General features: G+C 44.5%; 12 protein-coding genes and 1 non-coding gene across 21 annotated transcripts; 8 read left to right on the top strand and 5 right to left on the bottom strand.

Annotated features, from left to right (window-relative positions):
- Window positions 1-31807: 31807 nt before the first annotated feature.
- xpnpep2 (X-prolyl aminopeptidase (aminopeptidase P) 2, membrane-bound) lies at window positions 31808-39399 on the top strand. The gene is made up of 21 exons (XM_067247167.1): window positions 31808-31902; window positions 32438-32502; window positions 32699-32806; window positions 32998-33061; window positions 33764-33868; window positions 33955-34041; window positions 34222-34365; window positions 34911-35012; window positions 35405-35486; window positions 35664-35865; window positions 35958-36047; window positions 36411-36520; window positions 36675-36752; window positions 36911-36982; window positions 37069-37129; window positions 37215-37284; window positions 37484-37588; window positions 37734-37793; window positions 37881-37957; window positions 38084-38173; window positions 38981-39399. The coding sequence occupies exons 1-21, from the start codon at window positions 31851-31853 to the stop codon at window positions 39179-39181; spliced, it is 2025 nt and encodes a 674-aa protein (XP_067103268.1). The 5' UTR covers window positions 31808-31850; the 3' UTR covers window positions 39182-39399.
- Window positions 39400-41462: 2063 nt separating this feature from the next.
- Window positions 41463-48902, top strand: sash3 (SAM and SH3 domain containing 3). Of its 2 annotated transcripts, none has more exons than XM_067247165.1 (8): window positions 41463-41626; window positions 43655-43750; window positions 45205-45339; window positions 45640-45778; window positions 46121-46278; window positions 46609-46821; window positions 47020-47164; window positions 47918-48902. In XM_067247165.1, exons 1-8 carry the CDS (start codon window positions 41546-41548, stop codon window positions 48151-48153), a joined length of 1203 nt encoding a protein of 400 aa, XP_067103266.1. In that variant the 5' UTR covers window positions 41463-41545; the 3' UTR covers window positions 48154-48902. The 2 variants fall into 2 exon arrangements, with proteins under 2 accessions (XP_067103266.1, XP_067103265.1); XM_067247164.1 differs by having other exon boundaries at window positions 46118-46278; window positions 47918-48900.
- A 45-nt stretch (window positions 48903-48947) lies between these two features.
- Window positions 48948-66993, bottom strand: zdhhc9 (zinc finger DHHC-type palmitoyltransferase 9). The gene is made up of 9 exons (XM_067247166.1): window positions 66036-66993; window positions 60079-60239; window positions 57414-57572; window positions 55676-55813; window positions 55078-55124; window positions 54638-54742; window positions 52878-52981; window positions 52493-52595; window positions 48948-52003 (listed from the first exon to the last, which is right to left on the bottom strand). Exons 1-9 carry the CDS (start codon window positions 66197-66199, stop codon window positions 51818-51820), a joined length of 1167 nt encoding a protein of 388 aa, XP_067103267.1. The 5' UTR covers window positions 66200-66993; the 3' UTR covers window positions 48948-51817.
- A 1921-nt stretch (window positions 66994-68914) lies between these two features.
- trmt12 (tRNA methyltransferase 12 homolog) lies at window positions 68915-71723 on the top strand. The gene is made up of 7 exons (XM_067247349.1): window positions 68915-69042; window positions 69138-69306; window positions 69427-69517; window positions 69735-69885; window positions 69982-70091; window positions 70837-70994; window positions 71073-71723. Exons 1-7 carry the CDS (start codon window positions 68990-68992, stop codon window positions 71487-71489), a joined length of 1149 nt encoding a protein of 382 aa, XP_067103450.1. The 5' UTR covers window positions 68915-68989; the 3' UTR covers window positions 71490-71723.
- Window positions 71724-72060: 337 nt separating this feature from the next.
- sytl4 (synaptotagmin-like 4) lies at window positions 72061-79466 on the top strand. Of its 4 annotated transcripts, none has more exons than XM_067247345.1 (17): window positions 72061-73485; window positions 73601-73780; window positions 73976-74191; window positions 74501-74610; window positions 74761-74878; window positions 75060-75191; window positions 75288-75393; window positions 75526-75625; window positions 75747-75841; window positions 75997-76086; window positions 76717-76895; window positions 77301-77403; window positions 78153-78314; window positions 78407-78512; window positions 78619-78727; window positions 78844-79052; window positions 79304-79466. In XM_067247345.1, the coding sequence occupies exons 2-17, from the start codon at window positions 73662-73664 to the stop codon at window positions 79450-79452; spliced, it is 2103 nt and encodes a 700-aa protein (XP_067103446.1). In that variant the 5' UTR covers window positions 72061-73485; window positions 73601-73661; the 3' UTR covers window positions 79453-79466. The 4 variants fall into 4 exon arrangements, with proteins under 4 accessions (XP_067103446.1, XP_067103445.1, XP_067103447.1 ...); XM_067247344.1 differs by having other exon boundaries at window positions 72062-73458; window positions 75747-75847; XM_067247346.1 differs by having other exon boundaries at window positions 72062-73485; window positions 73976-74035; window positions 75747-75847.
- A 587-nt stretch (window positions 79467-80053) lies between these two features.
- Window positions 80054-86082, bottom strand: srpx2 (sushi-repeat containing protein X-linked 2). 2 transcript variants are annotated; one of them, XM_067247347.1, is made up of 10 exons: window positions 85791-86082; window positions 82871-82948; window positions 82511-82702; window positions 82164-82340; window positions 81701-81824; window positions 81503-81624; window positions 81079-81258; window positions 80838-80971; window positions 80610-80731; window positions 80054-80522 (listed from the first exon to the last, which is right to left on the bottom strand). In XM_067247347.1, exons 1-10 carry the CDS (start codon window positions 85864-85866, stop codon window positions 80342-80344), a joined length of 1386 nt encoding a protein of 461 aa, XP_067103448.1. In that variant the 5' UTR covers window positions 85867-86082; the 3' UTR covers window positions 80054-80341. The 2 variants fall into 2 exon arrangements, with proteins under 2 accessions (XP_067103448.1, XP_067103449.1); XM_067247348.1 differs by lacking the exon at window positions 85791-86082 and adding an exon at window positions 83465-83599.
- Window positions 86083-86690: 608 nt separating this feature from the next.
- tspan6 (tetraspanin 6) lies at window positions 86691-89942 on the top strand. Of its 3 annotated transcripts, none has more exons than XM_067247508.1 (8): window positions 86691-86846; window positions 87954-88142; window positions 88249-88323; window positions 88408-88503; window positions 88799-88954; window positions 89090-89173; window positions 89291-89375; window positions 89703-89942. In XM_067247508.1, the coding sequence occupies exons 1-7, from the start codon at window positions 86760-86762 to the stop codon at window positions 89357-89359; spliced, it is 756 nt and encodes a 251-aa protein (XP_067103609.1). In that variant the 5' UTR covers window positions 86691-86759; the 3' UTR covers window positions 89360-89375; window positions 89703-89942. The 3 variants fall into 3 exon arrangements, with proteins under 3 accessions (XP_067103609.1, XP_067103610.1, XP_067103611.1); XM_067247509.1 differs by having other exon boundaries at window positions 86692-86846; window positions 89798-89942; XM_067247510.1 differs by having other exon boundaries at window positions 86705-86846; window positions 89819-89942.
- A 1164-nt stretch (window positions 89943-91106) lies between these two features.
- mid1ip1l (MID1 interacting protein 1, like) lies at window positions 91107-92942 on the top strand. The gene is made up of 2 exons (XM_067248247.1): window positions 91107-91230; window positions 91753-92942. Exon 2 carries the CDS (start codon window positions 91840-91842, stop codon window positions 92332-92334), a length of 495 nt encoding a protein of 164 aa, XP_067104348.1. The 5' UTR covers window positions 91107-91230; window positions 91753-91839; the 3' UTR covers window positions 92335-92942.
- A 7542-nt stretch (window positions 92943-100484) lies between these two features.
- bcorl1 (BCL6 corepressor-like 1) lies at window positions 100485-110129 on the bottom strand. The gene is made up of 10 exons (XM_067247640.1): window positions 107496-110129; window positions 107017-107137; window positions 106125-106586; window positions 105512-105720; window positions 105025-105291; window positions 104698-104864; window positions 103953-104098; window positions 103698-103775; window positions 103143-103302; window positions 100485-103050 (listed from the first exon to the last, which is right to left on the bottom strand). Exons 1-10 carry the CDS (start codon window positions 110127-110129, stop codon window positions 102699-102701), a joined length of 4596 nt encoding a protein of 1531 aa, XP_067103741.1. The 3' UTR covers window positions 100485-102698.
- Window positions 110130-117157: 7028 nt separating this feature from the next.
- On the top strand, window positions 117158-117230 carry trnav-uac (transfer RNA valine (anticodon UAC)). The gene has a single exon. It is a non-coding gene; the product is annotated as a tRNA-Val (tRNA).
- A 2060-nt stretch (window positions 117231-119290) lies between these two features.
- On the top strand, window positions 119291-125016 carry cstf2 (cleavage stimulation factor, 3' pre-RNA, subunit 2). 2 transcript variants are annotated; one of them, XM_067248241.1, is made up of 14 exons: window positions 119291-119369; window positions 119704-119782; window positions 119874-120043; window positions 120159-120295; window positions 120452-120571; window positions 120740-120865; window positions 120956-121055; window positions 121137-121199; window positions 122945-123044; window positions 123257-123453; window positions 123579-123706; window positions 123790-123873; window positions 124388-124556; window positions 124711-125016. In XM_067248241.1, the coding sequence occupies exons 1-13, from the start codon at window positions 119291-119293 to the stop codon at window positions 124508-124510; spliced, it is 1506 nt and encodes a 501-aa protein (XP_067104342.1). In that variant the 3' UTR covers window positions 124511-124556; window positions 124711-125016. The 2 variants fall into 2 exon arrangements, with proteins under 2 accessions (XP_067104342.1, XP_067104343.1); XM_067248242.1 differs by lacking the exon at window positions 121137-121199.
- Window positions 125017-126377: 1361 nt separating this feature from the next.
- On the bottom strand, window positions 126378-130502 carry nox1 (NADPH oxidase 1). Its single transcript, XM_067247620.1, has 13 exons — window positions 130432-130502; window positions 130121-130216; window positions 129856-129966; window positions 129600-129684; window positions 129063-129208; window positions 128693-128874; window positions 128420-128543; window positions 128198-128290; window positions 127771-128012; window positions 127434-127596; window positions 127075-127221; window positions 126868-126992; window positions 126378-126742 (listed from the first exon to the last, which is right to left on the bottom strand). The coding sequence occupies exons 1-13, from the start codon at window positions 130474-130476 to the stop codon at window positions 126616-126618; spliced, it is 1686 nt and encodes a 561-aa protein (XP_067103721.1). The 5' UTR covers window positions 130477-130502; the 3' UTR covers window positions 126378-126615.
- Window positions 130503-130709: 207 nt separating this feature from the next.
- On the bottom strand, window positions 130710-137195 carry xkrx (XK related X-linked). The gene is made up of 3 exons (XM_067248370.1): window positions 136345-137195; window positions 132593-132855; window positions 130710-132481 (listed from the first exon to the last, which is right to left on the bottom strand). The coding sequence occupies exons 1-3, from the start codon at window positions 136713-136715 to the stop codon at window positions 131607-131609; spliced, it is 1509 nt and encodes a 502-aa protein (XP_067104471.1). The 5' UTR covers window positions 136716-137195; the 3' UTR covers window positions 130710-131606.
- Between the last annotated feature and the right edge of the window lie 2702 nt (window positions 137196-139897).

Genomic DNA, 139897 nt, shown 5'->3' with positions numbered 1-139897 from the left:
ATACAGAGCGGCGCTCCTGGGAAGGCTTTCCTGGAACCCATAAAGAATATAAATTCAAGAAGGAAGTGTCTTGAAGTCATGTGACGGTCGATTACATACTGTAGCTCATGCAACTCTTTACACGTCTCTTCTGAACAGGCTCCATCTACGGGAAGTATTACACTGAGTGGGAGCTCTTGGTTTAATATATGATGGCTGTGGGGTGAAAAATGGGGGATGTGCTTTGTTTTTTGTCACTATCTGGCAACCCGTCAGGGTTTTATCTCCTAGGTCTGGGGAGTCAGGAAAACAGGCTCACTTTGTGGTGAAGAGTAATCACTGACTCTTCATTTAGACCACTGCTCTGTCTGGCCTTGTCTTGAAACGACTCCACAATCACCCCATCAATACAAATCAACTCCCCAGCTTCCCTCCCATAATAAAAAATCCACAGAACACCATCTCTGTTGACCTTCAGTCCTGACTGGATTGATGAGTGAAAAAATGAGAAGCTTTTTTTAAATGATGCATTACTGTAATAACTTCGAAGATCAACATCTCCTCTCTTTCCTTCCCTGTGAGAATACTTGCCATTCATCCCAATATGCATGCAAAATGTACATAACTTCAACTTGTTCCCTGTATCACCTTCACTACCCAGTTTTCCCGCACACTCTGAGCTGCCTTGGGCAATCATCCCATACAGCCATTTGCTGTGGCGTTGCATGATACAGCTGTGTCTGTAATTCTCCCCATCCCTGATATGACATGTGACAGTTTAGGGTTGATGTCTACACAGAGGAAAGAGGAATGATCACAGGGAATCTGGTCCTCCACCATCCAGCCTCCAAGACCCGTTTTATAAATCATCATATTCCTGTCAGGTAACTTCCTTCTGGGATGATTTGTGGGTATGGAGAGCATTCTTCTCTGTGATGTTGCACCTGCAGGATTGGACTAGTTTTATCAAACATGACAGAGGCTTTTTAGCCAAGTTTTCATGTTGGCTATAGCTAGTGCATGTACAGTATATTTGTTGCTGTCCTCTGAAGCGAGGGCGTGATAAAACCCAGAGAGTGTGTATAAAACATTCTCCACACCCTCATAAGCCTGTCAGATCCTGATTCTCTCCAGATATCGTAAAACAACAAACAAAGGGTAGCTTTTGAATTCCTTCGCTCCCTTGCTCTCTAATCACAGGTAAGATCTTCTGAGGGGTATCTCCAGGTGGCAGGTGATACCAGCCCTGTCCCTGACGTCACCCACATTGAGTTGTGACTCAGGAGAAGTGTTAAATGTCTGTTCAAGTGATATCAGGGTGCCAACAAAAGTCTAACTACTAACCCCTGGTTTGATACACCCTGTACCCAGGGTGTATGACTTGATGGGCATTTCTGTTTGTGTGTGTGCATGCATGTGTGTAGTTGTGTGTGTTTGTGTGGAAAAGGAAGAGGGAGGAAGCCTGCCAGATTCTCACACACGTCCATGCTCTTCACCGTGTCAGACGTCCAGTCTCTGCTCTGTGTCTCTGGAAGCATGTCAGAGGGACGAGATGTTGATCCTCCGTGGTTCCTTCATTGTAACAGAACATCAAAAAGAGTCATAACAAATTGAACACTAAATACAGTAGCCAAAGCGGATAGCTGCCTCTTCCCTTCCGATATTGTTGAGCTTATCGGAATTTCAATCAGTCCACACACTGTGGCACGCAGTTTGGAAACGGCCGGCTTGTTTCCTATGGATCCTGGTTTTTAAGTGCTGGGGGCTCAAGAGAGAAGGGGACTATGCGTGCCGCGGCTTGGTCTCTCTGACACATGGTGAGATGGAGAGACGGAGAGAGGTGACCTGACAGACGAGAGATAAGAGTTTGTTTTCTGAGGGAGAGGACGGGCGCTGCAGACAGGCATAAGGTGTCACAGAATGGGTCTTTGAAAGTGCACAAAGCCCCAGCCGCCATCAGCTAATAAGAGCTGGAGATCAATGTCTCTCTGTACCGTTTCGCTGAACCTTACACTGAATTCTCTCCTGTTTACACATTTTTCTTCCTCTCGGATATAAGAGCTGGGAAGTTCAAGGACAAAAGGTTGTTTCAGAGAGTGAAATGTGGCAAACATGTCCCAAGACGTACTGCAAGGTTGGTAATCCAACAACCTGTTCAGCATGTTGTTGTGAGCGGATTTTGGCTCTCTCACAAACAAGTGTTTTCCTGTGCTCGTTTAAAGTCATGTTGTAAATTTCATCATTAGCTAATGGTCAATGTCTGCAACACTCTTTTTCATTCTTGGCAATGGGTCGCTGCCAGCAAGAGATTTTCACTCAAAAATTGAAGTAATTTTCTCTGAGAGGTTATTTCGGTGCTGATGCAATCAGGCCAAGGCCAACAAAGCTGAGAGAGAGAAGTGTCATTAAAGAGAAGGGTGTAGCAAGTGCTGCTACGGGGTCTGCCAATGCAAAACTAGTTTTCTTTTTCATTTCCCTGTCGTGTGACCGCACCTCTCCCAGACTCACGTTGACAAACTGTCATTTCGCTTCTCGGAGTGGCCTCTGGGTCATGGACAGGGAGTCTTGTCAGAGTCTGGGATGGGGAAGATGGAGGAGCACACAGATCAAATGAAAGTTTTTTAAGGCGTTGACTGCCGCTCTTCCCATTGGACTTGAGAGAGTGAAATATAAACAGCCTCTGCAGACGCCAGGGCAGACTGGCAGTGTTCTGAAACCAGGCTTCTTTTGTCTCTTATCTCTGTGAAATTCTTCTTTGATGTGCTGTCACCTTTTCTATTGTGGATTCTCTTTGCTCTTTCTGTGAAGAATAACAGTCACGATTCACACTTCATCATTTAGCATTTTCTCCGGTATGGCATGTTATAAAAGTAATTTATTTATTTGTCTCACATAAAGTCAAAGTCAATAGGTCCTCCAACACTTCTCCCCCAGCTGTGTATTGTTATCAACTGAAAGAGAAACAGGAGGGAAAAAGGCAACTCCGTTAATGAGCCAGAATAGTTCATGGCTGGCTTAGAACTTCAAATATCCCCCACATAAATCCTCTCTTTTTGTTATGTGCCACTCTGGACCCCACCTGCTTCAGCCAGTGGAGTTGCAGGGCTTTTCTCTCCATGGGCTCAGGGACCTATTAAACAGGGTGAATTCTTACTTAATGGAACAAAGATGGAAAGCACCTGAAAATCTCCTGGATGGCTATCGAATTCACTGGATCACACCGAGAAACGGAACTCTTTTTTTTTTATTGAGGTAGGTGAATGATATCCAGAGAAAACGAAAACTGTTTTCAGTCACGAATGATATCTGTGATAATATCACTTTAAGGAAGCATTATCTTTTTTCTACCAGGATGAAATACTGTATGTCAATGTATTTGTGTTGTGACTAGAATCTGAAAGAGAGTTCAAAAGAAGAACAGAAAGGAGAAAGAGACACAAAAAAGGGAAATGGAGCCAGTGAAGGATGTGTTGTCCTTTGTATGTTTGGCACGTTGGCGGCACTTGATAAATGGACTTCCCTGGAGAAACCCGTTCTCTTCACACAGTGAGTCTGACCCCTCTCAGTTACGTAGCAACTAGACTTTCGATGGAAAGAATTGTATTTCACATCATTTTTATCTATGCGTGCACACAGTCATAAATCTGAGGGAGCATGTGTTTCATTAAAAAGAGAGGCAAACATTTTTTTTACCTGTGCTTGGGATCTAGTGAACAGTTTCTGTGATGTGGTTTCAGGCCTGCTGGACATTGTAACACTGACATTATGTCTGACACCACCAGACAAATGTCTCACGCCCCAGTTCACCCCTCAAACACAGACACACACACACACACACATGCACACACACTCACCAAGGTAGGATCAACTGTTCAGCTGGTGTTGTATTTCCCATGATATTTTCAACCTTGACCACTTGTTCACCACTCAACAACAGAATCATTAAACATGATCTGCTTTGAAATGTGATTAATAATATGTCTTGATGTTTGACAAGGAAAATATGATATTATGAGTGAAATGCATAACTGCTACCAGATGAATCAGGCAATTTTTCACAACACTGACTGGGAATCAAAGGCTCCAGGCCACCATCCAAAGCAATTATGAGAAAACGTTTATCGTTATTGTACTGGGCATTTCAGCCTCCCAATAGATCCTGCAATCTCTCCCTGCCAGCTTGAGATACAATGCGTGAAGTTGTTTAGCTGTAAGGTGCTTCACAATAATTGTCCCCAATCAAACAATTGCAAATGTCAGTTTTTAGACGAAAAGCCAACAGTCCTTGCAAAATTAATTACCAGGGAGCACAAAAGTTCTCAAGATGTTTCTCAAGACCTCAAAATGGTTTAATGGTAAAACAAGATTGACAGAAACCATTTTAGGCCCTTTATGTGCGTAAAATTGAACAGAATACTGTGAAAAGCTATCAGATTTTCAGAGCCACTCATACACATATGACACATACATTCATCTCTGTCACTACTGATGTACAAGACACCTCAGTTGTGACAGAGAGTGATGCCCAGTCTGTCACTTGGAGCTCCAGTCTGAGGGGTTTGGGGGCTGGGGGCACGCCGTCCCCAGATCTGCCTGCCTCAGGTTTCAGCCACAGGGGTCATACTGCATGCCATCCGCGCCAACCCAGCTCTGCTCCCCATCTGGCATGCAGACCACCCCAGAGAAAACATGCCCATGAACCGCACTTTGGCCACGTGGCATGGGGATGACTTGTTGGGCACAACCCAGGGATGTGGCAACGTGGCTGGTTCTCTGGCTGGACCCTTCCACCCCAAACCTGATCTGAGCCCAAAGAATGTGTCCAACTGCCCCCTATGTGTGTTACTGCATGTAACAACCCATATTCTAATACAGCAAAGAGTGACGTGATATAGCACATGTATTTCTCCATGTGTCTATTTATTTGTCATTCTTAAATCTGTGAGGATCCTTAACAAATCTGTTTTACATAGTTTGGTTAAAGCAGAGCAGTCACAGTTGTGTGAGTTTCAAGGACCATAATTGTGTACAGGCTGAGAAAACGCTCCCTGATTGCCTCATCACTGGCCCTGGTCCCTGATCATGTGCTTCCACTATACCATGCTGCCTTGGCCTCAGACCTCTCACTGTGACTGAGCATATCAGTGTTGTCTGGATCCCTGCCCTCCCACCAACACCCAGCCCCTCTGACAACCCAGCCCGACCCAGAAGAGCCTGCCAGGGGGAGCATGACGTGATACCCCTCACTTGGGAAACAAGGAGCAAGCTATCCAGGGAAACAGCTGTATTGTAGGTGCTGGGAAAGCAGAGCAGCGGACTGGAGGGTTCTGCATGGACACGTTCTCTTCTCTGATCATCACTCTGACCGCTGCCAAGACAGTTGAGTGAGCAGGCTGGTGAAGTGTCCACGGCGGCTGGTTTGGATGTGTCTGGGATAAACTAAACAGGCCCGGCACTGTTGTTAATTATCAGGACACCAAATGTACTTTATTCTGTGGGAGGCTCACACATTCAGATAAGACTGGAATGCTTTCCATACAGTATGCTTTACCATGAAATATATTGTGTGGGGAACATATGTTTTCTTCTCCTCAGAGTTAGATTGTATTATTATGAAGACATACCCAGACTAAACAAAAGATGGGTCTCCACTAATATCTTTTTTCTGCAGTACTTTCGAAAACATTCCTTGCAGAAACTTTCCCCGGAGGGTATGAAATACACTGTCTTCTCTTGTTTTTGTTGTTTCTCTCCATTTTCACACTTTGTCTCCCTTGACTGCAGTTGCAATATGCCTTGGTGGTTTGTTGGAATGGGTTGTTTGTCACACATGAAAGAAAGAAGCTCGAGCTCTTTCAGCAGTTGCTGGTTCACCACGGCACAGTCGCCCAGCAGCCTAGAAAGCTGGAAGAGAAAACTCTCCTTGTGGTTCATAGCTGGTAACTGCCTTGATTCATTTCATTGAGCAGGGTTGCACACATCACATATTTGGATAAACTTGCTGCAATTATGTGGGTTCAAATTCCATGTTTATGCCCTGCTATGACAAGCTCAGAGTTTGGATGGTTTCACCACAATAGTAAATAGCTACTCGTCTGACAGCTTGAAAACAAAAAAGACAATACAGATATTTAAACTACACAAACAATAATAGGCAAGGAAGATTGCTACTAAAGACGATATTTGCAATCCCTGATAGTGATATCATCCTTTTAGTCTTTTACCAAAAACACAAGACTTTCCTTTGAGACATCTGGCAGCAGATCCACACAGTGCTGTAGGATATGTGCATGTTCAGCATGCTGCACATTTTAAACATTTGATCTCCTTGCAGTTAACCCAAGGCATGCACAGGCATGTTGAGGACAGAACTGATGAGTCAATAGTGTCTTAATCACTATGGTAGTTTGTCACTAAGCTAACTGATTATCAGAACAGAAGGTGGGCTGTCAGAATTCTTGAACATGATGTGTTCGTGTCAAAATCTCAAGGTAATCTGAACAATCCTAGTTTATCCTTATTAGCTCTTTGAAGCCCGTGAATTTGTTCATGGCAAATTAACAATGCTTCATTTGCTTCTGATAATGCTGGCATGCAACGGACAGTGGCTCAGTGCTAATGACAACAGAGAATGTATTTCTTGTCAGGGAATAAGATATCATCTAAAAAAGGATCTTGATGGACTTTCCGTATGATAAGGGATTACTTTATTCAAACTTTGAATTAATTTAATTTGGCGTGATATTCAGAGAGCACATACTCATAGTCTATATGTGTAATGACTAATTCATTGTACTCCTTAAGCTACCGTGTTTTAAGTGGCAGCATGAAAAGAACTATAGAATCCTTTGTATGTTTTAATGACAGACATCATATAGAATTAAATTGCTGAAATGTAATCTCTTGTCCTCCAAAAATATGTTGTATCCTTAATGAATGGCATAAATCATCCTTGGGGAGAATGATTAACATGTACTGGGCCTGCTATGTTTTGTTGCCAGGCTATCTCTAGTTGCTGTATATGTATTTTAAACAAAAGGACATCGGCAGGAGTTTCCTCCTCTGTTATGCACAAACGTGTATTTATTACAGCTGTTAGAAGAAATTTATAATTTGGCAACAATGTGTTCATGCTTGGAGGTAGATTCTGCTCTTTTAGTGTAATTTACAGTGCAGTATGTGGTGCAAATGGAAGGTTGGAAACATATTTTTCATCCTTGTCAGTGATAAAGATTACATGTGCTGTATATTCATGTTATATATTTTTCTGTTCCATGAATCCCAGTGTACCAGTGCTTCCCTTTATACCAGTCTGTTTTCTCTCCTTGTTCTAAAAGACCCAAGTTACACAACGCAGGAAGTAAAACTTTAACCCCAGGGCAAATCTAATGCAACCAACCATAATTCCAGGAAGTAGGGTAACAGGTAAAATAGTTTCAGCAATGATGTTGAAGTTAGGTTAAATATTTTTCGGGAGTTTTTGTCCAGCTGTTTCAGTCCAGTCACAAATAAAAGTACCACATTATAAATGTGATAAAGGAGTTTAATCATCTCCTTATTCTTTCAATGAAACATAAGGCTCCAAAGACAGTTTCAGGTAGCTTTAATCCAAATAAATCATTTGTTTTCTAGCGTGGTTGTGGTGAATGGGTTGTCAGCTGATTAATGTCCTCTTTGCTTGCTCTTGTCATGTTGGAGTGGAGGTCATACATCACATCAGATCAGGGGGACTACTCTTCACAAGGAGCCTTTGCTACAACACTGTTTATACATAATAGTCATTTTTGCATCCACTTCAGATGAATAGATTTTGACAAAATGCAGTAGTTTCCTCGTATGCTGTGGTCTAAATCAAGGTAAGTTCCCTGCTGTCCTGTATAAATTTGCTAGAATAGATAGTGCATACAACAGCTCGAGGGCAAAAGTGGCAAGAAAAAAAAGACAAAAAACCAAACCTTGGTGAGGGCCATCTGTGTGCTATTTAGCCTGTTCCCAGCAGCCATGGCTGCTTAATTCCAAAACTGTCAAGGAGTGTCATTAGGTGCGGCCATTTAAAAGCTTCAGATTTCATTAGCCACAGGAAAGACCACATTACCCACAGGATTAATGTCAGGTTTTGTGGTTCAGTGCTACAGCAGTGGACTGCACTGAAGTGACTGCGCTGACCCTCTTGTTTAAATACACCCTGACTCATTAAAGATTATGTAGGCCAAGGGGAACCCTTAAATAGCCAGTGAATTATGGCCATTTGGACTCTTAAGGCACGTTCCCAAAGCACCTCCAAAATCCCTGTCACCCATTTCCTCTGCATGCTAACATTCAATCTTCGGACAGTAAATCTAAAGCAGAGGCGATGTTTTCGCTCCACCGCCAACCCCTTTGTTTGCGCTTGTCATAGCAGCTTTTGTTTTGAGCCTTGGTTGTCTCACAACAAGCCGGTATCTACAGCCGCTCCTCCGGGAGGGGGGGGGGGGGGGGGGGGGTTGTGTGGCGCAGGGCTGAAGACATGCAGCCTATCCCTGGTCTCGTCACAAAGCCTGTGTCGTGGTTCAGTTATCAGGAGGAAAACGTAGTGAGCTGAGTCACTGTCGGGGCCACAGGCCCGGAGAGTGATAACTCACCAAGGATGAGCCAAGTCATCACTCTTCCTGTTTTAATTAGGAAGTGCAGTCGTTCAGCAGCCAATCATGTCATCAGCTTCCTTCCCCTGCAATGATTACTGACAGAGAGCTGCGTCAGTTCGGCCTCAATGGTGGACAAGATGTCTTGGACTCAGGGAGTAGGTTTTAGGTTTGGCTTGCTCGGGATATGGTATCATATTAAGCTCCCTTGATAACAAGAGTAAATATGTCAGTTGTTCAAGACCTGATGATGCTTGAATGAGCTACGCACATCTCACACTCACAATTTTGCTTCATCAGTTTGACATTCGTTCAAGGCCAGAGGCTCTGAATATAATATGTTGAGTTCTCATGGGGACCAAGTGATGCCGTTGGATGAGAGGTCACAGAGCCTCTGCGTTTCATCACCCGACTATACATCACAGTGTCACCGTGCGCCTGCTTGTCAGGGGACCCAGCATGCTTTGCCAGGTGTGAGAGGGGTCTTGCATTTTTCGACTCACAATAAGGAAATGAGCTCAACTCGGCCTGATTCACGGCAGAGTCTGGCTGTCATGATGTATACGCTGAGCTCCAGAAGCTCCCAGGTTTAAGGTCAGAACGTGTACTTACACTCCAGAGAGCTGGACCCGCGGCGGCAAGATCGCTTTCACTTTTCCGGCATTAAACTTTCCAGAGTTTGGGACAAACCTCAAGAGGCAGAACGATGTATTTGTTCGAAAAGAGGTTCAGGAGACATTCCGTTTGATCTCTTGACTTGATGTAAAACCTGGGTTGTGTTCACCTCTTTGCTAGCCGGAGGGGTTCAGACCTTGGTGGAGGGAGAAGGGGGACCGCTCCACTGCTGAGTTGGCAGAGAATCCATTTTTGCAATTAACACCTTTTTCATGCTCTCACTGTAGTGCCCAGTGGGCTCTGAAATGAGCGCATAATCCTCAGAGGGGAGGGTGGTTCACCATTTAATTCCCTTTATTACTCAAGTGCAGCTCAGTCGACATTTCAGTCACAGCAGAAGACAAGTACATTGATGGGTACAAATTGGTCCACAGACACATTCCAGACTTAAGTCGGATAAAAATGATGATATTTGAGGATAGAAGAGGGTGCACCACAGACATCTACTACAGTTAGAACGTTTCAACCTCACTGGATGTTTTTTTTTGTGTAGTTTTTTTGTTTGGGTGGGGGGGGGGGGGGGGGAAATTAATGATATGCCATAGACACTGATCATTAATTCTCCACTCCCTGTGGAGAGGAGGTGTTTTTCAGTGCTTATTTCAGGAAGCTGTCAACAAGTGTTGTTCTGTGCACTATGGTGGAAAAAGCCTAATGATGACTATACTTAACTGTGAACAGCTTATTGAGTTTTCCCTGTCAAGCCTTTGTGGTGAAAGGCTGCGTGCTGTGCTGTGGGCAGGAGCTGCAGAGACTTCAATTACTGACATCTCCCAGCCGGCTGACTTCTAACTGTGACCAGCAAATTAGAAAAAGAGAGTTGAAGCAGGAAAATAATTCACAAGGTGAGACGAAAGTTGGATTGCAGTGCTCAGTACAGGAAACTAAGGACGACAAACCTCAAGCAGGGTTTAACAAGTGCAACTCTTTGGCAGAGTGGAGAGAGGCACCCCTTTGTTCATGAGCTGGATGCAATCCAACAGCCCGCTCCATAGGATTTGGTTTGATAATCCACCAAGTGGCTGATTTATGGATGGCAAGTGTTGACTAAACTTCCTGAACAGAATCTTTCCCTGAAACCAAGTACAAGGATAGAAGTACATGATAAATAACAAATGACTCAAATGGATGGCTCTTTTTGTGGACTTCGGCCCACATGAGTGAACATGTATGTAGAGTAACACACCTGTGGGAATCTGTCTGCTACCTGCAGCCTGGGTTTAAAATAATAATGACAGGAGTTCTAACAGCTGAAAGACAGTGTGGCTGTGTGTAAGGTACAGTATGCTGCCAATAAACAGGGCTTGTTGAGATAAGACTTTCCACTTTATAAACACAACATAAGTCTGTGTTGACAAGTAGGAGGCCAGTGGGGCATTAAACTGCAGTTAGGCTAAAACATGAGAATCAAATCGCAATTTTTCGTTTCCTGCAGACAAATAACAATTATCTCAGGGTTCACGGGCCAGAAGATCAGCAGCTGCGTGTTTTAAGAGATGAGAGAGAGACGGAAGGCCGTCATATTTTCAAAGAGTCCCAGGCACTTTCAACCCGTAAGTTATTTCTGTTACCCTACTGTTTTGACTTGATATCATGTTTCCCAAGACAGGAGCCTGTTCTCCTGGGGGAGTAGAGAAAGTGGATGTGCCACATTGACATTGAGGCAAGATTACAGTGTTTTCCTAGAACAGACAGACCTTAAACAAGGCAGGGAGCAGGGGAAGAGGAAGGCAGATGAGAAGCCGTCGTGCGTGTGTGCACTTATACACGCGGCTTTAGAAAGACAGCTGTTTGAGTCATCACTGCTTCTCTGGAACCTGGGTCCATTCTCCCTCGGGAGAGTCTGCACTCGATGTAGAATATAGGACAACGGAGGGCACTGTAGAAATCTAATAATTTACATAAAAAAATGCATTGCAGGAAAATGGGCAATCAAGTACAACAACATTCATGTGTGTAGCTGTGTTTGCTGTAGTACAGTAATTAGTATTGTAAGAAACTAATGTGTCAACTTTATATTCATTTGTGGTTCATGTGTTGAGTATGCCATTAGTGCAAAGCCCCAAATCTTATATAAAAATGTCCTCATACATTTTCTCAGTTGTATATGCAAATGATTAGCTAAAGTAGAGCACTTAGCCTAATGCTATCTCGACTAAAACTCTGGACCCAAGATGTTTGCGGGGCTATTTTGACACAGTTGCTCTTGTTCAGACTATGTTCTTGCTAGCTTATCTTTCCTTGCTCTACATCCTCAGTTGGTTCAATGAGAAAGCTGTAGCTCTCCCACTCCCACCTGATTGTATGACAGTTTGATGAATCTTTTGTCATCATATGGTCCACTCTGTTTAAAATGTTTCGTTTTTCTGTCAGGGGAATAAGTCTTTTTTTTCTCAGGTCTCCTTTGGGAAACTACGATAACTTGCTAAAAGCCGAAATTTTTCACCTCTTTATTTATGAGGTGTGAGGGAATAGTAAATTGTCATGTATTTTACTGTATTTCCTCAACTTACAAATTAAAACATTTTCCAGTCTGCCTAGAAGAGATAGGTATGTGCTTGTTCTACAACACCAGGTTCTATACTCAACATACACAAACTAGAAACTTCAGTCAGTCACTGCAGGAAGTTGAGTTTGATTGACTTGTTGAGGTTACCACTCACTGTCTGTATTTTCACTGCGCCTCTCCCAGTTGTGAAAACATCCAGCAGGACTCTCACGCATGGCTACCTCTGTACCACTACAACATCCCTCAGTCTCCACAGGCCAGCAGGGAGGAAGAGGAGGGGGGCCGGGGTGTGATGGACCAGAAGTGACATACGGCCCTGGAAGTGGCCTGGGATTTGTGCCTTCCAATATGGGAGCTTCTCTGAGATAGATGCAGAAGATAAGGAGGAAGTTCACCTGGCTAGCAGGCCATCTGTCAGGTCCTCCCAGCCAGGAGACTCCAGCTCCAGCCTCCAGATGTGCAGCTTGGGCCTGTTGAAAAGGGGACCCTGGCTTCCTGCCAGAGAAGCAAAGAGAGCATGCTTCCTGGTGTCTGGCGCCCCCGACCCCCATGCACCCCGTCCCGCTCGACTTTGGCAGCTACAGGGAACTGGATACAGGATGCCAAGGGCACACCCTTGTGCCTGGGGTAGGAGCGAGGTTGCACCTGTGGGGCCACACTTCATATGAAATCAGTGTGGCTGAGGTACTTCAGTGACCACCATCAGGGCCTTGCAGGGTAGAGGCATGAGGAATGGGAGTGGGGTGTGCATTAGCAAAAGCAGAACTGGTATTGCATAACATCCTGTGAATAGTGAATCAGAAAGATGTGTAGATTAGTCACCTGTAGTCCAATGACACACTGGAAACGTTACTTTCCCCATGTACTCCAATGATTAAAAAAACATGTACAGTTTGACATTGCGGGTTGCCGATTTCAACTCCCACTGGATTTCGTTCTCAGCAGAAATGTCTAATAAGGCCTGCACTGTCATTGGTCCATTGATCATAGGGGTCTCCAACCCCTCCAATCCTGCGGAACCAGAATAATAAAATGGCAGTTGAAATATCGGTTGAAACCCTCATTTTCTGCTGTGAGTATTCGACCAAACAGAAATGTTCAGCTCCGTAAGCCCTACCCCAAAAGTTCCTGTATTTTGGAAAGTACTTCCTCCGGAGTAGGGACCTAATGTTCCTGTGGAGGAGACCTGGCTTTAGGCACCTACAATGACTGTCGTTGAAGACAAAGTCAGACATCATGTGAAAATACTACGCTCACTATTAAATCTAATCTGAGTTTCCTCCTTGTTCCCTCCATGCAAAGAGAGATGGTCTGTGAGCCTGCGGGCTTTACTGCCACTGATAGGCATCAGACAGAGGGAGATGAGAGGAGCTGAGCATGACCAGGAGACTGGTGGCCTGCTGTGATCATCTCCCCTCCTGAGACTGGCCCTCTCAACATCAGCATGATCACTCAAGGTCAAACAGAGAGGCCCTCCCTTCATGTTCCAATGTATTAGATTTTCGGATGCCCCGCTTCTTTCCGAGATCAAATCACTTCCTGCCAACCAGATTAGAGGTGCCAGTGGGGGGCACGGAGCAGTCTAGCAGGCTTATATTAAAATGGCCACATGCTGCTGACAAGCGTCTTTGAACAGGGGGAGCTGAGACACTCAGGAGGGGTGCACTTGTTCTAGAAAACCTTTTAGAGAGAAGCCAAGTACAAAACATAGAAAATGCAGCACCACTGTAATAAAACCGTGTGTTCCTTCAGTATGTCAACGGATTGGAGTGCACAGTCAGGGGGGCATCTAAGATGCTTTCATCCTCCTTCTCCCTGTCACTGTGCGTAAGGAGCTTTGCGTGCTTGTGAGAGGGGCTGGTTACGTTTCCAATCTCTTTGAGTACATTATGCATCCTTTGTAATCTATTCCTAATCTTTCTTTCTTTTTTTGCAGTGGCAACTGGGTTTAATCCCAGCTCCACTGATCCCTTCTAAATGGTTAATTGTCTGAAATCTGGTCTGTGCATAATGAGGTCTCTGGTTTCCTGTTTGGCATTGGAGCTTCGAGGAGGACCTGCATCTACCTCGGTAGGTCTACCTGCCCTTTCAGTCCTCCACAGCTCAGCCCCAACAGGGCCGCCCCGAGTAAACAACCAAGGGCACCTAAGCCCACTGTAAAAAGCCAGTGTGCTAAGCTAATGAGACTCAGCTGTCCAGTCAGTTTCACTCGTACAGTTTATGTCTCCTAATCTCTCTGATGGCTGTGGGAGGATCAGGGTGATTTAGTCTGAGATACAGATAGGAAGGCAGAGCCCAGGCGCAGGCCCAGGTCCAGGATGTTAGCGTTCGGGGTGGCTGACAGTGTTATTCCCTACCATCTGTTTCCCAGGCGGCGGTCCAGCAGGGCTATATTGAACCCGCAGGCGCAAGGCCTAAGGTAGCAGTCTTCGCCAGGCGACATCCACTGCGGCATAGTCCTGTGCACACTCCGTGTGCTCTGCACTTTCACCAGGGTGAAATGTAGCAGACCCAGCCTGTATCCCTGCCAGGGATCGAGGCTTAGGCTTACCCAGCATCTTCATTCCTTCCTTCCTTCTGTCTGTCTGTCTGTCTGTCTGCCCATGGCTCTGTCTGTCTGTCAGCCTGTCTGCCTGTGTATGGGTCTGTCTGGCTCCAAGTGGGTGGCACCCTCTCAGCCCAGAGGGGAAGATGCTTGGTCTATTTCTACTCACATTGTTAAGCTATTAAGTTACAGAATGCCGAATTAGACTGAGTGCAATAGTTTCCCATGAAAAAGTCATTCTGGGTTCCCCCCTCTCTCTGTCTCTGTCTCTCTGTCTCCCTCTCTCTCTCATGGAGATGCACAGTGGTGCCAGTGTTTGGTGACATGGCACATGCCGTAAAAAGCGGTATCGTATTCTGTTTGAGTGTGTTACCCAAACAGCACAGGAATGTTATGAGAGCAATGGGGTTTCATCACTCGGTCTTTTATGAGAGGACCTCACAAAAGAGAAGCTCTCACACGTTCTCTCTCTGCCTCTCCTGTCACCCTCAGGAAAAGTGACCGTGCCGTAAATCACCTTGGCAGGTCTGTGTTCTGAAGCTGCAGACTACCCATAGCTAGTGTCATTTTGTAGGCTGTTATTTCACCCCATGTAGTCGTGTCCTGAAATCACAGTATTTCAGTCTAAGATGTTATCCTGAAAAGGTCATCATGGTTGGGGGGAATATGAAGACATTTATAACAACTTGTCAAAGTCCCAAGTTGAACTTTTGTCCATAATCTGAACCCTACGGAATTCAGTAAATTCCTGTCGAATCGAAAATTTAGGTTTTATTGCTTGTAAGCGTTAGTTTTAACTCATATTAAAATGTGTACTAAAAATGAATTATTTTGCACATGGCTCCTAAATAAGGTTAAGGGAGAACGCGATGAAGGGTTTGGACCAGTCACATAGGCACTAGCATACTATGTAGATGCCAGAATTTAACAATTTAATTACTTGAATGTAAGTAGGTATATTTTCCACAGATCGTTTTATTAGTGGTTTTAAACTGCTTTGTGTGACTATAAAACACTGTATTGGATTCTGAGCCTCAATATCTCAACGCCTTCTCCATAAACGTGTTAGTCTGTGTGCGTGGGTGTGTGCAAATGCGTTCAACCGCAAATCCCAGTGCATCCTAGTTTAAAGCACCACAGTGGGTGAACTGGATTATTTCTCCTGATGCCCTTTGTTTGAAGCAATTGGTGTTGATTGACAGCTCGTCTCCTGGACCCAGCTCTGGCAGGGTTCAGTGCGGATGCCTGGTTAATGAGGTCAGCATGAGGGATTATAATCAGAGAGGGAATATTAGTGTTCTCGTGTGTCAGGCCAGAGCAGGAAACCTCCAAGGGCTGCAGGGGCAAAGCTCGCTTTTTAGCTTCCGATCGGTTCATATTTACCATACAACAACACAGGTCTATGTTGCAGACTCCCTAGGGGGGGTTAAAGATGTCTTGGGTCCGTGACAGGTAATGGGGGAAGGAGTTATGGTGGGAAAACTCACCTCTATTTCCAAACCTCTGACAACATTCAGCCCCCGCCCCAAAGTACAAATTATCTCATGTCAGCTTTTTGGCTGCAAAACGTGCTGCTGCAGTCTGGGAGGGGTGAGGGTGAGTTAGGAGAAAGGAGAACATGATAAGATTCTCAATTATGGGGCTGAAAATGTAGCACACCAGCATCTCAGTTCCCTGACCTCCTCCATCTAAGGGTGGTCTCACCTCTCCCTCCCTGGTCAGCACACTTAAGGAGAAAACCAGAGGGAGGGAAAGAAAGAGAAGAACTGTAGAAAGCGCCGACTCACAGGATCGATGTGACATATGGAAGCCATAACAAGGCTGTTCTCCCATCTGTGTCGGTAGGCAGCCACGGACTGGTCGTTGCGCAAGATGGCGGTAATCCTGGGAACAGGTTCCATGGAATTGTGATGAGGAGTCTGAATCCCTCTGGGAGCCTTATGGGGTTGAGGGGGGGGGGGGGGGGGGGGGGGAGGGGGGGGAAGGGGGGGGGAGGAGGTACCGGAGGAGTTGGCTTGGGGGTGTTGGCGGAAAGCACAGATGCTTGATGGTGTTTACAGCAAACAGGTGCCTGAGAGCTAGGACAAGGGTTCAGTGGGATTCAGTAGGGCTCGCTTTCTCACGTTTCTGTCCACAGCGTGTTCCTCCCCTCCTGGATCTACACCCAAGGGCTTCCGTTTACGTGTTTCTCGTCAGCTTTCAACAATCATTTACAATTCTGATGTGTGGCCACACATTCCATTGCCCTCAGTGTTGAAACTGTGTAGAGACCAGGCTAAGAACTGTGGAGCCTAGTGTTTAGTACTTTAGGTACAAAGGATTTGACTTATTTCTGTTTGGTTTGTTCTCGAACCTGCCAGACCAGAGTATTGGCAGGATCAAACTGAAACTGAATGGAATGAAAGTCATCACCTGGAAAGGAAATTGGCTCCTGATCGTAATTCGCATGTTTATATTTCTGCCTCAGCCTGAAGGTATGAATTAAAAGTACATTATTAAAAGCCACATAATTGAGTGAATAGGTAATTTGGAATTATCTTGACCACATGCAATGAGATTCCAAACCTTGGTTTACTGCAGATCTAATCAGGATTTGAAATGATATTTGCACCCTCCAGTCATTCCCTGTTAGACTCCTACATGGAAATTAACTGCACATGGGAACTATACAGTATATTGTGCTTGCATGCTTTATATCAATCAAGTTTAGACCTAATGAAAGTTTCACGTGCTTAGAATAATTTGGGATGGATATAATATCCAATTAAGCTTGAATAAAGCAGTGGATGACTTGTTTTGTGGTATGAAGTGAAGTGAATGCTACAGTATGTTTTGGAGGTTTAATAAATCTTGTCTACCAGACCTCTTATCCTTTGCTAGACCTCACTAACTGGAACATTGCAAGTTTTTTGTCTGTGAAAAATTTATTGCAGAGTGGTAAATTTTTTATCACCCCATTTCAGTGGACCCCTGATGGTGTGCTGTAGGGCTGTATCAATCCCAAAGTGACTACCTCATGACATCCTCAGATACACACACACACAGTAACCCAGCCCTGTATGCTGCGTCTACTGTTTGCCTATGTATGTCATAAGATTAAACAGAACTGAGAGTTGGGTGTCTCGGGTACAAACGATCCTAACAGACATACTTTCCCCACCACCTCATTAAACCTAAACCTGAGGCTTCACCTCTTAACAGAACTAATTTGCATCAGACTTTGATCCCTATGTAGCAGAAAAGGCGTAGCATGTGATCCCGTGTGACAGTGGGAGGGAGCCCCTGGGGTCATGACCCCTGGCCAGGTTAGTGCTGCCCTGAGGGCTCGGGGAGCAGGCCCCTCCAGGTTTAACACCTCGCAGACCTGCGAACACCTGGGATTTATTATCTCAGACAGCTACATGAAAAACACAGATTCAGTCTATGGCTCCGAGAGTGAGTTTGTTTGGGGTGGTACAGTACACTTGGTTCACCATGGTTTGGGGTTATGTCTTCTGAAAGTTTTAGTTAATTGTATGTTCTTTTAGGCTGATAACCTGCTATACTCAACCAAATGTATCAGTGTCAGATATTAGAGTCTAGATAGAGCCTACGTTGTCCTTTCACCCATACTTCAGAACAAATTTTTCAGTGGTTTTTACTATCCTTACCTCCCTAGTTCCTCTATAGTGGTATAACAGTGAGGGGGAGGCTTGTCAAGCCTGACTAATGTGGGTGAGATAGCGTGCAGGGGCATGCTTGATATGGACACACTCTGTTTGTTGTGGCGGTTCTACCTCCGATTCTCCCTCCCCACCAACCCTGTCTGCCCTTCCAGTCCGACCAGTGCTCTGCTTCAGCAGATGGGCCAAACGAAAGAACAGCTGTCCTTTTTTTCCTTCTTCTTCTTCTGGCCCATGGAGAAGTTTGAAGTTTGTCAGTGGTCGCCAGACTGGGGTCTGTATCCTTAGGATAGATCCTGACACAGGGATGTAATATCCTACAGGAAATATGTCTCAGGGTGACAGCCAACAACACAATCCCCCACCCCACCCCCCATTCTAATCAAACTCGTCTTATCACCAGGAAGTTTTCTTGTGTGGAAGATATTTGTGTTTGTTTGTTTTGCAAATGTATTTGCTTCCTCCGAGGTAAACACGTTCGCGATATCCTGGCTGGGGAGCGGGTGCGGGCCGGGTGCTGGGGGGCAGCTGGAGGTGACACAGCATGGTCCGGTACAGTAATGGAGTCATCCATCAACAGGCCCCATTAAAGCACCTTGACAAGCCAGCTGAGGCTGCTGCTGTCCAGTGGCCATGGTGACTCTCAAGGTTGACAATCTGCTCACAGACAGGAGCCTCACGGAAATCTGCCCAGCCTTGACTGTACTCAGTGCCCCGTTAATGCATCTCCTGTAAGGTTTACAGAGCTTACACCTGACTGGTTTGTTGATTAGCCTCATGGTACTGTATACACAGTCCAAAGTTCAAACCTGAGGTAATAATCTGGCTTGTCTTGCTGAACTACAGCCAACTCACTGTTTTGGTTACTGTTCTGGTTGTCTGGGCCCAGACCAGGTCAGACAGCATTACGCCAAGACTGGGAGTGATGCAGATTTGGTTTGATGATTGTACGTTCCCTTTATCCAATATAACTATCGTGAACAGTAAATAAATCCTGTATATGTAACATGACAACAACAAAATGATCTAGGGGTATAGATGGCTCTAGTAGAATGTGTCCTACATGGGCCTTTCTGCTGTGGTCTGTATTTGAATTTGGCCTTGACCACCTGCTACAAGTCTTTCTCTCCCGTCACGCTTAATTATTGATGTCTAATAAAGAATGAATATTCCTAAATATATTTTGTTTAAAAAAACTGGTGTACAAAGGTATTTTAATATCTACTGATAATTGATAAAGGGCAGAGTAAACCATTGCAAGCGAAATATGATTACTGAGAAAGCAAAAATTTTGCCTAGCGCATTTATTGAGAACAGAATGTGTTGTTAGCATAAATTGCTTTTTTGCTTTTGTCATGGCTGTTTTAGGCTGTTATTGTTTGTTCAGCCCTGTACTTTAAGCCCTCAGAGAACTCACTCAATCTGAGACTGAGCAATTATGTGCAATTTTAGCTCTCAAGCCCATCTCCAACAATCACCATGGTGATTTTTAAAATGTGATTAAAGTCAGAGAACAGCCACGGGAAGTGGAAATGCTCTCTTTTCTTTCGGTTGACCACTCTGTATTTGCAGCTTTTGGATGCAATGCTTCGCATTCAAACAAGAACATACTGATTATTCATTCAGGAGTTTTATATGCTCATTGCCTAAATTATTCTCATTCTCATAAAAAAAAGTGGTGAAAGGAAAAACATCATTGTCCACACCAGTTTTGTTGTTGCTTTGAAGTTACTTTGAAGGATCTTTTTTAGTTGCCATTTAGTAGACAATGTATCCCTGAATCCTCAAAGACTAAGACAGTGGTGTTTTTTCCATTGTCCATTTCCAGTTTCACCACAAAAATGGCTGAGAAACAAAAACATACTGAACTATCTTTCTTGCTTAGTTTGCTTGGAAATCAACATCTGTAAGACAATGGGCCTCTGAACGCTCAAAGACGACAGTGGTGCTTTTTCTATTTGCCCGAAGTGACTGACACAGTCCTCTCATGTATACACAACATCTCGCCCCAAGGTTTGGGGTCCTATTCAGAGGGTCCTATCTCCCCATCTGCGGCATGTCGACAGGCATCCTCCTGAATTCCAGACCCTTTGTTTGCAGAGCTACGGGGGGAAGACTATAATGATTCTTCCGTCGACTTGACATCCTTGGAAAGTCCGCTTGGGCTTCACACCTGCTGCTGTCCACAGGGAGCTGGAATCCCTGCATGACGGCCGTGGAGGATGTATCGCCTGAAAAGTATGCGGGGCACACACACACTAGCCCCTGAAGGCAACACAGCGTGCGCCGAGGAAACAGCCAAGAATGTCAGGCTGGCCACTGTCCACAGGGGCCACCAGGAATTCAGCCATTGTTTTACGTTAGGCGGTGGTGCCTCATCACTGCTATTGAGCACCTGTAGACTTAATATACTCTTCTGCTCCATTGTTCCAGGTTTTCCCCTTTTGTTTTGACTGGCATCCAAGGGCAGGGGTCGGCAGGTGACTAATGTGATGTGACGGGAGTAGGACACACTACAGTTGCTGATTAACAGTTTAGTGAAACAGCAAGCAAACTGTAGTTAACGTTCACTTAACAAAGCCTTTGATCAAAGCGCAGTGCCTTCGCTGGGACTGGAAAAGTCACCCAGTGCAATGGCAGATAGACTGGCTCTTCCTTGATGGGGACAGAGTTGGACAGGCTGCCAGATGGATGTGCATGCCAGGGCTGGAGCATGGATCCCTCAGGCTGCCAGCTTGATTGGCTGCTGATGAAGACTCAAACACCATGACCAATTGAGTTATTAGGGCCCCGGCTCATTCCACAAAACAGAGCAGTAAACCCTGGCGTCTTGGCGCTGTCATATGTGGGCAGGCATCTGTGATGGCGAGTGCCAGAGGCTGCCCACCTGTATGAAACTTTGATGTTCAATGGCACAGCTCAGACGCCCCACATCACAGCTCCACGAGCCATTTAATCTCCTCCTTTAAATCTGCTTTATCTGATCTTCATTGTTTCAGATCTGTTCGGTCCCACTGGACTTGGTAAATACACAAAAAGATCAGACATGGAATGAGGATCTGAATGTAGAGCAAGGTACAAAGCAGGGGTTTGCTGTGATAGTGGAGTGATAGCAGTAAGAGACCATTACCATAAATCTGTCAGACAGGTTGTCCTAAGTGACAAACACATCAGACTCATGGCCTATTTAAGTGCAGTCATCAGTATCCATGCGTTGAAAAACACCAACCTACTGCAGCTTTGAGGACACCATAATGGATCTTGAAACATCTACTATATACCTGTTGGCCTTCGCGAGTTTATATACCTTTTTATATATTATTTTATAGTACTGCTCATGCCTCTAGAACAGTCCTTGAAAACGCTTCTCCTAATCCACCAAGTGTCTCTTTATCAATAGGTTTCACGGGTCAGTCAGAGTACCAACCTTATTCTTATCTTCCCCATCTGCATGACCTAAGTCTTTCCTCAGCTTAATAATTCAACTTTCGTAAACATGCCATATCCTCTCTCTGTACCCGAGTCATGGCTCTGTGTCGGTGTGTGGTACTTCGTCCTCTCTGGACAGCAAAGAGTTAAACCACCACAGGCCATCAGAAGAGGTGCTGAAAGGTTAGATGTACAATCAGGAAATTCTCCCCGATGGTGGCGGAGTCCCAGTGGGGGGGCTGGATTCCCCTCTGCTGCATCGTGTCCTGCCTTTCCCTTTCCTCTGCGGCCCTGAACCAACAAGGCACCCAACGGTGAAACGCTGGCCTGAGGGCTCTCAGAGGTTCTGCTGGGAGATTTATGAAGGCCATGCTTTTGTTTGGTCAAGGCGTCTTGCTTATTTTGCTTTACTTTAAGAGACTGCAGGTTGAGATAATGAATCAACAGACCGGGGAGAGGTCAGGCCTCCACCAACGGTGAACTCCAGACCAGTCATCTGGTTTGAGCATTTGTTCAATGCCCCAAGACAGAGGATGTGTTGTCCGATGATGCCTTAGCCTCTCCAGATGATTGAAGCAGCCAAACATGGATTGCTGTAACCGTCTACAGCCTGTGGCCTCGCTTTAGGGTGATGGCTGGAGATCAGACGCATGGACATAAGCAAGCGTTTCGGTTTCACACTGCATCTTGTAGGCTGACATTTAACAATCTCTTGACCGAATATCAGCATGAACACATCAGAGGATGTTGGAATAAAAGCCAAGTAAGTGTTCCAGATTGGAATTTTGATGTAAATGTTAAGTGAAGGGACAGTGAAAGGTGATAGCCTGAGAAGAACGGGTGTCAGGGCTATAATGAGCTATAAATAGCCTGTGTCACCTGAGCAGTGAGAGGAGGTTGTGTAGAGGGGTCACATCTAACAGGCAAAATGCTGTCTGATATGCTGAGGGCACTGTGTGCGTGCACACTGCCATGTCTCCATGTTTCTATTGGTCACCGCAGACAGCCATGAACTCAGAAGAGTATCAGGTGGCACTAACAGTCCAGACATCCATGCTTTTGTCCCTTTAAGTTACTGCTCACTGCCCTGACGGTGTCTTTTTATGGTCCATCTCTGAACAGTTTAAATGAAGTGTATCTTATATGAATCATACACATTTAAATCACCAGCCTATTGTGTGTTTAATGATGTCTCCCTCACTCTCAGTTCTCAGTCTAGTATCGTCACTTGAGGTGTTGATGATATCTCTCCCTCTCTCTCTGTGCTCCTAACAAGCTACTGTATGTGGCCGTTTCCATAGAGAGGAATGGTTAGGATTTTCAGTCTGTATGTTTGCTTTCTTCCTCCACAAGTCTGCCTGTGCTTGCCATATACCAAACATGCAGTTTCTGCATTCAAAAAGGCAGCTTGTGCACACAAAGTTGTGAGACCCCCTTCTCTGCACCAATGTCTACCTGCAGCCAAACTTAAGCCCCTACCAGAGCTAACAATGGGCCAACTTGACTGGTTGTCTCCATGCCCAGTCCTCCCATTGTGTCAGGGTCAGAGCTGGCCTTGGAGGAGCAAGTGTCAGAAGGAGAGAAGAAGGAAATAAAGGTTCTCTCAGTGCGGTGTCATGAACTCCTATTCTACAGCTGCCGCCTGTTTTCTGTGGCTCAAGGGTCTTATTCTTGGGGGGTCGGGGGTCAGGTTGAGTAGCATGTAAATCCCTTCTCAAGCCTATTATGGGATCTTGAATGTGTAGACATGAACACAGCAATGACGCTGGTCTAAAGTCTAAACAGTTCCTTGGTAGGGCATCGTCAACTCTTCAGCATTAAGCTTGATGGATACCCAAAGTACTGTCATCTCCACAGCATGAAACTTGATGGATACTGTTGTAACATGTGATAATGTGTTAAGCATGTTCTTCAACCATTTCCAACTATACAGTATTCATTATTTTCATTTACGTTTTTCCTTCTTTGTTTCCAACTCCGCCTGGTTGGAAAATCAACCACTTATCCAAGATTAGGATTTGTGAAAAGAAGGGGGAATTTAAAAATATCTTTTAATCAAGCTGCAGAGTTCAGTTGGCCATCTGAGCCATGCTACATAATGTCCGGATCAGAGAACACGTGTGTCTGTGTTTGAACAGTTGGCTGCTGATGGACGCCAGGGAGAGCAACGGAATTCCTCAATGCCGAGTAACATCCTAAACAATTAAAGTGGAAAGAATTCCGACCGGCAATTAAGAGCATCAATAATAGGCATCTTTAGATAAACAAGAAGTTACACACCGACACACAGGGCCCCGCCAATGGTCCCATGCGTGAACACACAAACACACACCACATACATGCAGGATTTCCGAAACTAAGGAAACCGAGGGGATCGATAGGAAACAACACAACAGGAGCCGGAGTGTGTCCCCTGTCCCTGAAAGCAGCGTGCATTTGAACCTGCCGCCTTCTCCCGGGGGTTTTCCTGTTTACCGATTTGCTCGGCCCGCTTGTTTGGTTGTTTTTCTTTGCTCCCTAAAGTCAATATCCTCCTGTGCAGCGTGAGCTCTCGCCTGGCTGCACCGTTCTTCTCTGGGCTGCCGGACGTCATTAAAGGGCTTAGAATATCGACCCGGGAAGTCTGAGGGAGGCCAGTGTGCTGTGCATTGTTTTTGAAACCACACTTCTGTTCTGTTTTGGGCTATTTCAGGAGCATAAATCGCCTCCCTCACTTTGAATGTATTCAACTGTAAGAGGCAGTTATTTTCCACCCACGACTGCGTTGTGAAATAAAACAATAAGACTTCCTTCAAGGATAAATTCAATTTCCTCTGTAAACGGACTAACTCTCTCTGACTAAAACGTTGGAATGTTATTCAAACTTCTGAACAGTTACACTTCAAGCTGAATTTGGGTGTCAAAACTACATTTCTCTTTAATGAATGACAGGGTATTGGAATTACAGATGGTAATGAATGAATAATAAACAATGTAGTGGCCTATGCCAAAATGGCAGAGTTTCAGCTGGAAGCAAAGCTCAAGATTGACTTTTGAATGTTTTTCTGGCAGGTCCCCTCTTTGACTGCACTGCTGCATTGTGGAGGAAGACTGGGGGAGGACACTCTCTCCACCAGCCAATTCCTGACATCTTTTGGCAGGCGCCCAGCTGACCCCGTGACCTCTAGCTGTGAGGCTGCTCATGTGGTGCACTCAGGCCTGATACCTGGATCTCAGATCCAGGCGTGGCGATTGACCTTTGTGTGGCGTGTGCACGTCCCGCACAGAATGAAGCCACCGAGTGGAGATCTTGAGAGCCTATTCCAGCCTACTGAGACAGGTTTGTTACTCAGTGGCTCAGAGTTTCCCTTCACTAAACTGACAAACACATGCGGACGCACACAGTCACACACACACTTGTGCTTCTCTTTCCCTGTGTGCTGACACCCTCTACAGCTGTCCTTTCACCCATACCCAAGATCAACTCTCACAACGTTAGAAGAAGGGGTCCAGTCAGATGTGTTAAAACACCCATAGAACTCTCCAGAAAAACTCAGCGTGTCATTCAGACCGTCAAGCAGCACATTAATTAAAGTATATTGGCTCAAGATAGATTCTTACGTATTCTGAAACAAGTGCAGTACAAGAATCAGTGGTTAGGAATGTGCCACTGGGAACAAAGAGGGGGGTTTGGCAGAGCTCTCTGTGGAGTGTCTACAGCTCTGGAGCTGTGGAATAAAAACCTGTCAACCCACACGAAGCATATTGGGTGTTATCTGCCTGGCACTCTGCCAAACATGCCAGCACCTCACGAAGGTCCACTCGTCAATCCAACCTTTTAATGACAGAGAGGGGCCGTACCTTGGCTTTGACTAGGCCACGGAGGGAGCTAGACAGGCTAACAGGGACACTACGAATGTTCTTCCTTAGAAGCTCTGGTCATTTTTAACAACTGTTGCCTCAGTTGAGTCAGGAGCTGTAATGAAGCTCATTTCCCAAAGTCATTTAGTAACTGTGGAATTTTTTGTGCGTTGAATAAATCACAGGTTCTCATCTGGTTTGGATTATGCCTTTTCCACAGAACTTCAACTGAGGTGAATCATTTTATTCAGTTTCGATCATCGTCCTTGCTTTGACATGTTCGCTCCTGATCACCCACTAGTGCTATCCTGAAGGGTTATCGTGTCTCTTTGGTGCGGCTATCTCAGACTTTCCCAGGCTCCTCCTGGTTCCTAGAGGTTATCTGAGGTTGCTCTGGATAAAGGGTGTAGGCTGGCTTGTGTCACCAAATGCAACACTTTCAGCCATGAATTCTTTATAGCACAAAGGACTCCAAGAATTCATTATCACCTCCCACCGCCCAAACACAGACAGACACAGACACACTCACACATACTGTACACAAACACACACAGAGACACACACATGCATACACACAAACACCTGCACCAAATGCCCGACTGATGGATTTAATATCCAAAACCATACCTTTCCTGTATATGGAACAGAGTACATATTCATGAGGCTGTATAGTCTTTTCGCTGTGTAACTGATGACAGATGAAGGGATTGTCAAGGGTGATAATTCAGCTTGGCCACAACATTCTGCAAATTGACTTAACCATGCTATCTCATATCCCAACATCCATTACATTATTGGAGACAGACTGGAGAAAAGGCTGCCTCCGCCCCATTGCTCCCTAGAGCTCAGAAAGCTCCTCTACTTATCACCTGATACCTCTTTATTAGTTCTGCTGATTGGGAGAGCAGCCAGTAGGATCTCCAGATTAAGGCCTGGCTTCACTAGATGTGGGGCTGCATTGTTGCACAAACTGTATGTTAGTGGATTTACACATTACATGATCAAATTGTGTGTGGGTGTGTGCATGCGTGTGTGTGCGTTGTGTTCTATCTCAGTGGGTGTGTATGCACAGTGAGGCGTTAGTACTCAGGAGACAGTCTGCTGATTATGTAAAGCCCCATCGCGTGTGTGTTTGAGGCGAGCGCCGAGGGGGAAGTGTAGCATCCATCTCGCCTGACCCCTCCCGACCTTCTCATAATCCCGCTCATTCTCACTATCTCACTCCCCATTACCTCACACACACTCACACACATGCCTGCCCAAACCCCCCCCCCCACACACACACACACACCACACCCAAATGTACACAAAAGCAGAAACACACAAGCTCCAACACATTCCCCGGCATGAACACAGACTGCCTCTGCATCGAAGGTGGCAGGCTCATCCTTCAGCAAGGAGAGTGACAGCAGACAGCATACATCATCCACGACTGGTCTCGTCCTCCCTGCTTTCCAGCGGTGACTGACCCTTCTCTCCACCATCAAGGCCCTCTAGGGGATGAGGTCTCCAAAAAACGCAGTCGGTATCTCAAGATGGATCATCAAAGATGGGATACGGTCTACTCACAAACGAGTTTTTAACACCAAACCTGTTTTCTATCAAACCTTCTACCAGGCTCAACCCCCTTTAAAAATCCAATTTGCAGACAGTTATCTTAAAGGTTGTATATTAGGGCACAGAAGGTGTACTGAGCGTGATGCTGAATAATGAACAGCAGTTGTAAATCTACCATCAGCAGCTACTATGTCAAGACATTGCTGCAGCTCTCTCTGCAAACATCGGCTTCGCTGCTTTTGTCTTCTTACCTGATTTACAACCTGCTCTCCTCGGCCTTCACTATCTCTCAGCACAATCTGGTTTCACTTGGCCTCCCATCTCCATTCAAGAGCACTTTGTCAACACCATGAAAGGGGTAGATATTCCTCCTTGGCTGAAGAGCCCCAAATTATGTATTGTGTAGCAGAGAAAAGGAAGACTTATTTCATACAGTTGGTGCTGAAATCAGTAATGCCTTCAAGATGTTGGAAACCACCGGTTTCCAACATGGTTTTTAAGACTTGAAATTAGGTTGTATTTTTCCAACATGCCACAATATCCAGTAATCACAACCCAATTGTGTTGCAAGACCTTCTATAACTGTGTTGACTTTTATCTTGAATACGTAACTTTCTGGGTGTTCAACATCTTGGAAAGGAGACAGTTTTCAAGTGTCGTGCAGCAGGGCCGTAATCATAATATATATTGGGGGGGACACATCCCCCCCACAATATTCAAATCTGGTTAAAATGTCCCCCCCAATATATTGATATAAAAATCTAAATAAAATCTAAATGTGCTACGCAACAACAGGCAGCCACGCACTCTGTCCGAAATTATCATAACAAATGTAATCCTATTCATAACTAAACGTAAAAATTGCCTTTTTATAACTACTAGTATTACTGATACCTTTGTTCTGTACGGGATGTGTAAGCTCGCACTGGTTGGTAAGGATGAGATGAGAGAGCGTGGAGAGGGGAGAAAGCATGAAGAGCGAGGCGGTAGAGAGCGAGTGTCGAGCTAAATATTCCTATAAAAGAGTGAGAAAGTTCAGCAATAGTGTGGACCAGAAGATTTCGTTCCCCCCAATGTTGACTCCATGGCTACGGCCTTGTCGTGCAGAGTATAGAGTGCTGTAGAGATTGTATCAAGCTAAAGGGAAATGGTTGAATTTATAATCTGTTTCCCTGGGAGCTTGAAGTGGCACTAGAAAACAAAGGCGTCTGGGTTATGGAAGTGATTGACCCCAGAGTGACCAGTAGCTGTTTACTCTGCAGCAGGACTGACGTCAGGGGACCTAACTGCTCTCTGCATACGTGACTGAGGTCACTAGCGCACTGTGCAGCAACCTACCTACACAGCTCATAACCCCTGGTTGTGTCTGTCGCACTGTGTCTGTATCTATCTGACTCTGACTCTACACCCCTTCCGTCCTTCCTCTCCTTCTTTTGCTTTTCTGCAAACCACATTCATCAGTTATTTTGACGTTCAGTTTAGATCCGTGGTGTCCACATTCTGTAGTCTTGACAGAGATTTATACTCTGTTGAAAGCCCCCAACAGCCAGCGTTACAGCAGAACACGGTTTCATTCTGAAAATGTTCACAACAATAAACAGGAATGGAGACCACAAACTGAAATACAACTTCCTCAGTGAGTACTGGGGATAAGAACACCCAGGGTGAAAGATAGGGAAGACCACAATCTTACTCTGAAAACATAATAGTTTTCATTGTGAACCCAATCTCTTCTGCACATGCACATACATCCTCATCTATCTGGAAGCTTTCATCCCTCATCCTTCATCCGACAATACTAGTTATATTCAAACTAAATTCACATAACAATAGAACATGATTAAATACAATGGACTAGAATTGTTTTTCATTCATTTGCTGATTTGTGGTGCCTCCATGAACAAATGTGAATCTTTGGCCCTGGTGGTTCTGGTGAGAGGGCAGCCATGTTGGACCCCTCTTACTATCTGTGTGTGTCTGTGGCCATAGTCACCTGCCCTCCCCTGTGCCTCTGAGATAGCTGCTTCGTCTCACCCACTGAACACAGGGAGCCGTTGCCAGGGCTACCATTTATTAATATCAGTCCATAACTTTGAGCGGTGAGCCTCATCTGAGCCGATAACAGGGACCCGCTCTGAATCCTCTGGCACATTTATATACACACCTACATGCTCTGTGCTAGTGCTGCAATTGAAGTGAACTAGAAATTAACACACCAATCAGTCCGGGCTTTTATATAATTGTAATTAGAAGCCGGGTGCTCATTGTAACTGGTGGAAGCTTTGTCCGCTTGTGTTGATCACTAGCGCCCCCTACTTTTGTAAGGCCGATACGTTTATATAAGTAAGAAATCTAAATTAGAGCTGCTCATGTCATATTTTAGGATATTAGGATCTAATGTGAAATGATCATGATACTGCAATTAACAAATTATGTGGAGGCAATTGCAATCATTCCAAAAAGTTTACTTTACCACAAGATGTACAGGAATGTTTCATTTTCTGTTGTTTGTCAATAAATTCAATCAAAATTAGTCAAGGGACAGAGTAATGTTTTACATTCGCTTTTTACATAACACACTGAAAATGGTTAAATGATCTCCAGTTCGGACAAGAAACAAACATGGAGCCGATCTGCCCCCAACTGGTCACTTACTAAAACTGCATTTAGCAACAAGAAGTAGCTCCCCTCTTCTGTAAGGGCAACATGATTTATTTAAATGTGTCTCTATGTAGTGTAAATATACAAGTTTTGCGGTTGCAGTAGAATGTTACTTGAGGGACCGCTGTCGTTTATGTACTTTCTGCATTTATGATTTTCCACTCCTGTTACCACGTCATGTCATGGACTCAAATATGTCTTAGTGGAATAAGTGAGTGACTAAGTTCAGTTGAGTTCTGGATTTTAATACGTATTTATCAATCTGCAGATTGGGAGAGAAAACCAGTCTTCTGACCATAAATGACAACACAACACCAAGCTTAGGTCTCAACCAGGTCTCTCTCCGCTCCGAAAGCCGGAGGACCATCTTTTATAGGGCACAAGAATGTAAACATAGATTGTGACAGTCAGGCAGGAATGATGTTACAACAGTCTCAGAGAAAAAGATTCACTGCTCCCAACACATAACAACTCTCACACTAGAGAGTTCATAGTTGGAGCTCTCCTTGTAGTCATGACAAGGACCGTTTAGCCACTACTTTCTCCTGACCCCGAACATCTATTAACCTGACACATAGACACAATATACTGTTATTAATAGCAAGCTTACATGATAAACGTACTAACTAGTATCCAATGACTAGTTCTATTGATTAGTGATTAATGTAAGCTCACAGGAAATCCCAATTTCTTCCACACAGACCTCATTTCATGTAACTCATTACCTTATAGATTTCCATTCTATAACATAATGTATTCCTACGGTTGCCTGATATGTATGAAGGCGTAAACATTGAGCTGTGTTGTGAGAGATTGCATTCTTTTTTGCTGAACCTCCAATCCCTTAGATGGGCTCTGTGTGTTTGAAGTCTGTGTGTCTTCTTTGTTTTATTGTGTGGTGATGAGAGGTGATCCAGGACAGGGTGTGTCCCTTTTTACTGACAAAAACCTTCCTCCTCCTACACAACAGATGTTGGCCAAACATTAACCGCTGCATGTCATAACTCCCTCTCCCCAACCTCGTACAAGCTATTCTGATCTGTGGCCAAAGTCCAGCAGAGATCCTTCTAGTTCATCTTTAACCTCACACACTGTTAACAAGCTCACACAGTGTGTAGTCATTCACTTTGGTTCGTGTTCGGGCCAGCTGGAATCAAACCTGAGTCTCCTGTGAAGCAGAAGGGCTGTATTGACACGCTGTCCTGGGAAAGTCTGGTAAATAAAACAGCTTCAGAAGCTAACTCCAAGTATTCAGTTAGAGACAAGATCACTCAGAATTCATCCCTCTAGCAAGCTCGCTAACCGTCTCTGACACACTTGGGTGTTTGCTACATCGGATTTCCATAAATCAACACCAGACAGATATCCTAGTAGGCTTCCCAGGATGTGTTGCTATGCAGTAATTGGCCGGGGAGCTTAAGACTCTCCAGGTACTGCACTGTTCAGACTGTGGAACACAGGCTGGTGGCTGATAGCATCTCTGCCCTGCTAAGCCTCTTACTGCTCCCTTCCCTGTGCTGCTCTCAGGCTCGCCGGCATGGACACACGGAGGCTGCATTGTGTTTTCTGTTGAGAGCCCAGAGTGATTTCCAGACATTGTACCTGTGAATCCGCACAAGTTCCCATCCACATGCACACACACACAAACATGTTTCTGTGTGTAAACTCAAGCACACCGACAAACAGCGTGTGTAAGAACACACACAATTCCATAGACACACACACACACGCATATATGTAAATTCAAGCACATCTACAGTACGGGTACAAACACACACAATCACGCACACGGGCTCACACACACTTATCTTGTGTGTGCATCCAGACCCTGTTTTCGGAGCATGAATTGGCTGTGTGCCTGGAGTGTGGGTGCCTCTCATTTTACTGTCAGGACTGAAAAACAAGGTGTCAGAGATACAGAGAGGGAGGATGACCACACAGTGGGACAGTACTATTGCTGGATCGTCGCGTGGCGTCCGGAGGTGTGTGCGATCCGGACCGTTCCTTGCAGGCGTTTCTAGGGACCACTAGTGGACCACGTACAGGGCAGCTGGCCGGACAAGCAGCTGCCAGAGGGTTTTATGGCAGGGAGCAGAGTGATCCTTCAAAGCCAGAGTTCCACCTCTGACTGCACATGATTCTAATCACTGGGCTGAGTGGTGATAGTGTGTGACAGAGACAGAGAGAGAAGAGGGAGAAGAGAGAGAGAGAGAGAGAGAGAGAGAGAGAGAGAGAGAGAGAGAGAGAGAGAGAGAGAGAGAGAGAGAGAGAGAGAGAGAGAGGCACATACCCCATATACACACAGCGTGGGAGCACCTGCTTTGCTGTCATTCTGCCTGTGGACTTCCTTGTGGCAGGCTGGTAGCACCACAATGGCCGGCTCTGGTTGGCTCCTGCTCGTGACTCTGGTGGCGTCTCTCCAAGGTAAAACTTACTTCCATACCAAGTTCATCTGAGAGAATTCATCTGTCTGTGCTAACAAGCACACATCGCATGCTTTTTGGTGTCCGGGCTCATTAACTGCAAAGGAGACATTAGATGGATGCCCTCTGTTGTATTAGTCATGCTGGTTGCTTTATTCATGTCATGTAATGTATTTGCATAAAATGTGTTGGTGAAGAGTCCTGTGAATGTCTGAGCGATCGCATGTATTCATACAGGAGACTGGTCTTGAACAAGGAGCAACTCGTGTATTTTGGGAGTACTATCGTGTTGTGCTTCTGTAATAGCTGGGCTGTGACAGAGTTACATTGTTGGCATCTATCCATGCTGCCTCTTTTGATTCCTTCAGTGTTATGATAGTCACATCTCCTCGTCAGGTGAAGCCAGATGAGTTATCAAACGGAAGCAGGATTCAACTTTGATCTTCAAACGTGCTGACACGGTTCACTGTACAGTAGTGGCAGGGTCATGTAGTTCCACTTTCAAAGTTATTTTCCCCTTGCCTGTGTCCTATCAGGAAACAGCCATGCTCAGGGTTTCTCACAGGAGAGGACTGAGAGGAACTGCTCCGCAACCCCACCGGTATGATTACCCACAATTCCTTTTCTCCAGCTCAGCCAATGTTCCGCCACTAAAAAGACAGTAATGCCACTAAACAATTTTTTTTCATATGAAAGGAAGCTAAATAGTCCTGTGCATATGCTGCTTGCTGGCTGTTCTGGATCATGTGTGAGTAAACAGGTTCAAATGCCTCATATCCCTTTCCTGTGCTGTGCAGTACCTGCCTCCTACAGCGGTGAACACCAGCCAGACACTGCAGGCCTTGAGGGCAGCCATGTCCCTGAACATCTCCGCCTACATCATCCCTGGAACTGATGCTCACCTGGTACCATGACATTCACCTGGTTTCCTGCATGGACTTTAGACAATGTCTTACTGTAGGAGTAAATATGTGTGTGTCTGTGTGCGTTGCACATGTGAATGTGTGAAAGGATTTCATGTCTGTGTTTGTAAGAGGGTGGAAGGGGGCTGTGGATGTGTCTGTATGCCTGACCCCGGGTGTGTTTGTCCTGACAGAGTGAATACATCGCTCCCCGGGACGCCAGGATGGCCTACATTTCTGGCTTCAATGGTTCCTCAGGTGGGTCTCTCATCCTCCCTCGCTCCCTGACCTCCCCCACTCCCCTTTCTTGCTCCCTCTCCTCCTAAAGCTCCCCCTCTTCCTCAGTCCCACTCTTCCTCCTTGCCTTCCTCCCTCCCTTCTCCTTTCCTCTTAGCTTTTCAGTTATTCCGCTCCCATCCTCTCCCCTTCAATCCTCCATTATGCAGTCATTGTAATCTCATTCCACTCCTCCTATCCTCCCATCTGAGTGATTTGACTCTACCTTCTCAGTCCTCTCATTCGTCAGACGTCCCTGTGCTGATTGGTGAGTCAGGGAGACGACTGTCCCAGACTGATGAGCTGCTCAGGGGCTGGTCCATGAATGGGCCATTTGAACTGTTCTGTGGTTTGAGCTCATTAGATGAAACAGATATACACTGTTTGATTTTAATAGCTTAAGAGCTAGTCAGACTGTTTCAGGTTTTACACTGGCAGCTGTAGTCTTTGCAGCTCTTTGGCTTTGTTTAGGACGTTCACACAGAGGTCAAAAACCTTTGTTCTACTAGTGCTGCCTTTGTCATGCGAGTGAAAACTTCTCAAGTGTAAATATGTTATCAATGAGCTATGCTACAGTGTGACATCTGTGGTTCAATAGACTGAACTAGTCATTGAACCAGCAGTCATCCATCCAGCAGTATATAAAAAAAATTTAAATATGACCCAGCGAATGTGATTCCTTAGGCACAGTGGTGGTGACCCAGAAAAGAGCAGTTCTATGGACCGACAGTCGCTACTGGACTCAGGCTGAACGCCAGTTGGACTGCAACTGGGAGCTGGAGAAAGATGGTGAGCAGACACACACACACACACTCTACACCAAAGTTTAACCAGAAACTGCTGCCTCATCTATTTGCTCTGCCTCTCTCCCACAGTTTCCATCAGCAGTTTAACAGACTGGCTCATCTCGGAGGTGGCACTGGGAGAGGCTGTAGGATTTGACCCCTTTCTCTTCTCCATCAGTGAGCACACCCACTGGCTGGCATTGACAGTCTCACATCAATGAAGAGTTACAATAAAACTAAGTAGATTGGAAAGTATTGATCTGACATTTTAGACAAGGAAGCCACAGAGACCATTCACTTGACATTGATTATTGGGTTGCTATATGCACTCTTGATGGCTCCTTTATTTCTCCATAGAAACATATGAGGACTACAGTAAGAACCTGGATCCAGCCAATCGGATCCTCAAATCCATGCGTAATAACCTAGTGGACCATGTGTGGAGCGACAGGCCTCAGATTCCTCCAGATAACCTCACCCGTCTGCCTGACAGGGTCATAGGTGTGTGTGCACGTTTTTGGTGTGTGCTTGCTCTTTGTACATGTGTGGCCTTGCAAAAGGGCAACACCATTACCTTGTCTGTGTGTGTGTGTGTATCAGTGTTTTATATGTGTGTGTGTGTGTGTGCGTGTGCACTTCGGGCTCCTTATCTCTAATCTGATAAATACCTGCAAACAGGACCACAGAATCATGTGGACATCAATCCCAAACTGGACAATATAAAGTTTAATTACTTGTTTATGGTTCCTTATCAGCACATGTCAGTACGGATGAGGACAGTAAGGGAAGCAAACACACAGACGGTACTGTTTGTGTGGGATAAGCCTTCCAGGCTTGCATTAGAGAGTAAATAAACTTTAAATGTAAAGACCATAAAAACAATGGCCATGATATGATGATTATGACCCTGTGTGCCTGTGGGTCTGTGTGTGTGTGTGTGTGTGTGTGTGTGTGTGTGTGTGTGTGTGTGTGTGTGTGTGTGTGTGTGTGTGTGTGTGTGTGTGTGTGTGTGTGTGTGTGTGTGTGTGTGTGTGTGTGTGTGACAGAAAGGACCTGGCAGATGAAGGTGGATCAGATACGGAGTCAAATGAGGAACAATCCTTACAAGCCCACAGCTGTTCTTCTGTCTGCCCTGGATGAGTCTGCCTGTAAGACATCCGTCCACCTTTAAACACTCTTCCTTCATCTCTCTCTTTCTCTCAAATTGCAAAGACATTGTACAAAACAGTAGGTGCCCGTCTGGACACATTGTAACCGGGTGAATTATTCAAAGACGAGAAAGACAAAATAGAGTTAGTCAGAAACCAAAGCTGCAGAACCATCACTGTGTCCATGCAGTCAGATACAACCAGATAACAGATATAAAATCACTGTTAGCTATGCTCCCCTTTCCAACCTGCCTCTAATAAAGACAACACATGGAGAGTCACGAAAGCCAGGCACACACTCCTGGCATTGGTCAATCAGACCTAGCTTGAGTGTCTGCGGAAGACAGAGTAGTAGATTCTGACAACCGCCTCTTGTATTTTTTGTGTTTAAGGGCTCTTCAATCTGCGGGGGAACGACATCCCCTTCAACCCTTTCTTCTACTCCTACACACTCCTGACCTTGGACGATATCCGGTGAGATGGAAGACATTCTATATTCTTTACAGAGCAATTTCCATGTTGTGTGTATTTTGCCAGGAAATGATCTGATTAGGACCAGAGGATATTACAGCAATCCTTCTCTTCCTTCTCATCTTTTCCTCGCTCTCTCTGCCCCTTCCTGTCTTTCCCCCTCCCCCTTATGTCTCCCAGGCTCTTTGTACACACGGAAAGAGTGAGCGAGGACTTGCAGCTCTACCTGAACTCCTCCTGTAACTCTGCCCTCTGCGTTCAGTTGATGGACTACGACAACGTTCGGGAGAACCTCAGGGAATATGTGAGCAATCCTGACGTGAAGGTGTGGATTGGAACTGAGTACACCAACTACGCCCTCTACGAGATAATCACTCCACAGGTGAGGCAAACGGCTCCAAACAAGCTGAGGAAGGTGAGCTGAAGCGCCTGCGGTGTGGAATCCCCCATGTTCTCTCTTTCATCCTGTCTCAGGAGAAGCTGCTGACCAGTGCCTACTCCCCAGTGTTGACCACGAAAGCCGTGAAGGACGGAACCGAGGAACAGAACCTGAGAGATGCTCATGTAGGACGATTCGCTCTGCTGCGTCACACACACACACACGCACACACGCACGCACACACACCCACACACATTGTTTTATCTGGGAACAATGCTCTGTTTCTCTTTATAGACTCATCTGTGGTTTCCCTCTCTTATTGAGCCATAAAACTCCCCACAGAGGCACCAGAGGCTCCACAGCCCTGTCTGAGAGCTCTCTGTTCCACTGTCTTATCAGTCCTCATCAGCTGCCCTTCCATTCCGTACTGGCATATTTATGAGACATCGTCCATGTGTCTCTTTGGTTGATGTTGTTCGTTTTACAACAATATTGACGCTGTGTGATAGCACTGTGGGCTCAGTGTGTCTCTGTGTGGCTCTCCGTAGGTGAGAGATGCTGTGGCGGTCATCCAGCTCCTGATGTGGCTGGAGGAGAGCGTTCCACTGGGCAAGGAGACCGAGCTGACCGCTGCACACTACGTGAACGAGCGTCGAAGGTGAAGGGCTTTCACCACACACACACACGTACCCTGGGCCACACACAGCACATAGCAGACTCCTAACACATAACATTCAGCACCCACACACATTCAAACAACATGTGAAGCCTCATGCCTTGCTGTGTGGCTGTGCCTGGCTGGTGCTTCACAGTAAGCAGATGGACAGCAGAGGGCCCAGCTTTGAGACCATCTCTGCCAGCGGACCCAACGCTGCTCTGGCTCATTATAGGTGGGTCTGCACCTGCCAGTACTCCATCTGTCAGTATCCCTCCCCAATGTCAACACAAACTTTAGAGCCTTCATCATGATGACAATATCTAGTTTGGTGTTCCAAATGTTTCTTATGTTACATTATAAATGTTATGATGGGGTTATTTTTAATTGCAGCCCATCTCACGAAACCAGCAGAAAGCTGATTGTGGATGAGATGTATCTGGTGGACTCAGGTGGCCAGTATCTGTGAGTAAATATTCCAGCCTGTAGGGCGTCTACCGCTCAAACTCACTGTCTGACATACTGTCGATGAATCTTGCTTGTATTTGTAGGGACGGGACCACTGACATCACAAGGACGGTGCACTGGGGGACGCCCACAGACATGCAAAGGGTACATGTGCAAGGACATTTTTCTCATTTCAATTTCAAATAACTTTTCACTAATCTAACATTCTCAATGTCTTGCACTGTTAAAGGAGGCCTTTACCCGAGTGCTTATGGGGAATATTGAGATATCGCGCACCATCTTCCCATCAGGAACAAGAGGTCTGTGTACAGCATCGAGCATTCGCTCAAATCACGTGTTATAGTGATGCTCAATCGAGCCACTAGAGAGCACTATGTTTCCACTGATTTACCAGGCAGCACATCCTCAGCCTGCTTCTCATTCGATTTTAGAGTTAGATTTAAACAGGAAAGGGTGTACAATATGCGGTTCCTAATGTGTCTTTCTGCTTATCAACAGGGGTAAACATAGAGATGCTGGGCCGCCGGGCATTGTGGGAAGTGGGGTTGAACTACGGCCATGGGACAGGTCACGGTGTGGGGAACTACTTCGGCGTCCATGAGTGTACGACCACTTCACGTGTACTCATACTATCAGTATAAATACAATTATATGACTTATAAGTCATGTTTTATCTTAAAATCTGAAGTTGTCTGCCCACACTGTTTACTCAAAATGTGCATTGATCCTCTGTCCCTTTGTCTCCCAGGGCCTGTTGGTTTTCAGTCCAATAACATTCCATTCCGGGAAGGCATGTTCACCTCCATAGGTAAGGCTTTCATCCGAGCCAAACCTTGACTGCCTGGCTTGACATTTTAAGATTTAGTTGTCAATGAGCCTTTGCTTTCTGTCTCAGAGCCAGGGTATTACAAAGAGAATGACTTTGGGATCCGTATAGAAGACGTTGCTGTTGTTGTTCCTGCCACCACCAAGGTGGAGTACTGCCTATAGACTCAAATACAGTGAATGAGAAATAACTCATCCTGTTCACCTGTGATTGTACGTGCAGTTTTTGTAATGTAATGGTGTGTGGTTCTCTGCCTGCGTTTGTCTCTCTAGTATGGGAACAACTACCTGACCTTTGACACCGTGTCTCTGGTCCCCTACGACAGGAAACTGATTGACACCTCACTTCTGAGTCCACAGCAGGTAACACAACACAAACTCACTCAATGACGTTCTTCATGACAGCGCCATAGTAAAACAGCAATTACCATGTCAGCAAGAAAAACATAATGACAATGAGTCAAAGACTTAATAAAGACAAGTTGAAATAGGAATCACTTGGCGCCATATGGTAGCAAAAGAGTTGTTTGATTTCTTTGTAGAAGTTGAAATTTCCCATTTTACTGCACTAGTAAAAGTCCCATAGAATAGGTGTTCCTGGTATGTATGCTAGTGATGACGTCAAAGAGAAACGTGGCTGATGTTTCTCTCAGATAAGTGTTGGTTGTTTCCTCCTAAAAAAAACTTTTCTCAGCCACGCACTTCAGCATTTCTGTGCATCTAAACTCTGTTCGAACCATATGTGAAATCCAGCTGTGATATTAAAAAAAATGTATTTGTGGTTTCACAACCAGAGCAGCTACTTTCACAATGTCCACTGTATTTGAAATGGAAAAAATGTTTTATGGTGAAATATGGTATACTGCAAGTGTACAACATTATGAGGTCATTTATAAACGTCAACAGTGTCATACTGCTGCTAGAAGTAGATCTAGGTCAACATGCAATAATGCATTCATTCAAGCAGACACATTTATCCAAAGCGATATACAGCACAGGGGGGATTTTAAACTACAATCAACAACAACAAGCTGCAGAATGACTTTAGCCCAAAATTCTATCTCCCGGTAGACACACTGTGTAAAACAGAACACTGCATTTGGATAGCCTCTGACTGTACTGATGAATGTGCCCCCCCCCCCCCCCCCCCCCACACACACACACACACAGCTCCAGTGGCTGGACACGTACTACCAGACTATCCGCAGGCTGATGGTCCCAGAGCTGGAGGGGCAGGGTCTGGTGCAGGAGAAGAAGTGGCTGTTGAAACACACAGAGCCCTTCCACACAGCTGGCTCCTCTGCTGCTGTGTCCTCCCTCTCTCTGACCCTGGCCGCCCTCACCACGGCACTCTTCCAGCACGTCCTCTGAAGACCACACTCCTGGTCCTCTCCCTCTCTGTCACCAGCAAGCAGAGCTGGGACTGCGCTTGCTGACACAGTTTGGAAGTACACACTAGAATGCTTCAGGGTGAAATATGGATTTGTAACTGTCGATCGTTTGCTTTTGATTCGTGTTTTTCTTTCACCCTGACTTTTTGGGTTTTGATGTACTGTTAATATGTGAAAATTGACCTTTTTTGACCTTCACTCTGTCTCCAATCTGTTCTGAATTAGATTGTTCAGCACTACATATAAGATTTCCTGTCTTTGGTCAATGCCACTGTACAGTACAGTATGATTAATAATTTATTAAAAGAGGACTATTTCTCTATTCCTGGTTGGCATTGACAGTTTGTCTATAAATTAAGATGCAGTATTGCCACACTACTTTGACACAAACAGGTAAACTAACTAATTTTAACTGTACAGATTCAGCATCATAGTGTACCTGAACATGATGCATGTTATGTTGCAATGTTTGTCATTTAATTTTTTTCTGATACTGTGGGTAATTTATATCTTGAGCGCTGTTCAATAGACAGTCCTTCTTACAGCTTAGTTATTGGTCGTATTATGGTCTCACTTAGAGCTTCACCCTCTCACCAGGCCTGAGAAGAGCTTCACCCTTTCACCACTGTGTGAGGCGTTTTCACCAGGCTTGTGAATAACTCTCGAGACTTGCATGTCCCACATGTGAAGAGCTCATTCCAGCTCATGTACCGTTGCCTGGCAACAGATATCGCAGAGCTTAGTTGCCAGTAAGGTGTGAATGTGTTTTTTTTCTTCTAGGATGTCTGCCCTGCATTCAAGCAGAGCCACCTCTCCCCCCTTCAGTTGTTTGGTTTTTATTGCAGAAGTTTCCATGGCGTAGTACGGATAGTGTCGTACAAAAAGGCTCTGAGAATTTACCAGAACACTCAGAGGGATTTAGATTTCAGGATCTGTGATGAAAGGACCATAGAGAAAGAGGAACACCAAGATGACAATATGATTGTCCTCATATGACATCATTGTTTTTGTCGAAGCAGAGCTGCTTCCAGATAGTTCCAGACAAATAACCATATACAAAACTTTTACACACTTGTTGTCTCTAAAGTATGTTCATTCTGTACTGGGTACATTTCTGACCCACAACATTTTGCACACAAACAAACAAAAAAAGAAACCCAAAGTAGGGCATGTTTCAATCATGTGGTCTGCCAACAATCCAAAATACACACACACCATCCCGCACACACTGCACATACTGTTCCCTACACATGTGCACAAGTGCATGACATGTTGTCAGTCTAATGTTAAGTGTTCCATTGCAACTCATACAGGGTGCCATGTCAAGGCATCCTCCTATATTTTATAACCGTCCGTCAAGTTTGGGTTCTTGATTATGTTTCTTCATGAATTTCAAAATGCAAACAAATCTGCCAGTGTATGTGTCTTGTTGCACCAAGTGTCTGCACCTGCCCAGAGATAGTTGTCAGTTGTGTCATCTCATCTATTTCACTTCCAGGGCGTTCTGGGAAAGCACCTGTGAGTGACTGCATAAAATACAATTAAAAAAAACTTGAATTTTAAACATTCCACCCATTAAGGCCTTCTGGGCAATTTATGGCCAGAATCATAATCAGCCTACCTGACACAACGTTAGTCCTCTCTACCCTCATAGCAGACAGTGGCATAGTCATGCTTCAGAGGAAGAGTGGTAGACTGGAAAATGTGCCTGTGTAAGAGTGGATAGTAAGAGAGAATAGCCCAGCCGTTTTAAATGGCCACCACCAAGATGTGTGCCCAGTCCAAACCTCCATATAGTGGGTCAAATGAAGAGGAAGAATTGGTTTACAAAGACGTGTTATATGCACAAGAGCAATGACTCACAAACACACTTGCTACAGCTGTCTTTGCGGTTGTTATGCAAGAAGTAAACATAGCATGTCATGTTCTGCCTTTTGTTCTGCAGCAAAAATATAAAACATGTTATACCCTCACATACTACTTTACACTACTTTTATATTTGATACCCCCACATACTATTTCTGCCCTCTAGTAGAGTTTTTGAACGCATATTTTGAGACTATACATTGTCAGGTTTAACTTGTTAAATGTGCAATTCCAGTAAAGGATATCCAGCACAGTCAACCAAAACACACAAAAAAAAGTGAACTTCTGTAGTTCCTGTGTGATCATGTGACTTCCTCCCAGTCTTTGCGTTGCACTCTACTGCGCAGGAAGTGAGTTTCTTCTCTTTGTGTTTTGTCTGAGAGCTCTAACTGTGACAGCAGAGTGGCAGGAGGCTGCGTTGTCTACTTCTGTGCCTGGCCGGTTCAGATTTTTGAAGATCCCAGGTCCACTAAGCAACATGCTGCGGCGAAAACCTTCCAACGCCTCAGAGAAGGAGAAGGAAAAGGAGAAGGAGCAGGGGCAGGTTCAGAAGAAGAAGGTGAGGTTTGTGTAGATAGACCATCATTTGGTGAGGTGACAGTAGGACTTTAGTGAGGGCATGCCATTTTTCCAATTTTATGAAATACAATTTATGAGTGACTTAGAAGAGCCATATGACTATTACAATAAGTTAGTCAACCTCTGATGCAAGTAGAAAAAGTCAAAGAGCACCCTGTCAAAGCACATCTTTGTGTGACAGGATGTACAAAGCCTTTGTGGTGATCTAAAACCACAGTGAACCTGAAACCAAGCAAATGTGCACTCCTATTTATGGGTACCAAGAGACAGAAGACAGAGCAACACCAGAAAATCAGAAGAGAGCCTTTAGAACTCTTTAAACAAGTTCTCTAAGTTCTCCTTCAGTAGGTCAACACTGTGATGGTGGCAGTTTGGATTCAGTTTGAGTCAGACCAGGGTCTGTGGCTTCTCTGGTTGTGCTAGCTGGCTGCTTCACTCCTACGCCTCACAATAGTTCCCTGCTTTTCCATCCTTGACTCATCTTCTGTGGTCTAGTCCTGGCTGCAACACACATCTCATTACCCCCGCTCTCTCACCCACCCATCACCAGCACCGCCATAATGCTTATGAGCGCACACAGAAGAACAATTTAATTCTTTATTTTTCGGCAATGATTATTTCACCTCCTGTACAGCACTTTGTTCAACCGTGTTTATTTTAAAGTGCTCTATAAATGAATGTTGATTGAATATTAATGAACTAACTTTGGATTGATCTGTTAGGTACCATTCAGGAGCACAGAGAGAACAGTTTATAGAGAACAGTAAGAATAATGACTTGAAAAATCAGTCAGAAGCTTTGCAACTAGGTTTGATTGAGATGTAAGATCCTTACTCATGCATGTAGATTCATGCATGTGTTTAAATTCTGCTCCCATGCCAAATCACTCAGCTCTGACAGCTGCTGTAGATGGTTTAATAAGCATAAAGCAAACATCTTCAGCAAAGATAGCCGGAGTCTACCTAACATCACCAGACATCAAGGCTATCTGTCTGTCTGCAATGATTGGCTGGCAACCGTTGCCCAACATGTCTACTTCCTGTGGTTTTAACAAGAAGCAAGAAGGCTGGGTTGTGATAAGAACTGACTGTAGAGTAGGTCTAAAGGCTGACGGAAAATAATGGATGCACTGTGTATATGAGAGAACTGGAATTAATAATTACAAGTGGCTTTTGTAATGCATACATTTGATTCTGTCATTTTCTTAGTGGCCAGGATCAGCTCAAAATAAAACTAATTGCACAGGACAAATGACTAATTTAATTGAGCATAATCAAGTTCTACATGCTACATATATTTGACAGCAGTAATCATGAATAGTTGAGACTTGTTAGATGCGTCACATTTCATTCTCTAGCTACGAACCCCTCATCCTCTGTCCTTGTTATTGATTTCTGCTCCAGGAAAGGGACTGTGGGGACTTTCACTAACAGCTGCCATCTGTGCTGCCACATTAGGAGCTGTCTCATTTAACTCTGTAAATATTGATCATGTTTTATAACTCATCACTCAACACAGCACAATAACTAAGTCTTGATAAAGGGTTATCTTATGAGCCTTCATTGATAGACGGACTGAAATTGCAGGTTATTGGTTTTCTCAAAGTAAGAACGTCAAACAACAGCATTGTAATGGTAAAAGCATTACCATTACAAGTTGAAACCAGGGGGGGGGGGGTTGGGGGGTTCGGTGCAACGATGATTTTCAAAAGGCACAGGTCAGGTGTTTAAGTATTTATTAGAAAACACATTTGCATCACTGTCATGTTCTACTAACCTTGACAAACACTAGCTTTAGCCTCCCCTCAGCTGTGAACAATCATTTCCTCTTCCTCAAATGTAAATATATTTCCAAGCTGTGTTTTATACAACACCTCTTTATTATACTGTATGATCAATATATAACACGATTATATCTGCTGGTTTTTCACAACGCTATGACTTTGGAGACTGGGGTTAGCAGTTCCAAATGGCAGGCGCTGCATCCATGTTCTTGTCTGTGTCCCCAGCTCACACTGCAGAGGTCCAGCAGCTTCAAGGACTTCATGAAGCCCAAGCCCTCCTCTCCTACAGTGACTGACAGCGACTTCACCTTGAATGAGACAGTATGTTTGTTACCAGGCTCGCACACGTGCACCTTATGCACGCATGCACACATGCACGCACGTGCACTCACTCATAGTTCTGTGTTCTAGTTTACATTTACATTTAGTTATTTAGCAAACGCTCTTATCCAGAGCGACTTACAGTAGGTACAGGGACATTCCCCCGAGGCAAGTAGGGTGAAGTGCCTTGCCCAAGGACACAACGTCATTTGGCACAGCCGGGAATCGAACCAGCGACCTTCGGATTACTAGCCCGATTCCCTAACCCCCACCTGACTCCCTTATAATTCGTTTCATCTTCATCCACAATCCCCACATCGTGCCAAACCACAGCTTTAGATATACAAGAAGTATTCAGGTTCTGCTTCCCAAAATGACCAAAATAAGAACTGAGACCAACAGTGGTTCATTCCAGCACTTCCTCGGGTTGTCACGGCATGTCATCTATTGTAATTAAAATTGGAAATGCAATGGTTTCTTTACAGTAGTTTACATGCAGACTGCGTGAAAGCCAAGAGACAAGGAGTTACATAGAAAGTTGTCAGAGGATGAAGTTGAGAGTTGCATGTTAACCACATTGACACAGTGTACCCAGGAAGGATGTCCTCCATGGTGAAAGTTAGTCAGGCAGAGAACCTCTGCTCCGGCAGACAGGATGCTTCCCCTCATACACACTTCAGTCCTCTGCAGCTAATGAGCTCTCTCAAACAGCATGACTCCATTCCCATTCTGTGCCCTCTGGTCGTGATTAAAAATTGAGTTAACTGCCCACGCGGTGCTCCAGTGGAGTCTCACTTTTTAAAAGTGTTTCTTTCACGTGTGTGCATGATACTGTATGTGTGTCTTTCATGTATGTGTGTTTCTTATTCCTCTGTGTTAGCTAGTGTTAGAGACACATGGGGTCAACAAGTTTAGTAGTACGATCCATTGTGCACATGATGCAATGTGCTGGTGAAGGTTGCTTATTACACAACAAGAGTTTCTGTTCAGGGAGGAGCCTGTATGAGTCACTGTGGTAAGGGTGGTGGAGGTGTCTAACCCGAGCACTGCTGTATTCCTCTCTACTGAGGCCTGCTGGTGACTGACTCTAACACGCACCATGCTTAGCTGGAAGTGTTCTTCAGGAACTACATTTACATACACACTAAGTTCCGACTGCTGATTCATGATACACATAGGCTGTGTGTGTGTGTGTGTGTGTGTGTGTGTGTGTGTGTGTGTGTGTGTGTGCGTGTGTGTGTGCATGTGTGTGACAGAGAGAACATATCCGAGTATGCAGTACATCATGTAATTAACTGTACTGTGTTTTTCAGTAATTCTAAACACAATTACAGCATGTGATCACTTCCTGGCAACAACGACAACTGCTTTCATCCATCTCTTCATTGTTAGGCTGATGAACATGGGCCCACTGAGAGCTTTGTAATGATTGGTTACCAATCCCATCCCTGCAGGTGGAAGAGAATGCACAAGGGGAGGATAATGCGAAACATGGCATGAAGCTTGGGAAGAAATGGCGTAACATGGTATCACGCACCATGACCCGCAAAACATCCAAGATGGTTCAGAAGGCTCTTGCTGAGGAGGGGGTGAGTTCCCACATTTCTGGTTATACAAAATACGAATTTGTTTTACTATAACTAGTGCTAAAATAGACACAGATATGTACTGTATAGGTTAAATAGGGATTCATTCTTAATATAATCTTGAACGCTAGTGCATGAACACCGCCGTCTCTGTTCTGCCTCTTTAAACACGAAAACAAGGTGACAAAGGATTGAAAATATCTCCCCCTGGTGGACATATATATAGAGCATGTTGGAACAAAGGCTTGTGTGAGTGTCACCAGCACATTGATGAACTACACTGTTGTCCTCTTGTTGTTCCAGGGGGAGAGTGGAGATGAGGGCCCTGGGTCCCCCGTCACTGACTGGCTCCCAGGCCTGATCACAGGTCAACGGACCTCAGTGTGTTCCACCGGCTCAGAAGACACAACACCCAGCCCAGTCTCTCAACAGCTGTCTGGCTGTAAGCTAAACCTCCACATATGTCACAGAAACCCCATGATACAGCGCACTGGGAAATCAGGATTTTTGTTCAAGGATATCTATTCTTATAGGGGTCAAAGGGTGTCTTTTCTTACAGAGGTTGAATAGTTCCTGTTTTTATAGGGTTTACAGAAAATGGCATCTAGTCTCATCGGGGTTATGGGGTGTCTATTGCTGTAGGACTTAAAGGGTGTCTAGTTGTATAGGGGTAGGGGATTTATAACATGAAAGTCTATATACAGCTAAACACATCAGGCACAATATGACCTTCTCCTATAGGTTGTGAGTGTCTGAATGTGTGTCCTTCCCTGCTGTGCAGCAGGTGGGGATCGCCAGAGCCTCGACAGTGGCTACAGCCAGAGAGACAGCATGAGACTGGAGGAGGCTGGCAGTGTCTACACAGGACCCTTCTGTGGCCGTGCCCTGGTCCACACAGACTTCACCCCCAGCCCCTACGACATCGAGTCCCTCAAGCTCCAAGTGAGTATTCCAAATGGCTGTGGCCCTGTTCTAGGTTCCTCATTAGAGTAGGTTGGACTGGCCATGCTCTTCGCCCTCTCTGGGGATCTGGTTAGAAGATGGGAGATGATGGAACAGTTCCGCAGTCACTCATCACTGAATCCACAAGGCCAATTCTTCACAGACCCCCGAATGAGACCATTGAAGGAGATCTAACCCAATTACGTTGCCAATACTCCATTTGTCATCGCGCTATAGAATTACTGTATACAGAGCTGCTGTGCAGGACACAGACCCATGTCATGGAACAAACCAGGAATTGGGTCATGTTTTCTGCTTTCTTCCCTGCAGAAAGGAGACATCATCCAGATTATTGAGAAGCCCCCAGTGGGCACCTGGACAGGGAAGCTCAACAACAAAATGGGTTCATTCAAGTTCATCTACGTCAACATCCTCCCCACTGAGGCCAGCCCGCCCATTAGGAAACGTTGCCACAGCAAGACCCAGCGGACCAAGACCAAGCCCAAGACCCTGGAGGAAGTTCTGGAGAGGATCGGCCTGACGGTAAGACTGTCAGCGTCTGACGATCATCTAAAACACACCAACACACGTGTTAATTGACTAAAACACGTACCCGAGCTATCGCTTCAGCTCAGCCGATCTGCACCGTACTACCAGGGGGCGTAACAAGTATCTTAAAGGGTTTTCCCCCATGGATGATGGCTGAGATGATATGGTGGTGACGTCCCTCTGTGTTTCCAGGAGCTGAGCTCTCTGCTGTCCATGCACGGCTTCCAGAGCCTGGAGGACTTTGGGGGTCTGAAGGAGTCTCACCTGAACGAGCTCAACATCACCGACCCCGAGCAGCGCACCAAGATCCTGACGGCCACAGAGCTGCTGAGAGACTGTACGTCCCCCCCTCCCCCTCCCACACACGCTGCGGTGTCACGTTGTGTTGTACACACCTGTCGTCACGGACTGTGATGTGAAGTCGTACACACGCTCACCAACATTCTTGTTTCACTAGTAATGCCAATACGGTTCTCCTTCCTAAAAAGCAAGACATGAGTATTATTTATGACGTACTTAGTTTTACTGATGCATCACCAGTTTGCCTTCCTCCGCAGTAAGCTGCCTCATTAGATTCATGTTATGTGGCATAATTGCACAAGGTTCCTCACATCTTCATTAAGCCCACTGGCCCTGTTTAAAATCAAACTTCCTCTCAGAGGTGCTTTGATATGAGCGCCCACTCTCCCTTCCTGCAGCTACATGATTAGGCCTAATTTAAACACCTGTCCTGTAGATGTTTCCTTAGCCTGACCAAACTTGAGAGGACGTCTTTTAACCTGGTGGTTAGCTGAGGCTATGAGCTTCCCCATGTTACTCATGCTACTACTGACCACTCCGCCAACGAAGGCACTGATATAATAGTGTGATATGCTGTCTGCATACAATCTTAATGCCCTATAAGAACCCAATATGCTTCAAATCCCATTACATTTGGGGTTATACACTGTGTATTGATCTGTTACATTTGGACTGTGAAGAATAGTCAATGAGAGGAGATGCTCAAGTCTATATAAAGCAGAATGTGGCGTTAAAACATGACATGTTCTGAGCTGTTCTGGTTACATCTCTGGGCTTTTGTCTTGTCCAGCGGATGATGAGTCAGATGCAGAGGAGGAGGACAGGCCTGTGGAGAAGAGCGACATGCCTCGGGACTCTGGCTGCTTCGAAAGCTCCGAGAACCTGGAGAACGTACGTGAGGAACTGGAGATGGAACCCGAAGACCAGAACCAGGATCCAGAGGTGCAAGAACGGGCCGACGAGGACAACCAGCGGGGTTCTGTTGAGGAGCAGCTGCAGGAACTGACGGTGGAGGAGAACTCATGAGAACCTGGAAGAGAACCGTCTGTAACCTTCACCTCTGAATGGTCTCCAGGAAACCAGCTGACTCTACAGACTGGCATTCATCAAGTGCCTCTCAGAGTCGGTATGCAACGTGACAAAGTATCATCAATGTATACCTTTTGTGATAACTCATATGTCTTCCAGTTTATGCGTCCTAGTTTTACATGCTCTGTAAACCTTCCCACAAATGCTGTGTATGATTGCAGGGATTGCAAGTATTACATCCCAATATAAAGTTGATTGAGACTGGGGTTTACGCTTTAACAATACACAGGATGGATGGAGAGAGCATTTCCTCTGAGATGCTGTGTCATATTTTATCAGGCTATTGAACTGTCATTAAGTATATTGTATGCTTGTCAGTGTTTAGTGAAATGTTACTTCATGAATATCATGAACTGTTCTATACAATTAACTTGCATCGTACATTTGCTTACTTTGTTCTGTCCAATTTCTACTGTAAGATAAGTTGTTTTGTTACCTTACCTATGTGATGTCTTCAGTCAACTATTTCTACCCCTTCGGTGTGTGTGTTTTAGGATGATTGAAATATATCATATAAAAAATATGAATTTGTGACATACTGTATAGTAGTAAGCAGGGACAGGGACTTAGACAACCTAGCATCCAGTCAGGATGTCCATCTGATTTACTGTTAAATGTTGTCCATTTTTCCATGTCGGTGCATGATGTTTTGGAATGTTTTTCTGTAAATAAAGTTTAAATAAAAAATTTAATTGCCTAAAATGTATTAAGAGAGAAAGGATCCCAAATAATAAGACAATAGTTTATTTACCACATCAATCAATAATGTAAAAAGAAGTGGGGGAAATTGGATGAAATATACATAATCACAGTGTCATTACTAAACAAAGTGAACATAAATATTATTCCATCAGTGGTATGATAACTATCTGGTTTACATTATGTACTGGAATATTAGGTCAGCAGATTCCAATCTGACCTCAGGTACTTTTCACATAAAAAAAACATACAAATATTTACCTCACACTGAGTCATTTTATCTTGTTTAATTATTTGTCATTATAATTTGGTGCCAGATTTCAAATTCCTAAATCTTTAAAACCGCACTTGTTCAACCAGTTAAATTACTGGTTAAATGTCTCAAGTACAATCCCTATTTAATAAGCTGGTCACACACCAATAACATTCATACGTTCTATTGATGACAATGCAACACTAGGAAACATACAAGAACATATTTAAAACTGCACAGCCAAGTACTCTTCTGGAGGACCCCATCAACTTCCACTAAAAAGGAGGGTTGAATTCTACCATAATCGCATCTTCAAAATAAACTGGAAGCCTTTGGCCAAAACGGACATTACAGTTCTTCAAAAAGCATTCACTCACAACAAACATTCAAATATGCCTTCTCAGAAGCTCACAGGGCTAACAGTATGACTCCCTGATCAAACATTGTGGTCCTGTCTCGCTAACAGACTCTCTGTTCTGAGGCGCTCATATCACACATGTAAACTGCTGGGTTGGCAAGTAAATATGGATTTAAGTTTCATCTTTCACTTTCTACTACAAACCAATGCACTTCCATGTTCTTTCACTAATCATTTTTTCAATAGTAGTATCTCAAGGTTTTATTAGGGAATAGAATTATCGACATTGTGAAGGTAGAGGAAAAAGGCTTAAAATATACTAAATCAATTCAATATCCCTTCTATTAATCTATTATCTCTGCCTTTAATCTCTTATAAATTGTGTTTGACTAGATCAATTGAAGCATTTATTTACCGGAATAAATTATCTGGGTCAAAACAGGAGGGCCTAATGTGATTATACTAGAGTATCTGTACAAGTAAATGGCACAAACAATTCCTCTGCCTTGCATACAACACAATGAGTAATACACATTCTCCCCGTCAAATAGAATCGGATTAACACAACGTCATTCTTTCTAAAAACCTCCTTTGGAATCCCGTCCCTTTGAGATATTGGCGTTGCAGAGACGCACATGAGCCTCACAGCCTCTCAGAAGCTGAAATCATTTGGTGCCCCAGTTGGTGTGAAATGAACAGATGTGTGAAAGGCAGAGAAACTAAAGCAGCTCCATCTTCAGTCTCGATAATGAGACTGAGCCACACGTGGCTCCAGCAGCCATGTAGCCCTGGGCACCCAATCCCTTTTCCCAGTGAAAGACAAAAAGAGAAGACGAGTAAAGGGGGAGGGCGGGGAGCAGTTTAAAGACTGAATGAAATGCTCATTAATGGTTGGCAACAGGACAAACGGCAGTATAGATAGGAAGGAGATGGGGTCTGACAAGAGAAACTGGAGGCAGGATTCCACTTTACAGGTAGATATTCATCAGTGGCCACACAAACCACCTTCAAAGAAAAAGGGAAAATAGCCACAACATGGATGCCATCCTCCATTTCCACCTGACATCGGAACATATCTACCACCATATCTACACCTATACAGTATGTACACTTCAGCAATGGCTTGACTTCTTTTTTTGCTTCTCAAAGTCTCAATGATACAGTAGAAAAAGTGACATTTCCCACTGAACACTCCTGTGCATACAGTTCTGAGTTGCTTTCATGAAATGAAGTCTAAGGGCTTCTTTGTGGTCGACCTTTGTGAAGTTGCATGTGATAGTGCAGCTTTTTGATAAGGCACTGTTACTAGTGTCTACTATCAACAGCAATCAGGCTCTCTCTCTCATACACACCAGGACCCTGGCTAAGTCTGCTTCCATATACTACTGGACACAGGAAGTAGAATGTCTGCAAACAAAATGTTTCCGCTCAACCATCACAGAGCACATTCCCTTTGAGAATATAAAACAATGGAAGTAGGATAAACGAGAGGACATCTTGATATAGATGGGTCAATGAAACAACGCCAGTTTGCAGCAGTATCGGTAGGGTTTCACTTGTGGAAGGAGCTTCTGAGAAATCGGTCTGCTATTTCTGCTTTACCATGTCACTGCCCAATAGTGAACGACATAGACATACTGTTGAACGTCTTACATACAAGTCAAAACATCCTCAGTGTCCATGCCCTCCCTTTGTTATCCCAACCATCCATGAATTGCATAGGGCCTGTACCAGGTACTGGAGAAGCGGAGATCTGACGCATTAGTGTTAATGCTAGAAGACTGACAGGCCCGGAAGGAATAGACATCTGTAAGACTACGTTGGAACAAGCTTTTTTTTCACAATAAAAGTCACTTAGCTATATATAGAAAACCAAGACAAAGAAACAGTCGTGCTGACGATCCAAGCGAGCCCATAGGTTGCCATAAGTCACAGGCACCTGGAGATGTCTCGTCTATGGAGTGGTTTGAAGCGTTCTCTCCATTAGTAGTTTTTCATGCAATTCTCAGGGCAGGAGAGATCTGCTGAGGGCCCCACCTCTCCCAATACCACTACTGTCAATTAGGAAGTCTTGCAGTCAGTGAGAAGGGATGGGAGTGGCTTGCTGAACCGTCTCTGTGCATCTGGTGGCATGTAAAATCAGATCATAATAGTCTCTCGTCCACCATTGGTTGGTTGCTCGTCCGTCATCCAGCTCAGATTCTGATTCATGTTCCCTTTAAGACCCACAGACCAGAAAGTGAGAAGACTGCTGGGGCGGGGCTTGGGGAATTCTCTGGCCCCTCCCCCAGTTAGTGGGTCTTGTCCTTGACGGCGATGGATGTCTCTACGTCAGTCTCGGGGGAGGCCAGGGGTGGGAATTTGGGAGTAGGTGGCTTCTCCTCCTTGGGTGAGGAGATCTTCTCAGGGGTTTCTGCAATGCTGGGCTTGGTGTCATCAGGAGTGTGCTCGTTGGGGATGAGTGGAGCTGTGGTTTTCTACAGATGAGAAATTGAGCCAATCAGCATCAAGTTAAATGGTTACACATTATATCTAGCCTATTGAGTGTTTCCTTCTGCATTGTGGAAGACTGTATGTGTGTTTCCAGAGTGTATGGCCGGGAATAAAATGGCAGCCGTGGAAGGAAAGGGGCAGAACGGTTATGACAGTGAGTCGCAAAGTGCATTAACAGTATCTCTCTCTCTCTCAAAAAAAAAACCCTCTTTCAGTTCAGCAGCACATTATTCTTCTTGCACACCTCATATGCTCTCCCCCACTCTATCCTGGCTCTCTCTGTAATTGATTTAGGCTGTCTTTTATGCATGCTCACTGTACTATACTCAGTGTCTGGCAGGCTGGAACCAGTTTAGTGCCAGACACACAAACAGTGATGAAAAAGAGTATGTGCGTGTGTATATTTTTATAGTGCATGTGTGTGCTTGTGTGTGTATATTCTTATGGATGTGTGTGTGTTTGTGTGGGCTTACTGTGGTTTGTGGGACTGGGTTGCTGCCTTTGGTGGCAGCCTCAGCTGCAGGGACTGTTGGAGCTGATGATTCTTCCTGCATCAGCCCTCTTCTGTCCAAGACACTGGCAATGGAGACAGCACATCAGTCAACACAACACTCTGTTCACCATGACACAGAGGGAGGAGAGAGATTGAGGGAAAGAGCGGGAAGGTCTATAATTGAGATTGGAATAATATTAAACAAAGAGGGAGGAAGACAAAGAGAGAGGGCAGAGAGAGAGAGGGCAAGAGAGCGAGAGAGATTGAAATGGAGACCGTAGGGAATATTACTTGGGAAAGCATGCTAGCTTGCTACTCCATAAATATTACTGTAAACCTGTCCAGATCTCCTCCAGTATTCCTACCTGGGGTATGCAGGGCCACACAGAACCTCACAGCAGTTCTTCATCATGTTCTTGTGGCTGTAGGGGTTCTGCACTCGGTTCTTCCCCGACCATGAGCCTTTGATCTGGACACAGAGAACAGGGACACACTTTGTTAGACAAGGCCTCTAATGTCTTACCCACTCAGGCAGATGCTACCCATGTCCCAGATCTCACACACTGCCTACCAGAAAACCCAACCAACAGGGTGAATTGAATTTCCCTTCTAAAATAGTTTTCTTGTGCTTATACCTTATTCAAATGCTCAGTTCCAATTTTAGACCGCATTCCGACAGGGTTGAACCTGACTATTAATAACATTTGTCAGGTGAATGATTTCTGGTCGAAGTGTAAGCTAGGTGTGTGGTAAGCCTGAAGCATACTAACAAAATATTATTCAAATATTCTTTCGAATGTTAAACATTTCAGAGAAACAATATAAAGCCATTTTCCTATGAAGAATTTCTTAGCACAGTGTGAGTTTTATTACCCGTTAAACACCCAGCCTGGATATTCAGCACACACAGACACACCTGGACGTGACAGAAATAGGCCAGACAATCTAATGGCCTCCGGTTCGACCCTTAGATATAGGTCAACACCAACCCGGGTGGTCTAGACAACCTCTCCTCATCCCTCAAGCCTGCTGCAGCACTAACCCAGCTCCCTCTCTCCACCACCAGCGTTGTTCAATCCTCGAATGTTAGCTATGTAAGGAACATGGAGCCTTGTGAGTTCCCCTGGGACACTGGACCAGTCGTGAGCCTGAAGGTGCCCTCTCCGTCTCCCCTCTCTCCCTCTCTCCTTCTCCCCTCTCCCTCTCTCTCTCCCATTCTCCTACTCCTCCCCTCTCTCTCCATCACACTAGTGTGTTTGGCAGCAGGCCAAGCCCTGCAGGTATTGATGTGTCTATTATTAGACCGATCACAGATCTAGATAGCCAGGCTGACAGCCACTGTGCTCCAGAGCAACATTAGCACTGCGTTTTGCTCACCCAGCTTGTTACCACTTAAAACAAGGCTGCAAGCCAGGCGGGGAGAAAGGGGACAATACATTAATCATTACAGTAGAACGTAAGAGAAGAAGAAGAGCTCTGTAGATTTCAGCAGCAACCGCCCACCTACTGCCATCACCATCTTTCTCTACAGACTCTCTGCAGATGAATCAGGGCTAACAAAAGGCACAGATGTATATATATATTTACACATTCACCCACGTACAGACAAACTTACAGTACACACTGTACTACCCTGGTGTGGCATGCCATGTCAACACATCGTTCTGAGTCTCCCACCACTAACAACAGAAGTGTATGGGCAGTGGAATTTATAATGAACAGGGACATAGAGGGAAATACATAGGGAAAAGTGTTAATTCCAATTCTAAGCTGTGTCTCTGAAAAACCTGTAAGATGTTTTAACCATTCATTACATTACAATTGCTTAACTGCACCAAGGGTTGTGCTGTTGCCAAGGCAATCCCTCACTGGCCTTAGAACTGGAGTGTTTACACCAACCCTAAGCAGGAACCTGTTTATCTTTCCAGCCACGTGGACACCACGCTGGTGCACCTTGACACGCACTCCGACTGAACAGCACTAAGAGCACCTGAGGTACAGTAGGTACAAGTTCCCTCTGTTACAGCATTCTCATCCTAGTAAGGTTAAGCGCTGGGATTGGTCTACTGCAGTCCATAGGTCATGATGGTATCATAGTTTGGCAGAGTGAGGGAGCGATACTCACGTCCTCATTGGTGGTCTGGTTGAGGGAGATCAGGTAGGTGTGGAAGCCGGTCAGTCCCACCACTGACCACAGGGTGAAGAAACACACCAGCACCTCCAGCACAGTGGGCTCCAGTTAAGGAAACATCGACACAGAGGTGGAGCCTCAATAGAGTCATCTCCTTCCCTTCATGATCTCTGATCAGTAAATGACACTGCAATGGTGAAACTGTTCTGATCTACTTTACAACAGTAAGGTTGAGGAAAGGAGATGAGGAAAGGAACCTATTTAGAAGTATTGGTATTGGCAGGCTGTAGGTTCTCAAGTCCACCTAAAATGGCAGACTACAAACGTCAACAATTGTTTTACACCCAATATGACCGTTCAGGATTGTATTATTCACACTGCACAAATAAAATGCGCCTTCAGAGTTACTTGGTGTTTCAAGGCAAAGGATATGTCCCAGGTGTGTCCTTCAGAGTATTCACAAATCCAGAGTCCACTGAGCCTGTGGAGAAAAGAAAAATATTATGAACCTTTCAAAAGAAACACACACACTTCTGAAAAGACTGTCTTGTTCTTATTCATCTCCCTCTCTCCACACCATTAGTAAGAACCATTAAACTACATTTAAAATGACATTAGAGACATGCCGCAGCCTAAATTAACACCAAAGGTCTGAAGCAAATTATCTTGACTATAAATGGTATTTTTCCCTGGCTCCAGGCCTCCCTCATCTGCTCACTGCTCAGCCTCCCACTGCCTGTCTGGGGGTCTGGAGCACGGAACTGGGAGATGAGAGCACGAGCCTGTCATCCAAGAAGTTATTTGTGCATGACACCACGCTCCACAGAAACCTGCACTCAACCAGGTCTCCATAACATTTCATCAGGATATCTGTGAAGGTGTGTGTGTGTATGAGATTCCGTACAGAGGTGTGGCATCACTCACTGTCATTCTTGTTCTGTCACCTTCCTCTAACTGTCAGTATGTCACAATCTCTCCCAGTCACCTGTCATGTCTTATCCAGAATGTCACCCCCTATCCCAGGATACTCACGTAGCACCACATGGACAATGTCGAAGGTAAAGATGTAGATGGTGAGCAGGGACAGGGATAGGGTGAACAGGTAGAAGTAGCGGTAGTTTCTTTTGCCCACACAGTTGCCCACCCACGGACAGTGATGGTCAAACCGGTCTGGGGAGAGACAGAGAGAAAGAGGTTAAATATGCAATCTGGGACACAGACTGTGTCCCCAAACACAGTCATGTGTTTAGTGTAGGGGACATTTACATTTACATTTAGTCATTTAGCAGACGCTCTTATCCAGAGCGACTTACAGTAAGTACAGGAACATTCCCCCCGAGGCAAGTAGGGTGAAGTGCCTTGCCCAAGGACACAACGTCATTTGGCACGGCCGGGAATCGAACTGGCAACCTTCTGATTACTAGCCCGCTTCCCTAACCGCTCAGCCACCTGACTCCCATAGTAGTAAAGTCCAATTACTTTAGTACTCTGAGAATATTACAGTATAAAACTACAGTTTTATATGACTTTCATAATCCACCTTTAAAAAGAGTCATTCTCTGAGGTCATTCTCTAAAAGAAAAGAAAAAAGAGCAGAATGTTTGTGGGTAACAGGAGCCTGTTTCCTGTTGTCTGGTCTAAACATAGTGACCACCGCACCCTCTCCTGACTATCTGAACAAGAGCCAGACTCCTTGGACGAGCTGGGCTTACTGAGGAAGACATCTTGCTTTACACTTGCCTCCAGCACCAGACAACACCCCACACCCAGGATGAGGTTTCACAACACTATTTACCCTGTGAGGCACTGGCACCTAGGTGGGCGCGTCTCTGAATGTTAAGTATGAGGAACAAAACTAAGGGAATTAGTCATTTGTGTAGTCGTACATTGAATGTTGTAGATGCATATAATTGATATAATCATATAATTGACTTAATCTAAGATAGATATCAAGTTTTGGTGAGTATAGATGTGAGTGGGAAACTAATGGTACAATGCCGCTATTGCCACAACAGCCCATTTTGTCCAGGGATTATTTATATTACTGCACATTTTGATATGGGGGGAACCAAGTACTCAAGGGGGAAGGAACAATCTTGTAGCACTACAGGCTGAGGCAGGCTGCTGTGTCATGCCGGGTGTGTGGGAAGCAGACTCACTGCAGCAGGTGCATGTACGGCCCACACAGACTGCCCAGTGTTCACTATGACTGAGCAAATATACTCACACTGCCTCCACTGTCTCCTCTCATATCACTGCATTCCTCTTGTGTATGTGTGTGTGTGTGTGTGTACTGTATGTGTATTTCTCAGATGGTCAAACACCATATTAGCAGCCATCTTATACTTCAAATGCACCCTTCAGTCAGTGCCTGTGGAACCAGTCAGCTAAATGACTGTGGCTCTGCACAGTAGAAATGGTACAGTCATGTCCACGCATCTATCCCCAAAAGACATTCCAAATATGACATGGCTGAAAAGAGACGGTTTTTTTACCAAAAAAGTCACTTCACAACAAATTTCTAAAGCTTCTCAACAGATTATAAAGCCAGTTTTCCAAAGCTGTCGAGGAGGGTGAATGTGAGGAGGAAGGGTCACACTCTTACTTTATGAACTACAGCTGCTATTCACTTATGTCTTCGTTCATAAGGGAACTAAATTGTACAGTTATATTAACTGTACAATTTTCAACAAATATATCTGGGTCATCAAATCCAACTAACTAGTGGTGATGCGTGTGTGGGGGGGGCAAGACTCTTCCTCTCTCTTACCCACACAGTTGTCACAGATGCTGCAGTGAGAGGCTCGGGGGGGCCTGAAGATCTTGCAGGTGTAACAATACTTGAGCTTGACAATCTGGTTGTTGATCTGGACGTTACGGATCCGAGGTGGGGGGCGTTGGCCCGCAGGGACGTTTCCATTGGCTGCCTCTGTGGAAGACAAAGGAAACCACAGACATCAACAACAGACGGCCATTTTGGAACGATTTGACAACGTGTCCGTATCTATACATTTGCATACAGTACAGCTTACGTTTTTCAACAGGAACAGCTCTTCGTTTCTCAAACCCAACATTTCTTTGGCTATAAGACATGGACATTATCTCCTGTCTTAAATCATCTCCACACAGTGGCAAATCCTCATTTATCAAGTGTTGTCATGTAATCAAGGGTTACGCAGGGGAAAGAATTCAGCCTCCATCTATGAGAGCAGCACACACCCAGGGTCTTAACCCAGGCTTGAGGCCCTGGGGAAGGGCAGCAGAGTGGGCTGATCTACAGCAGCACGCTGGGAGACGGAGGCCACAAAGGCAAGGAGAAGATGAAGGGTTTGGGAAGCGCACACATTAATCAGAGCTGCTGAACCTTGAGAATGTCAGAGATTGGCACAGACGCCTCAGCCAAAGGTCCTCAGCAGGCGGCGCTAGGTTTTGTTTTACGATGATCTGTTATTATAGCAAGGCTGTAAATATTATTCATTAGCCAGGATTAGTAAGCGGGAGATATGTCTTGCTGTGTCAGTGTGACATGCCTGCTTATCTGCAGGTTTAACATGAGTGGGGTGCTGGACATAATAATGGAATATATATGTATGGTCTCAGGGCAATAAGTACCAGTATAGGTAAGGAGGGAGCTCACAGCCTTTAAAAAAATCATATATTTACTGTTTGAAATAAAAGCCCTATCCAACTACAGCAGCTGCAAAGTAAGCCCCTGGACCTTAGCACCAGTAGGCCAGGACCTCTTCATGAAGCCATGAGGTACACAAGTGATGTTCATGCCACATTCCCTGATAGGAAACGTAAAGATCAATACAGCTCACGACAAAACAGTGGACAGAAGAGATTAACTCGGTGACGAATGCAGTATCAAAAGATACAATTACCAAGTATTAATAGTAATAGTAGTAAGTATTCTTTTGCAGCAGTAGCAGCATTCTGAGCGAAACAATGAACAATAAATAAATGAACAATCTGTCTCTTGTGGGGAATGAGTCTACTCTCTAGGGGAGCTGGTCTTCCTCATGTAATCCAGGAGTAGGTCTCTCCTCCTATTAGCATTCCTCTGGGGGCCAGCCGCTAAAAAGCTAAAGTGACGAAGCATCGGACTTGGAGTGTGTGTGTGTGTGGGTGTGTGTGTGTGTGTGGGGGGGGGTGTCTTAATAAACTAACCATTTTCTAAAACACAGCCCCAATACCAGCCTCCTCAGCACAAACCCTTTTAGATGGTGTCTAGGGCTCAACTACACTCCCCCTTAATACCCTCTACCCAAATATCCACATCTGACTAAAGACTATAGTGTCTGTGTTCTCTCTAGATCAAGCCCAGCCTGTACTAGGTTAACCATTAGCATGAATCTCAACCAGGCTTTCCTGGAGTGAGTGAGTCAGAGCAGTGACGAGCAGAAAGCCGTTTCCTCAGAGGACCACCTGCACTAGACCTCATTTCCAGACCCTCTCAGTCATCTGGAGAGGCGATGTGACCGCTCTTCCCACCCACGCCCCTCGTCCCTAATGAGAGAGGGGACAGGGGACAAGTGAAGGGCATCGTGAATCTTCCCCACGACAACAGAGCACAAGCTGCACACTGAGCAGCCTGGCAGAGGGGGGTGGGGAGGTTGGGGGGTGACGGGAGTGGGAGATGAGGAAATGGATGTGGGGGGAGGGAGGGGGGCGAGGAAGGGGAGGGAGATTGGGCTGTGGCAAAGCAGCAGACTGCAGATAGGGTGTTTTCGTCCAGCGAAGAGAACAGGGACTGAAAGGCCCCACTAGGGGCAGTCATCTCAACCACACCCTAGTTCATACATCCAAAAGCAGGCAGGCAGGGTATGTTGAGTCTGGACAAACATCAAGGTAGGTCACTAAGGACTAAACTAGGAGAGAATATAAGTGGGTTTTGGCTGTGGCTTCATTATTAATACATAGGCTCTGTCGTCTGGGTAATGAGAAATGCAGGATGCATCGCCGGAAGGCAATCCTAACAACTTTAGGTATGGCGTGGACACTTTGGATTGGAGGAGAAAATTCAGAACAATGGCGGTGGGGGGGGGGGGGGGGGGGGGGGGCAGGGGGTCAAGGGGATCAGCACAGAATACACAAATGAGGGGACACAACCGAAAGCAAAGGAAAGGAAAGCATTATATGAATAAACCAGCAGGCCGGGGCTGTCTATACACTGCTCAACACCGCCGGGCTCTGCAGTATTCATGTCCACCAAACGATTTTCACTTCACTTTCCCCTTTCCTACACAGAAGAGCGAGGTGGGGGTCAGCTTCTGGGATGACGCTGGCTAGGATGAGTCACACAGTAGGACTGGATGATGCGGTGACACAGGAGGGAGTGGTGGTGGTGGGGGGGGGTTCTTGTAAAAGTCGATAGCCCGGGAGTGTCATTTTGTACGGATAGCAATCTAAAAAAGACGGATGGGTGAACTGACCTATCTCCATCTCGATGAAGGTGGCCTCCTCCGGCAGGGCTCGCGACAGGACGCCAGGGTCGCTGAAGCTGGTCCTCAGCAGCATGGCCATGACAAAGAGGAAGAGCAGGGCAGCAAACACAGGGATGGCAGGAGACAGGTGGATGGCCAGGTACGGACACCTGCAGGAGGAGAGGGGAGAGGCAAGGTTAAGAAATAGTATGTCTGTCCACAAAGCCAGAGACTACCTAAAAGAAACAGAGCTTGGTACAGCATAGGTTAACATACTTTCATGTAGCTATAAACTAGTGGCAGCAATTCTGTTTCAAGGCCAAACCTCATCCAATTTTGAATTAGAGAGAAAATTACAGCGTTGTGCCCACAATTTCACACCCGCACTAAACAACCTCAATCTGATATAAAATGAACATATTTCATTAAAAAAAAGCCAATCTAAATTCTCTTCACGACAGCGGAAAATAAGCCTGCAGAGATAACCACCACAACATGAGAGCAAAACACCCTCAACGAATTCACACGAGAGACCTTCCTCGAACCGTGAACACAAGTGCAGCCCAACATAGTGGTGAAGCTGAGCACCGTCAGAGTGCTGCTTGGTAGAAGGTCAGTGTAAAACACTGTTGGAGTGCTCGCTCTGCCCTTCCCTGAAGGCCCCTCTACAGCCATGCCGCTGAGGCCACGGTGCCCATGAGTAAACACACACAGGGGGCGGCCATGTTTACTTGTGCCACACATTGCCCCTCCAGAGGGCAGGGACACTAGCACGAGTCCAGCTGGCACACAGGCAGTCCTGCAAAGCCCTCTCACTGGTCAGGGAGGTGGGCAGTGGAGTGCTGCAGCAAAATTGGCACCACAGGTCTTTGCATGAGGATATTAATAGACAAGGCTTCACTGCTCTGCATCCCTTATGGAGATATCCCACATCCATAATGCATGGATTATGTCATGTATGACTACAGTTTTTGATCTCACCATGCAACATCCTGCACATGTCCATGTGAGGATGACACGGTAGACCAAGGCCTGCCTGCTCAGCTGACTTCATGCAGTATGCAGGATTCGGGGACAGTCTAACTAACAGGGTACTTTAAAATTAGTTATGTACAAACAAGACAAAATGGTACCAAGCGTGGTACTTAAACTTGGGTCATATATATCTTCAGGTTCCAACTTACTTACTAATACATGACACAGTGAGTGGAAATATCCAGAACGGTTGGAAACAATACAGTACGCCTCAACTGTGAGCCCACACAGTGGGAAACAAAGTGGACTTGTTTTTGTCTCTCTCTACAGATTAGACTGGTGTGTCTGCATATTTGTGCTCGGGCTAAACAATGGCCCTCTACCTGCTGGACAGGTCTGATCACTTACCCTCAGCAGAGCTCCCGCTATCTAATGGAAAAAGTGAGCAGAGTTCAAATCAATAAACATTTCCACTAGTCCCAGTCCTGAGATGAATGCCCAGAGCTCACTCAGTTTGTTACTGCAGAGACAGCAGAGGACAGACAGTCAATTCAGAGAGAGACAGAGAGAGAGGCTAGGCAGACAGGCAGGTAGTCAGGCAGCTCAGCCCAAGCCAGCAGTCTGTTGATGATGCGTAGTCGCAGCCCTCATGACTGGTAAGCATTCTAGGCACACTTCGTCATCACTTCCCGTCAAGGCTCCATCCTGGACACCACTCCAGGGTGGTACTCCCACCTTGTGAGTCCATCAATCAACGAAAGATGAGCTAAACATCTTGAAGATTTAAGCAGGGACTTTTTTTTCTTCTTCCATTTAGTGAACTCAGTTTTCATCAACAGTGCTATCAATCACATTCCGACCTGGCACTCCTTATCAGGATCCAAGTTCAGTTTAGTGTTGACTGCCGGGAGAGAAATTATTGATATGATAGTTTCAGCTCATTTTCCACAGTGATTATTACTCTGTTGAGTAGGCTATACCTTCTCCAGCCCTAATGCTGGTGTCATAATGGCCCATTCTTCTGTGTACACAGAGCAGAGATATAGCTTGGCTAACATTTCCTATGCAAAGGCCATTCTCCCACAGCATCTACCAGGAAGGGATAATAGGTAAACTGCAGTGTGTGAGGTTCACTGTAAACTCCCTTCCCAACAAAGAGTGGGGTGAATTTGCAGTCTGGACTTTGACCCATGACACTTTAGTCTGAACGCAACAGCAACTGTAGTTTAGAGGCCTCAGAAATGATCAATTTAGCAACAAAACAGCTAAACCTCAGAGCAGGATCACCAGGGGAGAGACATGAAATGCCTTCATGATTCCTGACATTTTGCTTTTGCTCAGCATTTCATTTCATCTCTATTAATACTTAACATCCGGCTTCAGCCGCTGGAGACATGCGTTTCACTACAAATGAATTATGCACTTGCTGTGCCGGCAGATCTACAGCGCACAGAGCCTGTGAAAACATCTCTCTTTCATGAGGACATCAGCCTAGCTCCTCTTTCTAGGGCACTGCAGACAAGCCAACACAATATACTACATTTGCCCTCCCTCTCTCCTCCGCACGGCCACAGGAAATGATTCCATAAATCGACTCCGCTCTGAACGTTGTGATCAGAGTCTTGCTGATCCTTTCGGCGCAGACATCTCCAACGCCAGCTGTTGTCCTCTGACCTGCAGGCCATTGACTGACTCATGCCAGGACCAGTAGCTGTTGCCTGCAGACGACACAGCGCAGAGCAGACACACACTTTTAAACCATTATATTAATCCACACACCATGGGTGCAGATCAGAGTGGATACATTAAAAGCCACAGAGAGCTCAAACATTATAATCTGTGAGCATCAAATCTGCTATGCCGTCTGAATTATGTAAAGGGTAATATTCCACTGCAGGGGGCAGAAAGTTCATTTAAAAGAGCTGAAAGATTGGAGCTTTGTAGCAAAAAAAAAAAAAAAAGAAAAAGAACTGTCCAACAGAATCCTTTAACTGGAATTCCTGAAACTGACCGGAAGATCCATTGACGTTAGGATAATAATTTGATTGCACAACATGAAATTGCACACCAGTAACCACAGGGAGAGGAGAAGACCATGGGCTTCTAGAAGAGAAAAAAATCCATAAGCACAAAATAACCCACTACAGTGCCATCCCAACCTGCAAATTGAGCAGACACTAAAACATTAGGCCTTGTATGTCCACAGTGGTTGAAAACACCTGTGTTCCAGCCCTTAGAAGGTGACATCATCTATACAGAAGCAGTCTCCTGGGGTCCAGTGACACACAGCTTCCAATACCAAGAAATGGAATAAGGGAGCAACATGTATCCTCATTCATACACAAACCCAGTTATTGCAGAACATTTTAATTTGTTCAATTGTGAGAAAAACTGCTCAGCCTTTAGTGAACAAAGACTAATACTTGTCGATAATGAAGATCCGGTGTTTTTTTTTTTTTTTTTTTTTACCAGAACATAAATCAGCCTCTTGACTGAGAGATTGGCTGGAGGGGGTGGGGTCTGACTGGCCAGTCCATGAGATGGATGCCAGGGGGTCTCTGGGGTCTGTCACTAGATCTGCTCTGGCCACCGTCACACTGCAAGATCAGCGCTCTGCACTGCGCATCGCCTCCTCCCTCCTTACACTCAGGAGATATCTGACAGGATGAGGGGGCCCGCTGTGATGGTGGCAATAGTTTCCCTCACCGCCCCTTTAACCTTTCATCTGCTGAAGCTATGGATGCAGCCCCATGCACAAAACAATTGACACACACACACACACAAATGTGCAGGTTCCTCTTGTTTTTCTCAGTTACACACAGACCCCAGCCTCACAGTGTCCTGGGTTAAACACACAAACAACACACTGGCCATTTGTGCCAGGCACAGGCTTCTTCCCTGCTCCACAGAACGCTGTTATTCTCATTCTAACACAATCAAATAAACACACGACTCTGTGAACAGGTGACCAGTTCCATGGAGAGTACATCTGAACCCAGTACAGTACCAGCCAAGTCTTCTCAGAGCCAGAAGGCTTCCATTCAAATCACTTAATGTTCACTGTAACACATCTCTACACATCCCACTAAAAGCAATAGAACACTGTTACTGAACACTAAGGAGGCAGCAAGCTCACATAGAAGGGATGCATTCCTCCAATCTTCTGAACCAATGATAAACGGAGCAAAGGCTTTGTCACATCTTACATTGTCTTTGGTAAAACCTAATTGGCCACTTATTTGCCTACTTTCCACTCATTTCCGCAACTTAGTTTAGTTTCTTTTTAGAGAACCCCCCCCCCCCCCCCCCCCCCTCTAGTCTGAAATGCTGATGGCTAATGATAAGATGTTTTGCCAGTTGTTCATGGAGTGTGGCCAGTCTGCCAACCAGAACAGCCAGCGCTCTGTTCTCTAGCTACTGGCAGTCTTCACTCATCCCAGTCTCGTTAGTAATTATCAAAGTTGCCTGTTTGGTGGTTCTGGTGTATCATCTCAACAGACACAGACCATCATGAGCACAATGGTGTTTCTTTCTTGGTGTTTACAGTCCTTTTTGTGCCGGCTTGTCTTCTCCAAGGATACAAGCTGTTAAGTCGGTAAGATTGTTACTAAATAAGGAATTTCCAGCTCATGCCTGATACAACAAACTATAACAGACACCCTTGTGTCTAACATCTGCACATCTGTGTTTTTAGCACTTGGAATCAATACAACTGTTAGGCAGAGACTCATATGAAACCTTCAAAACCTTTTTCCCCTCTCCGTCCAGATTGCCATTACTCTGTCAGAGGTCTGAATCAGATACAGCTCAAATTGCCCCCTAATGGAGAGTTTAAAGTTACCCCCTCCCCTGTTTACCAGCTCAATCTCCATCTTAATATCCTTCCCCCATGAGGGATAATTATGGGCAACTGTAATATGAACATAGCGTGCTAACGACCCTCCATCCATTAGTCACTGCTGGGCCTCTTCCAAGCTCAGGCGGTTTAGCTGAGAGCAGCACCAGGCTGGTCTCTCTCTACCCAGCTGAACAACGCAGCCTTCTGTCATGGCTCAGACGAGCACAGGCAGCCATAGAGGGAAGGGCAGCCAGAGACAGGATATAGATGGAGCGAGCGGAGGCCAGGGAGAGAAGGGTAGACAGGCCAGAGGACTCAAGGGAGCAACAGAATCTATGGGTGATTTCAGCACTGTTCATCCTCTAGACTGGTTGATTACAACAGGCCTAGTAGCAGGGGACTAGCACTGTAACATTGGATTTTTAAATTTTGTTGTGGTTTGATAATGATCAGGACTACTACAGGATGTGACTGTCGAACTATGACAATAGGTTGTCCCTCAGGGACATGTTTCAGAGCCCCTGGATTTTAGTCATTTAGCAGACGCTCTTATCCAGAGCGACTTGGATAGTGATTACACCTCATGTTGTAAATGGATCATCAATGCACTGCATGCTCATAAACCCCCAACTGATGAGGCCTCTACACTTCATGAATCAGGGATCACAGGTCCAAACAACCAGGTGAAACTGCACCTACACCCACTAGTGATTACTGTCCAGATCTTGCAATATTGGGTTGAGATAAGAGATATGCTGAGAAGGCCCATTTTGCTGGACAATAGTAGAAGGCAATAAAATATTTAAGAGGTAGTCTTTGGTCAATAACAGTTCCCTTCCCACTCAAGCACTCAGTCATTGATTTTTGTCAGAAGAAATCTTTGGATGTGGGATTTAAACACAACATGCTGGATTTATATGGAGCAAAGACAGTGCCTTTAGGCATTGGCTTAGAGATCCAAATCAATTCACCAGATATAGGCATGCGCCCACCACATATGGGACAAACAGCAAATCATGTCAGAAAACAGCAGCCTACACAATAAAAGCATAGGATTTGATTAGGGCATGGTGAACATTATTCAGTACATGACAATTATTTTTCAATTTTAGCCTACGCGTAAAATGTAATTTGTGCTGCTCACTATACTTACTCGAATGCAAAGAACAGAGAGCAGGTGCCGACGATGAGAAACATGGTTAGATAGAACACGCCTTTCTGCCGTGCCATCATCACTCGTCCGTCGCAACAGAAAGTATTTTTGCCAGGAAGCTTTTCCCATTTTCGCACCTTCCGTGATATCATTACCGCCGACATTGTGATAATTCTTCAACAGTCCAGCTCATTAAATTAGGTCCATAGGCCACCGCTAGTCAGGCCCAATTAGCCTACAATATTTTCCCCGCGTTTTAAAATGAAAATTGGTCCATTTGCATGTGTCAAGCGTTCATAAGCTATTCACCCACTCCATTTCTCGTACAATCAATTTGTTGATGTGGGCTATAACCTACTGCTTCTTTTTAAAATGTGGTAGCCTGGATCACTACTTCACTGTTGGGCGCAATCAACAAGCAACACATTCGTTGACAACAATAAATGGTTTAGGTATAAATCCCTTGTGTCTCTAAAAGAATATGGTTGTTAAGCCTATTTTTCTGTAGAAGTGTCGTATATATATTGAAAATGCATCAATCCATATTTTCTGCGATCAAAGTTGTCTTCTCAGTGCCCCACCTCCTTCCAGTGCCAGAGGACACCCATAGCCTACTAGATAAAAAACACAATCAAGATCCTTGTTTGTCCCTTGAACACAGCACTGTGTCTAAATGTTATCCAAATGCTTGCGGAAGATCCTCTCGGCCCGGAGGGTAAGAATCCAATGTTGGTTCTGTTGGCATCGGAAGAGTGGACCTTGACCGGTTGACATTCATATCATCTTCACACACCGTAAATGTTCAGGAACACGCTCTGCAATATGCTCCCCGTCATTTGAGTGAAGTTGGTATTATTGTGCTATGTAAACGGCTCAATACTTTATATTGACAATATCTCAACGACCTAAATATATATTTTTTAAATGTCCTAGTCTAAATTGTAAGGTGTTGCCTCTATTCGCTGTGCTGGTTTCCCGCAGGATGCGAGGCTGGCTCGTTTAATCAATGGGAGAAGGAAACACGCCTAGATTGAAACGTTTTTTATCTTAAAGGGCCAGAACAGGTGAATAAGCTCTATGAACAAAGGAACCTTGATCTGCAGGACTTGTTTGAAAGACTTTTCTTTCAATCGTTTCTATTAAAACAACCCAATTCAAGACTATAACCCTAAATAGCCTACATAATTCCGAGGAACACTGACTCACAAAGGTCGTTGGTGGTTGAATGTTCTTGTATCAATCCAATGACTCATTGTGATTTTAACAATCGCAAATCTAGGAATAGTGATTGGAGCTGCATCTCTTAATTCAAGAATATTGTGATGACAAAATCATACAATATCTACCTGATGTGCAAATTTAAGACAAAGAGACATACTAGCCCATCATAAATGTTACGAACAGTGAATTTGCTTATCCTAACACCATACTGTGAGGCAAGAGAGTCATCAGACATCGGTCTCTAATAGCACATCACCAGGGCCATCGGGTAGGGCTGTGAGGATCATAAATGAACTAGAGGAGGGGAGGGAGGAGAAGGGAGGAATGAGGAGAATGAGGAGAGGGAAAAGATGAGTGAAGGGATGTTAGGGAAATATGGGGAGTAGGGGAGGAATGAGAAGGAAGAGATGGAGATGAAAAGACAGATGGAAGAAAGAAGAGGGAGAGGAAGACAGGAGGGAGGGGCAGACATCCTCCAATCTGTGTCCTGCCGGAAGGTGTGGACCGGAGGCAGTAGACGGGCAGAGGAAGAGCTGCATCCTCCCCACAAGAGATTAATTCTGAATCCCCATATAAGGCTCATGAGTAATGTATGACCAGTCAAAGGCTGCCTTGAAGAAGTTGGAAACCCAGGTTGAAAATGTGCCTAGGGTCTTGGGCTTAACATGATTTACATTTTATAGTGCTTCTTATGATTGAACTACTTTTGTTTTTGTTTCAGTTCAAAACCAGGTTTTAAAATATGTTTTGTTTTGTAAAAACAACGTTGACAAAATATCATAAAAGTTAAATGATTGGATTAATGATTGATTGATTAATAAGATACCTATCTGTTGCACACATCACCTTTGCCACACTATTCCACAATCTCATGCAAATTATATAAACTTCTGCATATAGTGAGAACAAACAATGGTTCCCTATTCATTGTGAAACAACCCATAAGATACTGCCCTTTTTTTGCCTCCCCCACCCAGGAGAAATAAAGCCTATCACACTATATCCTCAACAAAGTTGTGCTGTGGATTGAGTGGTTAATTCAAAAGTATTATTTGTACAGAACATTTATAATAAACGATTTTCTACACATTAAATATATCAAATGGTTTGTTCATGCATCAAATGTGGCACTGGTTCTAGAATATGAATAACTAATAATTTACTAATCAGGGATTATTTTAAACCTTACATGTTCGTGTCATTTTGTCTTTTCATCTCATTTTTATCTTTACAGTCTTTCAAGAATGCATACATCCTGTTTAATTAAGGCTTTATGTTAGAATCAGTGCTTCAGGTTTGTCTGTTTTAGCGTTTTGGCTCCGCCTTGCGGGTATGTGCTATAATCTGTTGTTTAAACTCTCGGTTAGAAGGCTCCAAGTCGAGCCAGGCGATTAGGCTAAAACTAAGCTAAAATTAAAGTGTAGAAGACTCGTAATCAATGTCAAACGTATGTGTCATATAAAATATGGGAGAAAAACCAGACATGACATGTGGAGAAAACGCAAGCGGCTACTCTGACACGTAGCCTAGGCTTATTGCCTTATTTTCTGCGCTACCGACATTGGTGTGTCACTGTAAATGGTCCGACTGGGAAACGTAACGATGCAGAGGAGCTATCGTTGGCTTGACCGACCGTTCAAACTTCTCACACTTACTGTGGTCTGATTTCAATGACAAGTTATTCTTTGTTGTATAATTAATTATATGTTTCTTTTGGATATTCGAGTATTAGAATGAATGGTGTTCCGAGTCTGAGAGTGTTGCCAAGCCATGCACAACAGCTAAGGTATCTATCAAGCTAGGCAACAACATTGTACATCTTTGATGTTCACAGCTACAACGAAGGGCTTGTTTTCATACAAATGTGTTTGTCTTTTGTAGGAAATATCTGCAAGCTTGTGGTAGTCTTGATCTGAGATACACCGTGCAGAAGCTCTCTGACGGAACAGTAGCTATCCCAGTCCTGCCTTCTTGCCTGCCACAGCTTGACCTGCACAGTCTCCAACACAGAGTGACCTCGGAGAGTCCCTGTGAAATCATCCGCATTCCGGTAATTAAAGAGACAATCAACTGTGGATGTAATGCTTTGATGGTATTGTTATTGCTGCCTGTAAAGAAAAACATGTTTTAGATTTTTGCCATCTTTTTACAAATGTGCCAACTTGAATAGGTTCCTAAGCTTTCAAAGAGGGAGAGGGGAAGGTCAAGCAGTGAAACACTGGTGAAAATCCTGCAAGAACTACTAAATTCCCATGGAGAAGGTTGGACTGAAGATCTCAGAGGGGACCTTGCATGTAGTTTTCAGCGTCATGGAGATTTGGTTCTTTTAGAGGATAACTGTTTCTCTAAGCCAGTATGGAAAAAAATTGGTAGCCTACTATTCGTGCACCCTGTGATACACATCAGCTTTTTAAGCAAAGTAAACACACATGACCCTTTCATTACATTGTTAAATGTATTTCAATCAACATTTATCAGGTCCAGAGCTGTGGCCTGCCGTTGCCCATGGGCTGGGTGCAGAACGTCTGGCACAGATGGGTCGAATCTCCAGGGATGGATTCAGAACTCCTGTGGTGACCATGCTGTTAGGAGAGGACCACTGGGTCACTCATGTAGACAACAGGATTAGGTCAGTCAAATTCTTCCTAGGATATCCCCAACTGTTCAATATCTGCATATGACTAATGGTGTAGATGTATCACGTCATGTTGTACCTTCCTCTTAGGTATCAGTTTGATGTCACCAAATGCATGTTCTCTTCGGGAAACATCACAGAGAAGATAAGGATAGCCTCATTTGATTGCCATGGGGAGATTGTGGTGGATTTATATGCAGGTAGAAAAATAATATTAATGTTTCCTTCCTAGAGTACCAGAAGGTCTGGACAGTGACACATTTTGGTTCTGTACTTTTGGGTTTGACAGGATATAAGGATATAAGGACTGTCGGCCTTGTCTTTACATATCTGAGGAGTGTGTAGCTCAGTGCTTAGTGCATCTGTCTGCAGGTTGCAAGTTATGATCCCTCCTGTACTGTACATCGCTATGGATCATAGTTTCGGATAAATGGATACATTATTTTATCTGGTGAAACATTTTTAACTTTCCTTACGTTGTCCCACCAATTTAATCTAATTTAATCTTTGTCCATATCTGTCAACAATATTTTGTTCCGGAATTCTCCAGGCTCTTTTTCTTTTTTTAGTAGCAAACTTGATTGTCATGTTTTTCAGGCTTAATACTAGTTTGCATTGTACAGTTTACTCTTTTAAGTTATGTGGTCTAGTGTTTGCATACACATCTAGATTTTGAAACATAGCTGTGGAACCAAATTAATAAATACTTTAGGTATTTTATGTACAAAAGCTGCTAGTTGCATGGTTTATCTAATATGGATGACAATACTCAATACTAATAAATCTTTTGTTTTTGAACCTCATAGTTACTGTCAAAAGTGCTGGAAGAGAGAACCAAACACAAAGGATCCTGTCCAAAGACGTGGTGCTTGCTCTATGTCGCTATAAAATGAAGCCAAGAAAATTGTCTTTGTATTTGAATCAAGTCCACTGGTACTTTTTCAGGTATCGGCTACTTCACTCTTCCGTACTTGGTGCATGCAGGAGCCAGTCATGTTCACGCTTGTGAGTGGAACCCTGATGCAGTGGAAGCTCTGGAGAGAAACCTGCAACTGAATGGGATGTCCCATCTCTGCACCATTCACCATGGAGACAACCGACAAGTAAACTTTCATCTGTATATCTCAAACAAATTATTTAATGTTTCAAATTATTATTTTTAAAAGTATGTCTCTTTTCAGCTGCCACTGTGCGATCTTGCTGATCGGGTGAATTTGGGCCTCATACCAAGCTCTCAGGACAGTTGGCCTGTTGCGTGCCGGCTGTTGAAGAGAAAGACCGGTGGTGTATTGCACATTCACCACAATGTTACCTCACCACCACACAAAACAGGTTGTGAAAGTTCCTTTATTGCTACGGTCGAGAGAGCACCTAAGACAAGAGATAAAAAGGTCTGGCAGGCCTGGGCAGATGAAACTGCCATCCAGATATCCACTCTACTACAGGACATCACTGTCGAGCCATGGAGGACTAGCGTCCAACACATTGAGCATGTCAAGTCATATGCTCCTCATGTACACCACATAGTACTGGACTTGGAGTGCAGGCCACTCCAGTTTAAACAGACCGCTTTGGATGTTGACAGCATGTTTGGTTAGCCATATGAAAAAGTCAGACAATAATCTGTGTAACTGGGCTGTAAAAATCTGGATATTGATTTGTGTTTAATACATATCATGCAAGTTATTATTTTTACATTCCAGGAGCATCCCTGAACTCTACACAGGAAATAGTTTGAAAATGTTCTGTACATTGTTCATCCCATTAGCACAGGCAGTGCTAAACACCTTATTACATGTGTATACCAAGGCCTTAATAAATGTTTTGAAAAACCATAGGGACTAGTAAACACCAAAAATAAATGGTGTATTTCATTGTATATTATTGCAATAGTAATCTTTGTTGGCGTTATATTGGAATTTAGTACATGCCTTAATAATGGACCAGCCTACACTTCACGATAGAATGGGGGTATAGATTTGAGGAAATGCACCTGTCACGGAAAAAGGTTAACGGTTACGGCACAGTATTTGCCTCGCCCCTCCACGAGTAAGTTTTCTTCCGGAACTCGGCTGTCTCTAACCAACGCTGAAAGTCAACAGTTTCAGGCTCAGCAAACGGAGCTCTTGGGAAACTGGGAAAACATTCAATCGTCAAGGTTGGTAAATTCTTATTTCTTCATTCAAATACATTTTCACGTGTTTATAAGGATGCATTTTCTCTGAAGAAGCGGCATTTTTCAAGTTCTGTCAGTCTAGGTTAAATCAGAATATGGTAAAAAAAAAAATATGTTGATGAACATCATCGTAGTCGTAAAGTGAGTTCCACAGGTGCAATATGTTATCTCTGATTAGTGTGTAGTCCACAAGTTGACGTAGCGTTATATGTCGGCGATTAGGTAGGCTATTGCCAAAGTGACTATTTCACCTCGTTTATTCCCACAGGCTTTGCATTGTAATGGGTGACGTGAGATTCTTGTCGAAATTATGTTTCTGTCTTGTGATAGTTTGTGCAAATGCACACCGAAGCGTGTTTTTGATATTTCGGACAAGTACATTGTAATAGCAATTTATAGGCTACATCACTACTGTGTTGTTATGTTTTACATGCATTATTTAACTGAATTGAATGGAATTGCATTTTTATTGACCATACAATATGTTACGAGGTGCTTTGAGAATTAAATGCTTGACTCAACCACGATAGTGCATAGATCTGTTTATTAAATGCGAAGAATTTTCCAAGAACCACCATGTCTCTTAGCCGTTTCCTTGAAGGAGGCCACCCAATACTCTTAAGTTGCTGTACAGGTATCGTGTGTCTTATCAGGAGTGGGTAACGTGTTTAAACAATGAGGAAAATGTTCTATTGTACTACTTTTTTTGAGCAATCAACAACTTATCAGTGTCACCTTTTTAAGCTCCATACCATGTTTTCTAAATGTCTTAGGAGCTTTATCAGAACCAGTCATGGTCTGACTGGTACATAACTGATGACAAGCTTGAAGTCAGGATTAAACAAATGGTTTAACCAGTACACTCTGCCGGCCTCTGTGTGTCCTTAGAGGGTGGGAACCCACAAACTGATGAGCTCATGTTGTTTTTGCCTTTCCTGTTCCCATTCCAACTAGAAACCTTTTGCCCTGCTGGAGGTGCCCTCCGGGATTTAAAACCACAAGGATCCAGGTCCCTATTAGTCATCACATGGCATTTATACATGCTACTGTCAAAACAAGATTTACTGTACCAGGACTTAAATCATGTTCTTTTTGCTGTTGTATATTCTAACAACTGAAAGATATATTATATATTCCATATTTAGTTTGTATGGGTGAAGACCAGGTTGTATTTTGTCCCCATTGAAGGTTACGCTGTCTTATGGGAAACGCTCAAATATTTACTTTTTCTGTGTTCACTGTAGTTTGCGGGGTCATCTCAGTTGATTGGCGCTACGTTGGGCGCTACGCTGCGCGCTGGATCTATCTCTGTAATTGCCCATCTCCAGCAGGGCAGAGAACGTTGTCTGACAGGCTGGCAGCAGCTTCGCTGCATGGAGGAGGAAGAAAAGGTCACTCCGTCATCAAGAAGTCCCTTTGTCAGTCCTGATCCACACTCAATCTGTCTGTCCCCCCCCCACCAGAAGGGCCTCTATCCGAGTCTGCAGTCTAACCATACCCAGCTAATGTCTGGTTTCCTCCTATTGTGGCCAGGTGTGTGTCCTAGGGTGACCAGCCCAGGGGGAGTGGGGGGTAACCTGGGAGAGAGGGAGCCATGCCCAAGGGTGAAGACATGATCAACCTGTCCTTCCTGACCGAGTCGGAGCGGGAGTTGATCCTGGGGGTGTTGAAGAGAGATGAGGAGCTGAGGCAGGCTGAGGAGCGACGCGTACGGTGAGAACCTCGGACGCGTCTCGTTAGTCTAGTCTCCCTCTGCTGTGTCCTCTCCCTCACTGGCTGACCTGGAAACATTGTGTGTAGCCCGAAATGTCCATGTGTGTATTAACAATTCAGCATTCCGATACAGTGTTTGACAATGTTTGTCAAAAATGGGCCTTTATGTACCCCCCAACCCCATCCATTTTCCAGGAAGTTGAAGGCGGAGCTGCTGGACGTCAAAAGGAAGGGAGCCAAGCGCAGCAGTGGGAGGTACAGTGAGCGCAGCTGTGGACGGTGCCAGGAGCCACTGGCTCGCCTGACAGTCAGCTCCTGCCAGTGTAGGGCATGTAAGCACCAAGTGTGCCACAACTGCCGAGCTGTGCGTCCCAATGGATCCTGGGTGTGCAGTGTGTGTGCCAAAGAGGCGTAAGAGTCCCCCCCTTATCTCCACCACTCCTTCCTGCAGGCACCTCAGTAATCTCACTCTGACAATCTCACTCTATTGACAATAGCTGTATGTGGTAGTATATGTAGATTTCTAAAGCTATTGGCTGCCTGCTAAAATTGAGAAATCAATAACAATATGTAATTCCTGCCATGCTGTTGCACTACTATCCCTTTCAGCTTTGATATATTTCACTGACTTTTTTGTACTTTCAAATGTACTTACATTTATCAAATTCTGCTCACAAGGGGTTAATAAAGTGGTAATTTATTAATATCTTTTCAAACCAGTGAAATGAAGAAATGTACAGGGGACTGGTTCTATGACCAGCGAGTTAACCGCTTCTCCTCAACCACCGGACATGATATAGTGAGATCCTCTCTAAAAAACAAGCCTGCGTGTGAGTACAGGAAATGGTTCGGGGTACTTTGACATGTTGACGTTTCCCCTGAAAAACAATCTCTTGTAAATAATATAATGGTGACAGCAGTGCCTGTGAAAAAGCTCTAACTTTTACAGTTCATAAGTCAAAAGCTGTTGTGCTGTGTAGGTGTGAAGAAGAGAGAGACGGTGGGAGAGGTGCTGCTGCAGAGCTCTGAGATGAAGCTCAGCACTCCAACCCCAGTCCCCCGGCCCAGGCTGAAGGACTTGGCAGCCAACAGCCAGGGGTGAGCTGAGTCCCCCTCACCAGACACACACACACTTCATGAATGTTGTGCTGCAAGTCATATTTTACATGCCAATACTCCCTGCCATCAGCCAGTGTTTCTTCTGTCAGCTCGCTGAACAAGGCATCAAAGTCTGTTGAGGAAGAAGCACAAGATAATATGTACTTTAATGTCACCATAGGGGGCAACCTCAGACGGCTGTCGAGTCTAGGGAGCAGCAGCAGCAGCAGCGCAGTGACACAGAGTCAGCCGAGAAAACCAGTCTGAGCAGTTCTAAAACCGAGTCATCACGCGGGACCCCTCTTCTCGCCAGGTAGGACACACCTAAAACACAGAACGTGTCACTGCTACATGCTAACAGAACCAAGCTAAGGGAGCCTGCTGATTACGAGTGGTATGTGCCCCATAGGAAGGAGCTGTCCACGGGTCGGTCAAGTCCAGCAGGCTCCAGTACGAATGTCTCAGACAAAGCAAACAGCGTCAGCGACCAGAGCTCTGTCTCGAACGCAGACACTGTGAGGGACCGATTCTCTCCTGCCTCCTAGCGAAGACGTACCCTGCAGTGTTCTGACTGCTCTCAGTGTTCTGACTGCTCTCAGTGTTCTGACTGCTCTCAGTGTTCTGACTGGTCGTCTTTCTGTCCCCAGGCCCGGATGGGGAAGCGCGCCAGTCCCAGGCCAGGCTGTGCACCCATGGAGGAAGACAGGCTGTTTAAGAAGAGTGTCAGACGTGGGGCTAAGACCTCCGGTGAGCCTGCCTGGAATGGTCCACTCAAATGGTCCCAGAAGCTGTTCAGTAATACACTCGAGGCTATTTTCATTTTATTCTATTTTAATACCTTGTGGTGTGTGACTGTGGGCTTTTTCAGAGTTCACGTCGACGGTGGATCTGCGTAAGGACGACCAGGAGGAAGCAAGAGCGCCCTCAATGGGGGACAGGAGCAAGTCTGTGCCAGGCCTCAATGTACAGGTTGACATTACATACCCGTGTTAAGGAGAGCTCGTGTAACCCAGTTTGAATGAGTTCAACCTGTAAACTGCCATTTTGAAAGGTCAAGTGTTGTAAAGTTCAGCTCTGTCTCTAACATCCTTTAAAACTGTTGCCTGTTGTGATTCCAGGATGAGGATGAAGATGAGGATATAGATAACTTGGTGAGCATCCATAGACAGACTGTGGCCTCCAGTGTCTCCAGTCTCAGAGGCTCCAAGGTAAACGCACTCATGTCATCTTTCCACATGTAGAAATGTATATTTCTAACATGTTTGAGACCAGTCAGGATATCCTTGTTCATGCTGAGCTCTAAGTGAACACTTATAATTAGGTAACCATGGTTACACATGCTTGAACTCAGAAATTGCCCCTGGGCATGCAAATTCGCAAAGTAGAATTTCCATGTGACAGTCCGTGAATTATTATTGTACAATGCATAGACTTGTGTAATTGACTTCCTCTTTTGTTGTTTGTTTGAATGTTCCTAGATGTAGTTTCCTTTTGTGGTTATCTTTCTCAGTAGTACAACTTACTATAATGGATTCTGTAGTTAGTTACTTACATTTACATTTAGTCATTTAGCAGACGCTCTTATCCAGAGCGACTTACAGTAAGTACAGGGACATTCCCCCGAGGCAAGTAGGGTGAAGTGCCTTTCCCAAGGACACAACGTCAGTTGGCATGACCGGGATTCGAACTGGCAACCTTCGGATTACTAGCCCGATTCCCTCACCGCTCAGCCATCTGACTCCCTACTTAGCTAATTCAAGCCTCCTTGCACAAACAGTACTGAAACACAGAGAGGCAGGTCGTTTGTATACTCTGAAAGTGTGTTTGTGTTTCCATAGAGCACACTGGGCAGTCTCATGAGCATCTACAGCGAGGCAGGAGACTATGACAGCGTGGAGGTGAGCGGGGAAATCGTGTTCTCTCTCAGCTACGATGAACACAGCCAGACCCTCAACGTACTCATCAAGGAGTGCCACTCCCTGGCCTACGGGGACGCCACTCGCCAGCGCTCCAACCCGTGAGTGGCCCTCAATGGCTCAGACCCCCCGGGGTGAACACGAGTCAGGCGCTCAGGTCATCATACAGACGGATTAGCAACTGTTTTAGCCATGTCACCATCACAGCTGATGAACAGGACTGTTGAAAAATGTTGTTCTTCGCATGCATACCCTTGAGTTATGTTATGACAACAGATGATATCAGAAGCTTTGGTTACACAGAAGCCCTTATCTCAGTTCCTTGAGGTGATTACTGAGGTTTCACAGGAAATTGAAAGTCATCCGTTGTCAGGAAGTGGAGCCCAGGCACTGGTGTGGTGGAGTTTAAACAGCTTCTCCATAATGTTGAAACAGATGGAAAACATTATATCAAGCAGCTCTAAATAAAAAGTAAACTAAACTCATATGAATGTTTTGCTCTACAGGTATGTGAAATGTTACCTTCTCCCCGACAAGTCTCGCCAGAGCAAGAAAAAGACGAGCATTAAGAGGAACACAGTCAGCCCCACCTACAATGAAACCCTGAAGGTGATGACTAATCATTGTGGTATTAGATGTGGATCCTGACATTCCTGGGATTGATGCTAAATGACCCATCTTTGATCTCTAGACCTGATTAGTGGCAGGCAGAGAACCACACACTGTCACAACTTTAGCCTAGAAGCTTAGTGTTGACATAGATAAGAGTGCAGTGGTAAACGGCAAACAAATATTGATTTGGTTTCTGCCCTTTTTTTTAACCACGGGGTGTAGCTAACCTGTATACACAAGGTGGAGCGTACACAAATCATTACATTGGAAACTAATTTGTTCTGCAAGCAAGCCTGGAAAATGTGACACAGCCCTGAACTAGCCACTTTACACACTGTCATTTTCAGCTACTGGTTGCACTATCAGCAATATTGCACTATTGTACCTCACTTGTCTTAGGTTAGCATAGGTTTATAAGGTTAGTATAGGTTATTGTGTGTATTATGTGTATTTAGAGATTTAGTATACTGCATTGAATATTGTATATTATTTGTATATGACGAGGTTTACTATATTTTAGCTTATCATATTTATGTTCTGTGTACTTATATGTCATGTTATGCCAGGTTGCTTTGCGTTGTCTTGTCCTAAGAATTTCAGTGCCTGTCTGACCCTGTGTTGTTCTGTGCATCTGACAATACAAGACTTGAACTGAACCTGATGCTTAATCCCTGAAGACTAATCAGACTCCAGACTTATGCTCTTTTGCTCCTCACTGTCATTTCCTCTTCCCCCCCCCCCTTCAGTACTCCATCAGTCGCTCCCAGCTGGCCTTCCGCTCCCTCCTGCTCTCCGTGTGGCACCATGGCCGCATCAGCCGCAACGCCTTCCTGGGAGAGGTGGAGGTACCACTGGACAGCAGGGACCTCGACGCCACACAGGAGGAGTGTGTGTTACTGATGGGCAAAGTAAGCCATGGACTCAGAGCTACGCATGAGAATAACGCAGTGTGCACAATAGTCTACTGGAGTTTTACATCAGCTTCTCTCCTCTCTCAAAGGCCTCCTCTTCAGGGCAGTCCTCGGCCTTCGCCCAGTACAAAGGGGAACTGGTGGTCTCTCTGAAGTATGTCTCAGCCAAAAACCCAGCCATCGACAAGGCCAAAGGTAAGATATTCATCTGAGCTTGGGAGCTGAGCTTGTGTCTGCTCTGCTGCGTGAGACTGTGGGAGAGGTGCTCTGTCTGACATCTGTGTGTTCCTGCCTCCCTAAGGCAAGAAAGCCAAGACAGAGGAAGGAGGGGAGTTACACATCCTGATCAAAGAGGCCAAAAACCTGACGGCTATGAAAGCCGGGGACACGTCAGATTCCTTTGTGAAGGGGTTAGCAGCACCTCGTTCACTTCATTACTCAGACTCAGCTTCAAAACCACTTCCCGATAATCATTCACTTTTGGATGTTTCATGATTTGTTACTTGTCATGTTTCTGGTAACTCAGGTACTTGTTGCCAGCTAAGGCCAAGTCCACTAAGAAGAAGACTCCGGTGGTGAAGAAGACTCTGAACCCTCACTATGACCACACGTTCGTGTACAAGGAGATGTCTTTGGAGCGTCTGAAGACCATGAGCTTGGAACTGACCGTGTGGGACAGGGAGGCCATGGGCTCTAATGACTTCCTGGGGGGAGTTCGCCTCAGCACAGGCACAGGTAGGGCACAGACGAGACCACTAGCTGATTGGATGAGAAGTGGACACGTCATCCCACACATTAGCAGTATGCGCATGTTAAATACATTGTTGACAATTAAGCTGCTATTAGGCAATTTGAATTGCAGATAAATTCGTACACAAAGCTACATACTTTAATATTTGCTTACTTGCTTAGTGCTTGAAAAGTTTTATTGTAGTGTGCATCAATGCAGACCTTAACAGTATATTGTGTGTGCTACATCTTCTCAGGCACAATGAAAGTGGGAAAGGAGGATGTGGAAATGGACTCAGCCGGGGAGGAAGTGAGTCTGTGGGAGAAGATGATGCAGTACCCTGACTCATGGGCAGAGGGTATTCTTCCTTTGCGCTCCTCTATGGGCAAGAACCAGGGCAAGTAAGAATAGTGCCTGTACACAGATGAAAAGCCACAATGATTTATCAGGTTTCACAATTATCATGACTATCTGTAGATCCTGTTTTATTGTATCCACAAACACCCATGGCCTTCTTGAAGGTTTTGATTTTTATCTTTAATCTTGTCGTTATGATTTTTTACTTGTTTAAAGGCATTTTAAATCAAATGTAGCACTTACAGAATAGTTCACAATTTTTCATAGTGCACATTTTGTACACTTAAAGCACAGTTATAAACAGTGGTTTTTATAGGGGGTGCTTTTCTCTTGCACTAGTTATCCAGTTATTCAGGTTTGGAATACAGATAATCTAGCTAGCATCCTTAGAGACTGACTAATGATTTATGGAGACATCAAGCTTGTAGTGAATGCATATATATATATATATATATATATATATATATATATATATGTAAATATTGTTGTTGCACAAAATTACATATTTGTATTCTTATACACAATGCTCTTCATTTGTAGACAGCAAGGGAAATATTGTCTTTCAAATATTTTAATTATTTTAACGTTTAAGTTTAAACTTAAGTTTATTTTGAATCATGCCTGTATAAAATATTTTATTCACATAATAAATATATGAACTGACTAAACCTGTAATCATTCATGTTTGTTATACCTGTGCAGTTAGTGAAAATGTTAAAAGGTATAAAAAGGTCAAAATCCTAACAATACTTTGAGACAGACTCGTAACTAAAACAATGACTACCTCCAAAAAACATTTATCGTGTTCCTAGTTCCTCCTCCTGCAGTAGACCAATTTAAGGTCTGCTTTGGTAAAATCTCTACAACACAGATCATTTCCTCAAGGACTGAGGGGTGACTGTACTCTCCAGCATCCACCAGGGGGTGCACTGCTGATCTAGTCACAGTGGTCCCTGTACAGTTCTAGCCTGTTTCGCTCCTCCTCGTCCAGCAGGTAGTCATCAATGTGTGAGAAGAGCTCGTCTGAGGTGGTGGTGGTGATGAATCTCTCTCGGTCCACACTCTGCTTATCCAGCAGCACCATGTTGAAGTAGGATCTGGAGATTCTCAGGGCCAGCCTACACCACAACACATTGCCTTTGACATCCTTTGACATCAAGAGATTAATGATGAAGTTGATGGTGATCTAAGCGAAGACGTCCTACCTCAGGCCCTCGATGACCTCAGGGCCCAGCCGACGGTCCTTGATGCGGCCCCTCTCTCTCGGAGGCGAACCCACCAGCTCGATCACTGTCACATGCCTCAGCTCCAAGCCACAGGTCGCTTTCTAAACACGGCAAACATACACTGCTCTGGTCAGTAGTGTTTCCCCTTCCCCCGCCTATCTACTTGATTTCCCTCTCTCTGCCTCTCAGTGTTGATCCTTCTCTCACCTGTATCATTAGGTTCTGGAGCTTGTAGTCCTGATCAGCGATGTTGGGCGCCGACACAATCAGGAGCCTCCTTTTCTCATAGAACTGTTCCAGGAGGGCAGAGGCTGACCTCACATCAGCTTTAAACTCCATAGCTACACGCACACACATACAATTACCTTTATATAGAAACACATTAATTGTCATATATCACTAATACATTAGTATGTTAAACACGTTAAGATATTTCCTCAGTACTGACCAATACACTCAGCAGGTTCGTGGGTCCAGCTGTGGTCAAACTGGCAGACACGGGAGGATGCTCCCCTTCTCTCGTAGCCCCCGTCACAGTGACACTCACACTCCGCCCCATAGTTGTTCCCATCGGAGGAGCAGGTGACGTAGCCATGCAGAGGAGGTTTGAGGACCGGACACCTCCGCACTGGGGACAAATTTAGGAGATCTTTCGACTGTAACCTATGAATGTTCATATGATGATTTTACTGGGAGGGATATTTGACTGTTTGCCTATGAATACATAAACGTTTGTCTTATGTGTTTGTTGCAGGTCATGATAACTAACAGTGTGTGTCACTATGTTTGTGAAGTTTCCATGGTATGGTAAAACAAAACGGTCACTAACATGCATGCCAATCTCTGATATTGACCACTGTGCTGTGCCTTACCCTCAACACGCACTATAAACCTGCAGGTAGCCCTGTTCCTGGCTTGGTCATATACTTTGTACTGGACAACGTTTGTCCCCTCTTTGAAGCCTGTTTCAGGCAATTCACTCACCAGTATCACACTGCAATCAAAGATGGAAAAGGTGTCACATTAAATTTAAAAAAGAGAGAAAAATGTCTGGTGGAACAGTGATATACTTTAGTGTTTTATCAGCAGTGTCCGTGGCAACAGGGGCATCCCAGGAGACAGTGGCAGTTAGTTTCCCAGGCTCTGCAACCTTAACTCTAGACAGAGGACACCTAATTTTTGGAGGGTCGTGATCTGAAACAACACCAGGTTAGTAAATAAATCCACATCATTTGCTTTTAAGACTGCTAAATATAAGTTAAGTAGTAACTAAGGGCAACAGAAACACTAAAGTTAACAGTACTGACAACATTATGTTTGTTTGGGTCAATTTAACTAATTCCTGTTTCAAAGAGAGGCCTGTTATGAAGATTTGAAAATAGGCAGAGGAAACATGACACAAGAAAAAATGTGCATCCTGTCTGGTGGGGGACAGGATGGGGTGGGCCTTTGAGTAGCTCTCCTTTTCTACAGAATTAGGTTATGCATGTATTAGTTTGCATTCAAAGAACAAGTGAACCACAGGACCTGTACCTGCACAGATGGGCTCAGAGCCGCCCCATGACCCCCCCTCCAGGCAGGTGCGAGAGTGTTCCCCCTCCATCCTGTAGCCTTTGTCACAGGTGAAGTCACAGCGGGAGTCCACCACAAAGCCCTGGGTGCAGGTGTACGAGCCATGCAAGATAAGAGGCAACACACGGCAACGCACCCCTGTGGAACCAGCACAACAAACACATAGCAAGGTGGCACAATAGACGACTCCTAAAGTCTGCCATTATAAGGTATGTTTAAGCATAAAGCATGTATTATTACAGACAACAGTGAACTGATTCCATGAGCTATCACTGTCAGTCTTCTGTGTGTGTTGAACAGGCACGTACTGCGGCAGTGCGTGGTGCCAGACCAGCGGCGGTTGGCCATGCACTGCACGGACGTTCTGCCCAGCAGTCTGTAACCTCGGTCGCAGGTCATCAAGCAGCGCGTTCCCAGCGTGCTGCGGTAGTTCCCTCCTCGGGGGGAGAAACACGTCACCTCCCCATTGGCCAGGCTCAGAGAGTGACACCAATGTGGAGCTGTGTCAAGAGAACCCTGTGAGAACTCGACAGTACTCTGCACATTGATCAGAGCACAATCAAGTCCCAAGTACATTCTAGAAATATTTATGTCAACCCAACAATTATCCACACGTTGTGGTTTAGGTGGTTTCTGGTTAGTTTAGTGCATTTGTGTCCCTCACTTACTTCTGTAGTCTAGGCGGGGAGTGTAATCTTCCTCGGGCATCACCTCATTGTAGCTGCTGTGCACTGTGGTTGGAGAGCCTGAAACCAGCAATCTATTATTAGCTGTAATCAGTAACTTACAAGCAAGTCTCATAAAACAGAGCCTATTGGGAGCATGAATTTGTTGTAAATGTGCACACTGATGATAAGTTACATCCTTGTTCTGTTTTCCCTGCAGTAAATGCTAATTGAGTTGATGTTCAGGAAAATTTTGTTAAAACACCAATCAGGCTTCCATGGCTTAATATAGGCCAAGGAGAGAAGGTACTTCAGATTTATTTTTACACAACCTGATGTTAAGTCCCTCTGTGAGTCAGCTCAATGATATTCTAAACATGTGATTTTCAATAAGGGAAAGAGAAGCCCTCCAGAGGATATTGAAAAGCAGTCAGAAGTCTTTAACCAAAGACAGACATCTAGTGTCTTTGTATGCTTAATATCATTACATCTATTAGAAACTATTTTTATATTAGAGAATATTTCAGAGGTCTAGTCTTAGATGAGGAAAGATGTTTGTCTTTTAACCAAGAAGCAGAATCTTTCCTTTCAACCTACCCCTTCTTTCCCAGCTTTTGTGGTTTGTTCCATTTCATGAACATGATCCCTTCTGGAACACTCATGTTTACATAGAAGAGTGGGGAACTAGAATTTTCCTTCTTCTATGGCCTGTTTTCAGAGTCCTTGTAAACAGAGAGTGGTCCGATAACAGAAAAAGAAACCTTACTCACTAGCTAAAGAGTAATTGAAAACCAGTCGACTTTATGTATTTTACAAACAACGATACTACACTATGACAAAATCCCATGTTTATAATGGCAATGTGAGTACTTTCCACCAGCACCTTAACGTCCACTGGAAAATATTGCAGTGATCCAGACTACATTTCATCAATTCCCCAGCCCCCGAGAAGACTCATGTACTTTCAAGCATAAACACCTAACCTGAATGAAAGCCTCCAGACTCCCTCGTGTACACAAATCCAAGTGAAGTTTAACAACATGAACTAACTCTTTGGCTTCTGAGACAGCACAGATGTAAAGTAACACACAAGAACATCTCACAATTGGGTGTATTTTGATGATGGTCACCAATTGCAGTTGCTGACTTTCCCTGTATTCCTGTATTACTGGTCTGACATCTATTTTCCGTGACACTGATAATGGGCTGGTGAGTGGTGGTGCTGAGCTGGTTGTGGTGGGAACCTTGTAAAATTCCCAGACTCTGACATGAATCTGGGGCACACATCCCACAGCTCTCAGGGCAGCCTGGCCTCATAGCTTACTTTACCAGGAACTCATGCAGTGGTCTCTACTAGGAGAACATCCAAGAAGGAGGTATGAGTCACCTTGGGGAGAGTGTGTTCTATAGGTCCACTATTCATGGTAGACCCACTGTGAGCTGTGTGGACAGATTGTCCTTGTAGACACTGTTTTAATTAGTTACAGATGAGCAATTTGTATTTCTCTATTTGCGCTGATGATAGGAAAGAAACGAATAAACAAATGCACTGCTTCTCAAACATAATCAACCAGGCATCCCAAAAATGTAAAATAAATGCAAAGTATTCATTTAGCAGAAGCTTTACCCAAAGCAACATCCGGGAAGGATTTAACCCAGTCACCTCAAGTGCTCTACCACTGAGCTATGCCTATCCCCAAGAAATGTAGGAAACTGCTGCTAAGGACCTTGCCTTCTTTAGACAACTAGATTTCCAATTTAGGGGTTTGCCTTATTATGGATGTGTAGGTTGGGTGGATCTCTGGTGACTCAAATCACTGTCCCCTTAAGGTCCTGCCACAGCTGGTCCTTGGACACTCAGTAATTAGCTGGTGATTAGAGCTGCATTGTAATTACACTTATCCGGGAGGGAGTTCCAGTTACACATCAGAGAAGCAGCTGACTACACAGCAATTCACAGTGAGAGCTCAGATTTTACAGGAGAGCCAAAACAAATTTCGCCCACTGTCCCACTTTTACTGTTTTGCCTTTCAGTTTTATTTTAAGTACAACCAGTGTGTCGTCATTTCAGTTGTGTGTTTTTGTCACTGAAACGATCTCACGAGAGCTTTCATTTGATATAGGCTGTCACTGAATTACTCCTTCCAAGGTTTCTTCCATTTTCTTCCAGTTTTTCCCTTTAGGTTGGTTTAGGTAGAGTCCTATGTGAAGCCCTCTGTGATATTGCTTGTAAAAAGGGCTATACAAATCCAATTAATCAGTTTTGCCCAACATGGCACTTATGCCCCTGTGGCTCCAAGCCCTTAATGACATACGCCAACAGGACCTAAATAGATGAAAGTAATTAGCAAATGTGTAAGAAAAAATCATTATCAGTTGGTTAATAAAATCACTAGAATAGTGATAGAATCACTCTTCGCACAGTTTTTATACTGTAATTCAATCACATTTGAGGTCAATATTAGTTACAAGTGTTATCATGTTAAGTGAGTTATGGATGTCCCTGCATGGCCCTCTTTGTTCTAGTCTTAGGAATAAGTGGTAAGGGATGAGTCAACACTCCTTCAGTCCTATCAGACCCCAGCACATCTGCACCAAATATAAATCATATTGCTGCGGTGATGAAGGTATTTCCCCATTGCATGGAATGTATTGCAGATCATAGAAATGAATGTGGTCGTGAATGCATGACTAACCCGTCCCAGAAATAATCGTTTTTATCAATAAAAACGGAACAAATATACAGTATTAAGTCACGAAATAAGATACATATTCTACTTGGTAGCACAATGAAGCAAATTTGACTTTATCTGCTTGGCCAATCATATGTACGCAGACTGAGCGTCGTCAAGTCTGTAAAAGTAGCCTGCACTCTAGCCTAAAAGCCGAAAGAATAAAACAAGCGATAGTAATTTTACTGTACCTTCATCGTTAAGTCCCAATAAATCGCTTACAAAATAAATATACAGTAGGAGTATAGGCCTATGCCTGTGTGACATTCCGACACTTTTGTCGTAGGCTAAAGTTCTAGTTGAGGAAAATGAGCCTATTTCAGATAAACTAAACTATCTATCGAAGGCGAGTTCCAAATATACACAGAGTTCAAGATGTAGTTATTTTTGTCTACAGAAGAATGTAGTTTCTCTAACATTGACAAAAAAATCCCGAGTCCCGAAAGTCCACCAAATCAAATTGGCTCTGCAGTCCCGCAGTCCGCAAGAGATCCTTACCTATCATTGCGTGATTCGAATACATAGGCCTACCGCTGGGGGACACTATTAGACCTTTGACTGTCTCAGTCGACAAGATTTACAATGAAAATCAATGTTGTAAAATGTAGCCTATTTTCCTATTATCACGGGGCACTTCATATCAGACTTAGTCCTACACCGTGATTAGGTTAATACACACATATGATCATAGAACATTACTAAAACAAAATGTACGGTAAAATAAAGTTAAACAAACCCAAATGCAATAGTTAGTGCAAAAACCTAGGCTACATATTTTAATCTACTCTAACAACGTGTAGGCTATCAACTTTAGTAATATTGTAATATAAGTGTAATATGCTTAATAAGTTTAGGTTATTTTTACTATTATTTAATTGTTCCATAAAAGACAATCATAATTTATACTATGAGTAGTATAGTGACACGCATCTAGCACATCAACACCAGCCAAATCAATCCCCCAAATACATTGGCAATTTTTATTTTATTTATTTATTACAAGAAAGTGGATTTGGAATACTGACGACACTTCCCTTCTCCTTGGATTGGACCTTCTCGATTTATCGGGAAAGTTTTTTTCTTCTTCCTACAGGGGCGCAGTGAAAGTTTTTTCTTTATTTCACGACGAGTATCAGAGATAAACTCGAGAAAAAATCATCATGTCTCCCCCGTCAAGACGGCTTCAAACAAAACCTGTGATAACATGTTTAAAGACTTTTCTCATTTCTTACAGTCTCATATTTTGGGTAAGTTTTTTTTGCATCTTATAAACTGACGCCGAGGTAACAATGGGCTAAGTAGCGTCGGTGCCAACATGACACGGATCAACAAAGGAGTTATGGTCAACGCCAGAAAAATGACTATTGATGCGAGTAATAAAAACTACCAGTAGTATTTAAAGGTTTCCATAAACCTCATACATTTGATGGTAAACAACTGTTTCAACGACGCCACCACCCTTTGGAGAATGTAGCTACTTACTTTGCCTAGTTAACGAAAACGGTTTTTTAAAATATATATTGGAGACGTTGATTTGGTAAAACAAATCATCATGTTTTTAGGCATTGTGATTTGTATCATTCGATGATGGTAGCGCTTTCCCTCATTAGTGTTTAATCCGTGTTGGAATTGTTCACGTAGTCGAAGTACCAGATGTTGTCAACACCACCAAATTCTACCAGGTTACAACTAGAGCTAGCTAAAAAGAGTTTAACTTGTTTTAGAACACCATGCAAGCAGTCATCCATAATATGGTATTTGTTAGTCGTTTGTTTAAACACATTTTAGTGTGGGTTTGCCTTATTACGTTTTGCCAACTCTTGCAACGATGGCTGTGATTTAATTAGCTTGAGATCTGTTCGTCATGTTTCTTTCCATGACTACTGACATATAAGAGGTGCATTTACTGGGTTCAAAGTTAACGACTACACTGTTCTTTATGACAGCAAAGATAAATGTTGATTAGTATTTTTCATGGCTCAGGGCACTAATGAGTTTTGTACTAACTAATGGTCAGCTTAGGTGATGCATGGAGGGTGAAAGACAGAGCTGATATGAAATTGAACACTATTGGTTGCTGGGGGGGATGTTTACTTCTTACTGCCTTAGGAAAATCTGTTTACAGGCTAGTCTGAAAACCTCAAAGCTTTCTGAGATATGGCTCCTGTCCTGGCTACCAGCAAGGGCTTGCACTACACAATGTAATTGATAGGTCTACCTGAGGTGTATAATTAGTAAGGTAGTCTGAGCCGTAAATCTTGGCTTTTATGTCACAGAAATAGCCCAAACCTCTGAAACATCTCTTCTCGAACCCTGCATTAAGTATGTTGCTGACTGGCCATGCTTTATCCTAGTTCACAGGGGTGATCCTCCTGGCTGTAGGAGTGTGGGGGAAGGTGAATCTGGAAGCCTTTATCTCCCTGGCCTCTGACACTAGCACCAACGCGCCATATGTCCTCATAGGAACTGGGGCCATTATTGTTATCTTCGGCCTGTTTGGTTGCTTTGCTACATGCCGCGGTAGCCCTTGGATGCTGAAGCTGGTGAGGGCCGCATTTTTTATTCAAAACATCATCTTGGGTTGTTTCAAATCTGTCGTTTTGATAACAGTTTGACCGCCTGTATTTTTTTGTATTCCTTTGCCTTCAGTATGCCATGTTCCTGACTTTAGTGTTCCTTGCTGAGCTTGTGGCAGGAGTTTCTGGCTTCATATTCCGGCACGAGGTGAGAAATTGGCACACAATGCACAATACACCACCTAACCATTTGGCCACAACACAAACAAACCCAAATTTCCATGTCCTGCAGATCAAGGCTATTATATATAAGGCTTATGGAGAGGCTGAGAAGAACTACAATATGAATGATACCAGAAGCATTGCAGTGGACACTATTCAGAGGACTGTAAGTGCATCTCAAATCCAAGCCGTTCTTTACTTTTAAATTACTTGTTCGTTTAGGAAAGCCACAGAAGTTTGCTTCTGGAACAGGTTTTGAACCGATGGCTGCCTGACATCCATTTCAAGACCCCAGCTGAATAAATGTTGTTATCCAGATAGATATGTTTATCTTATCCTATGTTTATCTTATCCTATATTATCTTTTATACATGTTGAACTTGATAGTAATTATATTTGTGTAGTATAGCCCATCAGACAATGGTTTATATTAATTTTTTGCCATGTACACGGTTGTGCAGTTGCAATGCTGTGGGACGCAGAACTACACAGACTGGATCGAGACAGATTACTTCAAACAAAACGGGATTCCTAAAAGCTGTTGTAAGCCACATGCTGACTGCACCTCTGAGACTGTCAAAGATCCTACCAAATTCGTAACGGAGGTGTTTGATAAGGTGAGTGCTCTGCCATTTGAGACACTTTTCAATAGTGTGATATCCAACAGTCTAGCACTGAAATAGTTGTATTACTGCAGTGGCACAAAATGATCATATAAATAAATGCACGTAAATTTCCGTCCTCATGTTTAGGGCTGTGTCACACTGGTGACCTCTGTGATGGAATCCAATCTGGGAATAATTGCAGGAATATCTTTTGGAATAGCATTTTTCCAGGTAACAAAATGAACATTATAGCTAAATAAATGAAAATAGTCTTGTTTACAATGTGTTAATAGGGATGAAATGCATATTGTCTTCATATCTATACTAACGCCCTTTATTTCGGATTAGCTCATTGGGATATTTCTGGCCTGCTGCTTGTCTCGATACATCACCAACAACCAGTATGAGATGGTCTAGCCGTGCCCTTCCACAGGTAATACCCAGCACTGTGGCTATAGTCTCACTGTATGGGATCCATAGCCTTCTATTCGAACTCTATATATTTAGAGCTTATTTAACAATCGGAAAAACAGAGTTAGTATTGCTACACTATCTAAAACTACTTAGCACATCTCCTGAAGTTAAAACTAAGTATGAATTGTGTGTTAAGGACATTTTAAAGAATTATCTGGGATTGTATTGTTATCTGGGTCCTGCATTGTGGTGAGGTCAAATGTCACTGAAATCCCCAATCCTGGTGGACTCAAGGGCATGTTGTCTACTACAGACGTCTGATATGTCATCTTTTTTTTTATTTTAGGGTATTGATGAGCAGATCACGGTTCAAATTGACTCAAAGGGAATTGACATCGTTTTAATCTGTTGTGTATTATTAGTTATGTATGTCTTTTATAGGACACCGTTGCTGCTTTTTAGATTTTGACCTTCCGATTGCAACCAGACAGAAGGAAAAAAGTGAATGGACATCATGAGGGATACCCATTGTCATCTCCAGAAGTTTAGTCATTTAGCTTGTTAATACATTTCTCCTGAGCTTGAATAGTGGTTTGTGTGATTCCTTGACTAGTGTTCCTTTGATTCACTTATACATTCCAAGACAATGTGATCTAAGTATGTCAGTATGCATAACAATTGTAGTTGGCTCATACAAAGTGTGGACAGCTATCCATTTTGCAGCTCTTGTAATGGCTATCCTCTGATATTGTTGTGAATGGGCATTTTGTGTTTATGCATGATATTTTATATGGCATTAAAATGGTAAGAGGGCACTGTTTAGACCACCAAAACACTACAGGAAGTTGGTCTTGGTGTATTTGAACATCTGGTACAACCACAAATGTAATTCCATTGAAATGGAAATTGAAAAAAAAACTATGTTTAAAGATGTTCTGAAATAGTGTGTATATTCTGGAGGAAAGTAATGCCACCATCACGGTTTTTGTAATATTTCACTCAGCATTCCCAGTCGTTTTGCATTGCTGTCTATGTTGGTCATATCTCAATACATTATTCATATAGCCTACTTTTCATCAGTTAATCATCAGTGTTAATTGTTTTGTGTTAATTTGTGGAAACAGCATGTGAAATACTTGAAAAAAATAAAGATGTTTAATGTTCTTAATTTTTTTTATTCTTTTTTTCGCACGCTTTGCGATTGAACAAACAATATTTAGCCTAAATATTAAGTAGCACCAAACACCTAAACCTCTTAAGGTTATAATCATAAAAGGTTTATAATCATAAATAGCAAAACATATCGAGCTTATTAATAGAATAGAATAAAAGTAAGTAAATGCAGTGAACAAAAGTGAAACACTTCGAGAAACTGCAGTTTAGAGGCTTCATACTAAAAAGACTAGGTGGCAGTACTGCACACAAATATTTTGTGAGGTAGAATATAGATTCAAATTCTTGTAAATTAACGCTGTTCCTCGAAAAACGGTATATTTGTCAAAATAAGATTGCACGGTATGCTATGTAGATGAAACCGTGACAGTATATATATTGTTTAGTCGTATGGAAGTGGCTACGCAGACAAATCCACAAAGCATTGCTTGACAGACACACATACCCTAATGTGATCTATAATTGGTCTTTATCATTGTCGCTCAGTCCATGATCACGCCTTCTTCTCTAGAAAAAGAAGAGGGCGTGTTTATGCACCCGGCGTTGCCACTATAAAAGCTCACCGTTCTTTGCAATAGGTTGAGGAAGTCCACACTTTTCTTCCAGGCAGATGGAGATAGAAGCCTGAGTTGCTTACGTTTTGGAATTGGTTTTCATCTGCTCATCATCTAAACGTTTGCTCAGGTTTCCATCTGATTCAGGTCAGTAGCCCTTTTTCCGACCTATTTCCTCTGTAAAAGGGCAAGGTCATATGGATGTCCGAAATTACTAATATAAATGAAGTGCTAAATGTCGTAGTTAATACAATTGAAGGCACCTTCGTTGAAGTAATAACATCAAGTATGTTGATCTAATTTTGATACGCAATCGATGAACCGATGACTGGCAGGAAGAGATGCGGTAGCAAGCCAGGTTAAGCCTTTAAGCTCCGTTATGAAGAGCCTTCTAGTCGGCTAATGCAGTAATTTTAGTGATCCTCGTACAATAATGTCATGCAACTATTGTACATCAGAATGATTCTTTGTGACTGCAAGCAGTGCCTGAGCGTCTTGCAGCGCAAGACGCTCAGCGCGTTGAATATTGATGGCCTACAATGTTAGCACTTCCCAGGGAACCATGTTCGTCAGTCGACCTCGATGCACATGGGTTATTGTTTGATTAAAATGTTACAATTCTGACATCCATGTTCTCCTACCCTAACGATCTTCACTCCCATTTTACAGATTTGAATCGACAAGCCTATCCATCAAGGAACACTGCCTGACGCCACCTGTTTACTTCGAAACTGAAGTAAACGTAAAGCCTTCACAATGATGCAGATTAGCAACGACACCGTGAGCAATAAGCACTCCCTCATCAACGTGATGCACCGCTTCATAGCAGCAGCCAACAACATGGACGAGACCATTATGGTGCCAAGCCTCCTGCGGGATGTGCCGTTGGAGGAGCAGCAAGCGAGCCATCCCCCAGAGGTGGTGGAAAATAACAACGAGCCTTTTCCCAACAAGCAGAGGGACATGTACGAGCACTACCTCCTACTGAAGTCTATCAAGAACGACATGGAATGGGGCTTAATTAAGAGGGAGATGAGCGGTGGGGCCAGTTTCCTGGAAATGGCGGTCAAGCAAGAGGAGCAGCAGCCTGTGACAGGGGGCCTCCCTGGTGACGAGGGCTCAGACCTGGAGGACCAGTTCCACTACCATCTTAGAGGGTTGTTTGGTGTCCTGTCTAAACTCACAGTGCAGGCAGACCACCTCACTAACCGCTACAAGAGAGAAATTGGAGGTGGCAACTTCATGAGATAGGAGCCACATTTGGATTCTATATGGACTGCTTGACTTGCAAGCATTGGATGCACTGTCATGGGAGGCCTCACACTCCTAATGTAAGATGTCTGACGGGCTGTGTGAGCTGACCAGAACTACCTTGTGACTTCTCAATCCTGTCTGAGCAGTGTCCCCATCTCCCCCCCCCCCCCCCCTCTTTCTTAAAGCTCTGCTAATCATCACTGTAAACCAATCTGATTGATACCTACACATGGCCCTCAACGTGTATAGGCAATGAAGTCAAACTCTTATGCAGTGTTTAGTATGTTCTATTAAAAGGGTTTGCAGAGCTTTCTGAGTATAGTTTTAATTGTGGCTCTGGTACATGTGAGTTGACATTTCACTAAGAATTGAAGTGGTTCTTTGTTGGAACTGTCTTGTCTGTAAAGTAACGGTTTCTAACTGTAGGAGAATTTGGAATGCTGGTTATTCTGTCCCTCCTTGACATTAAGGACTTGGGCTGTTCAAGGGCCTAGATTTTTAAAATGAATACTACGCACCACTCCTGGTACAGTTTTTTATTTCAGCCCTTCTGTAGGTTCACATGTCTGGATATAAAAAAAAATAAACAAGGTCTATTAATGCTACTTTCATTTCTATGTTTTGTCACTTGAGTATTTGAACTTTTTATATTAAGCAGAGATGCAGTAAACACAGAATAAAGAATTCAAACAAATTTTGTATGTACTTTCAGTTTTTTCCTGACAGTGACTGGATATAACTAGTGGTCAAGGTTCAGCAAGGGCGTCATCTTTTGCTTAATCGAGTTATACCCCCTTGGTTGCATAGACTCAGTTTGTGCTTACTACAGAGGAATATAGGGTGATGTGATAAACATGCTTTAAAGTGCTAACTGTTATATGAACATGCTGCACTTACCAAAGTATGGTGGGTGTATGCAAGTTAAGGGATGCATTTTCTAGAGGTGATCTGGAACAATAACTGAAAGCAGGTTCTGACATTAAGGAGGTTCTGTGCTCATGAACCATCAATGGGGACTTCTTGAGACTACATCACCTTTGAACAGAAACAATATTTTGAAGAGGACCAATTTCATGCAAGAATGTTAACATGCATGATTTCCAATGGTGCGTAATATACCCAATTTCACTTCATTAATAGTTTTTCAGTGTAATTTCTTTTCTACATAACTAAGCTGCTCATATCAGGGTTTTGCAAGCAGCTATAAAGATGTGACCTGGGTAAATACACATGGGCATAAGATACTCTGTAGGTGTTTATTGTGGTGAGACAGCAAGCCATTGACCTGCCAAATGTTCTTTTGGCAAGACCAAATTCTTAACCAATACTCATTATTCAATACAAAAATGCTGATAACACAAATATAAATGGTGGGCTTTGTTTGAAACCCTTTATCAGAAATCAGACCATATTATTCATTGGGATTGAGCCAATATCACCCACTCCCACCTACATCACTCTCTCAACCCCTCCCCTTAGCAACAGCTCCACCAACATTAGCCAATGGGGTAACAAAGCTTTTTTCTCTCAAAGGCGCTGCAGTGATTAAGAGATTGCAGAGTGGTAGAGGACGTACAGAGGGACCAGAGGACACTGGGGGTGAAAGAGCCATGCTCCCAGAGCTGCTCTGACCCAACAGCATGGTGGAGCTAGTATTGAGTGAGGCTGTGTCTATCCTCTGCCCTCAGATTTTCTTTTGCAATGACCCAAAGGAGATGACTGTAAATCATCACTGTAGATAAATTGGTCAACCCTTCAGCCCAGTCAAGTGAAATGGGTCAACCACTGATGGGGGGATGCTGACAGCTGGTAAGGCTGTGTATGAATAGTAATTCCATTTCTACATGTTATACCCAGATTAATACTGCTTCAGAGACTACATTGCATGTTAGAAGGACAAATTGAAGACTTACAGTATTGTGATACACAAGATTGGGTTGATAATTAAATTAGCCTATTGTCTATTCTGGAAGAGCAGAAATCTGCTGAGTGAAATCATAATTGCTCATAAATCTGTCATAAGAGTCTGACTTCAAGAAAATGACTACACAGCCTGAAATAAGATATCAGTCTTTCCTGGAGAACATCAGATACTAGTGCACGTTGTACGTTTTAGGATGACCTTAAGTTACTTGATACATAGACTGTGATCTCACATGTAGCCAAGGAGATCTGAGTTTGAAACATTTACTCAGATAAGAGTTAAGGTTTCATTTTGGTCATAAAATTGAATTATTATGTATTGAAAAACACAGGACTATATCTGTTGTCATGAGAGAAACCTTGAATCACCATGTCCTTGACACTAGGGTGTCAGGGTAAGTCATTTGACAATCTTCCTAAGGGGTGAAATGCAGTGTGTGTGTGTGTGGGGGGGGGGGGCTGTGGATCAGACGGGTGACACCGAACCTGGGACACGTGGGAGTGCTGAAAGACCCCCAGGGTTCTGTGATTGGTCAACCTGTGTGTCTCGAGCCGCAGCCCACTGTCGGACTGCGTGATCACTGAAACGAGACAGGGCAAACAAGTTCAGATAGCCAGGCCTTCTCAGCCAGCTGCCCTGGACATCCATGCCTGCTATGCCTTATTGGCACTACTTGCTGATGGAGTGTTGCACAATGGCTGTAACACTCTCAGCTGGCATGGGCAAGACGTGGCAACTGTGACCAAAGTTGGTCAGATAGTGATCTTTATATTTTCAGACAGCTGGAAAGCTAAATCGATATGGATGTGTTAATAATAGCAGTATATAGATTTTCAATTATACACCAGAGGTTGCAGATAGTACGGATCATAGATTAAACGTTAGGTCCACCACACCTGTAGCCTTTTCTCCTTTTATCACTCAAGTTGGTCTCCACCTAACTGTGCCAACAGAGCTGCTCCAAGTGTCAACATTAGCATGCACGTTTGCTCCAACTCCTGGCACGTTTTAATAAATAATTCACATTCACAGAGAAGTAGATACAAGAAACTTTCCTGGTTTTGAATATCATTCATTAGCAAAATTCTCCCTTGTGGAGAATATGTTAACTAGTTTTTCTAAATCACATGTCAGGGAAAGAGTGTTAGTCTTATTTGATTTACAAGCAAGTAAACAGGTCAGTCTCAAGCTTAACTTGCTGTTTACGGTTCCTGTGGACTGTAACGTATACTGCCAGCCTTTCTGGCTTCTTGTGTGTCGGCATGCTGTTGGTGTTGCTAAGTGCTAACCCAACGTAAAATCAGCTGGTTTTCAAGCCGGTGACTCTCATGCCACAGCCTGTGTCTAACTCTTTACAATACTCTGCCTTGTATTGGACTAACTAATGAGGATCAGCATGCTGTATCAAGTCATTACCAACATTCCTGAAAGAGGGAGCATCTAGGCAGCAGAGGAGCAAGCTTTTACAAAAACGGCTGTTATTTGCATCGCACCATGAGTGAAGTCCTTTTCAGGAAGTTATATCTCCAGGTTATTCACCTGGTTGATAGCCGTATAAAGGGGAATTGCTCTTGAGCTGTACATGACATGTAGAACAATAAAACCATGTGAATCTTAATTTAAGCAATGGACAGCTGATTTATTTTTACTTTTATATGACAACTGAAAGAGGATATTGCAGTCTATTACAATGCTTTTGATTTAATCCAATAATTACTTTACATTAAGCCAATGTCAAGTAAAACAAACACTTCTTCTAAATGTTCAACAATCAATGAATGCAAAAAACAATCAAATGCTTTGCATCACAAAATATTCAAAGACTTATTTTTGGCTGAATACAAGACTTCAGAGCCATGATGATCTCTGAAGTTGAATGAATGACATATTGCCCTAATCTGTCAAAATATGTGTATATAGGAATGTTTTAGGTCACTCTGACTCAGATAAAAAAACTATCTTTTGTCTTGGCAGCCTTGGCTGCAGCTGCATGGCCCGGGAACACTGTGTTCCCCATTAATACAGATGCTTTCCCACTGAGGCTGAACCCAGTGAGCTCCTTCAGCGCTCACATAGCCTGCCCTCCTCCTCCTTCTGCCCCTCCTCCCTCTCCGCCTCTGATAGGAGCTTGGAAGGACCAAGCCCTCTTGCTCATTTGCTCATCGCGTACACAGGCTTAGTTTGCTTTGTGTGTTTTTGTGTTACTGGTGGGTGAAATCAGATCGCCTACGTCAAACACTAAACACTGAGTTTCTGAGGGTTTCTCGAGTTTCTTGCCTGTGGAAAATGTTCAAATCAAATCAGTGGTGATAAAGCCTATTCAGGGCTAAACCTTTGATAGTCTACAAGTGGATTTAGTCTCAGATTTATCCGAATTTCACCAAGGGACAAAGGCCCCATCCGAATCTGTCTTCAGCAGCATGCACATGAACATGTCACCCTACAGTTACTCTCAGACCAGGAGGCTTGGCCTTCTATGCTTTTCACAAAGCATTTCTGCTCAGTACGCCCGCTCCGTGCAGAACATACAGGCGTGGAATGTTGGAGGTTATGTAAGAGGCAAGGGGGTGTGGAACTCAGCTGGAGCTGCTTGCAGCTTGATACAAGCTGTCTCTTTTAGGCTTACCTTGTCTGCTCACACACACTGAGGACATAGACTGCAGCTCTATCAGGACCATCTATATAGGTCAGTTGAGGCTCCTGTTTCTCAGTCATTGTGCATCCACATTACCCCCCCCCCCCCCATATCAGTCCCAAAGGCCACCGTCTGTGAAGTCAAAAAGCTCCAGAAAAGCAGGTTTTGTAATTCAACTGAAGAACTAGTGTCATCTTCCCAGGGGTTATCTCCGTGGGCCGTACACCTTTAACACAAACGCTTTTGTTTCCTCCAGGAGTCTGTTAACAATAATTGTCTGTTAGGTCGGTGATAACCATCAGTTTTGCTCTCCCTTTTAACCCTGCTCTGGAGATGCTCTGTGCTCATGGATAGAGGACACACAGCCAGATGATGAGCTTGGTTCTTAACAGGTCAGTACTCGTCTCCATCCCCTGCAGAACCATTTCATTGAATCTAATCTGCATGACCGGAACAAGATAATGGCACCGGCTGTATTTGTCAGGGTGTAATGTCAGCACTTCCATAATGGGGTCCATATGATCAAAATTATCATTGGAGCTTCAGATTTACCTTCACACATGGGAAATCCCATGTTTATAAATTGTAATAGGTCTTTACAGTATAACCAAATTGTTTCAAATGTAGAGAGACCCTTATGGATCGGTTGGGTTTCATAAAAAGGGTAAAAGTGTATTTTCAAAGTCAGCTCATGTAATTTCAATACAGTCTGCAACACAGACAGTTGCAAAAAAGAAAACCCTGTTATTTCTCAATCATACAATCAATGAGTGAAAGGCAAAATAAAAAAGGAAAGTTCAGAGTAATACGAATATGACCAATGACCCTAAGGTGTTGTAAAGATGTCTAGACTGGAGAGACATAGACAGCCTGCTGTACACGTGCACACACGTCCAAGTGTCTGGCCAAGGTCTTTCAATTACAGTATGATCTGTGGCAATGCTCGACAGTTTGACTCGACAGTCACTGTCCTGTTATATTTAGCCATGAGGAGCTCAGAAAATGTGTTCCCGACACAAGGCTGAAGTCAAACATAGCATTGGATTTAAGTCCACTGTAGGCTCTGTTAGGTTATTATTACCTACCTGGCAGACGCTACAGTAATTTACAGGCAGATAAATGACGGTCTCTTTTTTATATTGCTCAGCATGTTAGCTGAGGTCAGGCTCAGTATATGGCAGGAGCCATTTATAAAATAAAGTAACAACATAAAAATGGGACTTGGATTGTGATAATCTCCCCTGGGGAACCGACTGAAAGGACACGTTTATTAACAATCCACTTTGTCCTCAACTCTCTTATTGCAAACAAAAGTATTCAAAGGAAACCACATTGCACTTTCATAGTCGCATTTCTGTAGCTGCATGAGGAAGTACTGAGAATGTTGTAGAAAACAAGAGAACAACATAGAATCTTGACTATATTGTCAGATTAGGTATGTTTAAGATTCTGGTCAACACTCAGTCAAGTAAAAGTGGTTTTCAAAAGAAAACGGGTAAAAAGGAAGGATCTGGCTCAGCCAAGCACAGGAGACCTCCCCTTTGCAGGGTTTCAAAAGTGACTGTTACATAACCAAAACCAAGGGTTGGTAAAGGGCAAACAGATAATATACAACCTACAAAACCCCCTGAAAAAATCAGAATGGAGTGCTCATGTTCAAAACTCCTGCAAGAGGGAAACCTAAAGCTGAATATTCCATTTGAAGAAAACAACTTGTGTTGTTATTGACCATTCATTTGACATATCTGAAAAAGCTCAAAATGGGTTGTTATGTGATATTATCGTTCAGCAAAGTTAGAGTTAGTTCTCACCCTTTATTTTACATTTAGTTTGTTCAGGCATCCTACTCTATTATTATCTGCTGCATTGCTGAAAGCAAAGTATTAGTTCAAGCATGGGGTTAGGGTTTCTGTGACAGTGACCTGGCAGTACTTTTTACGTTACTCAGTATGTTGGAACCTCAAGTAATTAGAAAAAATTAGGAAACCTCTGAGCTGCAAAGAAAGGATGTTGGTTTGAGCAATCACACCATGTGCACTGGTGACTATTCTTCATGTTCTTTCGTTAGGGTTGCATATGAACAATGTAAAAACTCAGCACTTTTTTCTATTCCCCCTTTTTGAATTCAGTCATTCAGGGTCTTGTCGAGACTTGCCCTCAATTTGAACCAATCAGCGAGCCTAGCTCCAGAATAGTAAGCCAATGAGCTCTAGAGGATCCCAGGGGCTTGGTGAAGGGGAGGTTCTGAAGTCTTAAATCCATATACACTGTGATGTCATGGTACTCCCTTTCCAGGACTTAACAGTCAGCCATGCAGACCAACCCAGTTGAACCCAGTAAAGTCCTTCGAACAGGAACTATTTCTGGCATTCAACTAACACACTTTTGTCAGCACAAATAGATGCAGTCAGTCAGTCAGTCAGTCAGTCACAAAAAAAATCCAGTTATGAAATGGTTTGTAACAAGAGACTAATTTGGTGATTTAAAATTAAAATGAATTTAAAAAGCTAAATTGCATTCATACATTTCACGCTAATCAAATAGGTGCAGCTACGATAAGATAAGGTTTGCATTGCAACTCACACAGACGGCTCAGCAAATGACTGAACTGCAGTAACCTCAGGGGGCCAGCGTGCTCTACAAAGAACAGTCCTGCAGTACTATGGGGCCCAATAAGGGGTTTTGTCAGAATGCCACTGTGTTATGTTACAGCCTGCACATACTGTATGTTAAAAATGTACAGCACATACAAATCCTAAGAGGTAACTTCTCAGATTAATTTTCATTGCTTTTTCAACTCCTTGTCTCTCTCTCTCTCCCTCCAGCAGGTGGATTTTCAGTCTATATTAAAATCTGTTGTTCTCATGGTTTATTGATAGTAGATCAATTTCCCTTGGTACTGCATTACATTCTCGGAAACCTGATCAGGATGCTTCAAAGTCTGTGAAAGAATCCTGGGTCCTGGGAGAAACACATAATGGCACAAGGAAATATTGAGCAGGGGTAACACCCTGCCAGCTGCTCTGTGTTGGCCAACATCCCAGGTTAACTGACAAATACCTGGGAACTCTCTGCCAGGAGCAGACCAGGGAGAGAGACCAGACTAAACTAGACAACTTCCTGAATAGATTTCATCTTATCAGTGGGCATGATATAATAGTCTCTGTTTCCTCATGCACCCAAGCCTGTGTACAATTACCCAAGTAATTGTGGCCTGCAAGGTAAGGTTGAGAGTAATTTATCCAGGAATAGTTTCATCTTTGTTTTGGAAACCTCATGTAGAGATCTGTTAGGGGAATTTCCTTCTGTGGAGCCATCTTTCCTCCCAAGGCACTATTTTGGTTGCTTCGCAGTTACCACATGCCATCTGCTGGATTCTGGATCTATTTACAGTTAGAATTTCACTCCTAATGGCCAGTGGGCATTTTGAGATTACATTCAAACTTTTAAACAAGATGATCACAAAATATTAGCCAACAATAAGCTTGTTCATTTGCTCGCTATTATTTCAGGAATACTTATCAAGAGTAACATTTAGTGTATTAATTAACTGCATATTAGACCTGGTCTCTTATCGAAAATGGGCAATGTCAATAACCTTTCCACATGAATGTGTACACACATAGCCAAACATTTCTTCCTTCCAAAGAATCTGTTTTTCTGTGGACAATTAGGTGGTGGTTCCCTCGAAGGGTGGATTTCATGGAAGCCTTATCACTGCACACTCATGTATTCTGCAGGATCAACAACCTCCAAAAATAGATTATGTATTTTCTGTCCAACTGCGGTTTATGAGTACAGTTTATGTTAACTACCCCAGCAGTTGGTCTGAGCAATTCAAAATGACATTATCTAAAATGGCTTTTAACAGATGTCCCAAGGACTGTTAAAACAAGACTTTCCAGTGAAGCATGACATAATGATCCTACATTAGATAAAACACTGACATCATGTTGACAATCAAGTTTCAAATGAATATTACTACCCTACTGATATCGCAATCGCACGTAATGCCTGCTATACATTACAGTGCTAACTGTTAATATGGGAAATAAAATAGTTAAATAACATTTAAAAATACATAAAACGGCAAAAGGAGCAGTTTACAAAATTTCGAAATTTATATGTTAGAAGTCAAAAATCAATGCTTCACAATCATGCTTTATTCTGGTTGATTTCTAAAAGGTTATCCTGTTTTAAACAGTACTCACACAAGCAGCTCTGTCCTTTACTTGTCTTGATGTTTATCCATTTTCATCATAGGTAATGAAACTATACTCTTTCTTTACATTTCTTTCTCTTCATCTTAAATAGCATTTATTGTTTTTTAACTTCAAACAAAAACTTCATTGATTGTCAACACAAAATCTATCTTAGCACCAGTACAATAAAACTGTACTTCTGCCTTTTAAAATACTGTCTGCAATGAAAAACAACACACCTCAGGATAAAGAATTCCTTAATAGTTACATTTCAAAATGAAGCACCAACCATACAAAGCAAGTTCCATCAATAGTCTCAGGTACATAAGAGGTCAAATATATTAATGACTATTAAATAAAGCACAAAAAACAAACATTGTAAATAAAAACACGCGCGCGACAAAGCACGGTGGGATCTTCAACACTTTGGAACTGAGGGACGGCCGAGAGTTGCAGTGAGAGGACATCAGCTCTGTTTGTCCCTCCTCAGAGAGTTGCAGTGAGAGGACATCAGCTCTGTTTGTCCCTCCTCAGAGTGTTGCAGTGAGAGGACATCAGCTCTGTTTGTCCCTCCTCAGAGTGTTGCAGTGAGAGGACATCAGCTCTGTTTGTCCCTCCTCAGAGTGTTCTGCAGCATAGTGGACGTTCGTATCCCAACATTCTACATCATTTCCATTACAGGAAGTGGACCGTTGAGGAGCGGGAAAAAAACAAAATACAGTGAGATCTTTCCAATCTGCTGCGATCTGTAAACACATTTGTTTTCAATTTCCTCACGATAAATCTGTTCAAAATCTAAATGAAGAGTTTAAGCTAGGTGGGTAAAGGATAGACACACGGCAAAATTAACAGACAGAAGAAACAGTCAATTACACATCCATCCACTGGTGAATTTGAGAATATTCTGTGATATTCCAGGTGAAATGCTGGAAATAGGGACTTGTAGGTTGTGAGATGGCCAGATGTGTTTGTATTAGGGAAGAAGGGTATATGTGCCATAGTCTCTTCTCTGTCGGCCTCTGTGTCCCAGGTTTAAGGCAGGAACCATCTGGCCCAGTGGCCTTCCTGCCTGCTTCTGTTAGCTGGCCATAAGCTTCTTAGCTGCACGCAACAGTTCACCAAGATAAAAAGCCTTGGATTATCTCCAACCGAAAATATTCACTTTCCCTCAGGAACAAACAAACGGAACAAAACCAAAAAGGCCTAAATGTAATCCATTCCTTGCCACAAGACTACATTTCAACCAAATGCTTTTACCCTGATGGCAAGATATACATATATAACTACAATGTTATACATCATCATAAAAAAAAAAAAAAATGCTTTCAGAACAGTTCTCGGGTACTGAAAAATCCCAACTGATAGGACCCTGAAAGTTTCTTTCCAGGTCCAAGCACTCACACCTGCTCGTGTTGTTGTGGCCTCTATTCTCAAGCAGCAGGGTCCAAGGTCCTTTCTGAGACCTGCTCCTCCTTGTGACGCAGGTGGAGAGCAGTCTTAAGCCATGACCCTCACTGCAATGGACGGCTCCACATCTGGGAGTGGGGCGGGTAAGGTTGAGGGAAACAGTAATGTGGTGTTGAAGGTGGGAGTGTGGGGGCTACCGGTGGCATTGCCTGGTTTTGTCCTTCCCTCCCTCCTCCCCTTCGTCCTCCTCGTGTAGGATGTGGATGGAGGAGCCCAGAAGACCCTGGAGCTCAAGAACACAGCGCACCAGCTCCACAGAGCCCTCCCTATCCTCTCCATCCTCTCCCTCCTCCTCCTCCTGCCCCTCTATGGAGTCTCTCAGGGACTGCGCAGGGGCTGAGGTCACCTGGCTGATAGACACCTGTCTACGCAGCTCCGCTCGGGCCAGGCTCACCACCTCAAAGTGCGGGTACCGTGCCCGGAATATTCTCGAAGACATCTTCAGGCGCTTGAGGACGTCCGCCAACAGGAACCAATTGCAAAATCTGCAGTCGCCAAACAACAAACCATGTTAGATTTTTTTTTTTCTGAGCACAGAGACTAAAATAGTGTTAATTATTGTGCGTTGCAAACTTACCCCTGGGTTAGTGACACCTGGACATGGTAGCAGGGTAGCAGGGGCTCTGAGGAGAACTCAAACAGGAGGCAGTCTCTCTCCTTCCTCCCATCCCTCTCCTCCTGCTCCTCCTTTTCCTCCTGCGAGAGCAGGTAGTCCCAGCAGGCTTCCTGGTCAGACTCTGCAAAGAAGATCCAGAGATGTGAACTGAGCTGAACTTGCTGCACCTTGTTCCTGCCTAATCCCACATGGGATGTGCCTAATCCCACATGGGATTAGGACTCCACCTAGTGGACTGTCTACCCAAAACAACAATACTACCTTCTAGTGAGGCTACGGCAGGGCTGCCCAACCCCACACCCGAGAAGCAGCTGCGCTCTAGGTTTTCACACCAACCCCAGTTCCATCTCACCGGAGTCTGCATTTTAACAGCTAATTATCAACATGGGGTGGGTTAGTCTAGGGTTGGAGCAGACACCTAGCAGGCAGCAGGCAGCCCTCCATGAACAGGGTCAGGTTGAGCTATGGCTTACAGTCAAGTACTGTACTCAAACTAAATGGTAGTTAGTCTCTTACCAAACAGGGAGCTGCTGTAGAAATCCCAGGAAAGACTGGGGTCCTGTTCACCCCGCCCCTCCAGATCTGTGAAGTACTCTGAAGCCCAACCAATAAACACAACTCATCCCATTAGACTGCTAGAAACAGGAGATTCGAAACAGGAAACACTAATGCCGCTACCGACAACAGAGTTGAGAAGACTGACACAACAGGAGCAACGTGATCAATATGCAAGGTGCATGTGGTGGAAAAGGAGGTAACCTGATAGGTCACCTTTGAGGAAGGTCTTCATGCTGTGGCTCTGGGCCAGTTTGACGGGGGTCTGTCCAGAGTAGGTGGCCAGGGTGGGGTCTGCGCCGTGGTTCAGCAGCATCCACACCACCGGCAGGTTGTCGCTAGCCACCGCGTCATGGATGGGCCTGCGTAAATGATGCAACGTAGAATGTCATATATGTCAGCTACATTCAAACGGGTCATCTCATTCGCGTAATGCTGCAGTTACCAAACACCCTGAAATGGACGTCATTGTTTTTGTCAGTTGGAGAACGGCATTGACTGTAGTAGTTTGGTGTGTGGTCAAATATGCTACTTTACTGGCTTCCGTGTGTCTCAACTGAAAACAAAGAATGCCTACTTCAGAGGGATGTTATCTACCCCAGCGCTTGAGATAAGTCCCATATTTTTAAGACCAAAACAACCACCCTACAGACAAGCCTCTGTCAGGCCTTCATGTCGCACGCATACAGTCTGACACGCACAGGCACTTTTGCAATCGAGAATGTGTATCCAACACATGCAAGCACAGCGTGACATTTGGAGTGGCGTTGCTCTGTGAACTGTGACGCCAGACTACATTGTCTACACATGACTCGCATAAGCTAGTGCACAGAGATCCGACGTTGTGGTTTCATGCACAGAGGACGGACAGGAGCTCTTGGCTGGATGCACCGCACAGTCAGACACATTATTCAGAACAACGGTCAGGGTCCATTTGGCCCAGCCCTGTGACGAGGCCCACCTCGTCCCGTCCTGTGCGCTGCAGTTGACGTCGGCTCCGTGCTCCAGCAGCACCTGGACGATCTGGCTCCACCCTCGGCTGCACGCCTCGTGGAGGGCAGTGTACCCGGCGTTGTCCCGGCGATTAACTTCTCGCACGTCCTTCTCGAGGCAATACAGCACTACATCCTGTAGTAGAGAGAAAGGTGCACGTCAGCCCAAAAAACATATACAAACCATAACACTCCATGCATAAACAGTTTCAGTATGAAGGGAGGGAGGTTGACCAGGTGTTGCGTGAGGTTGAAAGAGCACACCGCCCGCCACACAGGGGCGTGAGCTGCAGTACCTGGTAGCCCAATCGGGCGGCTCGTTGGAGCAGAGTTTCTCCGGCGTTCTTATTGACGATCAGCCGACGGACCTCCGGGGGGACAGGCCGACTGGGCGGAGACTCCGGGGCTCCTCCCTTCGCTGACGAGCCTTTCTTATTGGATAGGGGAGAGGGAGAGCCCTTGGGGGTAGCCGGGAGGCCTGCTGGTTTCTTTGCGTCAGGGCTTTCCTCGTCCGTAGTGATGAGGGAGGAACGCTTACCCAAGCTGCCACGCTTGGGTTTCAACTGGAGGTAATGAGGACGTTGTGTGAGGTGAAGTGGAACAGCAAGAGGCCCCCCATTATGGCTGACATGAGTCAATAAAGTAGACTAAATAGACGTTATTACATATGCCACAAGGGGGCAGTAAGAGCTCAAGTTTTCATGTCGAGTTGCGTTTCAACTAAGGACTCGACATGAATGCAAACTTTCTCTCAGCCTGCGAGGAGGCGGCTGAACCTCCTACCTTCTTCTGCTCTTCGGGATCGCACAGGTGCTTGCTTTTGAACTTCCTCTTTCCCGAGGGCTTCTCTGGGGGCTCCGGGGAGACGTCCTTCTCACGGAGGCGGACGGAGCCTGAGCGAGTGAACGGGGGCCGTCTGGGGGTCAGCTCCGGGCTGGCAGAGTGGCTGGTGAGGGAGGCACTGAGGCGCGGGTACATGCCAGTCCTCAAGTCTAGGGCAACAAGGAGAAGGTTAAGAAGAGAGGGGGAGAGGGACATGTAGACATGCTGTGGTATTGCACCTGTGTGATTTCATTCCTAAACCAGACTAAAGGGTGTGCTCTCAGAGCCCTTATAGGGCTATATTTATATGTAGACAACTGCTGCAGGAACAAAGGGACCTGGAGGGACCCATATTCATTATCCGAGTCATAGGAACATACAATCTTTCTCAGCTGAAGTGAGGCAGGAAGGATATACACCACAAACAACAAAAGGCACGACAAAACAAAAATAATAAGCAACTGGAATAACAGTGCAGGGCCACTGAATTGTTAATGATTAATGACAGAACTCGCGGTAAATTGTCCAAGTTAGAACCACATCTGTAATTACACAAAGTAAGATTCTGCTGTACCTCCTGCGGCTCTGGTTACGTGTCTGGTGGATTCTGGGATCTCCTCCCCCTCTCCGTCCACAACCTTGTCTCTCTCAGTGATGTACTCCCCATTCTGGTACTTCCTGTTTCGGCAGCGCCTCCGTTTCTTGCGCGTGGGAGTCTCTCCCTCTGCGCTCACTGCAGACTTGGCCTTGCCCTGCTCCGGCAGGGGGTTGGTGCGCGGCCGCCCTCTGGGGCGTCGGACGGGCGGAGCGGGGAGTGTAGGAGGTGCAGGCGGGGGAGGAGGAGGGGGAGGAGAGGGAGTGCAAAAGCCCCAGTGGTCCAGCCGGGCCTCGTCGGCCCTCCGCCTGCCCCTCCTCAGCCGGGGGGTGCAGCTCTCGGAGGTCTCTGGCTCCTTGCTGGGTCTGCCGGAGCCGCCGACTGATTGGCTGACTGGAGCCTCTGGGCTCTGTAGGCTGGGAGCTGAGCTGCTGCCAATACCTGTATCAAGACCAATCAAAGTCACGTTCACTTGGAACGCTCTGAGACAAAAGGCCGACAGAACAATCGTTAACTGATGGAATCTAGGATTATTTATTTTTAAGAACGGGGGCCGCTCACCACTATGCTGTAATACAACACCCTTTATAGGGAGGCTGTTAACACCATGCTCCTAATTCTGTCAGCATATCTGACGTGACCAGATTAGTGTGTGTATCTGCATACAATAAACAACAATTACAACTGACAGCCTGCAATTGCAAGCGGAGTATTCCGTACTCATTTGATGCTACATGACCTGCTCGCCTCCTGGAGTCACCACGGCTGGTTGCGTCTACGACTCGGACATTTTCAGGCACTTCGAGACATGAACAGCTGACAGACGAGTGTTGACCTGTGACACGAGAAGGGATGCCAAACGGGAACCCACCTGGCTGGGTGTGAGCGGCCTGCTCCCCGTTGCAGGGGCTGCTCCTCGCTCCGGCTCCACGCTGTGAAGGTTCTTCCTCCACAGACAGCGTCTGCTCCAGCACAGGACTACATGGTTTCTTCTGACGCAACACACAAGGGGCAGAGTGAGCGGACTTAATGGGTCATCCAGACGATTGATTCACAAGTCTTTGATGGTGATAAGGAGCATATAGTGAAACTGTGGTGCTTAGTATAAGCCACTTGAGAGTTGAAAACTTCAATCAGGCCTCTACGAGGATGAATCAATATATGACATATTGATTAGCTGCTCAATATAAGACATGTGATACCTGATATGAATTCCGATTTCCAATAAATAACAGAGTATTTCAACAGGCACTGACAAGTCCCGTCTCATAATACCTTTAATTTCTAATGGATCTGCATATATCGATTTCGAGTAATTTTATCATCAGAACATACTGATTCATGACTTACTTTTTTAGGACGCAGAGTTTTCTTGTTTTCACTAGCCTCCTCCTTCTTCTTCGGAGCTGCCGACGCGGTCTTCTTCAGAGGATCTGACGGCGACCTCTGCTTAGCTGGCTTTCTGGGAGTGGCTTTCTTCTGTTTGGTGAGGGCAACTTTAACATCAGTGGGGGACTCGTCTTTGGGTCCTTTGGTTTTCTTCTCCACCTCGGCTACAGTTGTGCACTGGCCTGTGAGGATGGACAGAGCGATCCCCTCCAGTTTAGCATTGGGAGAGATGCTGCCAGACTTCACACTCTCCTCCTTCACCAGAACCCCCTCCAACTCCTGGGCCAGTTTGCTCTCCATCCGGTTTCTATTAGCGCTGCTTCCAAAAGCATGGGTGTGGGCAGGACTCTTCGTAGAGACTTGGCTTTCGTTGCGTCCGGTGTGTTTACCCTCAAGACATTTTGTTTCAGCGCTCTTGTCTCTGGACTCGTGTTTCTCAAGCCTGCTCATAGCTAACGTGTAATTCCCCTGGGAGGACGGGCTTTCTGGTACGCCGTCCTTGTTTTCCGCAGGACTTCCTGTAGTGGTGGTCTGTCGGCATAGAGGGTCTCTGCTCTCAGTGTGTGAGCTCAGGGTTTCAGGCTTCCTGGATGCCACTGGTGCTAAATGACAGTACCCCTCGCCTGTCAGAGCAGTTGTCTCCAGAGCTTTCTGCTTTACTATGGACTCAAGATTGGACAAAGGGGACTTGATCCTATCCCATTTGTCGTCCTCCATTCTGGACAGGCTTTGATCAGCACTGTGGAATTTGGGACCCTCAGAACCTGTGGAGGCCTTGATCTTTAGGGTTCCTTGCATGACCTTTCTCTGAACAGAAGCCCCTTGGCGAGGAAGGAGGGCTTGTTGCTGCCACAATGGCTTGATGACAGAGGCAGAATATGACGTCGCTGCTTTGCCAGATCCCGGCTTCTGGTGAGAGAATGCATTGGCAGAGCCAGGGAGGGCTGTACTTAAAGCCCCTTTGGAGGGGCAGCTCTGTGTTACAGCAGGGCTGGTGCTGTTTGGGTGCTTGACCCCATGAACGTGTTGGTTGCCCTTTGTTATAAACGATGGCTTCTTTCCTCTGGTGGGAAGTTGCTCCCCTTGATCAATGATGGAAATAAATTCTTGTTTGGCGAACGTTTGAAACTCATCGACAAAAGTACCCTTCCCGTCTTTGCTACGTAGGGTGGAAGCAAGAATGGGGCTCGCCACGCCCACATAGGTTCCTGGGAGGTTACTTATGGAGTCTTGTGAGCATCCTTTTGCCCAGGAGGACTTGGGTTCTAGGACCTGGGAGTTTGGTGGCCGATTGGTTTGTTTTTGATGGGCACCATTTCTGTGGGTGATTGGCAAGACTGGGTATGGTGCAGTAGAAGCATAGGCAGTCAGCCTTTTTGAGTCGAGAGCATCTTTCTGATGTGACTCGTGAGCAGCCGCGTGATGCTCTGCTGCGGCAACAGCGTTGGGACGGTTGACGACACTTTTCGGACGTTTCGACTTCGCCGACAAGTCAAGAGGCACGTCTCTTGCCTCGACTGGGCAGGAGGCCGTGTTGTCGTCTGTAGCAGATGGACTCTTCAGTTTCAGGAAGCCTGCGGACGTCTTGTCTACGCCACGGTGTGGCGCGGCTTTCTCCACATGGTTCAGCAGCCTGCTTTGAGCGGTGCTGCCGGCCTGCGCGGAGCCACAGCAGATGGTGGCGGTGGGAGACAAGGTGAAGCGGCTTGGTGGAGCGGGTCCTAAAGCTGGGTGTTGTATAGGGAGAGCCATAGTCGGCGAGGCCACCACGGATGCGATGGCGGATTTATGCTCCCCTGCGGCTTTGGAGCCCTTGCTGCTGGACGTAGAGCTACACTTCAGTTTGGAGGTGGATGTGGCTGCTTTCTTCTCCGGAGTGGGACCTTGACCCAGAGAGTAGTGATAAGGGAAGGTCCGCAGCAGTGGGGCCCCTCCAGCCCCTGAGCTTTGTGGCTGGGTCTCTTTTTGAAACTGGCTTGCTGTGGCCTCTCTCAAAGCTGCAATCTGACCCAACGCAGGTGGAAGAGTGATTTTGCAGAGCGAAGAAGAGAAGTTAGTAGAGGGAAGAAATGCAACAGACTGACTTGATTTATATATGGTTGAGCGCTGAAACCCAGTAGGAAGACTAATCACTGACTGGGTTTGTGTATGTGATTTCTTATTTGATGTCACAATGCTGTGACTTGGATTAACTGGGTTTTCTGGGCTGACTTTAGTGCCAGTAGGCCACTGGTGAGCGGGCAAAACTGAGACATCGTCCGCGTTGTGTTTGGGGACTTCTGGCACTTTTTCTGCTCTCTTGTTAGAGATTACAAGGGCAGGGCCGGGCATTGGGGCATTGTTGCATTGCTGAGGGGGGGGAACCTCTGGACAGCGGTTGAAACTGCCAGGTTCTGAACAGGCATTTGCCATCTTACAGTCCGGAACTGTGGTGGTTTTGTTTTGCTGACTGAGTGGTACATCTCCTCTGAGCTCAGGGGACAACGTCTGAGGGGGATTACCCACCATGCTAGCAGACACTTTCTTCAGAGCACTGGTCTCTCTGCTCACCCTGCCTCCATCCCCTAAATTCATTGGAGTGGGATCCACCTGCATGACAGGGACAGTTAGACAAGGTCAATGCCAAGTAAATTCCCTCAGATAACAGCCACATCAACTAAAAGCTGTCTATATAAAGTTTATGTCAATAAAAACGTATTACCTGCATATGCTTCTTTCTTTTTTTAACACAGCATCCCTCAAGTGGAGTTCACATCTGCCAAGACAGGGTCCACTTCATGTGCATACACTGTTGAATACATAAAGACCACATCATGTGAATTGATTATGATTGCCTAATTGCTTTCCAGGCCTTATTTGCAAGATATAGGGTGTGTTTCCAACTATCAATGTTATATATGAAGTGTTGTGCCACTTCAGTAAAACATGTTTCAGTTTTTATATATTGATTTATTGACCATATTAAGTTGCTGATAAAAGATGATTACATGTGTGAATAGAAGAACCTTGTGTAAGAGATGTTACAATTTCCTCAAAAAGGGCCCCAATTCAGGAAGGTATAATGAAATGTGGATAGCTGAGGAACACATTTGTTTTTCTCTTCCTTGTTATTATATTACAACTAGGGAACTAAGATTACTTTCACTCATTCCATATTGCTTTTAGTTGCAGTTTAACGTGTCTTTCTGGCAAAAATGGATGCACTAAAGCTGATCTTCAGACCTCACAAAGGGGAATAAGCACTTAAGTTATATAGCTTCAGTTTCAATGGGAGCTGTCGTCTGTCATCTCTCTCACCATTGTCTGTGAGAAATGGTCAGTGACAATGCCAAGATGTTTCTGAGAGTTGAACGGCTCAGACCACAGAGCAATATCTGTAACAGGACAGTAAGAGCTTGAGGGAGATAAACTGTTTGGAGATCTCTCTATCAAACTTAATTCAGCCCTCAAAATGTGGGCGGTGTATAGGGAAATGGGTCGATTGCCGAAGCGAGCGAAACGTGGATAACAAGTTCTGTTTGAAATATATAGATACAACTATTTATTTCTGCTGTATGCGCGGCATTTTCCATTTCCAAGCATTCATCATGAGGCAAGCAACTTCGTTGTTGTCTGAAGAGCACATTCGGAGAACTATAAATCCAATGCATCCCGTACACACGTGAAACACTGTGTGCGAAGTAGACGACCTCGCCCGCTAATTAAGGAAATGAGTACAAATACTCCAACACGGACTACAACAACTATGTCTCCGATCATTCTATAGATTTTTACTGGGCAACTGAAACCGCTGGAGCAACCGGAATAAATCCCTAACGTTAGCGACAAACATGAGTGACATTCAAGGTGCGTCGTCTCTCCGCTGGAATCGGCATTACGGACTGTTTAGCCCATAGCAGCTCAATGGATGCGAAGAGCGTCTGCATTCATTATCGTATGAAATCATGTTGCTTACAGCTAGTTTGTCTTTGTGCTGCAGATACGTCGCCTTCTCCGCTGAGTAGCATACATCATCGATTCTTCGTCTACACGGATGTAGGCAAATTGGGGATGGGGGGGGGGGGGGGTATAAGTCCATACACACGCTTTAGTCAACACAACGCTTTTAAAACAAAGTCAACCCCGCTCTAGTAATGTGGCCTACCAATAGGCTATAGCCTACATATTTAGCAACATTTCAGAAATACATTTAATATCATCTCTCCCTCAGACTCGAGACTACCGTTACTTGCTCCCGGTCAATTGAACGTGAAGCCCGGAGCCCACATGCACAAAAGAGACGCATTCGAGTGTCAAATCTGCATTTGATGATGCAGACAGTACAGTGGGTCAGGGGCACGTCTCTTTATTTCAACATTAAAGGGAATCGACAAATGAGTTTAAATTTGATATCAATGTCCACAACTCCAGGCGTCCGCTCGCTCGCGGGAGATGTTGAGCAGTCACAATGATAGCCATTGACTCTCAGGTGATCAGTCACAACATGAAATGCCAGGACTGACAGGGAAATACATAATCAAAAATGCCATAAAAATTGCTCTATGTTTTTGAAGCAGCGAAAATGCCAAGCACTTATTGCTCAAATTAATGCATGGTGACACAATGTTTGGAGCCAGACTACAGACAAGGCAAATGCTTACATCCTTCATCCGCACTAACACGGGCACTAGCAAACCGACGTTCACATATCTGCTGATACATCAATCAACATAAATCCATGGACAAATAGGCTACCAACAAAAACAATTAAATTAATGACCACAATAGTTCACAATATAGGAGACCACGAGGTGGCTCCAATGTCTGTGACGTGCTTTCCTAATTATTGACCTGGCTTAATAAACGAGTTGATTTAAGATGGTATAGCCTATAGAATTCAGAGGCTGCTCTTGATTGCAAGGGGATATCAAACTTATACTGCTCGTCCTCACACTGGTTCTACGCTCACACCAATGGCCCAATAAAAGTGCTGAACAACAAACAGGGGGTTAGGAAACAATGAACACTGAACTTATACTGGAACGAGCGCCACTACACGAGAGACCAAACAATATACAACTCCAATGTTGAAAATACCTCACAAATGTCAGATCCCTGCGCAGCAGTCTCCGCGAAGCGGAATGGTCTGCATTACACAGTACTGAGCATGTTTAGGCAGGCTACAGTATTTATCTCCGGTCGTGCGACATAAAACGTTGGTTTGACTCACTCTTTCATCGGCCTTTATCAAAACCGCGTCTGTGCTGAAAGACATTCACGAGCACGACCCGAACCGATTCTTCTCCACCCCAATACTGAATAATTCGAAAGGTAATTAGCAAGCAAGATAATGATGTCAAATGGCATAAACATTTACGAACCCGTTGGGCAGCGAGTCCGTGACCAATGTGTATCACGACTCAAGCATGATATTCAAGTATTTGCCTCTTGTCCGTTGCTGTTCACTAATCTCGACGGTTTTCGGTTCTGAAAGTCTGGGGGGGGTTCGTCAAGACAGTCCGTACCGTATCTACAGTCTCTAGTCTGGTGGGAGAGAGGGGCAGAAGGTGGACAGCTAGTTTGGGACTTGTAGTGTTTGGTTACCCACGCCCAGAATATAAAACTCACGAGATGGGAGGAGTAAGGACTGCAGGTACCAGCATGCAACGCAGGACTCCAGCCGCTCAAGGGGAAAGAGGGATCGCAACGGTGCGCTAAACTGAAAAAGCTTATCGAAGTAGCAAAGTAAAAATTGACCTTACCATACAATGGTCTCCTAGTTCGAGTGACTGCATCTCTGAATACCCTTAAACAGTAGCCTAAACACATTAATGAAAATAAAGCAGTGAATGACTGTTATGGCATTAGTTGAAGTGGCCAAGACAGTAGGAGAGAGGCATTGGTTCTATTGCAGCGGAATTAACACGAGGGAGCAAAAGCCTAGCGAGTGTCAGAGGGGGGCACTCTCGACTTTCACGTTGTAGGTGTTACAGAGTTCTAGACACTACAACAACGGAAGCTTTATTGAGGATGTATGAATGGAACGCGTTTGTCGCAAATAACAATCATTGATTTCAGCAAACATTTGTCATTGTCAATATAACGCTAAATTGGTGGGAAAGCGAGTGGACTCGCAAGACTAAACAAGCTTATTATATTCTCAAATTAATCTCAAGTCTTCCCCACCCCTTACAATCAACACTTTATACATACATTATTTTATCAGTTTGGTATAGGCCAATGTTGCCCATGTGTGGATAGCACATGATCAAGGTATGGTTGTCTTAGTTAACAGCATTTCGCTTGAGCCAGGAAATGATATACCTAGGCCTATCACTGTGTTTGCAGAAGGTGCTGAGGCCCCATGTCCATCTAAAACTGCCACCATTTTGATAAACAACAGCCAATCCCTTCAATACCTGACAATGGCTTCTCTATGTTGGTACAGTACAAATAAGCACCATTCAGTGGCTCAAGAAGCATGATCAATTATCAGCATCATCAGCCCATTTACATTTTTTTATACGTTGCCAGTTCCCCTGTCCTATGACACATCATGTCACATAAAACAGGCATTCATGTCATAAGGCTACATTGCCTCACCCCCTCCTAGTAGACTGCACTTGAAATTTTGCAATGAAAAATGTAATGAAAGTCCAACTGCATGTGATGCCAACCACATTCTCAAAAATACATCACATCAACACCCCAGTGACAGTTGAAACATGAAAGTGTTAAAGGGACTAGCCTACACACTGTTATTGGTACATTGGGACCAAATGTGATTTGGTTCTATGACCTGCAAAAAATAGAATAAAAACACATTTGGGGGACATTTATAAGAGAAAAAAAAACGTGTTAGGTGTGTATCTCTGTGTTTTTAACTTCCATCTAGCCTATTGCCTTGGAAGGTCAAATACGAGTGTGACTGTACTTCATTATAGAATAAGGCAATTGTAAACCTAAACATATGGTTATGTAGCAATCTTAGTCGCATCGGGTGCATCAATCTCATGCAGGCTATACCTAATCAGGCCTGCATAGGCAAAGGTATAAAATAGCCTACTTTAAAACACTGATAGGCTACTACAAAAAATGATAATTAATTTATTTCCGTCAAATTGTTTTGTTTGTTGCTCAACGATGACCCATTTCTCTCCAGACTCTCGGACGGTTGCAAGCGCAATGACCGATTGCATCGAACGAGCGTTCGTGTAAACTGTAAACTATTTCGCAGCCCTGATATCGGTGAGTGTCGGCGTGGTAAAATTCGCCCTTCGATTGTTGATGACAGTACAAGGATGACGACGAATAATCAAGTCGTTGATAACATCAACATACGGACCCCAACCTTCAAAAAAAGATTACAGAACGGTAATCGGCAGCCTACATTGTGCATTGTTTCTGAGCTGGGGTTACCCGGAGACCTCAACGACAGCGCAAGAGCTATCCCGGTAGTGACCGGCTGCTCGGGGCTTCTCTAGCCTACTTATCGACGACTCTCGGTCACTGCCACTGCCAGTCTGTCATACGATTTCAAAAAGTTGCTCAAAATACACAACATAGTCTAACCTACACTAGCCTATATGGCCTCTAATGCTCAGACATGCACGAATATTATAACGTTCATAACAAACGGAGGCATGTTTATCGGAGGCCCGTTGAAAGACCGAATTCCCCTTTGAACTGAGCTCACAGTCATCTGTAAGTGAAATGGCCATTCTGGCAATCGCAGCGTTACCTAGGCCGCCAGAGATGCCGCTCGTACAGACATGTCCCGTTTGAGTTCGTGGTTTACCTGTCAAATTGTTACACGCTAGGGAAATGCTAGGCATGAATCCCATTCAGCCGCGACCAAACAGTGTATAGCCTAATATAGGCCTGCCATTTATGAATATCAGGAACTGGACATAAAGTGGGGTAAGCTAGATATGGGAGCAGACAACAAGTTAAGGGGATATGTTCTGACTTGGCAGGTTGAGGATGCAATATACCACCTTAGACTGACAAGATGGACTATATAAAACAGCTTTTGAGGTAGTTGCTATTCATGAGAATTACATTTGTATGTATCGATTCAGTCACCGCAAAATTATCCAAGTGAGTCAGGGCGTATTGAGAAAGGTTTTTGTGGCACTGGATATATCTGAATTGCCATATACCCTACGATGAATAACACAAGACACATTTTAAGTCGTACATGTATGGTTTGATACACGTTCATTTGTACAATTACGAATAACAAAGTTTGGAAGTTGACTTGCCCTCCATTGCGTTGTGCAATGCCCCCTTTAATGCCCCCTGTTCGCCAGTAACGCCTTTGTTATTAGTAATCGCATGGTATTGCACCGCCTTACCTTGCGCTTCAATCTGCTAGCGGGACTTGTAAATGAGTGATTTTCAGAGCATGACAAACTATAGTTTGCGAGTTGTGTACTTCCGTAGGGTGTTATGGATATAATTCTAAAGTAAAACGAATACAGTATCACATTTTGGCTTGTCCTCGCGATCTTCCCTCATCGCCAGTTTTCAGACCGCAGCAGCTGGAGATGAAAAATCGCGCACCCTGGGTCCTAGCGCCGGAACAGTCCACAGGTGAATAACAGGTTGTGAATAAACGCCCTCGATAATTGCATGTGGTTTATCCAGAGTAGGGTTAACAGTCTATCCCACAATATTGCGCATACATACATACAATACCGTGTTTTTCTACAGCTGACCCTCAACACCCTGCGCTAAAGTCTTCTATTACAGCCATCATATTGCATCCATGAAAGCCTACAGGTGTAGCCTACTCATGGGCGCAATATATAATGTAAAAATCAATAAATACATTACATTATAATTTAGTTCATGACATTGTATGAGGGACAATGGGGGTCAAAACCCTGAGCAACTAATTAAATGCACAATTAAGTATGAACATAAGGCAAGACAAAAAAATAACTTGAACATTTATATTATTCCTCTAATCAAGTATGGATTTGGCATGATAACACCCTTTGAAAGCAATTACTCCTAAATTCATGTTATACAGAGTTCTTATTCGTATACATGTTCTTATTTTCATTTTCATCAACAGTAGGCTATTAGCCTAGGCTACCTTCTAAGAAAGAGGCGAACTGTCCATGCCCTGCTTTAGGTGGTCGTCACGAGGTTGATTCGAAATGAAAATGTGCCAACCACACTTACACAGGCTTCCGAAATGGAACAGTGCGGATAGCAAATAGGAATCGAACGTGATGAAGGCAAAGAACTGTTTGAGTGAAAGATGATGACCCCAAGTTAAATATTAAAGATTGATTTGATTCAGAATTACGTATGGTTTTATAGACATTTTATAACTGTCTGAATATAAAACTCATCAAATTATTGTCCACCAGGTTACAGTAACGACGGAACTACAAAAGCTGATTGAGGTCAGTTTTCAGGCCCATCATATATTTACGAAACAAAACGGTTTACTTCGGCGATAGCCCTAGCCACATTGAAGCACTCAAGTGAGTCCACTAGCAGTCCTTTGAGTGTCCATTTCTCACAAAATAATATATTTATATACAAAAAAAGTGCGTTTGTCGGATACAATTCAAGTCCTGCATAAACAATGTATTTAAGCAAACAATCATGCCAGCTTTGCAGCGCTTGGTTCCATAGTGTAGCGGTTATCACGTCTGCTTTACACGCAGAAGGTCCTGGGTTCGAGCCCCAGTGGAACCATTATATTTTTGCCATAGCCATCAGACACTTTTATCCAGTCGGTTTACCTTCTGAATTTATGTATCTTTTTTCTTTCCTTTTAGGGGGAAACTGTGGAATACTATTATATTCAAAGCAATGTCAAAATGTATTATTCTGCCACAGTTGATATAGCTTGAAACAACTTACTACTTGGAAATGTGTTGTTAGCCAGGTTAGGTTTTTTAATTGGATTGTTAACACCCCAATTGTGAATGAATGATGAATGGCATGTGCCACATGCACTTTATTACAGTCACAGGTTGCCTATGGTAGATTACCTTGTCCCCTATCCATAGGAACTGGGCCACCTTAAGGAATTCCAATTACATTTACATTTATTCATTTAGCTTTTATCCAAAGCGACTTCCAAGAGAGAGCTTTACAAAGTGCATAGGTCACTGATCATAACAACAAGATAGCCACAAAACATTGCGAGTAGCCAAAACATGAAGCACACATTGTGAACAACCAAAGTAAGTGCCAAAGGGAAGAACCATAAGAGCATGTAGTTAAACAAGTTACAATTAAACAACATGAACCGCTATAAGTGCAAGTGTACCTGTGGAAAAAACAAGCAACAATAATAAAAACAATATATCACAGCGAGTACAAAAAATTTAAATCAGTTACCACTAACCACAAGAGCAACAAGTCTCTGAGCAAGAGTCATTGTGATCCTTGAGGAAACTAACATCGGGTCAAGCGAGCCATTCCTAAGTACCGTTGTACTCCCGGAACAAGTGCTTCTTGAGCCTTTTCTTGAAGGTGGAGAGACAGTCAGTGTCTCTGATGGAGGTGGGGAGTTGATTCCACCACTGGGGGGCCAGACAGGAGAAGAGCTTGTGTTGGGACCGGGCGGTCTTGAGCGGTGGGACCACCAGGCGGTTGTCTGAAGAAGACCGTAGGTGACGGGTGGGGGTGTAAGGCTGCAGGAGAGACTTGATGTAGACGGGTGCAGTCCCGTTCACTGCTCGGAAGGTCAATACCAGGGTCTTGAATCTGATACCGGCCATGACAGGTAGCCAATTGGTTGCTGTATCCCACCTGGGACAAAATGGCAAAAGTGAGCACTGCTCAGGTGCTCTGGGGCTGCATCATCTGGGGGGCTCTGTTCATATGCATGCCCGGCTGGGCAAACATGAAAGAGAAGACTCACTCAACAATCCATCAATGCTGTCACTGTGCATGTGTGTGGGTTTGTGACAGAGCTGGACTCACCATAGGCTGTGGTTGGGAGATGGGAGCGTTGGGCTGGGGAGGTGGCTGGTTCGGTGGTGGCCCAGCTCCACCCTGGCTACTGCTGGTGATCAGAGGCTGGACGGGGGTTTGACGGTGGAGCATTTTCTACAGCAAGGAATAGAGGTGTTCTCCACACAAATAATATACAACAAATGAATAATGTCAAATTGATCCGAAAATGTTGAAGTATTCCACAGGGATCCAGTCTCGTCAGTCATTATTTAACTTGGCTAATTATCTAGGTTATTGGCTACACAGTTGACTTACTTGGCAATATGTAAAACAGAGGCAGTGAGGCACATTATAGTTTGAAAATCCAGTGGAACAATGGGTTTGACATTTTCTAAATAGCCTAGATGGCACTGGTGATACATTTGAAAGTGCCCTACTTCTGTAGCTTAATTCCTCTAACTTTGTTAACTAGTTAGCTAACTTAACCTACCTAAAACTGCTGAACGCAGGCTGAGCGCCCAGAGAATGCAGTGGACAAAGAGGAGGACTGTCCGGATATTCTTTCTGTACATCTTGACTAATTAAGTTAGTTTGGCCACCTATCAGCTAAACTCTATAGATTCAAAAGTGCAATAAGATAGTGCTAGCTGAACAATTACTAACAGGAATAGCTTGCAGGTAAAATATGAAGGATGTCCATTATTACAAAATACTTATGCCCCCTGGCGGATACATTTCCCGCCAATCGTGATCGTTGAATGTTGTTTGAAATGGGTGGGCCCACATTTTTTCTAAGCGGATATTGTCGACTTTAATTTCCGTGTGTCACATTATTTTCATTCCGCAAAATGGCGAACCTAGCTGCTGCCGTTGTTGCTGCCGCAGGCAGAGATCCAGCGGTTGATCGCTCTCTGCGTTCAGTATTTGGTAGGTTTGTTGGAAATGTATAACATATTTAGTTGACTTTCAAGTGGACACGCTAATAATTCTGGATTGTAAGCTAAATTAGTGGAGTTTGACTGCAGGTTCGGTAGCTAAGTAGCAGTAGCTGTCTTGCTAACGAACTAGGCATTGTATTGTAACTGTGTTGTGATATAGTTTGTAAAGTTCTATTTGTTGTATTGAAGAACATGCGGGAATTGTTATAATAGGAACTCGGGTAACAATTTGGCTTACTATTGCCTACTGATAGCTGGCTACTCTAACAAAATATTTCCAAGAATCAACTAACTGTAATTCACATGCACCTTTAACATTACAGTGGGAAACATCCCATATGAAGCTACAGAGGAGCAGCTGAAGGATATTTTCTCTGAAGTTGGGCTTGTGGTCAGCTTCAGGTGAGTGTAAATTGTTCAATTAATCCTGGTGCACCGAGCCTTTCTTGAACAGTCCCCTCATTTCTGGTTTTGAATTATGTGTGCTCTCTAGGTTAGTGTATGACAGGGAAACGGGAAAGCCAAAGGGATATGGCTTCTGTGAGTATCAAGACCAGGAGACGGCCCTCAGTGCCATGCGGAACCTGAACGGAAGAGAATTCAGCGGCAGAGCTCTCCGTGTTGACAATGCAGCCAGCGAGAAGAACAAAGAGGAGCTCAAGAGTATGTTCTGAGAAGCTTATGTAGACACAGTTAAACCAGGACCCAACCAGTCTTTAGTTGAGATGTCTCCAAAAATGTGTATGTCTCTGGATATAAATTCTGCTGTGTCCAACAGGTTTGGGAACAGGAGCCCCCATCATTGAGTCTCCCTATGGGGACAACATCCAACCTGATGAGGCTCCAGAGTCCATCAGCAGAGCTGTGGCCAGTCTGCCTCCAGAGCAGATGTTTGAGCTCATGAAACAGATGAAGGTATGCCCTCTAACCTCCTTTCATATTTTTGCATATCTCTCTAGAATCATTCACAGGATGTCAATGAACAGAACGTCCTACCCGTGATCATCTTTAAATTGGTAAAACCTTACGAAAAAGTATATTGTTTCACTAACTCTGATACCCCCCGTCCAGCTGTGTGTGCAAAACAGTCCGCAGGAGGCCAGGAACATGCTGCTGCAGAACCCTCAGCTGGCCTTCGCCCTGCTGCAGGCCCAGGTGGTCATGAGGATCGTTGACCCAGAGATTGCCCTGGTGAGACTGGAGTTCTATGGAATACTTCAACATTTACAGACCTATTCAACATGTATATATGTTTATGTGGAGAATCACCCGTGGCCAGTCAGTGGTTTGGAAAAAGTGCAATGCAGGACTTGTAACGTGGCTTATGGCTTTGTTAATTTGCTCTATTCCTTGCTGTAGAAAATGCTCCACCGTCAAACCCCCGTCCAGCCTCTGATCACCAGCAGTAGCCAGGGTGGAGCTGGGCCACCACCGAACCAGCCACCTCCCCAGCCCAACGCTCCCATCTCCCAACCACAGCCTATGGTGAGTCCAGCTCTGTCACAAACCCACACACTTGCACAGTGACAGCATTGATGGATTGTTGAGTGAGTCTTCTTTTTCATGTTTGACCAGCCGGGCATGCATATGAACGGAGCCCCCCAGATGATGCAGGGACCTCCTATGGGTGGAGTTCCTGGACCCATGCCTGGACCGGGCCCTGTGGGACCTGCAGGTAAACAGCTATGACACACACATACACCTCTTCACTGACTAGGGCACCTGAGCAGTGCTCACTTTTGCCATTTTGTCCCAGGTGGGATACAGCCACCGATGGGGATTCCTCAAGGTGGCCCAGTTCCTATGGATAGGGGACAAGGTAATCTACCATAGGATAGCTGTGTCTGTAGTAAAGCTAGGGGTGACACATGTCATTCATCATTCATTCACAGTTCATCCCAAAAACCAGTGTCTAGTTAAGGAACATAAAATGACTTATTGAATGTCACAACAAGTCCTGATGATCCATGAGGCTGTCAGTGACAGAGAAGCTCAGTTCCCTTTCCACACTGTTTGCATCTTAATGTTCATGTTCAGAAATGTTTGTGATCTCCCTCTCATGTCATGATGAAGTGTTGTGACGTTCGTTTTCATGTCTGTGTAGATGCATGTCATTACACATATTCTTCACTAGGTGTCACTATCAGCCTGGGACTGCCTCATATTTTTAGGACAGAAGAATGTTGACTATAAATGTATCAAATTATTACTGTAAATCTGAAATACTTTGAACTTAATCACTGTATAGATCACACCCTGGTAATATATGTTGTTTTACGGGTATGCTCATCCATTTCATTCACCTCAAATGTGGAAAGTGACACCAGTTTGTGTTTGTGTGTGGGGGAGCTGTTAACCCTATTGTGGGAGTGTCGCATGCTTTGGCGCTGTGTCTGAGTGTTGCTTTGCTCTCTCTCTGAGTTGTGTGTCTCCTGTTCTTTTCACTTAATGCTGGCTCAGGAAACCTCCAGCATTCACCTACAGGATCGTCTGGGCAGGCTGCTGTCGAGCGGCCTCAAGGTATCCTCTACTTACTGCCCCGAGCAACCCAAGAAGGGATGTTATGGGATGGTTTTCGTTTAGTCATCCAGACTAAGGGTGTATCAAGTCTTAAGTTGACTATGTTGCATCAAAATAATTTCCAAACGTTTTCTCATGCATTGACACATTAATTTAATTAAGTTATGCCAACAGTAGCCTTTGTGCCGTGGAATCTGGTAGAAGAGTGGGGCACCCAGACTGTAAACACTATACAAGCATAACCTCATATGACGAGACCTCTCCAAGTTCTGGTTAAATTGTCTTGCAAGAAGGTTAACCTAAGTTCTCAAACACGTTTGCGTAACTGGAACAGCCTGCCAGGAACCTGCCATTTCTTTGTTCCCAGGTGTGGAATTACTGCACATGATGAATGGATGTTTGCTTATTTGCTTTGTCATTCTGAGCGAATGAAAGTTTGTATTAGCTTTTCTCCATAGTACAATGGATCCAGAAATCCAGTGTTGGCACATTCTGTGACTGGGGAAACCCAAAATAAGTATTATTTTTCCCCGTGATTCAACAGTTTGTTTGTTTTCACCAGTAAGTCTGATCAAAGGTGATGCGTTTCTATCCCCCTCTGTGTCACATACGCATCCTGTCATTGTCTCACAATGACAGATCCCCCAGACACACGGCCTAACATTTCGGACCAGTAATGTCCCCTTAAGATGTCATGATTATCCTTCTGGGTAGTTTCTTCTGCCATCTTCCTTCCCCTGTTGTGTCTTTTTGTCTGTGTTGTGACTGAGCTCTGGTCCTGTCCTCTGCTGTCTTAGCTCCTGCCTTGTGTTGCACCTGATGGAGTGGTTGTGATTGTTGTGGTGTGATGAGTAAACCCTTGGTTTTTCTTTTAGAACCTGAAAAAAAAAAAAGGTCCTTAATTTCCTTACAAAAGGTCTGAAGGTCAAAACGTTCAGGACAAACCTCCACACCCTAGCAGAGTATGGGTATTGATGTGTTACCCTGTGTGGCATGTTTACTTTGTCCGTGCTTGCTGGTTGAATGCGTGTCTTGTCTCTGCAGGGCCAGGCGGCATCCCCCCCAGGGGCCTGCTGGGGGACGGCCCCAACGATCCCCGAGGAGGGACCCTGCTGACGGTCACAGGGGACGTGGTGGAGCCTAGGTGAGCACCAGCGTGGTCTGAGGCTCTGGATCCTGACTGCACCACTTCACTCGACCTTCTTGGAATGACTTCTGTTAACATGTCTGTCATGCCCTGTTTAGACTTGAGGAAGTTAACCTCACCTGGAATGTCATGGACGTTCTGAGGTGTACAACCAGCTTGTGAATCTTGATGTTGTGTGCAGTGTAGTTGACTGTCTGTTGTTCCTCTAGTCGGGGGTTCATAAGTGCACCCCCACCCCACCAGGGCCCACCCATGCACATGGGCCAAATGGGAGGTGGGCCCCCCCAAGACATGAGAGGACCGCCCCACGACATGAGAGGACCCCCCATGGGTGAACCCCGCGGCATGATGGGAGACCCCCGAGGGCCCATGATGGAGCCCAGGGGACCCCCCATGGAGACCAGAGGTACCGGCATCACTCTCTCTAGATCCCACTCATGTTCAATCTTGTCAGTTAAGAGCTGTTCTATCAGGTACTTGTTGAATGAGAAGACGTTCTGTAATAATTCTGTTTTTTGTACATTTCTGAAGGTCGTGACCCCAGAGCCGTAGACACTCGTGGGCCTCCTGTTTCAGGACAAAGGGTTCCCATGCCAACTGGAATGCCGGGACCTGTCTCCCACTCAATGGGTCCTAATGCCCCTCCTTCTGCCAGACCGGTAGGTGCTAACCGCTGTAGCCACCCAATATTTGCTGTGGGAAGTGGACCTGTGTCAGTAAAGCTGTGTGGTGATGTGGACAGGGTCCTGGTGTCTCTGGTGGTCCCCAGTCTGGAGGAGGCTTCAGCCCTGGCCAGAGCCAGGTCACATCGCAGGACCATGAGAAGGTGGGTGTGCCACTTCACCACTGTGTTCAGGGAACTTTAGATTTCAAGTTTTCTGACTGGATATTAACCCTTGTGCGGGCTTTGGGTCACATGACCCAAAGGTTCATAACGAACCATCGTTGTGTTTACCCAATACAAAAACAAATAAAAATAATTTTCTTTTAACCTTTGCAATGTGGGGGGTCTGAGACAGCCCAACGGTAAAATAAAATGCTTCACTTTGTTTTTGTATGCGGTAAAGTTGTCGCAATACGACGGTGGGTCACAATGACTGATGGGTCAGAATGACCCGAAGATAACACAAGGGTTAAAAGATAGTGACTGATTGTCTGCACATTAGGAAAACTGGGCAATCCAGCTCTACCATCAATGCAGGTTGCCTTTGTTGAGGGAATGATATAATGGCACCAGCCAACTATGTAATAAGGTGTCATGAGTTTTGACTGTAGTTTCCTTCCTGAAGGACCTGCAATTGACTTCAGTTGGTTCACCAGTGTTTCTGTGCTGTTTCTAGGCTGCCCTGATCATGCAGGTTCTGCAGCTGACCCCAGAACAGATTGCCATGCTGCCCCCAGAGCAGAGGCAGAGCATTCTCATCCTCAAAGAGCAGATCCAGAAGACCGCTGGAGCGCCATGAAGCTCCTTCCCTCACGCCCACACACACAACACGAGCACACCTCAAGGTTGAGTGACGTTCCCTTCTTTCGCATGGCTCACCTTTCCATGACTGGCTGCTCGTTTTGAGATGTCCACATACTTTGCATTGTTCACACAGCTTTCAGTGGATTCGCAGACGAATATCTTTCCTGCGTCCTCTCAGATTTATTTTGTTTACAGGAGTGGCACGCTTCGACCTTTCTTTCCTCCCCTTCAGAGCGCTACAAAGACATCTCCACAGCTTAGTTTGGAATATTTTGTAGACTGTTTTGTATTACCATTTTTTATGTGGAAGGTTGACCCCAGTGTTTTTGAATTAAGCGTTTATGTGACTCCCTTTCATCAGGGGACAATGTGTGGAAATTCAAGAGGGTGGTTTCATACTGCATTTACTTACTTTCATTTGTCAGCACTGGAATCAGTTTCATGTCTGGATGTTTGTTTGTCAATAAAAGACATGGATTCATTTTACCCACACACTTTAAATTTGTTTTGTGTTTTATCATTTACAAACAGATTGTGAGGGTGATTAGTTGCAAGATGCTATAAAATAGACCTTGTGGATTTAAGTATTAAAGTAGCAGTGATTTGTTCAGTGCATGACTCAGAATTGACTACATGACTGATGGGAACCTTGTGATTCCCATCAGTACTTCCTTCTCTTTTATGGTGTTTCTAGAAATAAGAATATTTCCCAAAAACATTTCTCATTTCCTTGTCTCTGACCAAACCTGGACAGACACACCCCATAGCAAATATCTGATTGGTTACATATCTTATGGGACTATTGGGAGGACTTTGGGGGAGCAGTAAAAACGAGATAAGACCTGAACATGTACACAACAGTGAAACAGACCTGAAAGAGGACAGGTGACAAAGGCATTAGTCAATCCTCGAGTTTGAGAGGATTCAACTTTCTGTCCTGTTCTGTAGATCCTAATGTGCAGACCCTGGAACACGTACACCTGTCAAAAAGATTACGTAACATGGACCACACCTCTAACACAACACGTCAGCCACCAACATGCTACCAGCAGTCACAGAGAGAGTAATCAGCAATGCTATCCAGCAGCACACAAAGGCTTTTTATGGATGACAGTTACCTGACTCATACATCACTGAAAGGTTAACATTTACATTTAGTCATTTAGCAGACGCTTTTATCCAAAGCGACTTCCAAGAGAGAGCATTACAAAGTGGCGTCAGGTGGCTGAGTGGTTAGGGAGTCGGGCTAGTAATCTGAAGGTTACCGGTTCGATTCCTGGCTGTGCAAAATGGCATTGTGTCCTTGGGCAAGGCACTTCACCCTACTTGCCTCGGGGGAATGTCCCTGTACTTACTGTAAGTCGCTCTGGATAAGAGCGTCTGCAAAAATGACTAAATGTAAATGTAAAGTGCATAGGTCACTGATCATAACAACAAGATAGCCACAAAAACATTGTGAGTAGCCAAAACATGAAGCACACATTGTGAACAACCAAAGTAAGTGCCAAAGGGAAGAACCATAAGAGCATGTAGTTAAACAAGTTACAATTAAAAAACATGAACCGCTATAAGTGCAAGTGTACCTGTGGAAAAAGAAAGAAACAAGAGCAACAAGTCTCTAAGCAAGAGTCATTGTGATCCTTGAGGAAACTAACATCGGGTCAAGCGAACCATTCCTAAGTACCGTTGTACTCCCGGAACAAGTGCGTCTTGAGCCTTTTCTTGAAGGTGGAGAGACAGTCAGTGTCTCTGATGGAGGTGGGGAGTTGATTCCACCACTGGGGGGGCAGACAGGAGAAGAGCTTGTGTTGGGACTGGGCGGTCTTGAGCGGTGGGACCACCAGTCTGTAAAATGACTGTTTTTCTAAATGAATACATTATTATTATTTGTGATGTGCTCAAATTGAGTTATTTTGTGGAGGTAGAATCCTACAGGTATTTAAACACACCTATTGTAGGAGTCACAGAGACCGCCAGATCTGTCAAACTGAGTTTCAACACTGTATTGTGTTCCACTGACTCACAAAACTAGTATTGCAAACCCGATATTTTGAAAGAGCAAAGAGCCAGCTTGTCCTTCAAAGAGGGAAGAATCTCATCTCAGAAGTTTTCCTTGTTGAAGTAGAATTTGGTCTTTCTGGGATCTACGTCTGAGTACTTCACACATTTCTTTGCGAGGACATCTGCCAAAGCTGCAGGGCCACACAGGAATGTCCCCACCACTGACCTGTAGGACAACAACAGGACAGGCTTATCTATGTGTTAAATTAAGGGTTTTAATCTGTGTCCAAACCACACTAAAACCACAGCATGTGTTTGAATGTGTACAATAAAATAAGGTTTTAAACTTGCGTTGGGTTCTCATTGCGGACTTGTTCGAACTCCTTCTCCCAGTTTGGCCTGCCATAGTGCGTTTTCTGCTTCAGTCCTGTGACGACGTCCGTGTCCTGATCGAAGTGAACCATCACATGATTGGCCTGTCAGGAAGAGAGGAGAAAATGTTAAAGGAAACTAGTTATGTTGTTGGTCATTGTAGTATAAATAGGCTCCAATACATACATGGCTCTGGTCCCATCCAGTGAGGTAGAGTTTGTATGTGAGGAAGTCGCCCATGCCTCTCTCCTCCATCTCCCTCTCCAACACCTGCAGCAGATCTGCAAACCACTCAAAAGCACTTGTCTCTCGGCACAGCCAATAGAAGTAAATCTGCGAAAAAGTTGTCAACACAAGGTGGTTAATCAAACAGACAGGACAGTGCAGAAATGCAAGATTCGTGACAATGCCTTCACACAAGCATCCTTAAAATTCTTTACACAAAAGGGAGGTGCTTTGTGGACGTTTTGTCTGATGGCATAGAAACAAGCTGGACAGGTTTAAAGGAGTTCAAGTTTTGGCTCGATGTCTGGCCAATATTTTACCTTTCTTGTTCGTAGCTTAGGGTTGGATTCTTTGAATTTGTACCAGATGGACTTGAGGATAGATGCAAACGGGGTGACTCCAATACCAGCACCAACCAGCATGCTGACCTCATAGTCAAAGACATCCTCACTCGCTGTCCCAAATGGACCATCCACTCCTATTCTGAGGGAGAAGTCAACAATCACACCACAGCAAAAGCCAAAGGAGGAAAGCATTTTTTTTTAGCTTCTTTTTTTCAGCTTCTTGGATCTGTGGATCCAAGAAGCTGTTCTAGTTTCATGTTCATGGGTGATGCTAGAAATACAGTCTCTGTTCCAACTGGATTGGTGGACTTACTTGGGACCCTGTGCCCCCTCGGGCAGTTGCTCCACCATGCTGATGAGCTTCTGGGTCCAGTCGCCCGCAGAACGGATGTGGACGCTGAAGAAGTCCTCCTCAGGGGCGGAGGTCATGGTAAAGGGGTGCCACTCCAGTGGGGAGATTCCTGGGCAGTTGAGGAAGACATACTGACCCACATCCATCTTGAAGCCGTTCTTCACCAACTGCAGCTCCAACACCTTGGATGGCCGGATAACAATCTGGGACAGGGATGGAGGGATGAGGGAAGGGAGAGAGAAGCGAAGGAGGGATGTAGAGATGGAGAGATGGGAGGAGGAATGTATGCAAAGAGAAAAGGAGAGAGATGAAGTTACAAAAGTGTCACAGCATAGCTGTTGGACCTAGAGGGGGAGAGCAGAGAGCTGGCAGGTAGCAGCACACATACCTTTCTGTACTGGACGTTCTGCATGTAACGGATGAATCGCAGCAACCTCTCACACAAGTAGATCACCATGGGACCAATCACCCACATCCAAGTCTGTGTGGCACATTGTCAATGTTTGTATTTTTAGGACCATCTCCCTACTGATTTGACAGGAAACCAATGATATCACCAAGTCCAAATGGAATGAATGCGTCTGTAATCTGTCACTGAGGAAAGTATCACCTGTGGGAACCCCCCTGCAAACTGCGGGATAGGACACTCGCTTTCCCCCCAGTCATCCAAATCGTCTTTACAGTGGGTGAGGTTGTACAGTGGGCCAATGTTTTGCTGACTCCGCACAATGCGTCTGAGGAGAAAGCAAGAGAAAGTGAAAAAAACAACAACATGGAAGTGACAGGATTCTAAACATGTAAAAACTATGGTAACAGGTAGTCAGCAGGTAGAATGGAGTTCACAAGACGAAAGGCGACCTGTCATAATCAAGGAGAGCCTTACCCAGCCCCATGGAAGACCAGGCCAGCAAAAAATACTATGAAGAGGTGATGTGTGTACCAGAAGACCTCAAAGTAGCTGCGTCTGATGACCTCCATAGAGGATGTGATGATGAGGATGAGGCAGAGCGTGATAATCACCCCTGTAATCCCAGCAATGGTGGTGAACACGATATAGGAGGGAGTCTGAGGTACAACCAACCAAAGAACACTGAATTAATCACATGATTTGGGGATTGTTTTGTTTTTGATACATTTTTCTATTTAGGGACCAGACATGACCATAACTATAGGGATTTCTGCTGTCTTAGCCTATTGCTTGAAAGATACATGACATTAGGAGTTGTTGACAGCAGTAGAGGTTATGAACTCACATCAGAGAGGGATCTGAAAGGGTTCAGGTATGTCTCATCATCTTCGTCTCCCAGGTCCGATAGAGTCCTGCTGAGGTTGTCATACTTCCCCTGTCTACTGTTGTAGTACCATTCCATGTTGAAGAGATGGGCTATGGTGTGAACAGCTGCCACGACAAAAAATGTTTTTCATTGAATCAAGCTTAGAAGGGAATGGGGAAATTCCAATAGAAGATCTTTTTGCTCAGACACTCAGATTATTAAATAGATCAGTGTTCCACGTCTCTAAAAGTTGAACTAATTGGTCCAAACTACGAAAGCATATTAGTTAGAGGTCAGCTTTTCTCCATATCCAAGTCAATATTTGCCTTTGGTTTTTGTTCAATATTGAACGACTTTTCATCCTGAACTTACACTTTTATTTCCTTTTAACAAATAAGTTCCTGTGAAACCCATAACCATTAAACTTTATGAGAAACATGTGGTTATGTTTCGCCATATTTCAAAATAACCTATTGGCTCTTGTGGTTTTGTAAAAAAGCAAGTCAAATTGCATACCTGTCATCAAGCCAATCATGTATGCAACCATCTTGTGGAAACTCAGATTGTTGTCTAGCTGTTTCCTCATAGTCCTCCCACAACACTGAAACATGGTAGTTCAACACATAGACTGAGTAACGCGTTCAAATTGAATTTATTATGGTTATTATTACCCTTAGTAATAAACAGATACATATCTCCATTATTTGGCATTAACTGATTTCATCAAGAGCAGACACCTCGACAATGAATGTGTGAGCCCTGTGGAACTCACCATGAAGGAACCACGAAGGAGAGAGAGCAGGTTCCGACACACAGGCAACAAGATGAGCATACAGTTGAAGTTTAGGACAGCTGCAGGGGCCCTGGCCCAAGCCAGCGCTGTCTGAAAAACCAAATCACAATGCATTTATAATTTAGAAATAAAATTAGTGCTACCTTGCAATATCTTATATAGGCTATCTAACAACGTTATAGCTTTATAATACAAAATGTCGATCTGTAAAATACACAAATTCATCCTTTCCAAATTCACTCACCCCCAAAATGTGACGAGTGTAGAAATACTGATCCCCCAACTCGTAGATATAAAAGAACCAGACGAAGAGGAATATGTTGATTGCCATCCAGACCACCTGCAGGTCCAACCAGAAGACAGAATATCAACATCACGCCGTACCGTCAAGCTATCAATTTCCACAATATAAGCTTGAAATGCTGAGACTCCAACGATTTGCCGCGCACTGTCAGTCACACTATGCTACAAGCAGCCCACATCGGGCATTTATAATTCACCTGCAGCACTGTTTTGAAAAAAATCTTTATTAATGGCTTAATTTTTTATTCTTACCTGTATGAAGTAAGTGAGTCCATGGTTGATAATCCAGTTGCCCATTTTGATGGACTTGCTTCTCAATACACTTAACTGTCAAACCTAGTTTACCTGCTGCCTTAATGCCTGAGGGTTTTATAGAGCGCCCGCTCAAACCACGCCCACCAAAGAACGGTCTAAATTGAGACAAGGAAATATACAGCCAGCATTGTCCTCCAGTTCCAATGAATAAGGAAGTTTTGTGACTTAATCCAAATAGTCCGATATCAAACTGAACAAAACAAAAGGTGCTTTATTGTAATAACTTTATTTTAGCAAGTCACAATACAGTAGTTAAGGCACTTACACATGCAATACAACAGATCATACAAATAAAAGTACACCACTTTCATATTCTATCCATATTCAAGGTTTGAATGAACTAGCTACATCTGTACTTTTAAAATATTTTTGTTTGTTTTATGACAGTGAGGCACACAAAATACTCAATTTTAGCATAATAACTTTTGACAGGTTTTGTGCAAAAGCAAAAAAGAGCATTGAGGCAAAGTGAACAAACCTGGTCAATACAAATCATTCATGAAATCTTACTGAACAGGGCGGGGTAGGACAAGAGGAAAGAAAAGTTCAAGGCAAAACCTGAGTTTTTCCACCTCCCGTGCTGCATTTGCTTCAAAGTGGAAACAAAAAGGCATACAACGTCACAGATTGTATTTGTCTGTCAGAACCTTTGGGTGAAAAGCACACTGGGGGAAGTCCTGGGCAAGTCTTTCCGTGAGGCAGGAGACACTTGGCAGGTTTCCCACACACCTGGCCCACTGTATCTGACCCAACACCGCTCTCTCTCAAGGCTGCTATTGTGCATCATCGCCACCACCACATATCTCACCCCAGTACATTCTTTGGTCTCCTGTGGCCCACTGGTTCTCTACATACAATATTTGTCAATGAAGGACAGTTCTGCTTGGTTTTATTATATAATAACTATTGGTAAAGAATTGCCAGTTTGAGAGACTAAACCATTAAAGACCACTGAGAGTCTGCCGTGTCGTCTGTAGTGACGTGTAAACAACCCAGTCTGTCTCCAAATGTGTCCCCCTCACGTGTAACAACTCTGACAACACAAAGCCAAGACGACACCTAGTGGCACTGGCCCAAAATTATAACCAGATCTAACCCGCAAGGCCTTATCCTCACACTACAACCGTGATGTCATCCACAATGTCCGTCTCCTGTTCCCCCAGTTGGCAGGTGAGGTCAGGGGGCTGGGTAGGCTGGGGCTCCTGGGGGGGGCCCAGCGGCTCCTCCGGTACCAGCACCATGGTGGCGGCGGTGGCGTATGGGTGGGCTTGTCCACGCTCCTCCCCTCCCTGCCTGCAGCAGCACTCGCAGCGCAGGCAGCACACGCAGTGCAGGCAGTCGTGGACGTTGTACCTGAAGAGTTGCCGACAGGGGTGGCAGAACTGGTAGAACAGCAGCATGAAGAGCACGGCCAGGCTGTAGCCGATGAGCAGCTGGGCCGCCAGCAGGGGGGCACACACGTACTCGTAGAAGTCCGACTTGAAGAAGTACCAGAAGGCGATGAGGGCCGCGTTCTCCACAAAGCGGCCCCCGTAGTACGCGGCCAGGCGGCTCCAGCCCTGCTTCTTCTCAATGAGATCCCTGTGGGCCAGGTCCAGCTGCACTGCCGACCAGCAGAAGATGTTGATGCTGGCGTAGAGGAAGATGAACATGCACAGCACCAGCGTGGTGTCCAGCTTCCCAAAGTTCTTCTCCACGTTCTCCGGCAGCGAGCCCCGCCGGGCCCAGAACTCTGCCCACGGCAGGAAGAAGAAGAGGAGCAGGTTGGCCAGGCCCACGGGGATCACCCAATGGGTGAGAGCCGTGCTGAAGAGCACCAATGAGGTGACCCGTGTGGCAATCTCGAGGCCTCGCCACAGGATCATGCAGATGTAGGCGGCGGGGCGGAGCCGGACCTTGTAGTCGTCATACCGGATCTGGATGGCCAGCACGCTACACACAAGAGCGCCGTAAGTAATGGAGACCAGGGCGATGATCATCAGAGTAACTGGAAAGACAAACAACAACAAAGGTATACAAGTAAAATAAAAAGTTTAAAAATACAACTAAGGATGTCACTGTCAATTTAATTTCACATTCAACATGAATTCTGTCTCACCTCGAGGGACAACGATGTATTTCTCCTGGATGGTGGCGTAGAGCTGCAGGGTGAGCTGGGGGGTGGAGCCAAGGAAGGCCTGGATCACTGCGGTGCGTTTGAAGGCGTTCCGGTGAGTGGCCAACTTGCGTTCAGAGTGTCCGATCTCCCACTCCATGGGTATGTTCTGGCCCTTCTTCATAAGGTTGATCTTCCTGGAGATGGTGACATAGGGCTCCTCTTTTTTACCTGACTTGAAGTAAACAACCAAAGCCTCGAAACACCTGAAAGGAACGACAAGACCAATGAGGATGCAGTAATATATTATAACCACCAGAGAGCAGTACAGGACAGGCTGACTAGGACAGGCTGACTAGGACAGGCTTACTAAAACAGTCTCCTGAGGCAGACGGTTTAATGGAGCTCAACTACTTTCTGTTAGCATACCAGACACAGTTTTCTATGTAAATGTATGAGTTGGGGAGAAATGTTTTAAGAAAATCATCACCAGGAGGTTGGAATATCCTGTTTAATTTAGGTTTCCTTCTGACACACATTGTATTAGCAAGGACATTTTTGCCAGCATATTTTACTGTAATGGCAAAACTCATCCGTGAAATCAATAAATGTAATGTGTTTACTTGTAATGGTATAGCTACACCAGAGGGCACTCTAAGGTAGAAACTACAATATGATGTATCAGTTCTGAGGAAAGGACTGACACTGAAACCTAAGAAGGGTGTGTTTCATTTCCCTTTGCAAGGTAAATGCCTCCACTGTTGTCAACAACAGGAACACAAAAGTAGTGTAGAGGAATAGATGAGGATCTGCAGTTTCTTAACTAAATGCTATCCGTACATGTCAGATCCTATTGCTAGTTGTCTGTTTTTAAGTAATATAATATGAACAAAAGCAATATCAACCATGTGCTAAAAGGGTCCAAACAAAACTAAAAGACCTTGGAATCCACCCCCAGAGCAGAAAATCCCACAGCAACTCGGAACTCTGGAATGTTGTCTTTTTTATCCAAATCAACTCCTTCTTTGGCCATGGGTTCAGAGGAGAAGACAAACAAACACAGCCAGCTCTGCTGACACATAGTTCACTGCACAGCCATATTCAGCTAGTGTTTCATCAGCTGTTTGTGGTTTACGAATCGCTTTGAGTGCAAAGGAACAACTCAGCTCCTGGTCTTTACTCTTGTCTGTGACCTGCCCCAGTTGGGAGGAAAGGGGTTGGGTCTAGGTGTCTTCTGCGAGCTTATCTTTATAAGCATACGGTTAGAAGGTCATCTCTGCCTTTTATGACTTGGGCAAAGACTACAGTAAGAGGGGGAGCCGTCACAAGACCATCGTTTACAGACAGCCCTTATCGGGAGACTTGGCATTATGTAGCGCTGAGAATGCAGGAAGAAGGAGAACACACTGTCAGCACATCAGAACCTCTAAACAACGGATAGGCACTGAAATACCTATGAGCAAAGGATACGGTATATCTGGCTGCCTTGTCAGGAAGGAGCCCACTTTTGCAACAAACACACATCCTGTTTAGCTCCACAGCCACTAAGCATAACCAAGCAGAGCCTCAGGCCTTCAACAGTCAATCCAAGGCTAAATGCAATTTGATAAGGTTGCTCCAGCTTTTTATGATTCTATAAAGTACCCTTAACAACCTGTAACTGTTAGTCAAGTCACAGTTGGCAGTAAGACAGGGTGTAACTGAATGAGTGAACTAGGCTAGTATGTTGATTTCTTAGACCTTGGGATGGGAGGGGGGAGGGCGTTCCGGGACAAGCCAGAACAGGGTTCGGCCACCCAATGCAGAAACTTCACTACAGGTGGAGAAACTCCCTCTGCCCTTGCCTTAAGACGCTGTGTCGACGTATAGTTTAAGGCGGCATATTGGGAGATGTTGTAGCGTTGCTATTTAGATAGACGAATGGAGAAAGAATGGTGAGGAAGTGGTGTTTCAATTTGCAAGCTCAAAAGAGTGCAGATTTATTTCCTTACCCCAGCAACAGCTAACCCAAGGTTGGGGACAATAATCAGGGTGGCTAACCCACAGGCTCTGTTAACGGTCTTGAAAAACAGAACTTTGAACACTTGTCTGACTTCTCCTCATTCCTCATACAGACTCTCAAGTCTCTTTTGCGCCAACCCTTTTGGCCGCCTGGCACAACTTCCCAGCCACAACGGTACACACCTCCCTCAATAACCTGCTGCAATCAACAAAACAGGAAACGTATCCCCAGCGTGACAAGATGTTGCCCTACTCAGTACAAAGCAGTGGGTCGCTTTTATCATTAGAATGCACATAGGATAGGCACTAGCATAATAGTATATGACACTGTATAATTCCTGACTTTCACAGCTGAAGCTTCATAGTCTAGAGTGCATTCCTGGTCTATTATAACAAGCTGTACAGCCACATTTGAACCCTCTCCCTGGGTTGCTAGGAAACATGCTGTATTGAATTGCACTGAATTAGCAGTATATCAAAGATGACTTCACCCACCAAGCTGGACAGGAAACGCCCATCATTTCATAGCTTTTTGTGAGCAGAGGTGATCGATGGGCCTTATAGTCCTTATAACATTCCCCCATGACAAAGTATGCAAACATACATAAATCCTCTGAAACACTAATTACACATTTTTCATTCATAATCTGAATCCAAAAGCATTGAGCATAGGCTATGTTTAAAAAAGAATTCAGCATAGAACCACTGACACAGATAATATCTGCTTGTGTTTCTCGTCAACATTACTTTGTTAATCCTCCTCTTGCCCAGAGAGTCTCTCTGCCCTTCAACAACCTCAGTCTAATACAACCAAGGGTTTAAGCAGCAAGTACCAAGACCAGTGAGAGTGAATGATACTGAGTTTGGCTTCTTCCTCTCTGGGGGCTTGCCATCTCCCATGGCTCACAATTACCTTGTGTGTGCTAATTATAGAACTGTAACGACTAAACCATGACCTTGATCCATTTATACAGAGTAAATGCATGAATTGCACCCACAATGTTTCATGTGCTGGCTTGGCCCATGCCGATTGGTCAGTTACCCGATGAGCAATACTAGGTGGGGCAAATGTAGCTTTGCTGTCGGTAGCTTTAATATGCATTGTCATCTCTTTAGGAACCATATGAATCAAAACTGTACTTTTAAGCAACATGACAAAGATGCCTGTTTTCTGTCCACCTTTAAGTCTTGAAGATATTCAAATATCTGACCCAGTATTTGCAACTGTATCAACTCACTTTATTTACATTATCTTTACTATCAATGCACAAAAATGCAACACTGGACCTTATATGATGCTTGACCTTCTAAGTTATATGGTAGTCCAAGTTCAAAAACATTAGCCTGAACCACTCAATACTCCACCCCCACATTTGACTTCTCTGCTGAACAAATGAGTCACTGTTTGTCAAACCGGTCTTGCTGCAAACAGACACCCCTTCTTGACAAACTGACAAGTTATGAGACTTGGTACACACAGTGTTTTTTCATCTGGGCACAACAGTGTGACCAACAGGGTTTTATAACAACTTTATTCATAGGCATTCAATGGTGCCCCCTTCACTGAAGATCAACATCAAACCGGTTTAGTGGGCCAAGGAGTCGCATGCAGCCCTCATGGTCCCATGTCTGCCTGATCTATCTGGGCGAGTACTGCAGCTCTCACTCACAAGCTAATGCACTCTGCAAGTGTACGTAGTAATAAATCACTGATAATATCATGACGCCACTGACTAGTGAGCGCCCATACCTACCGAATGAGAGGACCCATGAGCAGTAAATGCATGAAGAGGACCAGAGGTCGATCTCTTCCGAGGTCTCTGTGGATGAATGTAAGCGCCAGCTGGGTCAATATAGCAGGCACCAACATGAAAGTAATTGTCAAACCTAGCCAGATGTTGTCATGGCCCGATTGGTATTTTTTGCACAGCACTGATGCGCTGACAAATTCCGCACAATACAGAATGGTGGCAAGCACCACGCTGAAGGGCGGTTGGATGTTACTGTGATTGACCACAAGCATGACTCCGTTTTCCATTTGGGGAGATTCATTTGGGGATTTCTCGGCCTCCATAATCTCCGTGTCAACTGGGTCGTAGTGTTCCTCCATGATAAGTTTGGTCATTTGGCAAAAAGTAAGCGTAAACAAATGGAGCTTTCACGCAGAGAACTGTTGACACCCAACAATATCCATTATCGGCTCCTTTTTATAAAAGACCGATCGCGTCTATATTAATCCTCGTGAATTGGCACTTAAGAAAACCCCTTCTTCAATGAATTTTTTGGTAAAGTTTGCCTTCTTTGCCTTTCTACGATCATCTAGTAGTCTTTGCCCAGTCTTCCCAGCTGCAACCAGCGATCTTCAATGTTTTGTTGCATGGCATTACTACACCATGTGGTCACCATAAAAACAAATGTAGAGTGTCCTCAACGCTTTTTTTAAAAGCCGACATGTCTCTCCCACAAACGAAATTGAGAAAGAAGTTTCAAACTCTGTGCATTTAAAGCACAGCTAGTCCTCCCGGTGTTATCAAAGTCCCGTAATTAGTACTGTCGTAGTGTCGACATTACTTTTACTGCAAAATAGAAACAAATGCAGTCTCTCTTTTCGGAGAGCTAAAAGGCAAGTGTGTCTCAACATGCACGTTCGGCTGGGTTATTACCTCAACGCCCCAGGGTCCTAAACTCACTTGATTCTGTGGGCGCAGCTGTCGGACTTTATTTCCAAATGTGCCAGATACTTTGGACAGTAACATAGCTTCTGGACATAGGCTTAAGAGGCAACTGCAATTTGAACCCTCCTGTTCCTCAATCAAAACTTTCCTTCTCAACGTTTTTGAAAAGGAAAGAAAAAGGTGCAGCGTTCTCTTAATTGTTTTCAGAGCTGTTGTATCAAATGAATGGCCAGTGTTCAGAAGGCTGACATTTTGTCCAGATATATAGTTCTGGAAAATATTCAGAGACCAGTGCACCTTTTTCTTCCCTTTCCAACAACATTGAATCACCCTGGGATCTGCAACGTTGACCCCTTCATCCTTTGCCAGGAACCTCAGGGTTACCATGGATGACAAGCTCACCCTCACGGCCCCACATTGCTGCAGTCTCCCGGTCGTGTAGATTTACCCTCTAAAACATCCGGAAGATCAGGAGATACCTGTCTGAGGATCCCACCCAGCTGCTAGTCCAAGCACTTGTCCTCTCCAAGTTGGACTACTGCAACTCGCTTCTCACCGGTCTCCCAGCATGCGCAACCCGTCCTCTCCAGATGATTCAGAACGCAGCAGCCTGCCTGATCTTCAACCAACCCAGACGCTCCCATGTCACCCCGCTCTTCATCTCCCTCCACTGGCTACCCATCACGGCCCGAATCAGATTCAAGACCCTGGTACTGACCTGAGCGGTGAACGGGACTGCACCTGACTACATCAAGTGTCTTGTCCAGCCTTACACCCACACCAGCAACCTACGGCCTTCTTCTGACAACCATCTGGTGGTCCGACCTCTCAAGAGCGCCCGCTCCCAACCCAAGCTTATCTCCTGTCTGGCCCCCCAATGGTGGAATCATCTCCCCACCTCCATCAGAGATATTGACTGTCTCTCCACCTTCAAGAAAAGGCTAAAGACACACTTGTTCCAGGAGTACAACCTTACTTAAGAAAGATTGGTTGTATCAGATGTTAGTTTATTTCCTCCAGGAACACAATTACACTTATTGAGTGACTTGTTGCATTTAGTTGTAACTGATTTAACTACTTGTACTCGCTGTGAATTATATTATTGTTGCTTGCTTTCCTCCAGGTACACTCTAGCACTTTCGAGGATCATGTTCTTTCATTGTAATTTATGCTCTTCTGGTTCTACCCATTGGTACTTATTTGCTTTTCACAATGTATGCTTCATGTTTTGGCTACCCGCAATGTTTTTAGGGCTATCTCGTAGTTTATTATCATTGACCTATGCACTTTTTGTAAAGCTCTTTCTTGTAAGTCGCGTTGGATAAAAGTGTCTGCTAAATGAATACATGTAAATGTTGAAAAGCAACATTTTGACTGAGGAACTGAAGGTTTTAATTTAAGAGGCCACTGCAAGTTTAACCTTTCTATTCCTCACTCAAAACTATCCTTATCAGTGTTTTGGGAAAGAAAAAGGTGCAGTGCTCTCTTAATTTTTAATAAAGAGTTGTAAAATCAAATGGCCAGTGTCCAGAAGGCTAACATTTTGTCCAGATATAGTATCAAAAGAATGGCCAGTGTCCAGAAGGCTGACATTGTGTCCATAGTATCAAATGATTGGCCAGTGTCCAGAAGGCTGACATTGTGTCCATAGTATCAAATGATTGGCCAGTGTCCAGAAGGCTGACATTGTGTCCATAGTATCAAATGATTGGCCAGTGTCCAGAAGGCTGACATGTTGTCCAGATATAGTATCAAATGATTGGCCAGTGTCCAGAAGGCTGACATTGTGTCCATAGTATCAAATGATTGGCCAGTGTCCAGAAGGCTGACATGTTGTCCAGATATAGTATCAAATGAATTGCCAGTGTCCAGAAGGCTGACATTTTGCCCAGATATAGTATCAAATGAATGGCCAGTGTTCAGATGGCTGACATTTTGTCCAGATATAGAGCTCTGGAAAATAGACCAATGCACTTTTTTCTTTCCTTTCCAAAAACACTGAAAAGGAACATTTTGAGTGAGGAAATGAAGGATTCCATTAAATCTTAGTAGATTCTGTTTTTACTCTGGTCTTTGCTACAGTAGCTCCTATCAACATTGCTAAACATATTGGTTTCTGTCTATTATTCCGCCAACGTGTCACAACTAGCGTTATGGTCGGCTGATATTCTGGGGGAAGCACTTCTCACCAGTAATACTAACATGCTATGCTAGGCAGCAGAGGGCACAGAGATCAGTTGTCCTTGTTTTCCCTATTTAGGCTTCACAACTGTGACCGAGCCAGCCCTTCTCAGTGCCAGGACTGTGTGAAACAGAGCTATGTGAGCATGTGCAACTGCCGAACAAGCGTCCTTATTCACAGTATTGGACACAAGCATGGCTTGGAGTTCAATGTCAAAAAGCTCAGTTGTAACAGTGTATGGCTTTTTGATCAAACAGAGCAGTGTTTTCAAAATATATATTTTTATTTTATTTTTATTTTTTCATTTCGGAGGTTCTGGAGATTAATACCATCTGCCCCGTTTGCCAGTTATTTCCATTTCAAACATGCGTTTTTAGTCATTTTTTAAAGGAACTTCCTATCCTATCTGTTTCCATATAAATCACTCCGCCATCATGATTTAATTCAACA

The sequence above is a fragment of the Osmerus mordax genome, chromosome 12, assembly GCF_038355195.1.
Source record: "Osmerus mordax isolate fOsmMor3 chromosome 12, fOsmMor3.pri, whole genome shotgun sequence".
NCBI lineage: Eukaryota > Metazoa > Chordata > Actinopteri > Osmeriformes > Osmeridae > Osmerus > Osmerus mordax.
The sequence above is the reverse complement of the archived record's forward strand: the minus strand, read 5'-3'. Positions and strand labels throughout refer to the sequence as shown.

Bases quoted from the DNA above. Each gene is read 5' to 3' on its own strand.
- xpnpep2 (XM_067247167.1), top strand. From the start codon at position 31,851: ATGGCCGGCTCTGGTTGGCTCCTGCTCGTGACTCTGGTGGCGTCTCTC. The intron at 33,869-33,954 runs GTGAGCAGACAC...TCTCTCCCACAG, and splicing joins CTGGGAGCTGGAGAAAGATG to TTTCCATCAGCAGTTTAACA. The intron at 37,589-37,733 runs GTACGACCACTT...TTTGTCTCCCAG, and splicing joins CTACTTCGGCGTCCATGAGT to GGCCTGTTGGTTTTCAGTCC.
- sash3 (XM_067247164.1), top strand. From the start codon at position 41,546: ATGCTGCGGCGAAAACCTTCCAACGCCTCAGAGAAGGAGAAGGAAAAG. The intron at 41,627-43,654 runs GTGAGGTTTGTG...CTGTGTCCCCAG, and splicing joins GGCAGGTTCAGAAGAAGAAG to CTCACACTGCAGAGGTCCAG. The intron at 43,751-45,204 runs GTATGTTTGTTA...CCATCCCTGCAG, and splicing joins ACTTCACCTTGAATGAGACA to GTGGAAGAGAATGCACAAGG.
- zdhhc9 (XM_067247166.1), bottom strand. From the start codon at position 66,199: ATGTCGGCGGTAATGATATCACGGAAGGTGCGAAAATGGGAAAAGCTT. The intron at 60,240-66,035 runs GTAAGTATAGTG...CTCCTCCTGCAG, and splicing joins TCTCTGTTCTTTGCATTCGA to GTGTCCGTACCTGGCCATCC. The intron at 52,982-54,637 runs GTGAGTATCGCT...CTCTGTGTCCAG, and splicing joins ACCAGACCACCAATGAGGAC to ATCAAAGGCTCATGGTCGGG.
- trmt12 (XM_067247349.1), top strand. From the start codon at position 68,990: ATGAATGGTGTTCCGAGTCTGAGAGTGTTGCCAAGCCATGCACAACAG. The intron at 69,043-69,137 runs GTATCTATCAAG...TGTCTTTTGTAG, and splicing joins AGCCATGCACAACAGCTAAG to GAAATATCTGCAAGCTTGTG. The intron at 69,307-69,426 runs GTAATTAAAGAG...CAACTTGAATAG, and splicing joins GTGAAATCATCCGCATTCCG to GTTCCTAAGCTTTCAAAGAG.
- sytl4 (XM_067247344.1), top strand. From the start codon at position 73,662: ATGCCCAAGGGTGAAGACATGATCAACCTGTCCTTCCTGACCGAGTCG. The intron at 74,192-74,500 runs GTAAGAGTCCCC...TTTTCAAACCAG, and splicing joins AGTGTGTGTGCCAAAGAGGC to TGAAATGAAGAAATGTACAG. The intron at 78,513-78,618 runs GTAAGATATTCA...TGCCTCCCTAAG, and splicing joins AGCCATCGACAAGGCCAAAG to GCAAGAAAGCCAAGACAGAG.
- srpx2 (XM_067247347.1), bottom strand. From the start codon at position 85,866: ATGTCACACAGGCATAGGCCTATACTCCTACTGTATATTTATTTTGTA. The intron at 81,625-81,700 runs GTATATCACTGT...CTTTGATTGCAG, and splicing joins ACTGCTGATAAAACACTAAA to TGTGATACTGGTGAGTGAAT. The intron at 80,732-80,837 runs GTGAGAGAAGGA...TGCCGTGTTTAG, and splicing joins TCCAGAACCTAATGATACAG to AAAGCGACCTGTGGCTTGGA.
- tspan6 (XM_067247508.1), top strand. From the start codon at position 86,760: ATGTCTCCCCCGTCAAGACGGCTTCAAACAAAACCTGTGATAACATGT. The intron at 88,324-88,407 runs GTGAGAAATTGG...CATGTCCTGCAG, and splicing joins GCTTCATATTCCGGCACGAG to ATCAAGGCTATTATATATAA. The intron at 88,504-88,798 runs GTAAGTGCATCT...ACGGTTGTGCAG, and splicing joins TGGACACTATTCAGAGGACT to TTGCAATGCTGTGGGACGCA.
- mid1ip1l (XM_067248247.1), top strand. From the start codon at position 91,840: ATGATGCAGATTAGCAACGACACCGTGAGCAATAAGCACTCCCTCATC.
- bcorl1 (XM_067247640.1), bottom strand. From the start codon at position 110,129: ATGCAGGTGGATCCCACTCCAATGAATTTAGGGGATGGAGGCAGGGTG. The intron at 105,292-105,511 runs GTAGGAGGTTCA...CATTACCTCCAG, and splicing joins ATCCCGAAGAGCAGAAGAAG to TTGAAACCCAAGCGTGGCAG. The intron at 104,865-105,024 runs GTACTGCAGCTC...TCTCTACTACAG, and splicing joins CCGCCCGATTGGGCTACCAG to GATGTAGTGCTGTATTGCCT.
- cstf2 (XM_067248241.1), top strand. From the start codon at position 119,291: ATGGCGAACCTAGCTGCTGCCGTTGTTGCTGCCGCAGGCAGAGATCCA. The intron at 120,296-120,451 runs GTATGCCCTCTA...CCCCCCGTCCAG, and splicing joins AGCTCATGAAACAGATGAAG to CTGTGTGTGCAAAACAGTCC. The intron at 123,454-123,578 runs GTACCGGCATCA...ACATTTCTGAAG, and splicing joins ACCCCCCATGGAGACCAGAG to GTCGTGACCCCAGAGCCGTA.
- nox1 (XM_067247620.1), bottom strand. From the start codon at position 130,476: ATGGGCAACTGGATTATCAACCATGGACTCACTTACTTCATACAG. The intron at 128,875-129,062 runs GTGAGTTCATAA...GTTGTACCTCAG, and splicing joins CTTTCAGATCCCTCTCTGAT to ACTCCCTCCTATATCGTGTT. The intron at 128,291-128,419 runs GTGATACTTTCC...TGTGCCACACAG, and splicing joins TTGCAGGGGGGTTCCCACAG to ACTTGGATGTGGGTGATTGG.
- xkrx (XM_067248370.1), bottom strand. From the start codon at position 136,715: ATGACCAAACTTATCATGGAGGAACACTACGACCCAGTTGACACGGAG. The intron at 132,856-136,344 runs GTAGGTATGGGC...CGTTCCTTTCAG, and splicing joins CTCATGGGTCCTCTCATTCG to GTGTTTCGAGGCTTTGGTTG. The intron at 132,482-132,592 runs GTGAGACAGAAT...TTGTCTTTCCAG, and splicing joins ATACATCGTTGTCCCTCGAG to TTACTCTGATGATCATCGCC.